The following is a 144179-nucleotide window of genomic DNA, read 5'->3' on the forward strand; positions in this document are numbered from 1 at the left end:
TACACAGCAGGATCCCATTGCTAATCCATCCCGAAGGCAACATTCTGCATCTATGTACCCCATGGGTTTTGTTTTTCCTTATTCAGTACAGTAATACAAGATAGGTAAAATAAAAAAAATAACAAAATAAATAAGGAAAAGTGAGAGAAGATAATGGTAAGGGGGAAAAGAGTTTTATTTTTATCATAGGATTGTAAACTTTAATGTATGTAGTTTTCCTCTTAGAGTTAAGGGACAAACAACTTTAGGGAACCTGAAGTGATAAGAATTAAAGTGGATACAGGTCATTGAAAACAGATTTTTCAATGTTTTCAAGTGACGATATTTAGTAATTTAACCTATTTGGGAAGCAAACATTGGAGACCTTTTAAAAGGAACTAATTCTGGAGAAATAAAAATACATTTGAAGACTAATAAAATGATGATGACCTCAATTCCCCATGAAAAATTAGTTTAACATTAACATTAATGTATTTTTCCCTGTTGGTAAATGAGCTGAGAAAGCTGAACTTCAAAAATTCCACAGTAAGCATATGAATTTTAGTGTTGCAAATTGGAGAGACTTTAGAATGTTTGGGTATAAAGCATCTCTTATAGTTTCTGAGTCCAGGGAAAGAAGATCTGATAATTGAGACTATATTCAGGCAAGCTGGGCAGTGCTGATTAAACTAGTGTGTGAAGGACAGTTCTGCCCAGTGCTGATAACCATGATCAAATGCAACAGCTCGCCAAGTTACTCCCACCCAATAAAACTTCTCTTTAATGAAGCTGTCTTTCATGTTGAACTCAAGCTTGCCTTGTATCCACTCAACACTCATTCATGCACAGGGCTACATGCAATATTAAAGATTGTACATGATTCTAAACCTCCACAATGTCTGTCATACATTCTTTACCTGAGTCCCTTCTACTCAAGGCCTCAAAAATTTGTGTGTCATGAAAAAAAGTATTACCATTTCTTTTTGGGGTGAGGACATTTAAGATCAACTCTTATAAATGTTCAATGTTTATTAGCTGTAAAAGAAATAAACAAGCATTTAATTTCATGTCCTCTGTTCCTTTTATTTAAATGATTAAGGGTAACGCTAAATCAGATTTTTTAAAACCCAATCTGTGAGGCCAGGAATAACATTTTCTTCTTATTTTAACAAAGGCTCTTCGGCAAGAATTAGGATGTTTTGTGGCTTAAAGTCTGTTAAAAATCTCTAGTTGGGTTTTGATAGAGTTGTTGAGTTGTAGTTCCTTAAGAGATATGTTGGAATAACCTCATGTATGCCCTGAGTTCTTGAAGTTCTTCACAGAGTATGAAGAATGGGCAACCCAGAATTCCTTCTTGATTTATAATTCTCAGCCATCAAATCTAAAACTAGTCAAAGAAACAAAATATAATCTTAACACTGTCTCCATCTTACACCCATGACTGTGTTTTTTTCCTACAAAATATTTGCTTTAATATATATATATATCTATATACACAGTCTGAATGAGAAGCTCTCACAGCCATAGTGCCCCAAACCACTGAGTCACCCAGCATCTGTGAAAGTCAGCAGCTGCTTCAGCTGAATCTGTCTCTAGAAGATAATGTAGATTGTTGTTGCTGGCAGGATTCTGGCCCAAGTAAGAAGCTTTTTTTTTTTTTTTTTTTTTTTTCGTCTTATCACATATGTAACATTTCCCTCAACTCTATTCCAATTAGATGAGACAATTACCGGTGAATTGTTTCTCTTTCTCTCTCATTGTCTCTCTCTCTTTGTCTCTCTCTCTTTTGGATACATTTTGTTTGGCTAGGTTTTTGACCTTTAGGAAAAGCAGAACACTTTCCAAAGGAAACCGTGAGTACAAAATTCTTTGCATTACGATTTGTTACTAACAGTATTAGGAAAGCTGTCTCCTCTGAGCTTTCTGTACTGTCTTCGATAGGATAAGCAGAATTGCTTCTTGATTCTTAAGAAGTAAGAAAGTAAAGAAAGTAAGAAGTAAAGTTTAACTCTTTTTTTAAATAAATATCTCATTTTAAACAATGACTTTGAGCTTGTGGCTCTACAGCACCAAAATCCAGCAATGATCTCTTTACATAGGTTCATATAGAGAACAACTAGGTAACTTGGAGAAAAATAACATACCATAAAGGTTTGAGTCTCCATAGAATGATTTAATTCTATAGCTAATCTAGTAAAGGCCACTCACTGAATAGCAATTACGTATAGGAGGAAGGAGAGTAAAATTTAAACGTTGTATTGAATATTTTGGCTGAGGTAAGCTAGGAAAAATTATGCTTGTATCCAGATGAATGAAAATGGGCCCTATAGAGATTTTGCTTGTTGTTGTCACAATAGGTTGGATTCCAGTACAGGAAAGTAACACTTTATGTTGTTTGACAGTATGATGCTTTGCAGTGCAAACGCCAGTTGCTAAGATGTTAATAATTTGAAATTTGATAAATGAGTGGCAGATGTGCTGAACTTTTGGTTTGCAGTTTTGTGTTTATGAATAAAGCAAATAGAGTAAAATATTGGTTATATTTTTAAGCAAGAAGAAAACAATTTTTCAAACTTTTGGGTATATCATTTGCCAAGTTAATTGCAAACCATTTTAATTTATTTATTAAATTAAGTTTATCATGACTAACACCTCTTAAGCTTTTTTCAAATTGAAGTATAGTTAATTTACAAGGCTGTGGTAATTTCTGGTGTACAACAAAGTGACCCAGTCAGACATATACACATAACACCTCTTAAGCTTTTGAAAGCAATCACATTATATTTCTTTATCTATTTGAAACTCAGTGCTAATTAACTTTTGCTAATTTAAACTTGACTCCCATTATTAGTCCAAATTAATTCTATTTATAGAACTTTATTAAGTTTATTAAATTTATTAATGTTGGCACAAATTAATGTGAAAAGTTGGAAAAGTGTTCTGAATGACTAAGAATTATGAGCCTAAGTTGTAGCTGTATACATAAATGTATATAAAGGTATTACATTTATATAAATTACTACAAGCTTTCAAACAATAGATTTTATAGGCTTAAAAATATCTGAACATAAGTCCAACATGAGTAAATCCCTTGAGACATATAAAATAACAAATATCCAACTAGAGATTTGAGAGCCAGCTATAGACAGAAGCTTTTTAACTTGCAGGCTATGGACAGTGGTGGACCAAAAGTGCTGGAAACAGCAGAAGAGATCCAGGAGAGGCGCCAAGAGGTGTTGAGCCGATATGGGAAGTTCAAGGAACAGGTTGCTGAGAGGGGTCAGAAGCTTGAAGATTCCTATCACTACCAAGTTTTCAAACGGGATGCAGATGACCTGAAGAAGTGGATCTTGGAGAAACTCAAAATTGCAGAAGACAAAAGCTATGAAGACCCAACTAACATACAGGTCACTCAGCTCCACTGACTTTTCCAGAGCAGATAAGATATCACATCCCTGAGATATGCAGGGAAGGAAACATTCTAATAGTGCAAGTGTACATCTGGTTAGCTATTGAGGAATGCTATTCTGGAAATATTAGACTTTAGGGACTGTAGTTTTCTCGCTAAATAGCCCATATCTTCAACTTCTTAAGCCTTAGTATCTTATTTACAAAGAACATCCTCAATAATGTTTTATAAATGTAATATTGATCTGGAGTTAAGCTATGGGCAAACACTGCCTGAGAATTCAAAGAATTTATGACACACTATGTGACATCAGTATTTGGGGATATTCAGGATGGCACTAAGGTGTAGAGACTTGAATGATCCTACAACTGGTTTTCACGCTCCTCAGAGTGATAAGGGTTAACAGGATTTTCCCCACATGGTTGTTCATGTCTCCTGTGAAGTCCAGAAGAGAGGTCTCAGGTGGAGAGGTTTGGTGGATGTCCTCACCCCTACTTGTATTACAGCAGGAAACATAGCTATGGTCAGACAAAAGCTTGCATGCCTGAAAGATGCAATTGATATCAGAGAGGGAGCACCTGGAACAAGAACAAAGTGTTATCTACTAAATGGATCAATTATAGAGGTCCACAAGAGCATAAACCTGGCATGTAAAAGCTTTCAGTTTAAAAAAAGCCATTGTTGTAATGATCATCTTCACTACTTTTAGAAGCACTTAGATCTTCTTTGCTGAAGAGCAGCAACTTTATGTTACATTATTTCATTTCCACAGAAGGCATTGGGACTTTAAAATAATATTTACTAGAAATTTCCCAAAGGCAGTGGGCACTGAAGAAAAACTTCCTCTATGGCCCCAGACTTTGAATCTGGGACCTTTTGAAGATCTATGTGCAGTGGTTCTGCCGTGACCACTTCTTTTAGGATATGACTCCTCCAGCCTCCAGCTCTGGTCATAGACTATCACTTAATCTAGGTTGGGAAACAACTAGTTCTACTTTCAAGAAAGAAAAGGAATAAAATGACCTCTTTATGGTACAGGGAGATTAGACGTCCTTAGCCATAAACTCTGATTTCTAATCTTCAGGGGAAATATCAGAAGCATGAATCCTTTGAAACAGAGGTACAAGCAAAATCAAGGGTCATTCCTGAGCTGGAAGAAATCAGGAGAGTCCGATTTACTGAGGGGCATGTTGCCCATGAGGACACCAAGGTAAATATATGGTAGGGCTCTGTAAGAGATGTTTTTGGTTGTTGATTATGTTATCAGAGTTTTAAGTGATTGCCTCAGGTATAAACTATGATATAACTGCCTTGGAACCATGGTTCTGCTTGTTATCTTTTACTCTGGTAGGGGCAGAACAAATGATGGGATGTCCTGGTGTTCCTTGGAGTAGGGAGAAAAAGCTGTCATTGGATACTTCATTCCTCTTTATGCCAATGAAGGATAACTTGGCTCAAGATCAAGCCCACTTCATCCCAGTTCCCCACTCCCATATGAACTGGGTTTCCCAAATGTCCATTCTAATTATTCCTTCTAACTTCAGGGTCCTTGTCCTTCAAACTCTAAACAAGGGATGCTCTTTCTTTGAATTGTCTCTGAAATCTTTCTCCTTGTGTCTGTGATGCCTCTTTCTCTTCACAGCACATGTGCTATGACTACTGTGTAGTACTCCAAACCCTCTCTTCCGTTCATTTAGGAAAAACAAAAACAAAAACCTCCTAAAATCCCTTGTCTTCCCTAAAACTTGCAGACTGAAGATAACAATCACTATGGAAGATAATTAATGAATTAGCTATTTTCTAACTTACATCATGTAATACCCAACATGTTTGTGTTGATTGAGTCAATTCAGGTTCTCTTTTGTATGCATGAACTTTTTACTATTTAAGTATTTTTAAAATTGTCAAAACAAATTTGTGCTCTCTATTGAAAAACTGGAGTTGTTTTCCCATATTTAACATAAACATTCTAGCTCATTTTCACTGTCAACAAACTATGGTCAGGGCATACAGACTTTAACCATAAGAACCTTTGTTAGAAAGAAGATTCTCTAACAAGAAAATCTCAAAATAATATTTGTGTTGTTTACAGCTTTGTATGCCACCAATCCCTATATTAATTAAAATATTGGACAAATATTTGAAATAAATCTTCAAATCTATTAGAATCACTGGGGCTATACCAGACTGTACCACTGCAGGAGAGTGAAATATAGTCCACATGCTACATGCTACTTTGAGCCATGAAGGAGTTGAGAAATACAAGATTCTTGAAGACATTATATGGATGACACCTTCAATTTTACAATATATATAAAACTTGGTCTTCTGAGTTAACCGGGTACCAAAGCCCGCAACTATATAATCTAAAAATTCTTATTGCGTTGGTGGCACTAATTTCCTTTATAGGTCAGAAATATTGTAACTCTTATCCTTTCTGACAATCAGTCCACACTAAACTTTTCCTATGCCTTTTTCTGTGCTTTGAACCCCCTCTGCCTGTCATTCTGCCTATCAAAATTTTACCTGTCCCTCAAGGTCTAATTCAAACGAGCACTCTCCCGTGAATTCTTATTCAGTCTTGTCTTATTGTTTATAATCACTTTATTCTCTAAAACCCCAAAACGCTATTAATTTTTTTCTCCTACTATGGAAGATCATGTCCGGCTTGGTTTAATAGCTATTCCCATACATATCCTATTTCCCCCTTTACATATTTGCTGAGCAATTAATACCTGAGTGAATGGGAGGAGGATTTTTACTTGGGTTCCTCTCTGTGCAAGTCTTCTGAGTCTGTACCTGTGGCAAAGCAGGTTCTGTGCCTGAGTGGTTTTACTTTTCCCAAAGGTCCTTCTGGAGGAACTGCACACCTTATGGAACAGGCTGCTGGAGTGGACTCAGCAGAAGGGCTCCCTGCTGCTGCAGGCCCTGAAGCTCCAGCAGTACTTGCAGGAGTGTGCTGACATCTTGGAGTGGATTGGAGACAAGGTACGGACATAGAACTTCCCATCCCTCTGCCCCAGGCATCTCATAGCAATTTAACACTGGCCATTCTTAAAGAAGTCAGGATATCTGTTCCTGGGCTTGGTTCCTTAGAAGAAAGAGAAATGTTTCCAAAGATTTAGGGTATTCCAGAAGTGGTTAACATCGAAGAGGGGTAATGACTCTGAAGATGGAGAAAGTAAGCCTTACACACAAACTTGTGCATTAAAAATGATGGTCTAGGCTTGTCCCCCTTCTACCTTCTGTGAGTTTTAACTCCTTGTCCTAGATTTTCCCATGCTGGGTCCAGGCTGAGAGCATTGCCGGCTCTTTCCTTAATCCTTTGCCTCTCAATACTTGTAACTATGTAGATTTCCATTTTTCTAAATACTTACAGAATAAAAACAGATGGTTAGGGCTGAAAATTTACACAAGCAAGTGCTTAGCATAAATCTTTTATAAATACTCAGGATGTTGAATTGAGTACAACCAAGATGAATTAATTTTTCATATTCCAAAATATAAAAGGGGCTTCCAGGGGCTTTTTCTATCAATGTCCCTGGTCTCTCTGAAGAATTATCCTGAATACCACTGACCCCTGGCCAAGGGGCCACCTTAGGAGATATACTCCTGCTTTTGGCTCTTTCCCAAAAGAGTATCCAAGTATCTCCTTCTGAGTTATCCTGGGAATGTGGGCAAGAGTTTTGGTATTTGACCTAGGAATTCCTAAGCCTTGGCTGGTGATTTAATAGACTTTTCTTTGATACAGGAGGCTATAGTGACATCAGAGGAGCTGGGTGAGGACTGGGAACGCACAGAGGTTTTACATAAGAAGTTTGAAGAATTCCAAGCGGATCTGGAAATTCGAAGGGGACGAGTGAATGGAGTGAACCAGTATGCTGATGAGTGTGTTGAGGTGAGGTGGGGAGCAATAGGGCCAATCCAGGGCAAGGGTTCCGATCTTCAGGAAGAATGTCTGGCCATAAGTAGATGATCCATGAAAGATATAGGATGTTGTCAGAAAATAAAGGCATACTATCCCTGGAGTAAGGTGCCCAGAGAAGCTTCTTCTCCTTTCTGAATTTATTCCTTGCCAGTCCATGGAAAGGGAGGCATGAGTGAGTAGTGAATATGTATCTGTATAAAGGAACTCAATCCACAATGACTGTGCATTGATTTATCAAGTTTATGAAGCACTCTTTCTTCATGAAGAAGAACCAGAACAAAGTAGTAAAGAATATATAATAATAATGGGCTATCATAATATATATGATATCATCAAACTAATTTTTTTATGTGTGAAGGGGAAGGGAAAAGGAGGCAGATATACTTTCATTTACTTAAGAAAGTGCTTAAATGAGTTTTTGATATCTGAGCAGACAAACACTTAGTGTATGAATAAATAACCCTAGCATATGCATGAACTGCAAAGCCTTGATTTTACAGGTACATGAAGGAATTAGAAACTCTAATAATTGGCTATGATGCTTTCCCATTTAATGTTTCATTATCACTATAGCTCTGTAATGGGAATGATGTTTCTGTATTAATAGAACCAAGATTTCAGGGTGATTGGCTACTGAAGTAAGGAAAATAACCTAATTCTTGATTTTGTTCCAGGCTACATTTCCAACAGTCTCTCAATTTTCTCCCTCTACCACCATTTACTTATTGTGGAGATTTTTCAGTTATCTATTACTATCTACAAAACCACCACAAAACTTAGAACACAAACATTTCATTTTTTTTTTTTTCATGGTTCAATGAGCTAGACTCACTGATTCATGATTCAGTGATCCGCTGCTCAGCTGGGCTGTTCTCCAGATCTCACCTGATATTCTTAAGTGCCTGCTGTTATGCAAGCAGCTCAGTTGGGGTGAAGGATCTAAAATGGCCTTGCTCCCATGTCTGGGAATTTGGCAAGGATAATAAAGGCTTTCTCCATATGATCTCTCATCTTTCAGTATACTATGCTTTTTTTGTGTGTGTGTTCCAAAAAGTAAAAACCAGAAACTGAAAGGCCTCTTAAAGCCTCAGTGCTGGGGCTCATCAAATAAAATTTCTATTGGTAAGCAAGGAAGGAGAAGTGGGAAATTTCTCTCTGAAGAGGCTTTAAAATGAGAATGGAAATGGGAATAAATAGGGATAGGAAGAGTAGGGAGACTTGGGCATATGGAAACTACTCGAAATTTCCAAGTATCAAAAGGAGCTGATGCTACTAGGTTAACCTAGTATTTATAAATCTCATTGCTTCAGGTAGTTTGCAAAAATGTATATTTTATGCAAAATTAAATTTATCTACATGTCTGCATAATTCTGGGAAGAGGTAAATAGCTCTCAGTAGATTCTCAAAGGTGTCAGGACCCCAAAAGAGCTAAGACTCACAGAGTTAGTTTTGAAAAATTAAAGGGAATTTTCTCTTCTTTTCCTTCGTTTCCAGGATTTTGAGGGGATTTAGCACGCATCCTCATGATGTAGTTCTGAAAATAATGAGTTTGGACTAATTAAGCAAATTAGTAGGATAATTCAGTGCGGTGGGCAGAAGATGCAATAGCTGGTGGGTTGGTTTTCTAGATTTTGGTGGTGTGGATCAAGTAAGAGTTAAGGAACCGGGCTAAGGTGAGGCGCAATATCTGGCTAAATGGCTGTTCCCCACTTCTGACAAAGTGTGAACTGGAATGAAATGAGAAATATTTAAATGACTTTTTGCACTAGTCCAGCATTGGCTTCCTCCCACAGGAAAATCATCCTAAGCTGCCCCTGATTCAGTCAAGACGGGAGGAAGTGAATGAAGCCTGGGAGCGTCTCAATAAGCTGGCTTCCCAACGACAGAAATCACTGTCCAGTGTTGCAGACCTCCAGCGATTCAAAAGGTAAGAATGTGACCACGGAATTATAGGAAACTCTGCAATAGCACCCTGGTATTTGTTAGCCTCTGACTCTTCTTAACAATGAGTGGCTGATATCTCAGACCAAAGAAAACCATGAGCTTGCCTTTAGGACAACAAGTGAGAGTAGTTAAGAAAATTGTGACCCACTCTTAGTAATGTTTGTGGTGGTGACCGGAGCTTAAAGCAATAAAAATAAGGGATGCTCTGCAGGGGCAAGGAAAGCAGATTAAGAGGCCATAGAGAGTGGAAGGTGGAATTGGGAAGAAGAAGGACATTTGTGAAGTGCTGACCCAGATATGGGAAGCATATCTGGAGGTCAGTTGCCAGGATGCCCAAGTCTCTACCTCTCCATGGAAAGTTCTTCACATTACTTTCTTGCTAGGGTGTGGGAGGACAAGGTAATTGCTGCGTGGGTGAACTAGGCTGGTCCTTGCTGTGTGCTGTTTTCCCTGGAATTCCTGCCTTCTTCCTTTGTTGGAGCTCATGTGGATGTCTGGCAGGGATGTGACTGAAGCCATCCAGTGGATCAAGGAGAAAGAGCCTCAGCTCACCTCCGAGGACTATGGCAAAGACCTTTTTACCTCCGAGGCACTGTTTCACAGTCACAAGGGACTCGAGAGGAACCTTGCAGTCATGGATGACAAGGTAAGTCCGTCAGAGGAATAGCTGACCCCTAGAGTTAGAAGAGGCGTTTGGTGTTCATTGCGTCTCTCTAGGACATAGCAAATCCACTATTTCAATGAAGGAGAAAGTCTTTGGTCCTTGAATATAACTCCTCATTCTTGTTCATAACTTGTATAATATTGAATATCCCTCATTTTTATTTAAATATACATATTTTTATATTCTCATGCTTTTTTCCCCCTTTTTTTGGCCACCCTGTGGCATATGAGGTTCCCTGGCCAGGGATCAGATTCGAGCCACAGTTGCAACCTATGCCACAGCTGCAGCAACCCTGGACCCTTAACTGACTGTGTCAGGCTGGGGATCAAACCTGTGTCTCAGCATTCCAGAGATGTTGCCTATCCTGTTGTGCCACAGTGGGAACTCTGCATGCTTTTTGTAACATATTTCATGATTGAAAACCAAAAAAAAAAAAAAAAAAAAAAAAAAAGCTTCAAGAATGGTTTCCTAGAGTTCCCTCATGGTTCATTGAGTTAAGGATCTGCTATTGTCACTGCTACAGCTTGGGTCACTTCTGTGGCAAGGGTTCAATCCCAGGCCAGGGAACTTCTGTATGCTGGGGTGCAGCTAAAAAGAAGAAAACACAAATGGTTTCCTAATCTCAGTCAGTGACCCATGGCCAGAGAGGTTTTTTTAATCTAACCACACTTTGTCCCATTGTAGCTAGATCATTTCTTTTTGTCCCTTGCTTAGTAGAAAAGAGAAGAAATTTCTTCCCATTTTATAAGAAACCCAGACACTTCCAGCATATTACTAAGCCCATCATTGGGTTTTCTTCCTGGTGTACAGGAAGACGTAGGCATTCTAGAACTTGGGGCAATCCTGTGTTCCTGAATGATTCCCATCCCTCCTTCTTGCCCTCACAACTTTAACCATAACAAACCAATCACTCCTGAGCATCCAAAGAGGAATCAGCCCACAGGAAGATCCTACTTGCTGTGCTTTATTGGCAGCTCTGTCCCTGTGTCCAATTTCTGAAAATTGCTTCACCATTCTGCTTTTTTCATTCTTGCTCATTTTTTTGTCCTTGGTCTTTAATTCTGATAATGAATAATAAAATACCATGATTTGATGAACAATGATAATGAAAGCTCAAATCCTAAACAACAATCCTAATTATAGCTGAGTATAATAGGAGGACTAATGGTAACATGTGGAATTTGCTCTAGTAACCCTGCTTCTCAGGAATTGTGGTCAAAACAGCCTGGCACTACTGGAATTTTCTCAGCATAAATTTTCTTAGGCAGAAATGTCTTTCTGATTCCCACAATAATATTTATGGCAGCAGTATAAAGGGTAATGAAGGACAGAGATAGGTCTAAACCTTGCTTCCAACAATGACTAGCTGAGAGACCTCCAGCAGATAAAATACTCTGTATCTCCGTTTTCACATAGAAGGAAAATAAGAATAACATCTGCCTCATAGTCTCATTAAAAGAAATGGTAAAACAAGAAAATGTATGTAATGTGCTTAGCACAATGAAAGAAAAAAAGGGGCCAGGAAATAATCATTGTTAATATAGTTACATGAGTATATTAATATAAATATATCTGTGTAAATGCAATAATCAATTATTCTTTTCCATATGATTATTATATTACATCCCTCCCATAAGACTTTGCCAGGAAGACCAGCATGCTCAGAGTTCTCGCTGGGTTTCTTTTTCTTTTTTTATTATATAGGTTTCAGATGTACAGCATTATAATTAGACATCTACATTTACAAAAAGTTGCTATCCATCACCTTCCAGCTGACCTACTTTCACCACTAGGTTTCTCTTTCATTCCAAAGGTGAAGGAGTTATGTGCCAAAGCAGACAAGCTGAAGCTTTCCCATCCTTCAGATGCAGATCAGATCCAGCAGATGAAAGAGGATCTGGTCTCCAACTGGGAGCACATTCGCACCTTGGCTACCAGAAGATATGAAAAGCTGCAGGCTTCTTATTGGTGAGAAATCCTTCTTCTCTATTGCATTCCCTATCTCTATAGGGTTCAGGTATAATATCAAAAGCAGAAATAAAAGAGTGAAAGGACTAAAATAATGAGTGACCCAGCCCTCCTGCCTGCTCACTAGAGGCAAAAGAAATTTTAATTTGTCAGGATAAGTCCTTTGCAGGTTGATGTAATGCTCAGCATGACATCTCCTTTCACCTGCACCCTTTCTCTCTTCCTGTTTCTGCAGTTGTAGGAAGCTATGAAGTGGCCCTGTGGAGCTGAAAAAGTATCTGAAGAAACATGTCAAAATCTTAGCCCTAGCTAAGGAACTGGAATTAATTTTGAAGCTGAAGAGCATAAAATAAGTCTTGAATTATTTCCTGAATGTGGGTTAGCTTACAAAAAAACCGAGGCATCATTCCATAGTTGATTTTTAAGATTCTTAAACACCAGAAAATAGTGTTTGTCTTATTGTTAGGATTTAAAATCAAACAGTGAGCTATTAATTTTTTGAATAGGTAACTTTTTTGGTGCATTTCGTTTTTATTAATTTGGTCAAGGGTGAGCTAAGATAAACGAGAGCTCCTAACACTAACTCTAGTTGTCCCTTATAATAAGGTTATTCCTGTTGTTTATGTTATATGCTTATTCATTAGCCTCCTTGTGTGTACTTCACTACAAGTGCCTCTGGGGCAGGTGTGACTTTGGGATGTTGGAGATGTAATGCCCAGATGCCTCACTCATACAATGACACATCTACCCTAGAAGTATACAACCTGGAGTGAAGGATTTAAAACCTGCAGCACTAAAGGAGCAGAAGTACATCAGAGGAACTGGAGTGGCAGGATTAGGGCAAGGGGCATGTTGTACATCTTAGCCCATCCCAACCCCAACTCTTCATTCAAAGTTCATTTCCATCTGGTTTCTCCTTCCTGTCTTTCTTTTCCCTTATCTTTCCCACAGGTACCAGCGGTTTTTATCCGACTATGATGAGCTCTCAGGCTGGATGAAGGAGAAGACTGCTCTGATCAATGCTGATGAGCTGCCCACAGATGTAGCTGGTGGTGAAGCCCTACTGGACAGACATCAGCAGCATAAGGTACAGACAAAAGCCCCTCTGCCCCTGTCAGAGGAAGAGGGAAGTGCCAGCAATGCCAGAAGGTTTCTTGCTGCATTTTAAGGCATTTTTGTCTTGTGGCCACAGCATGAGATCGACTCTTATGATGACCGATTTCAATCTGCTCATGAGACCGGCCAAGCCCTGCTGGATGCCAATCATGAAGCATCTGATGAAGTTATGGAAAAGGTAATCTAGCTTTTAAATCTCACAGAGTCTGTGAAATTTAGACACATATTCAGTCTTCACTTACTCTCAGACTAACATGCTCATCTCTGAACGGAAGGAGGATAGACGTCATAAACATCTTAAAAGGGGCCTGAATGTCGCACTCCTTCCTTCACATGTTGCTTTAGCAATTTGAGCCATTTGAAAATCTCAGGACTTGATGTGGGCTTCCTCACCTCTGAGACTTTACTTGATCAACTAATTTCATCACCTATCTCCTACCTAATTTGAAACCTTCACACGATCTTGCCTTGTCACATGTGCTCCTTTGTAGCATTTTCCAACACTCATCTGTAGATTGTAAATTCTCTGAGGATTGCAGCTTATTCATCTTTGGGTTCTCTAAGGTACCTTGCATGGTGCCTGGCACATGGCTGTCTTCCTTCTCTCCTTGACACAACTTCAAATCAAACTGATTTTCCTGTACCTATGTTTCTCAAATCCACATTGAACATCAAGAAAGCTTTAAATACTCAGAATTCCACTGAGTGAAGAATCAGGTTTGCCATGATCCTAACCTCCTGGATCCCAGGGGACCACCTCAACCCTGTGATCCCTGAGAAATCTGGCTCCAGTCACAGAGTCACAAGAACTCCTTGAGATGGTAACTGAAATAGGATTTATAGGCTCTTCTCATCTCAGTGGATTCTAAACTCAGCCTCCACTGCTTTATGATGAAGGATGAGATGACCACATTTTTAATTTGCCAAGATTCAGTGAGAAAATTATAATATGCATTTTTATTTTTAATGATTTTCTACCAAAGGAATAGTGGGACCTGAACTCCTCGAAAACTTACCTATTATCCTGGAATTCTGAGAGTTTGTACTGTCTTTTTAATGGAGTTTTCATAGCAGCTGTTTTAATAAGCTAGTATCTCTTGGGCAGATGCTTGGGTGAAAAAGAAAGGCTTTTATGTGGTTGAGGGTGTCATTTTTCTCTTTTCTTGATGGTTCTTATTTGCTTTTAGAATTGAATGCAGACTTCTCAACCTGATAATTTAAGTGTCCTTTAAACTTAAGTTTCATGGAATGTCTACCATTTTAGACTCTGCAGTTTTCTCTGGAGCGTTTTGTATGATCTAGCAATTACTCGGAGTAATTACTTGCTTGTGATGTTATGTCCTCCTACAATCCTGAGCCCCACCTTCCTACCCCCTAAATCTTTGTCTGATACAATACTTTATATAGTTTACACCCTGGTTCTTCCAATCAGAATTAATCTTTTCTTCTGTATTTATATGAATTAAGCGTGTTGTACCTTTTGTATGGTATTTATTCCATTTTTCACATACTAACAGTTATTCACTTAGATGTTAATGCCTTAAGGGAAAAGCCCATTTCCCATTCATTTTTGTATCTTTCAAAAGGCCATGTACATTTATTAGATGCTCAGTAAATGTAGCATAAAGTATATTAATTAAATATCTTACTGGTTCATTATCTCTTCATTTCCAAAGATGAACATACTTGTTCACACCCGGGCCGCCCTGCTAGAGCTGTGGAACAGACGTCAGCAGCAGTATGAGCAGTGCCTGAACCTGCACCTCTTCTACCGTGACAGTGAGCAAGTGGACAGCTGGATGAGTAGACAAGAGGTAACAAGAGGGGCTCAGCAAGTGTCCAGAAACCATTTCTCCCACTCCTCATGTATTACTATCAGCACCTTCGCAACCACTTCTGTTTCCCTGGGAACTGGAGAGTGAGCCACAAGGAGAAAAGATTGACCCTCTCTGTGAGGCTCTTGCAATTCCCTCATGGACAAATGCACAAAAAAATACCTGAATGCAAAGTGGAAAGGCTTTAAGCTCTACTGAATGTATGGCAAAATGAATATTCAATAGTTAAGGTGTCAGGAAGAAAAAGGTGATTAGTCAGGCAGGGGTAACCTGAGATTTCCTGGAGGAGGTGAGTGGTCCTCCTGGGGCAGCTGTGGGATCTCAGAATGGTGCCTAGATTGGCTGGGACAGACATGGAGACCAAGATGATAATGTATGAGAGGATTGTGAAGGGAGTCTGAAGCTCCTACTGTTTGAGGTTAGTCTCTTCCTCTCCTATCTTTGTGCTAATTTCCACCTTGCTCTCCACTCCACTCCCCTCCTTCTTGACTCCAAAGGGAAGCTTTCTCACCAGTGAGGCACAGCTGGGATGTGTCTTTCTGTCTTCTGCAGGCCTTCCTGGAAAATGAGGACCTGGGAAATTCCTTGGGGAGTGTAGAAGCACTTCTTCAGAAGCATGATGACTTTGAGGAAGCCTTTACTGCTCAGGAAGAAAAGATCACAGTAAGAAATGGGCCATGGTTTGGGCATTGCTTCACATTTGTATGTAGCATCTCCTACAGTATCAATCCTTAGAATTACCCATAACTATCATACAGTTAACAGGAGGGTGGTTCTTAAAAGAGAAAATATCCAGAAAAATACTCATTTTTATCACACTATTTCTTATTCTAAAAAGCATATTTATGTTTTTTTGTTGTTTGTTTGCTTTCTTGCTTTTTTGCTTTTTTAGGGCTGCATCTGCAGCATATAGAATTTCCCTGGCTAGGGGTCAATCAGAGCTATAGCTGCCAGCCTACACCCCAGCCACAGCAAAGTGAGATCTGAGCTGCATGGAGCCGTATCTTCAACCTACACCACGACTCACAGCAACAATGTCAGATCCTTAACACACTGAGCAAGGCTGGGGATAGAACCCACATCCTCACGGATACTAGTTGGGTTTGTAAGCTGCTAAGCCATAACCTCTTTGATGATACCTAAGTAGTATCTATTTTTTTTCCTGCATATCTTCATTTATGTGTTTCTCACTTGATACTACTACAGTTTTCCTGTGAATTTTAAGTTAACAATGTCCTAGAAACCGGTTAAAACATAAGAAAGTTTCAAAGAAGTGTGAGGAAGGCTTTATTTGTTCAGAATACTGTGTGTCTTTGGTTGTGTCCTAAGACAGTGTTGGCTTTAACCTCATGCTCAGGCATATGTGCCACCACCACCAGCAACAAAAACAACAATAAAATTTTAAGTCTTCTCTGTTAACCTTCAGTAAATACGGAGCTTAACATGGTCCCTTACTTATCCATATGCTTGATCCTCATGGGTAAAAGTAACAGTGTAAAATAAATTATTGTTTACAAAACACTATCATTTATTTTAGATCATTTTCCTAGTCCCAAGCAATTAATCCATCCTGAGATCTAGTAATCCTGGGAGTTCATGAATGAATATGAGTGAAAATTCATCTCTGTAATTTCTGACTCCATACCCCACGTAGCTAGAGATGTAGGTATAGACGTAAGTGTACATGATATAAGATGGAAGGATAGACAGATTGATAGAAAGACAATAGACTGATTGAGACTGGCCATTGGACATGGCTATACCACTAGTGCTCCCTCTTAAAAATTTAAGAATAGATCAAATATTCACCTTGTAGCGACATCAGCATTCATTTACTGTAACCTAGATTTTAAATATATTGTGGCATGGAGAAGGTAATTAGCCTGCCTGAGATATACATTTGAAAATACAATTTGTAACCGGAATCAGAAGTAGGACCCAGACCATCTGATTCTGAAACTTTTCCTCTTCCTACATTGTCATGCTTCCTCTTTAAATGGCTAGCCAAACTGTGGCCACTTACTCAGTGGTTAGTAAGCAAAAACCACTTTTTTTCTTTTCAGACCTTAGATGAGACTGCAACCAAACTGATTGATGATCATCACTATGATTCAAAGAACATTGCTGCTATCCGGGATGAGGTATGTCCAAGGTCCCAGATGTGTAGCTGCCTGTGCACTGGGATCAAGGGAAATGTTGGAACATGATGACCAAGGTACTAGTGAATCTCATGTATCTCATGTATCCATATTTGATATTCCTGATAAAGTTTGCTTATGTCTTTTTTTTTTTTTTTTTTTTTTTTTTTTTTTTTTTTTTGCAGCTGTTGGCCCGACAGGATGCTTTACGTAAAAGGGCTGCCACTCGACGCAAATTGCTGGAGGATTCCTTTCTTCTGCAGCAACTGTATCAGGACTCAGATGACCTAAAGAACTGGATCAACAAGAAGAAAAAGTTGGCAGATGATGAAGATTATAAGGTAGGCAGGATTTGCAGACCCTAGACATACTCATCGGGATTTAATTTCATGGAATTAAAATCTTGGAACTGAAAGGACAGTATTATTCATCTGGTGAGCCTCATTTCATAGATGAGGAGTCAGAGTCTCAGAGAAGGGCAGTGACTCCTCCAAGGCTATATATTTAGCTAAGAGTCTAGTTTCTGGTTTTCCTACATCCTGTTTCTCATCACCCCTTTTCTCCAACACAGTTTCCAGTGGTCCTTAGTAGAATGGGGGAAAGGAGGAACTGCTCCTTATTTAGCTATTTATCTCCTGCTCCCCTCTACACCCTTACAGGAGGAAAATATTGTGTCTATTTTTTTTTTTCTTTTCAGGCCTGCACCTGTGATATATGGAAGTTCCCAGGCTAGGGGCTGAATCAGAGCTGTAGCTCCCAGCCTACGCTACAGCCACAGCGATGCCAGATCCGAGCCACCACATCTGTGACCTACATTATAGCTCACAGCAATGCCAGACCCTTAACTCACTGAGTGAGGGCAGGGATCAAATCAACATCCTCATGGATGCTAGTCTGGTTCATAGCCCACTGAGTCATAATGGGAACTCCTGTTGTGTCTAATCTTAGTGTACATTCAAGCTACTTGGAACTCAAAAGTAACCTAAGGGTTGGGTATAGTATAGACTTACACAGTTTTGTAGTTGGAAAGGAACAACTCCTTATGTTACAGATGAAGAAATCGTGGATCTGAATTGTTAGTCAATTATTTAGGAGGCAGTTTAATGTAGGAGTTAAAAGCATGAATTCTTTCCTGGAGAGGGTGAAAAATTGGCTTGAATTCTCTTCTTCTCCTGTTTTAGTTTGTGTAACTTTAAAAAATTCCTGAATTATCTTTCAAGGTTTCATTACCTTGGGGTTGTATAAAACACATTTTTTTTTCACTCATAATATAAACTATCATACACACATATATATACTCACAAATTTTTGCATTTATAATCATCTAGAATTAGTCTCTTGATCTCTAGGCCAGTATCTATTCACAGTATTTACTTTCTAGATATCATTTAATAAATGTATACCTCTTAGATGTATACCTCTCATCCTTTTGTTCTTATACTTTTATAGAAGTTTGGGCATCTTATATGTATCCTTCGTTCTATAAAACTCAACATTATGTGCTCATGTTCTCCAGAGGAGTTATAGTTGCAGTGTATATAGTGTAAGCAGATATTCTCTATACAGATGGATGGTTCATATTACTGGTTCATGCCTTAGGACAAAAGGATGGTTGGTTCATGTACTAGGACAGGGATGGAAAATAATCTATATCTTTCATGACAGTTCTGATGGATTGTTAATGCTTGCATGGGGTGTCATATTTAAAATGATCTTCAGATCATATCCAGGGATTCATCAGATCATATCCAGATCATATTTAGATCATACCCAGGGATTCTTCAGATCATATCCAGGGATTGATTAGTCATGGCTGCCATTTGTATAGAAGGAGGGATTGGTCACATAGTTTCTTAAGCATCCTCTGGCTCTATTCTTGAACTAGAACTGTTCTCCCTTATATCTTCTTCTTAGTTCAGTTAGGTTTATAGTAAAAAGAAATCCTTATGCTCAAAATGTCTTCCTCTCATTCTTTTTTTTTAATGAAAAATGTTTAAGTTGAAGTATTGTTGATTTAAAGTGTTGTGTTAACTTCTGCTCTACAACAAAATGATTCATATATACATTTATATTTTTAATATTATTTTCTGTTATGGTTTATCATAGACCCTTGAATATACTTCTCTGTGCTATGCAGTAGTTTTCTTGTTGATTATCCCCTCCGTGTATTATAGCTTACATTTGCTAAACCCAACCTTCCACTCCAGCCTTCCCCTGAACTCCTCCCTCTCGGCAACCACAATTTTGTCCTCTATGTCTGTGCATCTGTTTCTGTTTCATAGATATATCCAGTTATGTCATATATTAGATTCCACCTATAAATGTCATCATATGGTATTTGACTTTCTCTTTCTGACTTGCCTCTCATTCTTCAAGTAATGGTTTTCTTTCCTTTTTTTTTTTTTTTTTTTTTTTTTTGTTTCAGGATACACAGAACTTGAAGAGCCAGGTTCAAAAGCAGCAAGTCTTTGAAGAGGAATTAGCAGCTAATAAGATCCTACTCGATAACCTAAAGCAAACTGGCCAGGAGATGATAGAGAATAATCACTATGCCTCTGAGCGTGTGGCTGCTCGATTGAGTGACATTGACAGCCTCTGGAGGGAGCTGCTGGAGGCTACAGCACAGAAAGGTTAGAAGCAGCGTTTTGTTGAAAAACTAATCCCTAAATTCTGAAAAACACCACCTCAAGTTTACTCAGTGACCTCTGTGTGCAGGGATGATATTCATTTACCTCCCTTTGTTTTCCTCTATTGGTCAAGAAGTTTTGAAATTCAACTTAAATTTTTTACCCTGTGTTTTCTTCATGTCTGGTCTTTTCAACTGAAATTACTTTTGTTTTCTTCACTTTTCTCCCACTTTTTAAATTTCTCTTGAATACCTAGATACCATGAATTCAACATTGATTGTTTTCTTAAAACTAGTGTCCTTAAATTATATTTTGGTTCTGTAGATGAGACACGATATTATGATCCAGGTTATTCAATTAGACATTATAAGACTGTCAGTGCCACATGGGATGCTCCCATGATATTTTATTCTTATAAATAGGGCTTGATTACTTGTAGCTTTTTTTTTACCTATGTGAGCATGTTCAGGCTCTGTTGTAAACTCTTCAAAAGTTCTCCCAGGTTTGCTTGAATTGCTTCTACTTACTTTTAATTTCCCCTCTCACTTTGGAAAATTAATTGTCATAATTAACACAAATAATGAAGTTCCTCTGTCAGTATCCCCCTTGTTATAAACCTCTACTATAGACATGATTCTGCCTTGGTTATAGAAGAGATTTATCATACTGATTTTGTTGGATGTCATCTTGATTTTTGGTTTAGGAAAAAAAATCTAACTTGATAGTAACAATAAGAAAATGCTGCTACTCCACACCATCAAGGAATATAGTAATTGCTTCACAGACATAATGCAAATAACTGTTGTAAGAGCACAGAATTAAGAATTTAGCTGTGAATGATGTGGATAATCAAGATATTTTCTGGAGGATAAAACTGTAGGATCTGGTTTGTGATGAAGGACAGGCACTAAGGGGGATGGCTAGCAAGGTTCTGAGAAAGAGATTTATGAAAAGATACTTCAAAATTTCAAATTGAACCAAGCCCATTTTATACTCCTCTTGCAAAATGCAGTGTTTGTGTTTTAATCCCTTTGATAAGGAGGTCTCCATAGAGAGTAACAAATGGCATGAAAATACCAAGATTGTTAAACTCTAACATAGAAACACTATTCCTCAACAGGAAATAAATATATTGTTTCTCTTTGCTTTGAGAAAACTACTATATTCAAAAACATATACCATCCAAATTCTACACATTTATGGTGATTTCTTGTATAATCATCTGTGAAACATATTTTTTCCCCATTGGAATATCAAAATATTATATTGCTTCCTAACCTGATGTAATATATGTTAGTGTGTGATGGGGATCTGTTATGATACCTGTTTTATACCTGATGTCTTCTCTAGGAACCCAGTTGTATGAAGCTAACAGGCTGCTGCAATTTGAAAATAATGCAGAAGACTTGCAGCGCTGGCTGGAGGAGGTGAAGTGGCAGGCTTTCTCTGAGGATTATGGGAAAGGCCTGGCAGATATACAGAATCTACGCAGGAAACACCAACTCCTGGAGTCCGCTGTGGCTGCTCGTCAGGTTTGTTGCCAGCTCTTTGGCCAGTTGTAGGCCACAGCTCCTGTGTGTATGCTCTGAGCACACTAATACTAAGTAATTATTATTAAAAGAAAAAGAGAGCAGGAAACCAAAGGTAAGAATTCAAAACTTTTAGTTGGTCAACTACCTCTTTCCAAAATCACCTTTAATCCAGCCATCCTTCTGAGTGCCTGATGTCTTTTTTCAGAACCTCACAACTGATATAAGACTTTATTGACACTTCTAAATGTAACACTGTACTCTCAGAAACCTAGGTTTTATACATAGCCTTATTACCAGTTACTTACTAGTTATGGAATTTTTGGTGTATCTTTTCAACTTTTCACACATCTGTATCCTCACCTATAAACTGAGAGTTTGGATAAATCTGCCTCTTTCTGTTATAGCATTCTATAATTCAAAGCTTAAAACTACTTTTAATCCTATCCTTTTTTAGTTAAAAAAAAAAATGAAACACAGAGAATTAAAGCAACTCCCCCAATGTCACAGAGAAAATTTAACAGTAGAGGCAGGAGTAGGATGCAAATCTTTAGGCTCTTAGTTTTAGGGTTATCCCCCTGAAATCCCACAAGACTGTTACTTTAAATAAATTTATCCAATAAGTTTCTGGAGTATAGATACTGTATATGAGTTTCTGGAGAACTTAGTAGAAATTCAATTCTAGGTGATTCAGTTTCTCATGCTGGGAATCCTAGCTTGTATTTATAAATGATTCTGTTGTTCCCTAGAAATTCCTACTGATTTGTCCTGTTAAAATACACTTTTATGGTGTCTGCTCTTTGGTCACTCTTACTTAAATGGAAAAGACAGAATAATCTACAGAAAACAGTAAATAAATAAACAAACAAACCCAGACACATATAATTTTAGTTATGGCTTGATGGAGCTTGAAGAAAAAGGTTAGAGTTAGGAAAACCACATAAAGATAGCTTTGAAATCAACATAGGGAATAGAGCTTGGGACAGATTTTTAAAGGAAGAAAAAGATAAGATTTGGTTAAAAGTAAATAAAAACGTACAAAGAACAGTATGTATAAACATGTAATAAATAGGAGTATGTAACCCTATTTCGGAATGTTAGGGCATCCAATAAAACATCAGGGTTCTCCTAGTTGGAGTAATGGCTAAGATATCACGCTTGCAAAAGAAATTCTAGATATGAAATATTAAAGTTGGAAAATATCATAAATATTCCCTCACCCAAAGTCCTCATTATACAGATGAGGAAACTAATATCAAACAGGTGAACAATTTTCCTAAAAGGAAAAGGCCACTGACTAGCAGCCAAGTCCATTTCTTTAGTCTAAGGTATCTTACACTACATTAGTTTTCAGATAGTACAATGGAACCATAATCATGATGACAACTATTATGTTTTAAAATCACTCTATTACACAATGATTTTTTTCAAAGTTAAAATGTCCTAAGAGATGAGAACAGATGGCTAGTAGGAAATTTTAATTTTAACTCTTTATGGAACTTTTAATTCTTTATGGAGAATAGAGTATATGTTTTAAGAAGCTATTTATGGGAGGTCCCGTTGTGGTGCAGTGGTTAATTAATATGACTAGGAACCATGAGGGTGCGGGTTCCATCCCTGGCCTTGCTCAGTGGGTTAAGGACCCGGCGTTGCGGTGAGCTATGGTATAGGTCACAGACACGGCTCGGATCTGGTGTTGTTGTGGCTCTGGCGTAGGCTGGTGGCTACAGCTCCGATTAGATCCCTAGCCTGGGAACCTCCATATGCTGTGGGAGTAGCCCTAGAAAAGGCAAAAAGACAAAAAAAAAAAAAAAAAAAAAAAAAAAAAGCTATTTATATGGTCAATGGTTTGTTCCAAAATAAGACGAGATTAGATCAAACCCTACGTAGGGTGAGCACTGGATGACAAAATAGAATAAGTAAAGTCAATACCTGCTGTTCATTTATTTCTTGAAGAACACTTATCACCCCTAACAAACAAAACAAACAGAGAGGCAAAACTCCTGTGTACTGTGCCACTGCTGGCACATTTGTAGTTGAGCTTATTAACACAGATGAAATGACTCTCTCTTATCTGTTTTACCCCATAGTACTACAATTAAAATTTTATTTCTAGGACGATCCTTCAAACTTCTGTTTCTGTTTTCCTCCTTTCTCACATAGGACACAGTATGAACAGTGATTTACTTAAATTCATACAACTGCTAGTGTTCAAAGTAAGGCCTTTGAATTTCCCTTTCTGAGGTTCTGACATTTATTTTTGTAACATCATGTTTCATCTCATAGGCATTGTTCCTGTTATGCAACAAACTTAAGCCTCAGAAGTTTCCATGTTATTTACAACTATAGCTCATTTTATAGAGCCAAAGAGGTTGGAAAAGGAACTGAGTTAGAAAAAGCCCCCTGCTGTTTTCCTTGGGGGGGGGGGCCCACTTATCAACATTCCCCCCAAATTAAGGTTTTGTAATTCTACATTTCTTTTAGTTCTATGGAATATCCTATAAATAGCTACTATCTTCTTCTTTCTAAAATGTGGTTCCAGCACTAGTTTCCGATAAATAGCTTTTAGCCTGATGCATTGGTTCTCAGAATAGCAACTCCTTCCATTCCATTTCACTGATTTGATAAGTTTAAACACAGTATATGGGGGGGGGGATGATGATCCTCATGCCCCTTTCTCTCCTCCCCCTGCCAAACTCTCGTCCTTTTTTTACAGAAGGATAGGATTTTCTGACACCCAGTCTATTTCTTCCTCAGGATCAAGCGGACACCCTCAAAGACCTGGCGGCACATTTTGAAGAAATAGGCCATCCCAATGCTGGGGAATTACGGGCAAGGCAGGAGTCACTGGTGTCCAGGTTTGAAGAACTGAAGGAGCCGCTGAGCTTCCGGAAGAATAAACTCAATGACCAATTCATGCTGCTATGGATCTGCAGAGACACAGAGGACGAGGAGGCCTGGATCCAAGAGACGGAACCCTCAGCGGCTTCCACCTACCTTGGTTAGTAGAACAGAGCAGGAGGAGCTATAGGAGAAGACCGAGGTCAGCCCATTTTGAGAGATCTGTGCGCATGCGTGAAGTTTGCCTTTAACTCTTTCCCTTTACACTCACGAGCTTTTTCCAGCCTTCCAAAAGAAGATTTTTTACCAAAATTCACACTGAGAAGTTTACCTCCTAAAACCAGTCATGAACTGTGCCATGAATTTAAGGCCTCTGGGAAAAACTAAAGTGACCAGCTTTTTGCTACTTGCTCAAATTTAAGTTATTGTCAGGTTCTTTGGCTCAGCAGTCACAATTAGCATTTATGTACCACGTATTTTTGTCTGTATTGACAGTGGCTGCCTTTTATAAGGGGAACTACTGAAAGGATTTATATGGGCTACTACAAGGAAAAGAGGTGAAGCAGCAGATAAATACATATTTTCCTTTCCTGTCAGCTCAACATTGTTAGCGCCAGGACACTTGCACTGAAATACAGGAAAATGTGTGCATAAATATAATACAAACTTAATATACATGTACCTTAACATACATGTATGGGTACATCTTAATATACATGAGAGGCTTGGCAGTGATGACAGTGGAGGGACTAATTGGGGAAAACATCCTAGAAGGCAAAAGATCTCTTTGGAGGATAAATGGTCATAGAGTGTTTCTGATGAGACATTAATGTGAAGTATAGGGAATAAAACTTTGGGGGGAAAAGGGGTGAAGCAAAGATGGAAAACAGGGAGAATGAGGTAGACTGCTGCAACTGGGGACCTAGAAAAAGGAGGAAATTAACAGTACATAGTATTTATTAGGTGTTAGTTAATGTTAAGCATAGAGTGAGGTACTTTCTATGTTATTTCTAATCCCTACAAAGAAAACTACAAAACAGATAACACTGGGCCATTTTTATGGTGAAAGAATCTAGGTTTAAAGGATTTCATAACTTGCTGACACCCATGGAAATTAGTAAGTGGAATATCCTGCTTTTTACACTACAATATGCTAAAGGAAAATTGATTGCATGATCTTGGAAGTTTGAGCTAAAGGGTTACTTGCCTTTCCACCTGTCATCCAAAGAGAATAGTGATTTATTCATCATATTTTGTAGAATAATGAGTTTTCTTAGTACAAGAAGCCAAAGCAAAGAACAAAGCTGAGCAGAGATAATTCAGACCAACAGTATACATTTCAGGAAGCCCATGTAATGATTAGAACCTCAAAGGGAAGAATGTATATGCCCAAGAGTTAAGAAGAAGTACAGTAGCCTCTTATTCTGTACACTAGAAAAGTGACCTTGAAATTATTTTTCTCTCTAGGCAAGGACCTTATTGCTGCCAAGAAGTTTTTGAGCAGACACCAAGTCATCCAGGCAGATATTGCCAACCATGAGCCACGCATCCAAGAGATAACATGGAGGGGAAACAAAATGGTAGAGGAAGGTATGTGTGATTTGAATTGACCAATCATCACGATGCCAGACTTATGGGAAGAAGTTTGTTTAGTTTTAGGTCTTCAAGGGAATTTAAAAGTATCCAATCCCCCTTTCCATCCAATATAGAAATTTCCCTTTGGCATTTCTGACAGATGACTATATAAGATTGTTTGTATAGTCCTAATAATAGGAACCTCCTTATCTTATGAGCTAGGCATGTCTATTTTTTTGTACAGTCAAAATTATTAAAATATATTTACCTTAATAATCAACATGTTCTACTGAAGTTGCAGAATTCAGAATTTAACTTATGAAGTCCCGTAAAAAAAGCAAATCCTTTTCCCACATGCGAACTTCAAAGCCTATGAAGACATGTCTTAGGTTCCTAATGACTTATGGTCTATTATAATAAACAGTACTGTTTCTTTATATGTCTTATTTTATATAGTCTCGAAGTCTCTCGCTTTCTTAGTCTCCCATCTTCAGAAACCTGCTCCGCAAGCTCTAGCTGTCTTGTCTTCCCCTAGTTCTGATCTCCATTTCCTGGACTTGGTTTGGATGTTAGTTCTGTTGGGGTTAGCACTCCCAGCACTATAATCTAGAAACTGCCCTGGGCATAAGCTGTGGCAATCTTAAGGTATATCTCATTTCTTTCCCTTGTCTCAGGAGTCACACTCCTCTGCCTACTGTCTGGAAAATCCATTGTATCTTATGGTCTGTCCTGTTTTCTAGTTGTTTAAGGTGAGGGAGCAATTCCTGTATTCGTAAGTCCTTTATGGGCAGAAATGAAAATCTGCTAAACTTCCTGTTTAGGCTAGAGAATACATGTTTTTAGAACTCTGAGAAGTACTTGCAAATAGGTATTTTGTTTTCACAGGCTATACCATCCAGTTCACCACCATGCATACATACCTATCTTCCATTAGCACCTATCTATGCTTAATCTCATGTATGACATTCCAACTCCCAGGAATTCAGGTGGAAGGTCACATTGACTACATGCAGCATCAAATCTCATGCCTTACATTCTTCCCCAGTTCACCCAAAGGGCTAAAGTATAATGGACATCAATGAGGGTAATACTCCTGTTTTCTATAACTGCTTAATAGGACACTTTGCAGCAGAAGATGTGGCTTCTAGGATCAAGAGTTTGAATGAGAATATGGAATCTCTCCAGGCTCGAGCTGCTAGACGGCAGAATGCACTTGAAGCCAATGTCCAGTTCCAGCAGTACCTAGCTGACCTGCATGAAGCAGAAGCATGGATTAGAGAGAAGGAGCCTATTGTAGATAACACTAACTATGGGGCTGATGAAGAAGCAGCTGGGGTAAGATGGGCACAAGGAGGGACATTGTCTAGTTCTCACCAAACTAGTGCCAAATTAGTACCAAATTAGACTGTGTGACAGCCCCAGGTGTTGCTTGATTATTTCAGGTTTCCAGAGTGATAATCTTTGGTCTTCTTTTGCTGAGATAACCTAAGTTAACAGAAATTCCAAAAAATGCATCACATTTTCCTAACCCCATAGAGATTGATAATTCTTAGAGATGTATCTAAATTCAAAAACTCATGACCATGCATCCACGCCTATCTTCATCCCATCCTAAACTTCCCAGACTAAACTTGGGATTTCACAAACCAACTATGGCTTTAAAATATAGGCTCCTTAATTACTTTATTATAATAAAATCAGGCAGATATGTTGGGGCAAGAACTGCAAAGGTTATAATTACACTTTCTATCCATTCTTTTGTTTTTTGTTTTTTTTCATTGTCCTATGATCAGCCAGTACAGGATTTCACAACCCCTAGGCACTAGAAATACCTAACATGGCCATCAAAATTATGCTAACATTTAATTCTACAAAATAGTGTTATCATTAGCATCTTCTTTTAGCTATGATGTGTGTTGATAAAATGCTTGTACAGTTTTGATTTCATTCATTCAACTTTGATTTAAGCAAATATATTGAAGTTGTTCATTTAACTCCTCTTTTCTTGACACTTGCAAATTTAGATTTAAGAAATGTATCATAGATGGAGAGTACCCCTTTCCAGGAATTAGGACAACCAGTGTAACACAAAGCAGTAATTATGGTTAGTGTTCTTCCTGTATTTGCTTCTGATGATCTTCCCATTGACAAATCCAGGCTCTTCTGAAGAAGCATGAGGCCTTTCTAGTGGATCTCAAGGCATTTGGAAACAGTATTCAAGCTCTTCGAGATCAGGCAGAAGCCTGCCAGGTAAGAAGGGCTTAGGTATGACAAGAATCATATTCCTCACCACAGAGAAAAGGGAATTAAGGAATTCTCTTTATTACCGGTTTTTACTTAATACAGTCCAGGAAGCAGTTACAAAACAAACAAACAAACAAACAAAAAAACAAACAACACTAAGTACCAAGATCTTTATGGCAGGCACTGTAGCATCTTTGTAGCATAAACTGAGATTTAGTTTATAAGAATTTCTCAGTAAGTTTTATCATTTGTTCATTGATATATTAATCTTTTCTTTCCTTTTTTCTTTCATATTTACATTCTCCTTTTCTTAGTTATTTTTTTCTTACTTCTTTTATTTGCATCTCTCCTTCTTATAGTCCTTCCTGATTTCTTTCCTTCTTTCCTTAGTTTTTTTTTTAAATACCAGCACTTATTAAATATCTAACATGTGCAAGCATGAGTACAAAATAATCCTAACATGAAAGAAATCAGTATATTAGGTAAGAAATTTTAACAAGTAACTGCATATAATATATATCCAAACAGGAAAAAGAGAAAACAATGTTTAATTCTCTTGAAATGAGTTAAGCAGTGGAGTGGTTTATGATGCAGATAAGGAGAAGGGCTTTTCTAGTGAATAAGCTCTGAGAACAAATGTTCCAAAGCACAAAATAATCAAGTGTATTTGGGAAATGGGAAATGCAAAGGGCTGAGAATGTGTGAATGGCTAGACTGCAAGGTGAAAATAAGTGTCCTGAAGAGTGATGGAAGCTGGAATCCACTCAATGATATAAGTGTCTCCTGTATGTAGTGGAAGGAAAAGAGGAATGCTTCTCACCTTTAATAAATGCTTTATGAGAGGTTCTAAATTCATCCACTTGGAGTAAGAAAGACATAGACTCGCTATGTCAAGTTAATGCAAACTTACAGAACTTCCATGCTCTGCCTTCCTCAAGCTGCGTAGTGAGTGCCTACACAAAAACAGGTGGATTTATGTATTTTAAACTATGATGAAACAGTATTTGAAGGATATAAAATCGGAGGGATTCGTAAGGGGAAGGACATCTTCAATGCCAAGATGTGTGGGTCATTACTTATAAAGAGGGGTTTTATATTTCTGTTTTATGTTATATATATAGGTTGCACCCACAGCATGTGGGGGTCCCCAAGCTAGGGCTCAAACCTGTACCACAGTAGCGACCCCTGCACGGACAATGCCAGATCCTTAACCCACTGTGGTACAAGGGAATTCAAGGAGTGGTTGTATTTTGTTCATCCTCTCAGTGATATGATATTTGGGGAAAGTGAAAATCAGAGAAGACTGTACCTTGGGGGGCAGGTTACTTACTAAAGAGAGAGGCAAGATATTTGATCTCAGTTTATGTTCTCAATTTTTAAAATTCTGTGGCCTTACCTATGCTGTAGATCACTCATCTCTACAACAAGAAAGTCCACGGTTTCTTGACAAAATACTTTAAAGGCCTAAGGGTTGGAAGGATTGTTGGTGGAGGCCCAGGGAATGGAGAAGGTAATGAGAGATAGTGGGTCTTTCTCAGACAATTTTCTGAAACATTGATTCATATAATCCTTGACTACCTGCTTAAGAGCTGGTGGCTTAGAGTGTTATAATATGTTTTTGACAAATTACATTCTTACTTGCTCACTTTATGGTCATATTCCCCAGCCTGAGTGTCCCCCGGGAAGAGTTAAGATGGAGCAATCTCTCGGAAGATGGCATACTGCCACAGCTGTGTTACTGGCAGCTGTGTAAGAAGTCCCAGCCAGAGGCTCCTCTCTCCTGTCGGGCCCAGGGACACGCCACCACGCGTAGGCTGTACAGGGAGGTATTTCCTATGGCTGACTGGCATGTTCTGTGTCCTATTTTTGCTCAGCAACAACAAGCTGCACCAGTGGAGGCTGATGCTCGAGAAGAGAGGGTTATGGCCTTATACGACTTTGAGGCCCGCAGCCCCCGAGAAGTCACTATGAAGAAAGATGATATATTAATACTGCTCAGTTCCATCAACGAGGTAACTTTGCCTTCTGCTTTGCTTCCCATTAACAAGGTGGCTCTTGCAATGTCCACTCTCCCAACATTGCCAGATACCCATATATTAGCCAGCTAATACATGGGTCTATTGCTCTCTCTCTCTTAAATAACTATCACTTTTTATATTCTCTTTCCTCCCAATATTTTATAGGACACTGCACACATCTGTTGAGATTATACTACCACTTTTACAGTTACCAAAGTGAGGACTCAGAGATCTTAAGTAATTACACAAAGACATGTAAGCCAGGCATGGTGATTCTATAACATATTTACAGGATTAAACTCTTTCTTCTTGTCTCTTTGCTTGTTCCTCTTCTGTGCCAGTGTTCCCAGTAAAGGAACAACAATGGCCGGGGGTAGGAAAAACCTGATTAAACAGAAGTCTTTAGTCAACTTGGGTTTCTTTAGTCTGTGAGAATAGTGACAAAATATGGTCTACGATTTTAAATGTATTTCTCATGAGAGCTCAAGTAATTTTTTTGACTCTTTAAATTTATAATTTTTATAAGCATTACAAACTTAATAGATGGGATACATTCTAGACTAGATACAGTTGAAGGGTGTCAAGTAATTATTTTATATTCTAATACTTAAGCTTCAAAAATGATTGCAAAGGGAAAAAGAGAGCTTGGGATATTGTTACTCTGAGGGCAAGGCATTTTTTTTTTCTAGACAAGGATTTTCATTATCAAATAAGCTGTGTGTCAGTCCCCCTTCCTCCTTGCTCTGGCTTCTCCATTTCACCACATTATTCTCTATGGAAATTAACTCCAGAGTGCTTAGGATAGCAACATTCCTAAAGTATTCTTTGGAGATTGGGGTGATACTTAAAGCATTCATGCAGGTGGATTTCAGGGCAATAACATGATTTTTAGGGGCTCTGGAGAGAGATGGGAAGGAGAAGGTCTTATGCAATACTGCTATACACAGATGTTCCACCCACAAGGAGCTTAGTTCAGTTCTGGCACCGTGGTTTTTTGGTGGATTCCTAGTGGACAAAGTGCATCATCATTAGGAGAGTGGCCATCGGTTTTTGAAAACCTCATCAAAGTTAAGGGTCTAACATCAAATGTCAGATTCCTTGATTTCAGAGGCTTATACCTGCAGTCCTTGCACCTCATGATTTATCTCTTTTGTACTACGTAAAAATTATATGCCACCTGTAAGCCATGGTGTACGTCTCTGGGCCATCAGCCTATGCCTGTGTCTACGGGCTTAGGTTGTGAGGGTTAAAATATCTCTTGTCTGTGGCTTTTCTCAGAACTAAGGGATTTGCTCTCCTTCAGGACTGGTGGAAAGTGGAAGCTGATGATCACCAGGGCTTTGTGCCAGCTAACTATGTCAGGAAACTTGCCCACGATGAGTTTCCTATGCTTCCTCAGCGGAGGCGAGAAGAACCAGAAAACATCAGCCAACGCCAGGAACAGATAGAGAACCAGTAAGTTCTGGAGGCTGGAGAACTGAGCAGTGTTTGAACAAACATTTCCTGTTGGCCGCAGGCACATCTCATGATTCTGTGCCTGTTGCATTAGAAATGCTTTGCAAATTCACAGATTTTAAGAGCTGAAAGTAAATTTAGGGTAATTCAAATCCTTAAGTTTTTACAGAGGAAAAGGAACCCCAGAACCATTAAGTCGTTTGCCTGAGGTCAAACACTTAATAGGGTTACATCTTCTGACTTTCTGCCCATCACTCTTTCAAAGATATCAAAAGGTCTTCTGACTTCCATATGAACTTTCTTTACCATACTGGGCTATTTCATATCCGGTTGTCAATAGGAATGTGAAATTTTTCACTTCTCTAGAATGAGGGAGGGATGTTGCTGGTCACATTATTGGAACATTGACACTTTTATTGTTTTTAAATGGAACACCGGGTTTGTCTCTGCTTTTCATGCAGTTTGCCTTCTATCTTTATTGCCTCCTCCCCTTTATTATTCTCCTTTCAATTTGCCCTCCCTCTCCTTTCTGTCCTTTTTTTTTTTCTCTCCCTTTCTCACCATGCCTCTACTCGTCTGCATTTTCTCCATCTCTTACTCCACATTTCCCATTTCTTTCGTTGCTCCACCCAGGTACCACTCCCTCCTAGATCGGGCAGAAGAACGCAGACGTCGTCTGTTGCAACGTTACAATGAGTTTTTGCTGGCCTATGAGGCAGGAGACATGCTGGACTGGATCCGAGAGAAAAAGGCAGAAAACACTGGGGTAGAATTAGATGATGTTTGGGAGCTGCAGAAAAAGTTTGACGAGTTCCAAACGGTGAGAAAGAGGAACCTTCTCTTCCAAACAGCTTTTTGAGGGTGACATGGTTTCCTTTTATTCCACATGAACTCCTAAGTAACTCCTTAATTTCAGATTTGGTAAATATCCTCCCCCCCACCCCAAAGCTAAAGAGAGTCCCATGGTCCAGATCTTTCTCTGAGTATTGGAGATGGAAGGAAAATGCAGAGGAAGCTAGTCACCCTAACTTTGCAGCCTGCATCTTTGCCACTTCTGCATTCCTCTTAGAAGTGCTGTTTGCCTTAATCTTCACAATTTATATTGTACTGTGTTCCTGATATCCAGGTTGAGATGGGGTATTGTGAAAATCTTGTAAAGTCTAATTGTGGGGCAGGAGTTGTGGTGGAAAGATGGAAGAACAACCTAACGTTGCTGCCAGACAATTTTAAAGATTTTTTCCATTCTCCTTTATTCTCTCAGATTCTTTCTATTATCTTAACTAGCAATGAGTATAAACTCCTTCCTTCTTTCCTTTTTCATATACCTTCCTTACACATGGAATTCAAAGCTATACATAGCTATAAATAGGTAGATAGATAAAGTACATGTGAATATATACTTTTATATCTCTATCTATCTATCAAGAGAGAGAAAACTAAAATAAAGGAAAAAGTGAAGAAGAGGGTAAATAAAGGTAAACAAGGTTTATATCTTTTATAAACAATTTTATAAAAGAATATCCAGAATAAAATTTCCATGAAAAGACTCTTTGAAAGCCCATTGTATAACAAAATGAATAATACCGTCACCATAGACATGGTGATAAGTTTCCTAGAGCTGTTTTCTTACAACACACCTTAATATAAGCAGATTGCAACTCAGACAATGAAATTCAACAGGGGGTGGAAGAGTTTGTATTGGCAGCAAAGAATATTACATGGCTCAGATGGAGACCCCTCTGATGGAATGGTTTAATTCAGGGAGAGATTTTTAAGACATCTAGGAAAATTAATGTGCTTCATATTCTAGATAAATAATAACTCTCTTGTTACATTTTTGATAGCCAGCAACTATCAGGGAGCTTAAAGGTACTCCTCTTTGTGGCAGATTGGAGGCGGGTAGCTTGTGTATTGCAAGCAAGGCCAGCAATATGTTTTAATCTGTAGCCAAGTCAGGCAGAGATGAGCAGGCAAGTATGAAAGGTTCTTGATAAAAGGATTTATACTGCTTTGGATAACTTTTCCCACCCAGGATTTGAAAACCAATGAGCCTCGGCTGAGGGATATCAACAAGGTGGCTGATGATCTTCTATTCGAAGGGCTTCTGACCCCAGAAGGAACTCAAATACAGCAGGTAACTAAGGCTGCTTCCATTTTTTTTTTTTCTCACTACCAGATTGGGTTTTGAGAGTCTTGTTTCACTTAAAAACACTAAACTTCATATCAGCTAGAACGTGCAGAAGGTAATAGCAGCATGGAGCTAGCTACAAGAAAGGTCAAAGGCAAGTCTCGAAAGTCCAGCCATGTATGCATTTTAACTGATCTGAAATCCTTAAATTGCCACACATATCCATCTCTCTGGCCATCACGCCAAGAAATTCAGTGTTCACATACATGAATACAAATAAAATGCAGATAAAGGAGCTATGATAGTGAGAAGTAGTTAATCAAGAAAGCTTCCTGGAAGAGATAGGCTCTGATAAAATCTGATGGAAGAATAGGGTAATAGAGATGGGGGAGAAGACATTCTAAACCTGATTCAGATTTGGACCTATGGTTCCACAGAAGATCTAATGAATTGATGGAATGTTTAGTCCAGCTCTCTGGGTTGTAATAAATCAGTGAGGATGAATTATCTGCCTCTTTTTGTGGTGATCGGCATGGGTAAGAGTGAAAAGTCATGTTCGTAAGAACAATTTGTTTACTCTTTACAAGAGGCTACTTGGTTTAGTCATTTCAGGGTGCAGAAAGGTATTATATTTTTCACAGAGAAAGGTAATAGTATCTAACTATCAAGGCAACGCTTTCCACTCATTTTCCAGAGGTTGTAACGTAGCCTCTGTGGGAGCTAACATCAATTGCAGCACTAAGGTTGATGGTCCCACTGGAACATCAGTTTGGGCGGGAAAGTAACACCTTTCTTAACTGCATTAGTATAAAAGAGGCCCAAGTTCAAGCTCTCCGAGTAAGAAAAAAACCTGTGCATTTTCGATAACATGAAAGCAACCATGATTTATGCCCTATCTAGTCTCTCTCTCTCTCTCTTTTTTTTTTTTTTCCGCTTTTTAGGTCTACTCCTATGGTATATGGAAGTTCCTAGGCTAGGGGTCAAATCAGAGTTACAACTGCTCACTAGCTTTTGCCACAGCCACAGCAATGTAGGATCTGAGCCACTTGTGTGACCTACACCACAGCTCATGGCAATGCTGCATCTTTAACCCACTGAGCGAGGCCAGGGATCAAACCTGCATCCTCAAGGGTCCTAGTGGGGTTCGTTAACTGCTGAGCCATGAAGGGAACTCACTAGTCTTTTTTTAAATTTATTTATTTTTTGTTATAGTTGATTTACAATGTTCTGTCCCTTTTTGCTATATAGCAAAGTGACAAAATTGTATATATATATTCTTTTTCTCACATTATCCTCCATCATGTACCATCACAAGTGACTATATACAGTTCCCTGTGCTATAAGGCAGGGTCTCATTGCTTATCCACTCCAAATGCAATAGTTTGCATCTACTAACCCCAAACTCCCAGTTCATCCCATTCCTTCCCTCTCCTCCTTGGCAACCACAACTCTGTTCTCCATATCCATGAGTTTGTTTCTTTGCTATAGATAGGTTCATCTGTGTCATATACCAGATTCCGAATATAAGTGTTATCATATGGTATTTGTCTTTCTCTTTCTGACTTACTTCACTTAGTATGAGAGTCTCTAGTTCCATCCAGGTTGCTGCAAATGGCATTATTTTATTCTTTTTTATGGCTGAGTAGTATTCCATTGTATATATATACAACATCTTCTTAATTTATTCATCTTTTGATGGACATTTTGGTTCTTTCTATATCTTGGCTATTGCAAATAGTGCTGCAGTTAACATAAGGGTGCATGTATCTTTTTCAATGAAAGTTTTGTCCAGATATATGCCCAGGAGTGGGATTTCTGAGCCATATTGTAGTTCTATATTTAGTTTCCTAAGGTACTGTTTTCCATAATGGTTGTACCAATTTACGTTCCCATCAACAACGAAGGAGAGTTCCCTTTTCTCCACACCCTCACCAGCATTTGTTATTTATTGATTTGTTAATGACAGCCATTCTGACTCATGTGAAGTGGTACCTCCTTGTAGTTTTGATTTGTATTTCACTAGTAATTAGTGATGTTGAGCTTTATTTCATGTGCCTGTTGACCATCTGTATATCTTCTTTGAAGAAATGTCTTTTCAGGTCTTCTGCCCATTTTTCAATAGGTTTGTTGATTTTTGGCTATTGAGTTGTATAAGTGGTTTGTATATTTTAGAGATTAAGCCCTTTTCAGTTGCATCATTTGAAACTATTTTCTCCCATTCCATCCATTTTGAGTTTATTTTTGTGTGTGGTATGAGGGTATGTTCCAGTTTAATCGATTTACATTTGGCTGTCCAGTTTTTCCAGCATCACTTTCTGAAGAGACTGTCTTTTTCCCATTTTATGTTCTTGCCTCCTTTGTCAAAGATTAGTTGGCCATAGGTGCCTGGGTTTATTTCTGGGTTCTCTATTCTGTTCCATTGGTCTGTATGTTTGTTTTGGTACCAGTACCACACTGTCTTGTAGCTTTGTAATATTGTCTGAAGTCTGGGAGAATTATGCCTCCTGCTTGGTTTTTTTTTCCCTCAGGGTTCCTTTGGCAATTCTCAGTCTCTTATGGTTCCAAATAAATTTTTGGATTGTTCTAGTTCTGTGAAAAGTTTCATGGGTAATTTGATAGGGATTACATTTAATCTGTAGATTGCTTTGGGTAGTATGGCCATTTTAACAATATTAATTTTTCCAATCCAGGAACATGGACTATCTTGCCATTTCTTTGAATCCTCTTTACTTTCCTTGATTAATGTTTTTATAGTTCTCAGCATATAAGTCTTTCACCACCTTGGTCAGGTTTATTCCTAGGTATTTACTTTTTTTGGATGTGATTTTTAAAAGTAATGTATTTTTATATTCCTTTTCTAATATATGACTTGACATATGCAAATCAAAACACCACATTAACAAAACAAAAGTCAAAAACCACATGATCATCTCAATAGATACATAAAAAGCACTTGACAAAATCCAACATCCATTCATGATAAAAACTCTTACCAAAGTGGGTAATAGAGGGAACATACCTTAACATAATAAAAGCCATTTATGATAAACCCACAGCCAGTATAATACTCAATGGAGAAAATCTGAAAGCCTTCCCACTAAAATCTGGAACAAGACAAGGATGCCCGCTCTCATCACTTTTATTCAACATAGTACTTGAAGTCCTAGCCACAGCAATCAAGACAAACGAAAGAAAGAAAAGGTGTCCAAATTGGAAGAGAAGAGGTAAAATTGTTACTCTATGCAGATGAAATGATACTGTACATAGAAAACCCTAAGGACTCCACACAAAAACTCCAACTGATCAATGAATTCAGCAAACTAGCAGGATACAAGATTAACATTCAGAAATTGGTTGCATATCTGTATACTCTCAATGACATATCAGAAAAGAAATATAAAAATACAATACCCATGTACCCATGTCATCTTCAGACACCTCTGAGCTTAAGTCTGTGTCTACCTCTTTTAGGAGTTGAATGCCCGCTGGGGGTCTTTGCAGAGGCTTGCAGAGGAGCAGCGCCAGTTGCTGGGCAGTGCCCATGCTGTCCAGATGTTTCACAGGTGAGAATTTTAACCCTAAAAAGCAGTGTTGCTCTAGAACCCACTCAAGAACTACCAATTCTAGTGGCTATAGTTAGAACCATAGCCATTAGTTTAACCCTTATTCTGGAGATGGAGATAAGGTGCTTCAGGAAATCAGGTGCTTCAGTAGTAGACCCCTCGCTTGGCATAGGCTACTCCCAGACAACCAACTCAATTTTCTAGTACTTAAGCATGGGTCCTGGTACATAATTAGCAGTCTATATATGTTTTCATCATAATGAATGAAACTTGAAGTTGAAACAAGAGATTTAAGTATATTTCTGAATTAGAAATAGACAGTAGAGGACAACAGACATCAGGCTGACTGTACTGTTGATTCAACATTTTTTCAAATGTCTGATTTCCAAATCTGTTATCTATACTAAGAAACACTCACAACAACGAAGTCAGCAAACAAACAAATAAACAAATACAATGAAAACCAAACATCTTTACTGTGTATAAATATATTTTGGAATATTCAGAGAAGGGAAAACTTAAATGCAGACACGTCTGGTTGTTTAGAGTGGCTAAAGATAGAAAGCCATGAAATATAACAGTTAGGTATGTGGCTTTGCCATCAGGTCACCTGGTTCAAATTTAGGCTCCACCATTTGGCAGTGGTATAAATGTGAGAAAATATTTAGCCTCTTTAAGCTTCAGTTTTCTCGTATGTAAAATGGGATTGATAATAGTAACTAGGGCTCAAATACTTGTTTTAAATATTAAATGAGCTTAAGTTCTAATGCATTAAAATGGATAATAATGATGATGATGGCAGCGATGACTTCCTTGTGCACCCAGCTGGTCTGCCTCTAGCCTACATTATCTCCTAAACTCTTTACTCTCATGCATCAGAGATGCAGATGACACAAAGGAGCAGATAGAGAAGAAGTGCCAGGCCCTCAGTGCTGCTGACCCCGGCTCAGATCTGTTCAGTGTTCAGGCTCTTCAGCGACAGCATGAAGGCTTTGAGAGAGACCTCACACCCCTGGGGGAAAAGGTGAGATGTGCTTTCAAGCTTTTCTAACACGTCCCTCTTCACATGTATGTATATCTATTAACATCCTCTTTTCCCATTTTGTCTTCTTTCTTTTCTTTCTTTCTTTCTCTTTCTTCCTTTCTTTTTTCTTTTTTTCTTTTTAGGGTCACACCACAGCATATGGAAATTCCCAGGCCAGTGGTTGAATTGGAGTTGCCACAGCTGCCAGCCTTTGCCACAGCCACAGCAGTGTGGGATGTGAGCTACACCACAGCTCATGGCAACACTGGATCCTTAACTCTCTTAGCAAGACTAGGGATGAAACCTCATGGATCCTAGTCAGTTTTTTTTTTTTTTTTTTTAACCACTGAGCCACAACTGGAACTCCTCCATTTTATCTTCCAGTCTCTTATCCTTATAGTTCTCTTTGTCTTACTCCACACTTGTTCTTTTACCTTGTCCTTGAGGCAAGTCCACTAAAAGGGAATGCCCCAGGACCAATAACATGGAGGGAAAAAATATTGGAAATGAACCTCCTACTATTCAGATACCTCTTTAGTAGTTCCTAGTGACCTGAACTTATAGAAGTTAGTTGAAGGCCAGCAGCCTAAGATAACTAAGAAATGGCCATACCTAGGATAACCAGGCCTGTGCCTAAGTATAGTGCAGAGTTTCCTTAGCAAGGAATTGAATGAGCTTAATCCTAGTCTGACCAAAAAATGAACTCTTGAGCTTGCCAAATACATTCTGGAATAAATCAGAAGCACCATACAACTTGCATTATCACAAAGATCAAAAAGAAGCACAAAAAAAATGTCTGTATTAGAAAGATTTTCCCATTAAAAATCAGGTGCTTGCCACCAGCCAACAGAGGCACTTAACTACCCTGCCCAACAGCCTTCTCATCTTAAAAAGAAAAGGTATGGTCATGTCAAGTTTGACTACTCCAGGGAATGATCATGGATACCAAAAGCGTTGCCACTACTTTATAAAGTAGCAAGGTGTTCTTGTACCTCACTGATACCTGAGGATGGAGTACCACCTGGGCTTGGAACTCTTGCTTGGCTAGGATTCAGTTGTGACTCTATGCTGATTGCCAGAGCTCTTGACCTCCTAGGTGAACATATTGGGGGAGACAGCAAATCGGCTCAGTGAGTCCCACCCAGATGCCACTGATGACCTGCAGAGGCAGCGGTTGGAGTTGAAAGAGGCCTGGGAAGACCTGCTGGGGCATACAGAGGACCGTAAAGAGAACCTACAGGAGGCCTTAAAATTCTACCTGTTCCTCAGCCAGGCCAGGTAAAGCTCCAGAGGCAGACTTCCACTAGCTGGGTAGGGAATTTCCATGTCTGGCCCATGGGTGGAACTTCTAGCAGAAGTCTGGGTCCAGGTGCTCTTTATTGCTGGGTTTGGAGGATACATCTATGTCAAGATTATACCTGAGGCACAAAACTCTCAGGTTTAATATTTCAAGCCATAAAATACTGAATTCTGAAGGAATGTGAGGCATTTAGGCCAATTAAATAAGCTTATATAGAGTTGTATACTATATATAGGGTGCTATATTAAGAGTTGTAGGATGTGGGGGGTTATTTTATTGGAGAAACAGTGAAAAATACAGAAAACCATGGTATATGATATCACTTATATGTGGAATCTAAAATATGGCACAGATGAACCTATTTACAAAATAGAACAGACTCACAGACATGGAGAATAAGACCAGTAGTTGCCAAGGGGGAAAGGGGAAGGAGTGGAATGGACTGGGACTTTGAGGTTGGTAGATGCAAACAAGCACAGGGATTTATAATCTCTTGAGACAGATCATGATGGAAAGTAATGTTTTATAAAAATGCATAAATGAGTCACTTTGCTGTACAGCAGAAATTGGCACAACATTGTAAATCATCTATACATTAATGTAAAAAAAAGGAAACCATGGTAGAACATGAGTGTTCATGATTCGAGGGCAACAGAATCATGAGTTTTGTATGTCACATAAGGAGAAGCAGCAAGAGAAAAACTCAGAAATGTTGAGATCAAATCCTAGAGAAGTTCCATTGCGTGGCTAAAGAGTTTAGATATTATCACAGTATAGCAAATACACATTTCATTTATGGAACATTTCCCACATTCTGCCCCAAGAGATCAGTTTGGTGGGAGGAGCATTTAGAATCGAGGTTCAGGAAGTAGTAGCTCACTTTTTTGAAGTCAAAAGAAGGTGGCAACTTTGGCAGATGACTGTAGTTGCCCTTGACAACCCCCTCCCCAATTCAGCATCTCTGGAAAGCTACAGTTTTTCATACAGTGTAAATAAATAGCCTCCAAACCCATTCCTAAAAATCAAATATATGTGTCTATATCTCTGTTGTCTCTGTACTTCAGATTCCAAGTCAAAAGCTTCCCTTTTCTCTTTGTGAAGTCTTATTCTTCAATATTACAGAAGTAATATATTCCCAGCCTCAGAGCAACTCTCATACATTATTTTATCACTTTATGACAGTATTGCATTTTAGGGTTTTTTTAAAATATGTATTAAGGTCTATATTTTGTTTGCTTTTTTCCCTTTCAATATAAAGTGTGAACTCCTGGAAGGCACAGATATGTCTCTTTCACAATATCTGGTACTTAGTATATACCCAATAAAAAACTTAGTTGTTTAAGTAAGTGAATAAATTAATTCACAAAAGAAGAGACCATTCTGCCCCAAAGCTAAGGATTCTTATTTAGCAAACAAGAGCAAGGACACTCCTTATGTGATGAGGACACTCCTTATGTGATGAGACGCTTAATTTGATCATTACTTGTAAATTTTAAGTCAATGTGTTACTTTTTGACATTTTAGCCTCTGGGGCAGATGAACTTTAGCCCTCCTTGTTTAACTTCTTGACTGCCAAAAGAGTGGGAAATAGGCTCTGACCAAATCAATACCTTGGGGGAGGGGTGTGTGTGTGTGTGTGTGTGTGTGTGTGTGTGTGTGTGTGTGGTGTGCAGAAACATTCCCACGATTCTATTGGGAATAGAAGAAAGACATATCTACCCTGAGATTCTGTGCTAAGATCTTAAACCCAAGAGTCCACTTTAAAGGAACAGAACTTGTTAGGAGTAATGGAATATGTACCAGTCCAAGATTCCAGTCTTTGGAGTCTAGTCCAGATTCTGCTTTTAGTTATATCCTATGGGTGAATCACTTAATTCTTTAAGTAAACTTTTGCATCTCCAAAATGCAAAGAAAAGAATTCCCAGAATCCCACACAGAATTTTGCAAAGATGGAGAGAGATAATATATGCGAATAAATTTTCAAATGCCAAGGACTGCTATTATTAAATTATATAGTGTAAACAGCAAACCTAACTTCTGTAAAGCATATAATCCAGAGAAAGTGTTGATCTGGAAATGTTTTCTAGAGAGAAAAAAGCCCAAGGGCAAACAGTTCTACAGCAAGTTGCAAGCTTTTCTTGTCAATCTCAATATGTCTGTTTCTCCAGGGACCTGCAGAATTGGATCAGTGGCATTGGTGGCATGGTATCGTCCCAGGAGCTGGCTGAGGATTTAACTGGCACAGAGATCTTGATTGAGCGACACCAGGTATGGCTACAAAAGGCAGAGCCATTGATCACATGACCTCACAACCTTCCCTCACTTTGTAACTTCGGTGAGATATCATTGGCCTCACCCGTCTCTGCCCCCTTTTACCCACAGGAGCAGCGTGATGAAATAGAGGCGGAGGCTCCCACCTTCCAGGTCTTGGAAGACTTTGGTAGAGATCTTATAAGCAGTGGGCACCGGGCCAGCCCTGAAATAGAAGAAAAGCTGCAAACCGTCAGACTAGAGAGAGATGAGCTGGAAAAAGCTTGGGAACAACGCAAGAAGATGCTAGATCAGTGTCTGGAGTTGCAGGTACTGTAAATTCCCAATTGTCAGGCAGGATTAGCTGCAGTCTGTTTCTTCTATGCAATTTTTAATTTTTTTTATTTTTATTTTTTATTTTTATCTTTTTTGCTTTTTAGGGGCAAACATGTGACATATGGAAGTTTCCAGGCTAGGGGTTGAATCAGAGCTGCAGCTGCCAGCCTACACCACAGCCACAGCAACACCAGATACAAGGCATATCTGAGACCTACACCCACAGCTCATGGCAACGCTGGATCTTTAACCCACTGAATGAGGCCAGGGATTAAACCTGCATCCTAATGGATACTAGTTGGGTTGGTTACTGCTGAGCCACAATAGGAACTCCCTCTGTGAAATTTTACATGATTAATACAGACACTCATTTCCCTGGACTTCCATGCTGAAAATTTAAGGACATCTCTTGATTATCTGACATTGCATTTTCTGCTTTGTAGTGTTCTTTGCTTCTTATTCCTATCAAAAAAAAAAGCCAAACAAAATGGGTCCAGTCCCAGGATATGGGAGCATGAATTGGGTGATCATAACTTATTGATTGATTTGTATTGTGAACCTATTGTGTGCAGGGCCTTGGGAACACACAGATTAGTAAAATATTGTCCCTTTTCTAAAAGTAGTGAAATTAGACATGTAGGCAGATCATTCTAGTGTAGTAAGATGATTACTGATATAACAAAATGTATGAGTGATTTGAGGCTATAGAAGAGGGAGTGATTAGAGCTTTTGAGGGAGGGGAGTGAGAGTGTCATAGGCTACCCTGAAAAATACTGTTTACCAGAGTCTTAAAGAAATAACCAGCCAGTATTCACTATGTACAGCATATGGGAAATAGAGAGTGGAGGATAACTTATACGAAAACATAAAGCATGTTTTGGGGAAAGACTGAAAAGTCCAATAGAGCTAATATTTATGGTATGAATTCTTCTTAGAAGAATATTGGTACCCTTTATAGGATCCCCTATATTAATATCATAGGAGATGGGTGAGATCATTTCTTTTGACTATCTAGAATGAACAAACCATATGCATTTAACTTTATTTCTCATAGTTGTTCCGAGTGGACTGTGATCAGGCTGAGAACTGGATGGTGGCACGTGAGAATTACCTGAGTTCAGATGATAAGGGTTCCTTAGACAGTCTGGGGGCCCTGATGAAGAAATGTGATGATTTGGACAAAGCCATCACCACCCAGGTAATAACAGCCAATATTAGAATTCCAATAATAACACTAGTAATAATAACAGAAATCCTGCACATGTATGTGGCTTTATGATTTATAAATATTTTAATTCCCACTTGCTTCTTACAGAAAACTCTGAGGTAGGCAAGGTAGTCCTAGCCAAGTTATATGTTACCTTGGACAATTTTACTTTAAATCCAGCTTTTTGAAACCTGCTTTTTAGAATTGGGAATTATTTTATATACTTCCAATATCCCATCCTATGTAGGACAATAGGCATGGGTAGTATATAGGGAACTCAGTACCACACAAGTAGCCCATCTCAGTGTCATTATTAATGTTTCTCCTTTTATTAAAATCCCTCTCCCTATAAGGCATTGACCTTTGGCCTTGTTTCTTTTCCCCTTTGTGAAGCCACAAAGGATATTGCTCTTCTTTTCTAGGAGGGAGTCTGGGATCGCACCAAGGGCTTAATTTCTGGATGTACGTTTTTTGGTTTTTTTGTTGTTGTTGTTATTTTTCCCCCTTACCTTTATCTAGGACAAGAAGATCACTGAACTAGAACTTTTTGCTGAACGGCTTATAGCTGATGACCACTATGCCCAGGAAGAGATTGCTGTTCGGCTCCAACGGATATTGGACAGGTCAGGCCTAAGCAGTTGTTTGCACTTCTTTGCTAGCATTGATGATAAGGATAGCCCTATGAGCTCTTCTCATTTCCAAATACCTAAAACTATCTTTTGACACTTTGGGAAACGTTCTGATCTAGACTCAAGAATGAAAGACTTGGAAAGGTGCCTTAGAAATTATCTGACTTAATCACTGTATTTTATATCTGAAAATAATGAGACCATGTTATATATAACATATAAATATGTAATAGTATATAATATAGGATGTAATATGTAATAAATATATAAGTAATATATAATTACATTATATGTATGACATAAATATATAAATAATGAGAAGAGAAAGGGCAGATTGGCAAATGGGAAGATTCAAGGATATGGCATTAGAGCTTGGTGGAAGGGTGGAGGGCAGAGAGCGATCTAGCCCAATTTTCCAGATGGAAGGCTCTCAAAGCACAACTTATTGCTGAACGAACAAAACTTGGAGACTCTGCTGACCTAAAACAATTCTACCGTGATCTTGAGGACCTAAATGAATGGATCAGTGAGATGCTGCCCACAGCCTGTGATGAATCCTACAAAGACACCACCAACATTCAGGCAAGTTCATACTAAGAATCTTGGAAAATGTCAGCACGCTGAGATAACCAGATGAATGGTTACCTCCTAGGACTGAACATTTCTTGGCTGTTCAGGGACTTCTGACTCTAATGTGGAGTGGGTTCTTCAGAAGTCATAACCTTGGTGATGATAGAAAGATTAACCCTTCCTTTTAAACAAATGTATCTTATCTTGCTTCCTAAATCAGATGGCAACTTAATTTCTGTTTTCTCATCAGAGAAAATACCTGAAGCACAAAACCTTTGAAAATGAGGTCCATGGCCGAACCGAAGAGGTGGAAGGAGTTATCAACTTGGGGAATGCGCTGGTTGAGCGGAGGGCATGTGATGGCAATGAAGAGACCGTGAAGGTAAGAGTTCGCCCAGAATGAGTCTGGGCTACAAAGACATATGAAGAGAAACTTTTTATACTCTTTCAATGCTTCCATAGTAGCATGTGTAGGGATATTAAATGCGTTCTGTGGTTAATAATCTTCCCTTTTACTTTTGCATAAAGGAAGAGGAAATAGGGATGCTCAGACGTTATCACTTCCATCATACTCAGTACCCTGAGCTCCAAGAAAACTTTAGACTTAATGCCTATGTGTTATTATGCTTGCTTTATATTTTCTATCCCTACTGCCAAGAATTTGTGCATTTAGGCATCAGCCTCTGTAATCAGCCCAGGAACTGTTCTTCAGAATGCCTTTTAACACCTCCTGTTGCTTTCCCAGATTTAAACCAGCATGACTGGTTTAAAATATATGATAATTCAAGTACTGGAAGATTTTTGGTTAGTTCCTAGCTTCAGAGCCTCCCTACATTGTCCTTTCAAGTTGTCATAGGATCCTATACTCCATAATGACCCCTCAATTTTGGGGAGTTAGGGTCAAGTGGAAGAGTTGGAGAAAGAGTGGAACCACTTGCTTGAGAGAACAGCTGACAAAGGACAGAAGCTCAACGAAGCTAGTCGCCAACAGAGATTCAACACAGGCATCCGGGACTTTGAGTTCTGGCTCTCAGAGGTAATTACATCTGGAAATAGTTGGAGCATGGGAGCTTAATAAATACTTGTCAGATAAAGAGACTTTTGCATGAACAATTTCCTTGACTCTTCTTGGGGAAAGTTTGGGGGCATGGTTGCTAATTCTGTTCTCCTTAAAGACAGTTTTCATCTGACAGCTTTATTGTTCATCCTTCCACTTCCAGGCAGAGACACTGCTGTCCATGAAAGACCAGGCCAGGGATTTGGCTTCAGCAGGAAACTTGCTTAAGAAGCATCAGCTGTTGGAAACAGAGATGCTGGCCCGAAAGGTAAGTAGTGTTAGAATTCCACTTCTCTGGCCAGAATGGAAATGTCTGTGACTTTTCTCTTCTCTGTTTTAGGAGTCCATTTGATAACACATTCTTGCAAAACTGAACTTAGTGTTCTCAGCCAGCAGGTCATTATAACCAGGTCAAATCCATAGGCTGCTGAGCTGTTGCAATAATTGTCAACCTATTATCATTAAACTCTGGATCTAAGACTCTAAGAAGTAGATCCCCAAAACTATATTGTTTACTGTTTAAGGATCCAGGGATATAAATATTATATTCCAAAACCTAATATTTGATCTGGTCTTTGAAAGAAAATGGAAGTTTATTTAAAAAAACCACTGGGGGAAAAGAATCAGATGGCGTATGTGCATGGTGTTGAACTATACCTATACTCTGAAAATTCTATGAATTCCAGCTGTATCCTAATATCAAGCAGAGAGGTGTCATGAGAGCTGTGATAAACATTCAGACCAGTGTTAATTTCACACTGGAGGATTTTATATCATCAGTATCTGTGAGTAACACAGATATCCACGGAAAAGTCAAAGGCTTTCTAAGTTGAGTTTCAGGACTTGATATTTCCTGTGACATCACTAGGGGACAGAAATATAGTGTAAATAGACACAGAAGAGGCTCAATGTGTTCAAGATGTGACCAGCCTAAGAATGTCACCAATAGAGTGGCTTTTCTTGAATCTTTCAATCAATTAATCTATGCCACACTCAGCACCGTGAAGGAAAGTAGTTCTATTTGGAGACACAGTGCTTATTTGCCAAGGTCTTATTTCCTAGATGGGAAAGAGGAAGAAAATACAGGGGAAAACATCGGAAGGCCAAATGTTCAGTTTGAGTGATGTTTCTGTTCTCTCCATGTTGCCTCTGGTCTTGCCCTTTTCCAATCTGAGTTAAAAGAGCATACAGTCACATTCATTATCTTCAGAACAATCTATTTGTCCCAGTCTTTGAACCTGAACCACTGGTAAAGTCCAGGGTCTACTTAATACCTGTACTATACTATTCATTGAGGATACTTGGGCTTTCTAGGATGCACTCAAGGACCTGGATACTTTGGCTACAGATCTGATCTCCAGTGGAACTTTCAATACTGAACAGATTGTGGAGAAAAGAGATAATGTCAATAAGCGCTTCCTGAATGTTGAGCAATTGTCAGCTGAACACCATGAGAAACTGAAGGAGGACTATGCCTTGTTCCAGTTTTTCCAGGACCTAGACAATGAAGAATTCTGGATAGAGTACGTACTGTCAACTCACATTGCATGGATAGTCCGAGGTTATAGATAACCCACCAAACATGTTCATATGCGATACATGTAACTGTTTCTTACAGCTCTTATTACTTCTTAATCATGTTTGCCTTACCCTAAAATGAACATTAGCTTCATTTTTACCAATTTTTTTCAATATATTGCAGGCAGATGGAGACAGGCATGGAGGGTGCGGGAAGAAGTTCATATAATTCTGGAAAGAAAATTAAGAAACTGTATATGGTTGTTTTAATGGTTCATAGAAAGTGTAATGCTCTTGCTGAATGAGACAGTTGGGCGTTTACAACTTACTAAACTGATGGGATCATTATCATGCTCCTTTCTATATCTAATATGCCACTGATCTTGACACTGGCAAAAAATGTTACATAGTATAGGCTATGGTATCAATTCTACTTTTGTTGTAAAAAAATGTGATTGGGAAACTCTTAACAAATCACGTTTTTTGTCCTACTTCCTATTTACCCTGCCTCACCATGTTCCTCTTCCACAGGCAAGCTGATTCTTACTAGTAATCAATGAATTAGAGGAGAGAAATGTGCATAGAGCAATAAGTAGGACATTTTGAACCTTTTTAGAAACAATAAGATGCTATAATATTGTCTATGTAATCCTTTACTGTACTTCATGGTGATGTTCAAACATGTCATTTTCAGAACCAGTCCAACTACCATGTTTCCTATAATGTCATCTCTTTATACTGATTTTACCTAACTTCATGACTGATATTAGTAGACAGACAAAAAAGGCCGTGAAGGACATATATGCGTATATGTTTGTATATGCATATGAAGTAGATGTTTGTGTATAATTTTCACATTTTTGGAGAAGAAACATTATTGTAAGTTCTCGAGCAAAGAGAAGATACACATATCAACAGGCAGAGGAACTAAAGGATAGCTGTATGACTGCATTTGGTGGAGATCAGTATGTTTTCTTAATTTGTGTTGGCATAAGTCTGCTATTTTGCTGCAAACCTCTGCCACTAATGAATTTTGTGATTACTGACACCAGAGTGTTCCAGAATTTACCGCCACCCCACCTGAGCCAAACACGCACTCTTAGAAAACCATCATTTTAGGATGAACTCAGATGTCTAAAGTCTAAATTTCCTGTTTTCTTCCTTGGTCAAAGGGAGAAGTTGGTGCAAGTGAGATCCCAGGACTATGGGAGGGATCTACATGGGGTTCAGAACTTACTGAAGAAGCACAAACGCCTAGAAGGGGAGTTGGTGGCACATGAACCTGCCATCCAGGTAGGAATAGTAAAATGTGAAGCCTGAAAAGGCAAAATAATGGTAATCCTTCATGTTATGAATCAGTAGGTTGATGCTATACAATGTGAAGGCAGCATGCCAGGGTCATATAGAGAATTAGAGAGTTCACAAGTGTTCTCCTCCACCTTTTGTCTCCTGTGAGTAGAATTCTGTGGAGAAACCCATACTTTTCCCTGGAAGGAGTACTTTTAACAGCCCAGGGCACAGTTGTTGACAATGAGGATGCAAGTTGGGACATCTGGAAAAGCTGTACCTGAACAGAGCTGTATGGAAAGAGAGTGACCCTGAGTCTTGGCTTGGCAGAAGGGTCACCCTGTGACCATGTCCCTAAAGCAGGTCATGGAAAGTAGCCCACTGCAAAGCCAAGGTAATCTGTACGAATACTTGGGGAAGTTTAGCATGCTAGATCTTACTGTGGCTTCTTCATTCTGCCAGGATTGTCAGGACCAACAGAAGCACCATGGAGTTTATAAATGATCTGAAGGGTGGGAAGGATGAGATACTTTGTCAGGGATCTATGGATAAATGGGGAAAGATTGTGGGGTAATATGACCTGGAGGGTGTGTTCTTCAGAATGTGCTGGACATGGCAGCGACGCTGGGAGATAAGACCACTGTGGGGCGAGAGGCGATCCAGGAGAGACTGGATCAGTTTGTTCAGCACTGGGAGCAGCTCAAGGAGCTGACCAAGGCTCGGTGAGTTGAGAGTAGGAGGCCCAGTTCTCTTCTTGAATTTCAGGTATCAGGTTGGTGTTGCTCAGCCTTTCTTCCCCAGCTGCCAATCTCTATCTCTCTTCTAAGTCCCTGCTCAAGTCCTCCATGAAGTTTCCCCCTCTACCCAGGCAGAAATGACACTGCCTTTGTGCTCAGAATATACCGCTATTCTTGCACTTACTTGCAGCTGTCTTTTATCACTGTGGCCCTACATATGTTATCCTTCATACTAGATTATTCTCCACATGTTTCTTTTGCTTTATACATCTCTCCAGTTTTAGCATTATGAGCAGTGCTTAGTAATAAAAGAATGGAAGAATAGTTTTCTCCTTTATAGCCATATAACAGATAGAGTACTTTCTACCTATAATTCTATGCCTATTGGTGGTAGAAAAACATTTCTTCCTGGGGATTTATTCCAGGGAGCTTTTAGCACTTGTGTTAACGTTGTTCGAGAAGAAGGGTTATGCTCAGAGTAGAAAGGAACACTGCTTCCGTGCTGTTATCCTCCAACTCTGAAGTCTTGATACTGTCATTTGGTCAAGGTTTCCTTCCCCCACAAAGATTTACAAACAGTATATGATGCCACAAAACTGAACTTCCGGGACAAAGATTATTACCAAATCATACTTGAATCCACTCACCTGATGTGCAGCAAAGCCAGTCTACTCACACCAGGTTGTGGTGAAGGAAAGTATGAGGTTTATTACTGGGAAAATGAAGGAGAATGGATGGTTTATTCTCAAAAGTCCCAAATATGATGGCTTTAGGGGAAGGGTATTCAAAGGCAAGGTGAGGGGGAGGGTCACAGGGTGTCTGATCAGTTTGTGGATGTTCTTTTGATTGGTTGATGGTGAGGTCACAGGGTGCTATTTAAGGATTATCAGTTTTCTGGCTCTAGCTAGTCTAGGAGTCTTGTTTCTATTGAAAACAGCTCAAGGATATGACCCAGCGTATTATCTATAGCCCTTGAGACTAAACTAAAGATTCTTGACTTTATTTTATGACTAAACTATTATTATTTTGTCTTATCTGACTGCTTTCCATCATTTCTGCATTTTCTCATTTCTCTGGTTAAATTTGCTCTTTGGAATTTGAGGAAAGCCTAGGACGCTAAAGCTTTTCTACAAACAAGAATCAGGGGACATGGGAGTGTGTGTTTGGAGGGGGGGGGGTCTGTCCCTTGGAAGGCCCTGCAGGGTCCTGCTCATTTCAAGGTCTCTCCCTTTACACAAGAATTTGTCCTTGCTGACCAGTAAGCACATATACATTCTTTGGTCCAGTTCAGCTGTGGCTGCCTTGTAAGATTGTGCCTCTCTGCTATGCTCCCACTACTTACTGTGTTTTCTTATCTTCGGGGGCTTATGTTCCTGTTATAGAGGGTTTCAGTTGGGAGAGTCCCTAGAATACTTGGAATTCATGGAGAATGCTGAGGAGGAGGAAGCTTGGCTCAGTGAACAGGAAACTATGGTTGCCCAAGGGGATTCTGGAGACTCTTTGGCTACTACTCAGGTGAGCAACAAGCTGGATGGATCGTTTTTCCTTAATTTGAATCTTTTATTAAGTAGTCCACATTTTCACTTGTAAAATCAGAATCTTTTTTTCTGGTGGAAAAAGAAGACTTTCGGGTCAGTTCTTAGTATACGATGTTATTGATACTTAATATTTTTCTGCTAGATGGAATGTTTCATAGAATTATATAAATTTTAACAGGAATAAATCCTTTATGTATTACCTTGATCAACACTCATTCTAAAATCCAGAAAAGTCATGGCAAGTTAGAAACAACTTGTATTCCTTTGGCAAATGAAGAGATTGGGGAGAGGAATTTAGTGGGGCTCTGCAGAAAGAAGTGGACATTCATGTAGTCTGCCAATTTAGTTGACTCATCCCTGGTGATTGGCATCAAAAGGGGTCAAAATATGGGTGGGATGGATTGTCTGTAGTCTTGGATGTTTTGATTCTCATTGACTCATCTATACAGAGCTTGCTAAAGAAGCTGGAAGCTTTGGAGAATGACTTTGCTGCCCACGAGATCCAAGTGCAAAATGTGTGTGCTCAAGGAAGAGACATCCTGAGTAAGGTGAGCTACTCTAAGCATTCCAGATCAAAAAAGAGTTTTCAAAAAGGGATTGGCCCAAATATAGAATCATGAGCAATGCTAACATCATATGTAGAACTTTGATACTCTCTTGAAAGTTGTCTTTTTGTTGTCATTATTGTTCTCAGCAAATAATTATTTAATTGCTATTTTCTGAAAGTTTTTTCAAGTTCTTCTAGAAACTGTTCTCATATTGTTAAATCATTTGTTGACACTCTTATTCTATGAAGAATATCACATTTAGAAATATCTTATAGGAGTTCCTGTCGTGACTCAGTAGTTAACAAATCCGACTAGGAACCATGAGGTTACAGATTCAGTCCCTGGCCTTGCTCAGTGGGTTAAGGATCCAGCATTGCCATGAGCTGTGGTGTAGGTTGCAGACATGGCTTGGATCCCACGTTGCTGTGGCTCTGGTGTAGGCAGGGAGCTACAGCTCTGATTGGACCCCTAATCTGAGAATCTCCATATGCTGTGAGAGCAGCCCTAGAAAAGGCAAAAAGACAAAAAAAAAAATCTTATAAATGATATACTTTGGTCAAAGAATATTATAAGAATGTTAAGAAATTTGTTTGCAAGCCTTTAAAATGAGGACCACACTGAAACCTCTTTATAATTTGAGAATCATTCCTTTGTTTAAATGCTTGTTTTAACAATTCCTCAGTGATCTAACTGCTACTAAAAGAACCCTAAACAGAGACCACTCTGTACCTTCCAGATGCTTATGCCAACTGCAAAGAAATCACTGATATAAACAAACATGAGAAGATTGTCCAGTAGAAATAATCATCTGGGGGCATAGATGAATAACAGAGTAATTTCTCTAGACATAGAAGAGAGTATTTATATATTTGGAATGAGAGAGCTGAAAGTTTTTTAATAGTACTAAAGAATTTATATTTCTGGATCTGGGCATTCATCAATATATCTGTCTCCTTCTTTCAACTTTGGTGTTACAGGAGGAAAGTCAGCACAAGGAAGAGATTGCTACCAAGATAGAGGCTTTGAATGAAAAGACTCCTTCTTTGGCCAAGGCAATTGCTGCTTGGAAGTCACGATTGGAAGATGATCATTCCTTTCAGCAGTTCAACTGGAAGGCTGATGTAGTTGAGACCTGGATCGGTACGATTCGTGAGGGCCAGGGTCTTTGGGTTTGAGAAACACTGATAATTCCGCTTATAGAATGAACCCTGGGGCTGTATCCCTTACCATAGGAGTAGAGATGCTCCCTTCATCATCCACAGCTCTTCTGTCTAGACACAATTACAATTACACATACATACAGAGAAACATGCTGAGGGTATAACTAAGTATTGTAATTCCAGAGAATATCTTCTTTGGAAATTGGTGATTTCGCATGTGATATTCAGAAAGATAGGGCCATGGCAAAATGTTCTAGGAAATAAACGGTCTGTTTGATTTACTTCTAATTTATGTCTAATTTGCAATTTTCCTTTGTTCTATGAAATATTCAAAAGTCCTCTTGGCTCCAGCTCTATTTCACTCTGTTTTATCCTGCATAAGTCTAGAAAAACAATTCACTGGACTCCACGGCTCCCATATTCCAATGAATTATCTACTTTGAGAAGCAGGAGGCTCTGTTGTGGCCTAGAGTAAATATTCCTTTTCTCCTTATCAAGCTTGATATAAGACTGGCTCTCTATCCCTTCTTATTCATTATCTTTGCTCTTCAGCTGAGAAAGAAACAAGCCTGAAGACCAATGGCAATGGTGCAGACCTCGCTGCCTTCCTCACTCTCCTGGCAAAGCAGGTGAGAGCAGAGTTGCCTTGTTGATAGTGCTGGTGGAGTCCAAGACCCACAGCACACGGAAGCTTAACACATGGGACTAATTCATTCCTAAATTTTGTGGTTTTATTGTCTGTAGGACCCATAATATTGTTCCTCAATCTTCCTGATGGAGATAATTTGCTAATTTTCTCTTCCTCATTTCTTTCATCTGTCTTGCAAGTAGGTGTTTATTTTTATTAGAAAACCAACTTTGGGCTTTTTAGTTTTTCTCTGTTGTATCTTTGTATTATATTCCATTAATATCTTTTTATATCTTTATCATTTTCTTTAACTTTTTGTGGGATTATTTAAATTTTTTAGAAAATTCAGAAAGATATTGACTTTATTAAATATTTAATTATTCTTTTTTCTGTTTATTTATTTGATTGTTATTTCCCCAATACAATTTTTTTTTCTATCATACAGCATGGTGACCTAGTTACACATACATGTACACATTCTATTTTCTCACATTATCTTGCTCCACCATAAGTGACTATACATAGTTCCCAGTGCTACACAGCAGAATCTCATTGCTAATCCATTCCAAAGGCAATAGTTTGCATATTTTAAATCCCAAGCTCCCAATCTACCCTGCTCCCCCGCCCCCCCCCCCGGCAACCACAAGTCTCTTCTCCAAGTCCACAATTTTCTTTTCTGTGGAAAGGTTGCTTTGTGCCATATATTAGATTCCAGATATAAGTGATATCATATGGTATTTGTCTTTCTTTCTCTGACTTACTTCACTCAGTATGAGAGTTTCTAGTTCCATCCATGTTGCAAAAAATGGCATCATTTTGTTCTTTTTTATGGCTGAGTAGTATTCCATTGTGTGTATATACCACATCTTCCTAATCCAGTCATCTGTCGATGGACATTTGAGTTGATTCCATATCTTGGCTATTGTGAATAGTGCAATGAATATGAGGGTGCATGTGTCTTTTTTAAGGAAAGTTTTGTCCAGATATATGCCCGAGAGTGGGGTTGCTGGGTCATATGGTAGTTCTATGTATAGATTTCTAGGATACCTCCATACTATTCTCCACAATAGTTGTACCAGTTTACATTCCCACCAACAGTGCCAGAGGGTTCCCTTTTCTCCACACCCCCTCCTGCCTTTGTTATTCGTGGACATATTATTAATGATGGCCATTCTGACTGGTGTGAGGTGGCATCTCATGGTAGTTTTGATTTGCATTTCTCTAGTAATCAGGGACATTGAGCATTTTTTCCATGTGCTTGTTGGCCATCTCTGTGTCTTCTTTGGAGAACTGTCTATTCAGGTCTTTTGCCCATTTTTCAGTTGGGTTGTTGGCTTTTTTGCTGTTGAGTAGTATAAGTTGTTTGTGTATTTTAGAGATTAAGCCCTGTCAGTGCATCATTTGAAACTATTTTCTCCCATTCTGTAAGTTGTCTTTTTGTTTTCTTTTTGGTTTCCTTTGCTGTGCAAAAGCTTGTCAGTTTGATTAGGTCCCATTGGTTTATTTTTTGCTTTTATTTCTGATGCTTTAGGAGACTGACCTAAGAAAACACTTGTAAGGTTGATGTCAGAGAATGTTTCGCCTATGTTCTCTTCCAGGGGTTTGATGGTGTCTTGTCTTATACTTAAATCTTTAAGCCCTTTTGAGTTTATTTTCATGCATGGTGTGAGGGTGTGTTGTAGTTTCATTGCTTTGCATGCAGCTGTCCAGGTTTCCCAGCAATATTTGCTGAAAAGACTGTCTTTTTCCCATTTTACATTCTTGCCTCCTTTGTCAAAGATTAATTGACCATAGGTGTCAGGGTTTATTTCTGGGTTCTCTATTCTGTTCCATTGGTCTGTATGTCTGTTTTGGTACCAGTACCACACTGTCTTGATGACTGTGACTTTGTAATATTGCTTGAGGTCTGGGAGAGCTATGCCTCCTGCTTGGTTTTCGTTCCTCAGAATTGCTTTGGCAATTCTGGATCTTTCGTGGTTCCATATAAATTTTTGGATTTTTCTAGTTCTGTGAAAAATGTCCTTAGTAATTTGATAGGGATTGCATTGAATCTGTAGATTGCTTTGGATAGTATGGCCATTTTTATAATATTAATTTTTCCAACCCAGGAGTATGGAATATCTTTCCATTTCTTTACATCTTCTTTAATTTCCTTGATTAATGTTTTATAGTTCTTGGCATGTAAGTCCTTTACCTCCTTGGTCAGGTGTATTTCCAGGTATTTTAGTTTTTGGGGTGCAATTTACAAGGTATTGTGTTTTTGTCTTCCTTTTCTAATATTTCATTGTTAGTATACAGAAATGCGACTGATTTTTGAATGTTAATCTTATATCCTGATACTTTGCTGAATTTGTTGCAGTTCAAGTAGATTTTGGGTTGAGTCCTTAGGGTTTTCTATATATAGTATCATGTCATCTGCATACAGTGACAGTTTTTACCTCTTCTCTTCCTATTTGGATGCCTTTTATTTCTTTTGTTTGTCTGATTGCTGTGGCTAGGACTTCCAGTACTATGTTGAATAACAATGGTAAGAGTGGACATCCTTGTCTTATTCCAGATTTTAGTGTGAAGGCTTTCAGCTTTTCTCTATTGAGTATTATATTTGCTGTGGGTTTGTTTTTCCTAATATGTTGATTTCAGGATTTAGATTTCCCTTTAAGCGAGCCTTTAGCTACATTTCATAAATTTCATATTATCTGTGTTATCATTCAACTAGAAATGTTCTGTTATTTCTAATGTAATTTCTTTTTTTTTTTTTGTCTTTTTAGGAATATTTACCCAAATTACATACCCGGAGTCACATTTTTAGGAATTTCTCTGCATATATATATGAAATAATGTATATGCATGGTTATTTATTATAGCTATGTATTTATTATTTTATTTTATTTATTTATTTGGTCTTTTTGTCTTTTTAGGGCTGCACCCACAGCATATGGAGGTTCCCAGGATAGGGGTCCAATTGGAGCTGTAGCCGTTGGCCTACACCACAGCCACAGCAATGCCATATCTGAGCCACATCTGCGACCTACACCACAACTCAAGGCAACGCTGGATCCTCAACCCACTGAATGAGGCCAGGGATCAGACCTGCATCCTCATGGATACTAGTTGGGTTCATTAACCACTGAGCCACAACAGGAACTCCTCTAATTTAATTTCTTATTTGACCTGCTGGTTATTCTGTAGTGCACAGTTTAATTTCCAAGCATTTGGGAATTTTATCATGATCTTTTTGGATGTTTATATCTAGTTTATTCCATTTTATTTTAAAAGCATATTGGGTGTTATTTTAAAAGGGCGATTTAAAATAATAGTGAATAGTATTTGTACAATTGAAAAGAATGTGTATTTTGCAATAGTTTATAATACCTGTCAGAACTCATGTTGCTTAAACACTTATTTTTATATATTAAAGGTATATTAAAAGTTGTGTTGACATACATATAGAATTATGAAATCATCTTAAATTGATACTTTTAATTATGAAAATTCCTCTTTTTAATAGCACTTTTTTTTTAAATGTTTCTTAAAGTTTTTTTCCTTATGTTAGTATACTACACCAGTTTCCTTTTGTTTACTATTTGCAATGTGCATCTATTTCCATCCCTTTTTATATTTCTATGTCTTTATATTTTGTTTTTGTTGTTGATTTGGTAGATTTATAAATTGCAATAAGATTACCACTGTAGATTAGCTAACACCTTCATCCCATAGCATAATTTCATTTCTTTTTTGAGGTGACAACATTTAAAATTTACTCTCAGTAACTTTAAAGTACATAATATAGAAATATTAGCTATAATATTATATCTCCAGAACATTATATCTCCAGAACATGTTAATCTTATAAATGGAAGTTTGACCAGTTTCTCCCCATTTTCCTTACCTCCCAGCCCCTTGCAACCACCAATGTACTCTAAGTTTGGTTGTTTCTCTGAGTTTGAAGTTTTTAGATTCTACATATAAGTAACATTACATAGTATTTGTCTTTCTCTGCCCGACTTTTTTCACTTAGCATAATGCCCTCAAGTTCCATTCAAGTTGTTGCAAACAGCAAGGTTTCCTTCCTTCTTTCTCATGACTGAATACTATTCCAAATAAGTGAATCACACATCTTCTTTATTTATTGATCTGTTGACCAGTACTTAGGTTGTTTTCATATCTTGGCTCTTGTGAAAAATGCTGCAATGAACATAGAAGTGCAGGCTGTCTACATATCTTTTATAAATATTGTATAGTTTGAATATTGATTTATTATCTCTTTTGATCATTTTAATGGAATAGTGCATCCATTTACATTTAAAATAATTAATTCATAAATTTTACTTAAAGCTATAAATTAATACCTCCCCCATCCCATCCCTTATCCAACTCCTACTTTTTCTGGTAATGATTCAAGACATGATTTCAATTTTTCTGAGGACTAGCTTTTTTTTTTTTTTTCAGTTTGCTGTTAAACCTAGAGCCTTTTGAGGTTTCAACTAAACCTCTTTCACCAGGGCTGCTCCTAGGTTGTGTGTCCTAATCTCAGCACTGTATGACTATGGAAAATTCTTAGATTTTATTTATTTATTTATTTATTTATTTATTTATTTATTTAAGTAGAGTTGATTTACAGTGTTTCTTCAATTTCTGAGGGATAGCAAAGTGACCCAATCATACACAGTTCCCTTTAGACTTTTAGAGTCTTAGCTTCTGTTTTCTGCTTCGAGGGCCCGTGCTTAGGAATCTATAAGTGCCCTGAGAGAAAAATACAGGGAGGTTATTGCACCTTCTTTTCTGCAGCTCCCTCTTCATGATCTCCTCAAATCCTGGATACTCAAGTTCTCAGAACTCTAATTGTTGCCCCTTCAGTCCCATGAGAGCACTGAAACACTGAGTAGTTGTTTTCTCCTCAACTGCTTACCCTGTACAGCTAGTATTTCAAAGGGGAAAGCAACTGAGAGTATTACACTTACTTTACTACTATTCCCTTCTCTCTAGCATTTTGATACCTCAAGTTATACTACTTGAGTTGCATTCTGATCCCCTCAAACAGCAGATAATTTGTACTTTTATCCAGCCATCAAAGTTGTTCTCAAAGGGAGAATTGGTCAAATACACACCACTCTGTTAAAGCTGAAATCAGTAAATTCTGGATTTTGTGCTTCTGATATCATTTACACACACACACAGACACACCCCCACACATACACACACCGAGTCTTTCTATAACTGGAACCTGTGAAAAGTCTTTTGTTAGTTTGCACACTTCCACGATTTCTAGTAATGCACTACTGCTAATTAAAATATGAAATCTAATAAGTGAGATAAAAGAGTCTTAGAAAGGATGTGAACTTTAAGAAGGATTTACTTTTAATTTGGAATGTCACATCATGCTCCAGTGTTCCTTTACTATTAATTTTGCAACTAATCTAAAATCCAGTTTTAAACACTGGAACCTAGCCATAATTCCCAAGCCAAATGTTCACTTAAGTCTCTAAGTCATATTTCCTTTTCCTTGGTCATCACCATAAACTCTTGCCTAAACCTTATCTTGTCCATGATAAAAATCTGGTGGAACCCAGGTATGAATGACCCCTTGGAATCTACATTGTTTTTCTGTTCACAGCATCTCTATGGCTCTTTCTCAGGACACACTAGATGCTACTCTGCAGAGCTTCCAGCAAGAGAGACTGTCTGAGATAACTGACCTGAAGGACCAACTGGTGACAGCTGAGCACAACCAGACCAAAGCCATTGAGAAGCGCCATGCTGCCCTGCTGAGGCGCTGGGAGCAGCTACTGGAAGCCTCTGAAGCCCACAGACAGAAATTGCTGGAGAAACAACTACCCCTACAGAAGGTTAAAAAAAAATGACCACCATCAGGCCTTTATTATCTGTACATTAGCCCTGAAATCCAGAAATAGACCCTGGAAACTGAGTTTAGATACTGTAGACATTTGAATGAATACATTGAAAAGTATCAAGAAGTTCTTATTAGGAATGAAATAATTTAATATTTTAGATTGATAGGAAGGGTTTTTTTTAAAACTTTTTAATCAGATATCCAGTGGACTTATGATAGAAGCCAGGAACATATAATGGAAAGAGGTAGATGAGATGAAGTGTAGAAGATCTTTGTGTATGATAGAACTAACACTGGTGTGTAGGAGTCAAGGTTGTCCTTGTGTTTTTTTTCCAACCCAAACAAAGGGAACATTAAACAAGTATGACTTGTGTCCTTACCTTTCTTAGCCGAGAGACCTTGTATATGTAGCTTAACATCCCCAAACACTGATTTCTTTATTTATAAAATCAGGTAATATCACCACCACGTTTATTCTATGTTATTACTATTAAAAGAGATAATGGATCTTAAAATGCGACATAAACCGTATGTTCTATATGGATATAAGCTATTAAAGTGTTTTTTTTTCCTAGTGGGGGTTGCTAAGGTATGATGATAAAAATATTAACAGTAAAAGGAAGTCAGGATGGTCAGTGAAATTCCTGAGTACTTCTAGACCATCAGAAGTACCTGGAACCTAGTTAAGGTAGATAGCTAAGGGAATTGGGAAACACACAAATAAAATCTGGACTCTTAATTAATTTCTGGTCTATTGAAGGACGTGGAACCTAAAGAAATGAATCTTAAGTGAAAAATTAAAGCAATTAATGGGCAATTATACACACACACACACACACACACACACACACACACACACACACACACACACATATACATCTACGCATTCTCCATAGGAAGATACTTCACATTCTGATTTTTATTTGCTTAACTTTCAAATTGCAAAGAGTTTTATTATTTTATTTATGATTATAAATTCTTTGTGAAATAGTTGATACATTATATTATGAAAACTAATATGATGTTATTTATGGGATTTCATGTCCTTTCTGGGTAGGAGCATGTTAGTTTTCTCTGCATTGGTCTATTTTTGCATATAGATTACTGAAATGAATACAGAGAAGATGTAATGGTATAATATCTTTGTAATCTCCCTTCCATTTCAGTCAATTTTCTCCTCCTTAACACCTGTGTTTAGAGATGAAAACTGATTTTCATACATATTACAACATAAGTCCCTTCGAAAATACAATCTGATGACCCAACATAAATGATGCATTTTAAATTTAAAACTGTTTTTTACTATCTGTTGTTTGGCACAATCCATGCTATTTATCTCATTTATCTCATTCAGAAATTCAGTCATTCATGGCATGTGAATAACTCCAGAGAGTATCACATGGATAGGATACAGTTTAGAGGTTAGGAGATGGGTTTGAGGAGGGGCTTAAGGCACGAGATAAGCCCTGAATGAGATGGAGGAGGAAGGTAGGAAGGTATACTTGTGTCTCAGTATACACAAGAGACATCAGAGAAGTGTGGTCTGTGAAAGATCTCAGGAGAGAAAGAAGAAATATCTATCCCATGAATGATTTTTAATTCAATTATTTATCTACTCATTCATTTAACACTTATTCTTGCATGTTCACTATGTGCCACATAGACTTGGAACATAGACATCAGGACAAGAAATCACGGAATCTCATCATTGAAAACCACCCTTGCCACCCTCAGAATCTTTTAGCTAAAATAATCCTAGAAGTCCTCCAACTTCATTTGTAAGTATTGGAAGACTTGACAAATTTCACAGAAGGAGAAAATGCTAATACATCAGGGCTTGTACCTTGAACTCCCATGTCCATCCATCTGGTCACCTGGCCTCACTAGGTTTTAGTTCTGCTCTCTTAAAATGTTGGCTCTGAAAATATTTGAAAGCAGTCATTTTTTTAACCCTCTATCATCTTTTCTGCTGAAGAACTTTATCAGGAAAGATAGAGGTGGGCTTTTTTGTTTTGTTTTTCTGTAGGCTGAGGATCTATTCATGGAATTTGCACACAAGGCTTCAGCTTTCAACAATTGGTGTGAGAATGTGGAGGAGGACCTGTCAGAGCCTGTGCACTGTGTCTCCCTGGATGCAATCCGGCAGCTGCAGAAGGACCACGAGGCCTTCTTGTCCTCCTTGGCAAGGGCGCAATCAGACTTCAACTATTTGCTAGAGCTTGACCAGCAGATTAAGGCCTTAAATGTGCCTTCAAGCCCCTACACCTGGTTAACAGTGGAGGCTCTAGAAAGGATCTGGAAGCACCTATCTGACATCATCAAGGTAGCTTGGGGCAGAGTAACTTCCTTTCGCTGTAGTGAGCATGATCATTTAATTTTTTTATCTGAGTCTGGGGACTTTTGAGAAAGAAAGGGACACTACTAATAGTTTTATTAAGGACCTCCCATTGTGGCTCAGAGGTAGCGAGCCTGACTAGTATCCATGAGGATGAGGGTACAATCCCTGGCCTCACTCAAGTGGCTTAAAGATCTGCTGTTGCCGTGAACTATGATGTAGGTCACAGATGTGGCTCAGCTCCTGAGTTGCTGTGGCTGTGGTGCAGGCCAACAGCTGCAGCTGTGATTTGACCCCTAGCCTGGGAATGTCCATATGCCACGGATGTGGCCCTAAAAAGAAAAAAAAAAGGCATAAAACAGTAGCAACAACAAAAATTGTTATATTGAGACAGAAGTCACGAACTGGGACAATCCAAGAAAAAATTGGAAGTATGTTCACAATAGGCACAGCTCTCTGTCCCCCAGTTTAAACAGCCTCCTGCATCTGGGTGTTGAGTGGTGATTCAGGGAGGCAAACCTGAGCTCCAGAAGATGGTTCTAAAAATAGGTTATGAAAAGTTAATGAGACTCATATATATCTTGCATACTCCAAGGCATTCTCTATTTTATATACACTTCCAAAAGTGCCTTTTTAATTATTTCTATTTAATTTTTGCCTCTCTGTAATAATACTCACTATTGAAGCTATGGACAATATTTTAATAGTTCACATAGAAAAAGTTTGGCATAAAAATCGTCTATTTATAGATGGCATCTTTTACTACCTTTCCCTTTAAAGCTACTTTTATGATCATTTAAATGAAATTTCACCTGGAAAAAAAGATGAGAGGAGAAAGATTTGCCTTTATTACCAGCTCGTTTGTTACTGGGCTTGGTAACACCACAAGTACTTACAGGGAGTCGCATAAAGCTTCCTTCCCCTTTTGGAGATGAGAAGAGGTGGGGGCTGGAAGAAATAAGAACACACAGGCAATACCATTGGAAGAGACATTAGATTTGGAAGAGGGGAGATGTGCAGGTAAGCCTAGGAACCAATTATTTTACTGCAAAGAAAGGTCTTCAATGTGAACTTCATCTCTGATTTGGGGTTTTAGGAAAGGGAGCAGGAACTGGAGAAGGAAGAGGCAAGACAGGTCAAGAACTTTGAGATGTGCCAGGAATTTGAGCAGAATGCCAGTGCCTTCCTTAATTGGATCTTGGAGACCAGGTGTGCTCTGATTTCCCCAAAACTCTTGATCTCTGTGTTGCACAAACAGTTCACTATAGGGATGAAATACAAATCTGAGGGAAGGAGGGGGACTCTTACAGTATTTATGCTGGCATAAAATCAACATATCCCCTTTGTGGTTTATGTTTGGAATTGACTGTATTCTAAATCGATCACTGCAAAACTGAGAAATGAAAATTTCATCTTGTTGCCCAGTCTGTATTTTCTCCTTGATATGCTCACTATTTTTTCCTCCTGCCTATAATTACAGTAATAGTTCATTATGTTTTCATTCCCCTTTGCACTTTACAAAGTACTTTAATATCCATTACCTCACTTAACTTTCAGAGCAACCTTGACAAAGTGTACAGAGCTGATCTTATTACCTCTGTTTCCAAATGTGGAAGGAGGTTCAGCAGATAAATTGACTTGCTCAAGGTCACATATGTATTTATTGGCACAACCAGAGCAGAGTATGCTATAAATACCTCATGGGAAACTATTATGTTTCCTGACTACTAAAACTGTGATGAGAATCAAGGGAGATAATATATACTAATTGCTTTTATTAAATGCAAACTTTTCAATACATGAAAATAACACTTGTCACATCTTCTGGAGCAAATGACGTGGAAAAGAGGAGACTTAGAGGGTATAATAAATGAATAAATGGTCAAAGTTGGTAGACTGTATTCAGCGGTGGGTTGGAATTGTGGAGTTTTGAGAGTTAAACTGTTGGTTTGGGTAATCCATGATACTGTTCCTACAAACCCACTGACAAGGATAAATCAGACAACGAACAAAAAGAAATCCTGTGTTATGGCTACGAAAACCATCTAACAGGGGGTAGAGGACACACAGCTCACACTTCTCTGTCTCTAGTTTTAGTCCCTCATTCTCTAGCAGCAGGTGCCCCACCACGAGCATGTCACCTAACACCTGAGCTCTTCATCCTAAAGCAAAGAGGTGCGCAGAAAGCTCTAACCTTCTCAGTGTGGGAAACAATGGGTGGAAGGGGTTTATACTTTTCTGAGTACAAATAATTTAGACTGAATCATAAATCTGAAGAAAGAAGATCATTGAAGTAATCCATGTTAACATGTGATTTCCTTTTTCTCTCTTCGGATTCCTGTTCCGGACCTCCATATCCAGGGCTTATTTTCTGGATGGGTCAGTATTTTATGTTATCATGTTTATTTTGTTATATTACTCAGAAAGAATTAATTAAAGTGGGCTTAGGATGTATCTGCATCCTGTTGCAATCTGATGGGGTCTAAATAAAACATGAGGTAAGAAGGAGAAGAAAAGTGTACATGATTCAGGTCCTATATCCCACTGCAGTAGGTTAAGGGTATTTTGAGAGTAGGAAGTAGGAGGGAAGTATGAAAGCCTTCTTTAGGAGAGAAGAACCAGGGTGGCCTTACTTCTCTTCTTATCTGTCCAGCAAGGTTGCCAGTAAACAGAAGGGTCTGGTTTCATGAAAATTTGGTGCCATTAAAATTCCTTTCAGAAAGGCCCTATTGCTTGGAAGAAGTAAAACAATAGATGTGTAGGGGCTTTGAGTTTGTATAAGATACGGATCTCTGATATTATAAGTAATGTTCTTCTCTGGTTCTTAATTAGATCTTTGCTGAAAGAAACAGGTACTCTGGAATCCCAGCTGGAAGCAAATAAAGTAAGTAATGTCTATTCATTAACTCTAAATATTGCTGGGGCTATAAGGAGTGCAAGAAAAACTACTCAAAAAAATTCTGGTGATACTTGTAGGTAAATTCCTTGACTCAAAACCCCAAAGCCTAAGGCTCTGATGTCAACCCTACCAACAATTTTCTTTCTAACCATTGGCCACCATTACATAGACATGGATGTCAGTTTGCAATCTCAACTTCAATTTCTGTATCTACACAATGGAGTCAAAAATATCTATATTATGGAGTTGCTATAATGATTAAGTAAGGAAACAAATGCAAAAACTCCTGGTCTACAACCTATAACATTGACAAATTTCTGTTATTATTTGATGTGGTAAGGTCATAAAATTGAGTCTAGATCATCTCTTAACAAAGTAGTGGGCTAGAGTGGTGTTTTAATCTTAATCTTGTCTTCATTGTTGCCCTCTCCATAAGAAAGGAAATAATTAATTAAATCAAATTATCCCTAATTAGAAAACTAGAAAACAGTGCTAAAAAAGATGTTGTCAAGTAGGATTTATTTTGAGAGGGCCACAAGTGATTATAATATCTAATGTGCTTTCACATCTGCCCCCATCACAACCAATTCACTCCTTCCCTTTGTAGGGAAAAATATTCCCCTGTTGAGAAAGCATGACCTAAGTGCAGACGTTTGGTACACAATGTGGCTGGATGACAGAAGCATCTCATAGAAGTCTCTGTCCAAGCCAATGAAGGAGACTGGAGTGTGAACACTGGGAAGTTTAAGGGGGCCTGAGAGTTCAGCCACAATCGATAACACAGATAATTCATGATGCAGATCACTGGGAGCTGATTACGCATCAGTCCTGGAAATCCTACCCTCCTCTATCTGCACTGTGTAACTACTAACCCAGATTACCAGAATGACAGAGGTCATATCACTTAACCTCCCCACCACTTTACAAATGAGGGATGCAGAAGTGGGGTGGTTTTCCCAGAGGACAGGAAAATTCCTGAAAATAATTGAAAAGGAGCAATGAAGGGAAACCTAAACTTATCAGTTTCTTCTGTATCATCCGTAGGTTTAGATTAGGTACCCCGGGTGACTGCCTCTTTTCTTTGCCTTTTTCCAGAGGAAGCAGAAGGAGATCCAGGCAATGAAGCGTCAGCTGACCAAGATTGAGGACTTGGGAGAAAAATTAGAAGAAGCTCTGGTCCTGGACATTAAGTTCAGCACTATTGGGCTGGCTCAGCAGTGGGACCAGCTCTTCCAGCTTGGGGTGCGAAGGCAGCACAATCTGGAACAACAGATCCAAATCAGGTATTAGAACCTCTGGTCAGGGCTGGGGAAGGGTACTGTGGCATTAGGTATTAGAAACTTAACTCTAAGGGCTAGAATTTGTGGTACTGGACAGAAGAGTTGCTTCAGTGATATTATACTTGCCATCCCCAGAACCAATATTCTCTCTCTTTACTGACCCACAAAATGAATTATTCTTTACATGGGAGTTGGTGGGAGACAGTGCTCTTATCCCCCTAAATCTGCTCACCATCTATTTCTCAGTCTTTTCACCATCTTATGTGATATCTTCAGAAAGTCTTCCCTTTTGTAAAATTCCCACTAAAATTTCTAGGATGGAAGATATATTGAAGTTATAGAGCAGAAAATTTCATTTTTTTTCTTTTTTTTTTTTTTTTTTTTTTTTTTTTTTTTGTCTTTTGTCTTTTTTTTTTGTTGTTGTTGTTGCTATTTCTTGGGCCGCTTCCACGGCATATGGAGGTTCCCAGGCTAGGGGTCGAATCAGAGCTGTAGCCACCGGCCTACACCAGAGCCACAGCAACGCAGGATCCAAGCCGCGTCTGCAACCTACACCACAGCTCACGGCAACGCCGGATCGTTAACCCACTGAGCAAGGGCAGGGACCGAACCCGCAACCTCATGGTTCCTAGTCAGATTCGTTAACCACTGCGCCACGACGGGAACTCCCTCATTTTTTTTCTAAATAAATTAGTTACATCAAAGCAATCTTAGGTCTCCATAGCTTTTTGGAAGGATTAATTGTCTAGATCAGAGATAGGCAAACTTTTTCTCTACAGATCCTGATAACAAACATTGTAAAGCCATGTAGCCTCTGTTTTAACTACTCAACTCTATGGTGAAGAAAAAGCAGCTATTGATAATTCATAAATGAATGAGCATGAATGTGTTCCAATAAAATTTTATTTATGGGCACTGAAATTTGAATTTCTTATAATTTTTAATGTATAAGGAAACATTCTTCTTTTCTGATTATTTTCAATCATGTAAAAATGTAAAAGCTATTCTTAGTTCATTATACAAAAATAAGTGATTGACTGGATTTGGCCCATGGGCCATAGGTGGCCCAGCCTTGAACTAGATAACTTGAGTAGCATGATAGCCTCTAAAATTCTTCTCTTCTTCTTGTGGCATGTCTTTTTCTATTTCTCTGTTTTGTTTCATGAGTTAGTTTTTGTTTTTACTTTCAGAGACACCCCCGGTGTGAGTGAGGAGACACTAGAGGAGTTTAAAACGACCTATAGGTGAGTATAACTTCATAGTTGACTGGTTCTTTGTTTTCCAGACCATGTAGAATGAATCCCCAAATGACTATTTTTTTTCCCCTCAGTGTGGCTTAGTAGAATCTTAAATGAAGATTTGGACATGTTATTTAGCTTCAACCCATGGGTCTTAGTATGTCTATGAGATTCTTGGACTTTTGGGAAATATACTTATGTTCAACATTTTATGCATTTTCCTCCATCCATTAGGTTTAAGAAAAAGTGTGGAAAACAGGCAAGCTCTCCACTCAACTGATAACTTAATGATGTGTTATAAATCCCCAGCTGGTACAACAATAACTCCTCTTTTCTTCTTTAATATGATTTCTATTGAACTTGAGAAAATGTTTTTATTCTTTAGGCACTTTGATGAGAATTTGACAGGTCGCTTGAGTCACAAAGATTTCCGGTCCTGCCTGAGAGGGCTCAACTACTACTTGCCCATGGTGGAAGAGGGTGAATCTGAACCCAAGTTTGAGAAATTCCTGGATGCTGTTGATCCAGGGAGGTAGGAGAAAGATGAAGGGCCAGACCATAGCAGGGAGTGGGGTTTGGGGAGGAGGGGCAAGTACAAAAAGTAAAATGATACATAAAACATGAAATTAATTCAGCTTGAGGGTAGGAAGATACAGTCTCCCATAAATGAATTGGACAGCTTTTGGTGCCCTTTTAGGAGTATCTCCAAAGTGCATAGCACTAACTCCAACTCAGGCACCAGTTCTGAAATTTGTTCAATTCCTGGTTTAAGTTTGATCAATGAATTTCAGCTGCTTCTGAGAATGGACCTTGAAAGAAGAATTCCTTCATTTGTGTAAGGTCTTAAGGAGACACAGATTATTCAGAGGCCAACTTCTGGGGATGGAGTTGTTGTGAGCTGGTGAGGGTGGGGCAGAGGATACCATAGACCTAAGAAGACTAGAAATAAAGGTCTTCAACTCAACTTGAAGAGCTTGAGATACCCAGAGACTGGTGCTACTAGGGAATTCCCCAGTTCTACTTAGAAAGTCAGGCCGAATGATCTGTGTGGAAACGAAGGTTGGAACTTAAGAAATTGTTTATTTGGCTGTAAGGAAATGAGGCAGGAGTCAAAGAAGGATCACAGTCCATAGTCTCAGAGAGCTGAGATGGGAGAGACCCTTGGAGAATCCAGCTTCCATCTGTCTCTGAAACACTGAGTAGGATGAGAAAGGGACTTGCCGTCCTCTCTGTCCCAAGAGGGCACATTTCTTGATCTGCTTCTCCAACAGGAAGGGCTATGTCACTCAAGAGGACTATACCTACTTCCTGATTGACAAGGAGTCAGAGAACATCAAGTCCAGTGATGAAATAGAGAATTCATTCCAAGCCCTGGCAGAGGGCAAAGCCTATATCACCAAAGAGGACATGAAGCAGGTCAGATTCCAGTTTGCACCCATTCTCATTATGGTCTCACCATAACCTAGATTTTGCTCATCTCAGGCCTGGCTACCCACTTATTATAGGTAACTACCTTCCTCATCCCCATTTTTTTCTCAGATATTGTCATGCGCAGGATATCTCTTGCTTTGATAGCTACCTCATGTTATCTTGACCCAACTCAAAAACCTACAGTCAATCTCTCATGACTATCAGTGTCAATCCCAGACATACTTGGTTTTTAAGACTATTTCTTTATCCTGTTTATTTAACAAGCCATATTTAGGGAATGGGGTAAGTAGTGCAAAGTGAAATGGGACTCTTGGGCAAGAAATGAGTTGAAAAGATGACTTGGTCTTATTCGTTAGAAATTATAGATTTCTTTTTATGAGAAAAGCATGTGATAGGACTGGGGCTGGCTTCTTCTTCTAGAGTCTCTTGCCTTCCTGCATTTGGGGCACATTGGAAGCCTCAAGGAGACAGCTATTTTAAATCCCTGTAACTATATTTCTTTTTTTTTCTTTTTTTACGTTTCAGGCCCTAACTCCAGAACAAGTGTCATTCTGTGCCTCGCATATGCAACAATATGTGGATCCACGGGGCCGAAGCCACCCTGCTGGCTATGATTATGTTGGTTTTATCAATTCCTATTTTGGCAACTGATAAGCAGCTTTTTCAGGGTCACAGAGAATCTTGGTGTTGTGGGAAGTATTGGGGGATGAAGGAGATAGGCAAATATGGAGGGTGGGAAGGTAGGGGTGTGTGCGTGTGTGCGTGTGTGTATATTACATTTATTGAAGAACCTGAAAAAAAACCTCAAGCTTAGTAGATAAAGGCATTCACAAAATTGGAGGAGAGGAAGCCGTGGGTTTATTTTATATGCAGCTAGTCACTGCTGAGGGGTATTAAGCAAGGTCTCTATTTTTTATTTGCTGGGTTCTATATACCTTTATTATTTGGTTTTGTAGAATATAGAATAAAGTATTTATAGAATAAAGTATTTCATTTTTTTAAGTTCTTTTTTTTTTGTATTTTTAAGGCCATACTCACAACATATGGAGGTTCCCAGACTAGGGGTCAAATCAGAGCTGTAGCTGCTGACCTACACCACAGCCACAGCAACATGGGATCCGAGCCATGTCTGCAGCCTACACAACGGCTCACAGCAACACTGGATCCTTAACCCACTAAGCAAGGCCAGGGATCAAACTTTTGTCCTCATGGATACTAGTCAGATTCACTTCCACTGAGCCATGACAGGACCTCCTGAAGTTCTTTTTAATAGAGCAATGTGAAGTAAATGTTTCCTGACTCACTTGGGTTTCTGTATTTCTGAGACATGTACTATCATCAAAATATAAGCAGCTAATTACACTGTAAACAAGGACCATGGTAGAATAGATACATAAGACCAAATATAACTTGAGCTTGGAATGTGTTTAAATTCTTACATTTGAAAATGAAGATGTATGATATTCTGGTAAACCCCAATATTATAGTCTATAAAATGCAACCACACAGAGAAGACTAGCATAGCACCTATTTTCTTCTAAGTCTGTCCATTCTTCATACTTCCCACTGGAGTGAATGCTATTACTCTTAGAATGGCAAAATAGGAGCACAGCAGGGCTTCCTTTTGCCCTCCATGTCCCTGAACTTTCTACAAAATTTAATATAATAAAAAAATATTTGTTTTGATTTATTTATATTTTCAGTTTAGTGTAAGAGTCCATAGAATATTTTATAGAGTCTTAAAAAAAAAAACAGAATAAGTGGTGCTACTACCAAATAATTTTCAGACCAGTTTTGGTCTGAACAGGTTTGAATGCTGACATTCTACCCTGACTTGTAAAAATTGATGGTGTTGGAGTTCCCATAGTGGGTTAAGAATCTGCAGCAGCAAGAATTGCTGCAGAGGTGAGGATTCGATCCCTACACCTTTGCAGTGAGGGTTCAATCCCTAGACCTTTGTCCAAGCTACACTTAGGTCTCAGCTGCAGCTCATAGTCAATCCCTGGCCTGAGAACTTCCATACTCTGTGGGTTTGGCCATAAAATTTTTAAAAAATGATGTTGTCATTTGCTTGTGGGAGTACTTACGCCATTTCTTTGCTAGTATGAACCTGCTGAGCTGTTTGTGTATCCTACATGAACAATCTCCACCTCCCAATCTATGTATATTGCCACTTGATTATCATTTTAAGTCTCAATCCCATTTTTTTGATCTTTTAAATTATATTTATTTTTTCCATTAGAGTTGGTTTACAGTGTTCTGTCAGTTTCTTACTGTACAGCACAGTGACCCAGTCACACACACATATATACATTCTTTTCCTCATTTTATCCTCCATCATGCTCCATCACAAGTGACTAGTTATAGTTCCTAGTGCTATACAGCAGGATCTCATTACTTATCCATTCCAGATGCAATCGTTTGCATCTGTTAACCACAGCTTCCAGCTCATCCCACTCCTTCCTCCTCCCCTTTGGCAACCATAGTTCTGTTCTCCAAGTCCAGGAGTTTCTTTTCTGTGGAAAGCTTTATTTGTGCCATATATTAGTTTCCAGATATGTGTGAATCCCATTCTTTGCATAGATATTAGTCTATTACAGGAGCCATTTAAAAAAATCTTCCTTAAAACTAACAAGCGATCTTTGCTGCTAATAATGTTTGAGTTTTTTGACTGATTTTTGCTTAAACAATTGAATACTTTGAGGAGTTCCCCTCGTGGCGCAGTGGTTAACGAATTCGACTAGGAACCATGAGGTTGCAGGTTCGGTCCCTGCCCTTGCTCAGTGGGTTAACGATCCGGCGTTGCCGTGAGCTGTGGTGTAGATTGCAGACACGGCTCGGATCCTGCGTTGTTTTGGCTCTGGCGTAGGCCAGTGGCTACAGCTCCGATTAGACCCCTAGCCTGGGAACCTCCATATGCTGCAGGAGCGGCCCAAGAAATAGCAAAAAAAAAAAAGCAATTGAATACTTTGAAATATGACTATCGAAAAGTATTTCAAGGGAGTTCCCTGGGGGTCTAGTGGATAGGATTTGATGCTTTCACCACTGTGGCCCAGGTTCACTCCCTGGTCTGGGAAATGAGATCCCACATCAAGGTGCTGCACACAAAGTTCTCCCCCAAAAAAGTATTTCAAAAAATGTCCATAAATGTCTAAATTGTGCTACCAAATTATGAATTACCAAGTATGATTACAGTTGGGAAAATCATAGCCTGCTAGGCCATCAAAAATCACTGTCTTTTAATATCATACTTTCCAAGTATGGAAAATCTGAAAAAAAAAAATGTGTGTTTGTAATAACCAAAGACGAAGGTGAAGGTGGTTTCGCTCTCTCCCTGACTCCTGCCAAGTATCTGTCAATCCTAAATCAGATTATTAGGCATGTGATGGGTCTTTCAAGCAAAGGATCATTAGTGCCATCATATAAAAGATATTAAATAACATAAGGGCTAAAGAAGACAATAGTTATCTAAAATGTCAATAAAAGTGCCACAAGAAGATGGCACTGTTAGAGTTATATACTTCTTCTGAAATCAGACTCTGGCCACTTACTCACTCAAGCAAAAAATGGTAATCTGGAGATTATCATATATCACTTAATTGGGGACTATAAATATTCAATTGATAATATTATAGCAATTAGAATTTGTATCAAATTCTCCTCTTGATCTCAGTTAAGTTCCTCATAATTCATACTTACATTTTCTTCTTCTTCACTTTTTTTTTTTTTAATTTTATGGCTGCACCCATATCATATGGAAGTTTCTAGGCCAGGGATTGAATCCAATCTGCAGCTGCAACCTACACTACTGCTGAGACAATGCCAGATCCTTTAACCCACTACACCAGGCTAGGGATCAAATCCATGCCTCCACAGAGACCAAGATCCTGCAGTCATATACTTAACCCACTGCATCCACAGTGGGAGTGTCCTCGATCTTCTGTTTACTTACTTTAAACCAGAATCCCTGCTTTACTCTTGCCACTCTCTTCTTTACAATTTATAGATTGGAGCCAGCTTCTGAGATCCAGCCCTTGTGGCTACATCTTGATTTTTCTTTCTTAATTCCTACTGCTTGGTTAGGTCCCAAACTCTTCCACTCCTAACAGAACATTCCCTTTCACATTTTATAGACCCCTCTGATGCCAAACATTTGCCTGGAAATCATCCGATTCCTGTTTCCTATAGTTTAACCCATTTCCTGGTACTTAGTCCTCTCAAGCCTCTAGATTTAGATTCATCTTTTTACCATCTCCAGTCAGACACTGTGCCAGATAATAGCAATTTACTCTTTGTCTGATTAGATCATGAACTATAGGATACTGGACCCTGCTGGCCCTGGCTTCTGCCAACATGAACTAGGTAACAAATATTTTAGCCTAAAGTGATATTGCCTAGAAACTCCCAATAATAATAGATGGTTATGTTGGGTGTTTTATGTATGGCAGGCTCTGCTCTAAAGACTTAATCACCAAAAAAAGCCCCCAGAATAGATACCATCAAAATTACATTTTCCAGTTGAGAAAATGGAGGTACCAAAATGTCAAGAAACTTCCTTTAGTTCACACACCTAAAAAGTGGTAAAGCTAAGCTTACACTCAGAAAGTGAGACCCCACAGTCTTTGGAATTAATTGGCTTTTTAAAGAACCATGAGTTAGGCTTTTGTGGTCACATCAAAGGGACCTCTGCTTTGCTGTGGGTCCATGTGTGTATGCACCTGGCAGGAGGATTTGTTCTTTTTAAGCATGTGGTCACATTCATAATCAAGAGAGGGAATTTGAATCATCTAGGGAGATTTTGTAAACTAGTTCTACTTGTTCTCACCCCAGTTGTGGTAAGGTCTATAGAGATGGCTCCTGTAAACATAATCTGGAAGATCCCTCATGTGATTTTTATATGCTTACATACCAAGACTCCTACATTTGGAAGGTAGATGGATCTTTGAGCATTACTCAGCAATTTTTAGAACATCTGTACCATCATTGCTCAGCATATATTTGGGGATTTTTTTGCTAGAGGAACTGCATACATTTTGGAAATGAATTTGCTCAAAAAGCCTCAGCATTGGGGGGATTACCTCTAGACTCACTTAGAAAAAAGGCTGTAGAGTACATGGCTTTTCTCCCCTGACCCAACTCCTTTCTGCCATTTAATTATCTCCTACTTCACTACAACCTGGTCTCTTCTCTTGGACTAGCTTTCTTCTTCTCAAATTGGATTTCTACCAAGTTCTAACCAGAGGGTGCTTCTTCCCCTAAGTATGGAAAACTGTGAATTCCTATCTGAAGAACATCTGCCTCCTCCCTCTCTCTTAAGATACGCCTTACTTCTAACTCATTGATGAATTCCATGAATCCCACGTTGTAAAAATCTCATGTTGGCAATTTCCTTCAGTTTCCAGTGCCTCTATCCATGTTCAGGTCTCCTTGCCTTTCTTTGGGATAATGCCAATAGTTTCTTACTGATCTCCTTGCCTCCATTTTCTCCCTGCTGAGATTTATCATGCTCTCTGTCGCTGGGTGCATCTTCCTAAATCACTTCCCAGATTCCACCCTACTTTCTGCCCAGAGGTTTACTGTGCCCTATCTCCTACTTCCAAAAGCATCAAGTCTGAAGAAAGCTATTCACAATGTTATCTGCAAAGAAGTTTTAATCCAGGTTAAACTGCTCCCATCATTTATGAGACATTTTCAGTTTCTCTGGACAATGCATCACCCTCTATAATAAGCTTTATTGCCTTACCACTGAGACTTGAGTTATTCTGTTTTGTCTTAGAATAGATGTATTTTCTCTCCACTTACTGCATTCGAAGTTCATCCATCCTGTAGGAACGAGTTCACGTACTGCCTTAGACATGAAGCTTCCTCTGATCTTCCAGGGAGAATAACCTCTCCCTAAACTAGAAGCCAATATCACTTTGTTTATTAGCACATTATCAATAGTAGCAGCTGATATGTATTGGAAGATTATTGTGATCCAGGTATTGAATTAAATTCTTCACATGCATGACCCTGTTTCATAATGCAAAACTACGAAGTTACAACCATTTTACAAATAAAGACTTTGAAGCTGAGAAAGGTAAAGTAATTTACCCAGAGTCAAACTGGAAGTGGCAGAACCTGTATTCAAACTCCTACCTGACAGCTGGGTGAATTCATTCCAACTTTACTTATCCTTAGGGCTGTCTGGTACCATGCATAATATGTTGTGGGTGCACAGTGAAATAGGCAGGAAAGAGAGTTCCACGGCAGCTTCCACTCCATGCTTGGGAGTGACCCAATTAAGGAAGTCCTTGACACTCAAGATCCAGAGGCCATTAGAGAGTAACAACAATTATCAAGGAAAATAGTAAATAAATATCTTTCCTGAAATAGAATCTACCTAACTAGGAGAGCCAATTAAAAAGAAGAGGGCAATGTAAAAATGAGCGATACAGAGAGGAGACAACTACACAAAAAGATGAAAGACTCTCAGCAGAAGAGAGAAAAAAACTGTCCTTTTCATTTGGCAAAGCATTAAACTGATTTGTTAACTTGGTAGTCACTGAGTTTCAGATCTTGGAATCACAGTATTTGTTGGATACTTGAACTATATAATGATTCCAGGAATCTGGAATTCCTGTCATGGCACAGTGGAAACAAATCTGACTAGGAACCATGAGGTTATGGGTTCGATCCCTGGCCTTGCTCAGTGGGTTGCTGAGAGCTGTGGTGTACATCACAAATGCGGCTCGGATCTGGCGTTGCTGTGGCATAGGCCGGAGGCTACAGCTCCAATTCGACCCCTAGTGTGGGAACTTCCATGCCTGGGTGCAGCCCTAAAAAGACAAAAAAAAAAAAAAAGAAAGAAAAAGAGATCTCTACAGCATCCCCAGCAGAGCCCCAGCCAGCCTGGCTTTGAATTTAAGCACTCCAAACTCCTTTCACCTTGTTCAACTCAGTTAGAAGATTCTTAACGAACTGGGTTTCAGGAACTAGGGGTGGCATCTATGAGGCTAAAGGTGAAGATTCGGACTCTGAGCTCAGTGTGAGTTAAGCTAAGTAAACAGAATAGGAAGTCCCGCCTCTGCATTCCCCAGCGTCCCTGGGTGATAAGCAAGACAGAGGAAGCAGCTCTTTCAGGGTATTGGGGGTGGGGCAACTTTGGCCTAAGAACCTGAATATCTAGCCCAGTGGCCTGGGTTTCTGGTGTCTGTCTAGTCAATGTAGAGATTCTCCCATTGGAGTAGCCTTCATCATTTACTCAACAGTCTTCTTCGGAAAGCATTTCTCAGGGCTGTCTGCACAGCCCGATTTCTTAGGCTATAAATGATGGGATTGAGGAGAGGAGTCACCACGGTGTAAGTGACAGCAATAAGCTGGTCCCGCTTGAGAGAATAAATGGTTTTGGGCCTCAAGTACATGAAGGAGGCACAGCCATAGTGAACAATGACCACAGTGAGGTGAGAGGCACAGGTGGAGAAGGCCTTCTTCCGCCCCTCTGTAGAGGGGATTCTCAAGATTGCTGCCAGGATGTAGGTGTAGGAGACAGCGATGAAGGAGAAGGAGACCAGGAGGACCAGCAGGCTGAGGAGAAGGATTCCCAGCTCACTCAGGCTTGTATCTCCACAAGCCAGGCTCAGCACTGGTGGAGTATCACAAAAAAAGTGTTGGATCTCATGGGACCTGCAGAATGGGAGGTGGAAAATGACCAGTGTCATCCCCAGCCCAAAGAGATACCCACTCAGGAAGGAGGTGCCAACAAGCTGGGCACAGAGGCTAGGGTTCATGCGGCTGGCATAGTGCAGTGGGGCACATATGGCCACATATCTGTCAAAGCCCATGACAGCCAGGAGGAAGCAGTTGGTACAGGCCCACGAAGCAGAGAAGAACATTTGAACAGCACAGCCCACATAGGAGATGTCCTGCCTGCCCCTGACCAGACTAGAGAGCATCCTAGGGATGATGCCCAAGGTGTAGCAGGTCTCCGAGAATGATAAAAAGGAAAGAAAGAGGTACATGGGGGTGTGCAGATGGCTGTCCAGCCTGATGACCACAATAATGAACACATTGCTTGTCAGAGTGACAAGATACAGAGAGAGGAACAGTGCAAAAAGCAGGGGTTGCAGTTCCCCAAAGCTGGAGAAGCCCAGGAAGACAAAGCCCGTCCAGAAGGTTGCATTGGTCTGCCCCATCCTGAGCAACATCCCTGGTAGGTTCGATTACTTCCACTTGGCCAGTAGATGCCTGGCTTCTTTAGAAGACACGCTGAGGTGAATTCTTATGTCTTTGTGACTGTGGTAACTTGAAGAGAAAACTCTAATTTAGATGGCAACAAACTTTGGAAAGATGCTTATTACATTAGACATACAGATGAATGGATCCATTCTCACATGCATATATGTGCATATATAAATACAAAGACAGTATGCACATATGTTCTCACACATACATGACTATACATATGAAGGCACGTATATGCATACATTCCACTACAAAGCCCTCACATAATTATACACATTCAAAATTATGAACTGGGCATTTACCATTAATGACCATAACCACAAACATATTAGGCATGAGCATACACTATTAATACATATATATTCAGATAACATATACACGTATAGATATGTATGCCACACATATATTCATACTAACATCGTACATACACTACCACACAGTAGACATGTGGACTCATACACATTGCCTCTTAGAACCTGAGGTTGGGTGACTTAATGGATACTATTTTATAGATCAAGCAAAAGAGCCAAGAGGGTGAAATGACATCCTCGAAGTCACAAAAAGCCAAGACTTGAGAAGAAAGTGCCTTGGGTGCTCATCTAATATTATTTGCCCCAAAGAATGATGACCCTTCTCAGACACAGTGGGACACTCACTAACATGAATTCAGAATAAAACAGTTTACTCAACAATAATCCCTTGCATCTATAACACTTTTTTCACAAGCCCTTTTTCATGTGAGTCTATGAAGAACACTAAAGGAAAAATCAAGACTCAGAGCAAGCTACTTATCCCTCAGCCCAAGGATCAGCTATAAGGCTCCACTGTCTCCAAGAGATTAGGCAAGGGAGTATTCTCCACTCACCTGTAGAGGCTCACAGTGAGGGCAGACCCTGCCTTTCAGCAGCCATGTACTGGACTGACCCCTGGCAGGCCTGCCTATGGGACAAAGAACCTGAGATCCATCTTAGAAACTCCTATTCTGAACAAAGAATAATATTCCCAAATGATATCAGGGACTGTTCCAAGCCCCTATCCCCAGATGCTGAATCATATTTGCTTCCATCAAAACAGCTTTCCTCTCTAAAGATTTTCCAGTCCCAATGGGTGGTGTTTCAGGAAGCAATTTATTTGTGTTTGTCATTAACTAGAAATATTCTTCTGGGAAAAGCAGAAAAGGATATGTGAACAAAAAGATGCTAGAAATATCTGTTTTGTGCTAAATATTATATCATTTTCACATGTTAAATCTATTTTAAAATTTATCAGGACTTAGTAAGAAAATGTTAACAGTTGCATTTTATGGAAGAAGAAACTTTGCCTGATAGTTTGGGTGACCATTTCAAGATCACAGAACTCAAAACTGATGCTCTTAAATGCATGCTGTAAGAGGTATAGAAATAAGAGGTATTCACCTTCCCTTACTATTGTCTCAAAACCTTTAAGTGACCATTTCTAATATTTTTCTACTTTCAAAGTCAAGTATACATTCACACTCATATATTGAGAATATTCCTATCTCCTTTAGGTTCAATTTCTTCTTGTATCCTCCTCTGTCTATCCCACTTCCTTCAGACACATTTTTATTTTTTAAAATAAGGTAACTTTACCTTATTTTTATATGCTTTTTTGTTCTTTCCACAATACTGTAATATCTGCCCCTGGATTTCTAATCTACCACTCAGATTATCCTGAAATCTGAAAATGTCCAGAAAGTCTATCTAGGTTAATGATCTTATGTAAATCTTCATTCTCAACATGCATTTTTCTCTAGTACACTAATGGTGCGAAGGTTTGCACCCCTAATATAAATTGTCACCCATTCACTGATTCAGTAGAAAAAACAACAACAAATGGTAACACATATTCAATGCCAGGCTTTTTACTCACCTCATTATGTGAATTTAACAGTCACTATATTTAAGGATATTACTAATACTCTCGATTTTCAGATTTAAAAAGGCAGGAAAAAATTAATTTACTGACTATCTGACTGCTTGTTGGTAACACAGTGGCAAGTGGATTCAAGAACTCTTTCTCTTAACTACCAGGTAATCCCTAATACTCTGCATTGGTTAGGAGGATCCAAAATATAAGCTGTGGAAACTAGGATAACATTAGTATACTATTGACTTTAAAGCACTTCTTCTTGTGTTGTATTTTATTTGTTAGTCTAGAGATTTTAGCATGCTTTTCTTTTTCTTCGTGGTTGTACACATGGTATATAGAAGTTCTTGAGCCAGGAACTGAATCTGAGCTGAAGCTCTGGAAGTTCCATATCCCTTAACCCACTGTAGCAGGCCAGAGATGGAACCCACACCCCCACAGTGACCTGAGCCACTGCAATTGGATTCTTAACCCACTGCGCCACAATGAGAACACCTTAGCAAGCATTTTAAACTTCACATAATCCACTTAATAATGAATTACTTCCAGTAATTTGCAATGGCATAATTTTATTTACTTAAAAATCCACCAACACCTTGTTATAATTTTTAAATAGGCATATGCCTTCTTAAGGAAATTAAGAGGAAAATTATATGTGTGTGTATGATACTTTATATTTAACCATATATTTACTGTTTTCAGTACACTTTGTTCTCTGCTGTATCCAGTTACCTTGGATTTTATTTGTATTTAGCCTCAAAACTCGTATACTACATTGGCTAGCAATAAATTATCTCCATTTTATCTGAAAATATCTTCATTTGTGAAATGTAGTTGTGCTGAATAAAAAATTCTTAACGGTATTTTTTTCATTTTTCCACATGCTATTTAATGTATCTGTCCTTCCTAGTTTCTCATGAAAATATTTGAAATAATGGCATTATCATTTTCCTCTATGTAATGTATCAAATTTTTCTTGGTCCCAATATTTTCTCTTTACCTTCAGCCATATAAGGTGCTTCTGTGTGCTTTTTGTGTTTTTCTTACTTGCAGTTTTTTGAATATCTTTAGTATGTAAGTTACTGTCATCTACCAAATTCAGGAAGTTTTCAGCTATAGTTCATTCCATATGTGCACAGGCCAGTAGACCAAAGCTTGATTCTGTAACACGTCCTCCACCAAACTCTAAATCCCTGTAAAAAGATACCATCCATTGTACTTTTCTGAGTTCTTCCATAGTGCACTCTTTAAACACTGAAAGCCCTTTCACAATAGCCAGGAAAGAAGTGAGCGATCAGTGGAAAGTGCTTATAGTGAGAGGAAGAGTGAATTGAATGAGCATGAGGGATGCAATTCACTCCCCTCCCTGCCAAAACAAAACTTACAAAGCAGCAGAAAGCCTTGGTTTGGGGCAGAATATGAATGCTGCTAGTTTGAAATCTCAAGAGATTCCCAGAAGAGTTTTATAACTTGAATGTTACACAAAACCCTGGAACTAATGAGAGCAAATTACAAATTAGAGAGAGAAAGTTCTCTTGCTCCTTGTGATGAAAGAAGAGAGAAATCCCTGAGGGTCTCTTAACCAGAACCAAATCTCTAGAGCTGAGGAACCTCAAGCCCTGATGATAACCAGACCATGTCTCTAAAAGGTTAGAAGGAAAGACTCTAAACTGTTGCAGTTTAGGGAGTGTTGGAAACTAATTCTAGCACATATGGTCTAGCTCCACACCTCATGTCAAAGAAGTATAGAACCACAGAAAGCCAAAGTGCACAAAATCAAGACCTCCTTCCTTACCTCCTAGTTGGGGAAACTTAGACACAGAAGGTACTTGGACTTCCCCAATGTCGCGGACCTAGCAGTAATGATGTTAAGAATCCAGACTTTGACCAGTGATTTTCATAGTAAGTCAATCTTTGACTCTTTTGAGTGAAGAGCAAAGCTGGCTTCCAACAACATGAAGACCGTGTAAATTAACATTGAATTGACTTTGGAGCCCTGTTAAAACACACAAGGTAGGAAACTATTTTGATGGTTTGATTCTCTTTTCTTCATGATTAATTGCACTACATGTTCACCAAATTATCACTTTTTTAACTTTGGAGGTATGTATTTCCTTTTCAGTTGATCCATATTCTAAATTAAATTTGAGACAAGTTGATTCAGGGACAACCTGAGAGATAGCTCAGGGTAGAAGGAGCATAGTATTCTCACCACCTCTTGAATATACATATTCAAAATGAGCCAGAATAGGGGGACAGTCTGACATTCATATACTGCTATTGCCAAAACACCGATTAGGTATTTAGCTCACAATTATGGAATAGCTAGAAGAAAGGATCTGTATTGGAATTTAAGAGGCTTGTTCATTTAGCTCCACAGGCTTCTGAATTTACCAATGAAAATAAGCTTTTGGAGATGTCTTGAAGGGAATATGGCCTACCGTGTGATATCCTGCTGTTCTGTGTCAGAAAGAGCTTGTTTTTTCTTTTTCTTTTTTTTTTTTCTTTTTAGCTAGGATGTCAAGTATTTTTTGACTATATATATGCAAAATATACATTATATACATAATGTAATAGGCATTGATGTATCCATATGTAATAAATCTAAAATATACCTATTTTTCTGCCTTTGGGGTACTTATATAATCCTTTAGTTTCACAATCAATTTGACTGCATACTTATAGCTTTACTGTGAAGAGTTATAAAAATTTAAGAAACCTAAGAGTATAAATTATTCTACTATTAGAATTTTTCACCATGACTTAGGGAAAAACAAAGGGGCCTTTTGGGACTTAGTATTTTCTTAAAAGGAGTAAAATTTTTCTGAAAGAGTCCAGAATGTTTCTGAAAGCTGTTTACAAGAGAAAGTAGAACAATAATCTGCAAGCGTGAATTTGCATCCTGAGGAAACTCACACAAAAGGTAGATACTAAGGATGCTTACCTAAAGGCATAATCAAGAAGGCCAGGATCATTTAGACACTGCTCCTCATAATATATCCTTAGGCAGGAAGGCAGAGAAATTCTCTAGTCTACTCCCCAGGAGATAATTCCTCAGAGATAAGAAGTTGTGGATATAGTAGAGAAAAATGGAAAGTTTCACAGGAAAGATTAGGTCATGTGACTCATGTGTCACTATGGAAGAATAAAGGCCTTCTCAGATCTAAAAGGATAAAAGTATCTATGGGATTTCAGTGGGACCTATAAGGTAGAATCCATAGGTTGTGCAATTTCTAGAACTATTTATAATTTAGATGCTTTTCTTGCTGCCTCTTCTGACTCTCAGTGACCCACAAGATTCTACACTGAGAATGCTTAATTTTAGTGTGAACTAAATTTGAGGACAGTAAAATGTGTGTCCATTACCATGCCCAAAATCACATGCTATATGTTGCTGAATAGTAACACAGAACAGAGATTGCTTATAGATTTAGCTTTTTTTGAATTATCCAACCCATTGAAGGTTTATTGGAAATGATCTTTTAAATACTCCACCTTGAGAGCCACAGACTTATATGACTCATAATCTCTTTCCTCAAAGAGAAAGCATTGAGAAATGGAAAGAATATACCATTCAATTAAAGCAGCTTGATTCCTGTTACAAATATAATGCTTCATAGATACTGTAATCTTATTTCTAAAATAAGTTAAATAATCACAGCTTCCCTACACATTTCATGATTTTCCTATGCATTTCATCTACATGGTGAGAAGAGTAAACACAGTAAACATATGAACAAATTTGGCAAAATATAGGCTTTATAAATGGGTTCTTATGTATGTTGACATATAGTTAAGGAAAAAATATAGTTCAATATCCTACAAAGTTGAGGGAATATTTTGAATATGAGGGGAAAATATGTGCAATTTCAAGGAAGGTAAGATAAAATCAGATAATAGAATTATCAAGGAACATATAGAATCATTAGCATTTATCTTTTTTTGTATCTTTAGCTTGACATTAATGAAATGGGCAAAATGTCTCATCATCTGAACCACTACATATACACTCAAATTAATTATGATTTAGCGTAATTGTCCTTGAGTGTTTTATCTTCCCTCCCTCTCTTCTGTATAGTGGGAAGGAAGGTTTTTCTTTAATATTTCTGGACCTAACTCTCTTCTCCAAGAAGAGAAAATAACTTTGGGCTTCTCTTATTATTGTAAGCCATTGTCTAAATATGGTCTCCACATTCCTAAAAAGTCAAATACCAAACTTCACTCATTAGTTATTTAAAGACAATGTCATAAGTAGAAGTTGCAAAGTCAGACCCTGACTTTGTCAATGAACAACTTCATGTAACTTCAGGGTTCAGAATCTGATCCAAATCTGAATCATCTTATGCACTTTTATGCCCTTCATCTGTGCATGAATTAGAGTGTTTCCTGTTCTTTTTGTATTACCAGCCAATAACACTTAAATAAAAAAGGGGGCAGAAAAAAACATACTAAGTAATTAGTAACTGGTTGCTTAATAAAAATGGCAAATGAATGAAAATTAGGAAAATACATCTTCTCCATTCACATTGTTCTTTCCCAAATTTTATAGTTGTAACTGTCACTTTGATCATTTGTTTTATTCACACTAAAATTTTCAAGGAATGATGGAGACTTGAGTATTTATTTCTTGTTTTTTTCCAATTCCAGATATTCAAACAATGAAGACCAACCAGACAATCCTGAAAGAATTCGTCCTTGTTGGCTTCTCTGTTTACCCACATGCACAGACACTCCTCTTTGTGGTTTTCTTCTGCCTCTACCTTCTCACCCTCACAGGGAACCTGGCCATCATGTATCTAACATGGGTGGACAGATGTCTCCACACTCCTATGTACCTCTTCCTTAGTGCACTCTCTTTCTCTGAGACCTGCTACACACTGACCATTATCCCCAAGATGCTCGCAGATCTCCTGGCCAAGAACAGAAGCATTACAATCATAGGATGTGGCTTGCAGATGTGTTTCTTCTTGGGGCTTGGTGGCACTAATTGTGTCATTCTCACTTTGATGGGTTTTGATCGCTTCCTTGCCATCTGCAACCCTCTCAGATATCCACTGCTTATGACCAACGTGGTATGTGGGCAACTTGTGGCCTCTGCTTGTGCTACTGGTTTCTTCCTCTCTGTAATAGAGACTACACTGATATTCAGAGGCTCTTTCTGTGGCCTCAACCTTGTCAAACACTTCTGCTGTCACATGCGGGCAGTGGTGAGGCTGTCCTGTTTAGACAGTGAACTCACAGAATTCATTGTAATGGTGATCTCAGCAACAGCCTTGATGGGCACCTTCCTGCTCATCATCCTCACTTATGTTTTCATTCTCTCCACTGTCCTCAGGATCCCTTCAACTAAGGGCAAGCAGAAGGCATTTTCTACCTGTGCCTCCCACCTCACTGTGGTCATCATCCACTTTGGGTTTGCATCTATTCCTTATCTGAAGCCAGGGTCGTCAGGGGGAGATGACGCAGTCATAGCAGTCCCTTACACTGTCGTTACTCCTTTCCTCAGCCCTCTCATTTTCAGCCTCAGGAATAAGGACATGAAGAATGCTTTCAGAAAGGTGCTTGGAAAGACAAGTTCCTTGAATAAATAATCTTGGTTGATTGCTACATGATTGAGTGCCCACAAATATCGGTGAGATATTTACTCTGTGACATCTGGGAGAGCCTATGCCACTTTCTTTTTTCCAGAGGGTGTCATATGTGGGTCAAGTGACTGAGTCTTGGACCTAAGCCATAACAAGCATTTATTTAGCTTACTGAGGAAGTTGCCCAACTACTTCTATCTGTCCATCCAGATTCTAGGCTATTGTCAATCAACCATTACATGACCTACGTATTTGAAGAAGTGGAAACTCAAGAACGTGGAAGGAAAAAAAAATACCTCCGACCACTATACTAAGAGATGTTTTAAAATATCTAGAGATGTTTTAAAATATCTAAGAGATGTTTTAAAATATCATTGAAGAAATTTTCTCCACATCGTTGTGAGGTACTAAATTGTGTCTCCCATGAGACAAGCCATTTCTGATAAGAGATATACTGTGGAGTAATCATCAACTGTGTATTTGTGTATATATTAACAGATACCTGTATTTTTAAGTTCCAAGATGCTCTATTGAATGTTTTAATAACTCTCTTCATGATGCTGTTCTTCAATGACTGTCAGATGCTAACTTCTGAATATACAGGATATTTTGGAACATTGATTTGAATAAACAAACGGGATAGTAGAGCTTACATGTTCCATGACTGGGGAAATCTGTGAGGAGGGCTAGAAATAATATCCATTTTCTATAAGATGAAGATATTAAACAGCAAATGTTTTAAAACAAATACTGTCATGATATTGATGGATGTGACAATTGTTTTTTTATTTTGACAGAAATACAATGTGCAATGAAGTAAAACAGACAAATGCAAAATCGATTATTTGTATTACCTAAAGAAAATAAGAAATACTTTGGATTTTTATATCTCAAATATATAGCAATTGTCTGTGAATTCCAACACATAAGCCTAGGGATTTTCCCAAATCCTTTTCTCAGTTCTGATGCTAACATGTCCTTTCTTGAAGGACACAACTACTCTACTGATACTTGTTCATAGAAGCAATAGTTGTGATAGACCAGAGATAAGAAATATTCAAGTATTCAATAATAGTAGCATAGATAGATACTTGTTAATATGCTTATACAGAGGATTGGCATGTAGCAATAAAAGTGAATAACTATAGTTACATACTTCGATATACATGTGAAACACCCCTTTTCACTTTTAGACTATGTGTTACTTCAACAACATAAGAGCTAGGTTAAATTAAAAGAGTTTGGCTCTGGAACAATTTCTATTAGATTTTTTTTTTTAATTTTCTTACCAGAAAAGTCCCTTAGTTTGAAGCAGTTGGGTATTTACTCAAATCAATAAGATATTAAAATAAGGGATAAATGAAGGTATAAAATAGGAGATAAGTGACTTCCGTTTTCCACTTAAGTGTAAAAAGAGTCCATTTATTTACATATGGCATTAACTCTGCCCAAGAAACTGCACTACCATAGTGAAAACAAAAACACAAGAAACTCACATTCTTCTTGGGAAGAAACGTAATTATAACCTACATTAAGGTTGTCACTTATTTATGGGAGTGATCAAAAGACAACAGACACATAAAAAGTCGCTAAAGGGTTCAGTCATATCGTTGGTCAATGTCCCCAGATAAGGATGCTCTACCTCAACGTATGAGACTCATCTAAGAAGCTCCCTAGATAGAAGAAAGACACAGCCAGGAAGAGGGCTGCCTGGGTCATAACAAATCTTAAACACTGATATCAGGAACTATTTTCCCAAAGAGGGCAGAATTTTGCTTTATTATTCTATGGAACAATTTATATTATAGGGTAGAGTTGAAAAATATAGAGCAATTAGGAGATTTGTAAGGGGATATGGTTAGAAAAGGGGCATTTAAACTGAGTCTTATCAAAACCATTGTCATTCTAGGATGATTGTGAGCATAACAAGCTGTTCCTGTGAGGAGCAATATCAGGGATCTATTACTGTAAGAGGATGGTGAAGAATAGAATTTGCTAATCAAGCCAGTCTCTAAACAAACGTGAACGCAAATAACAAGAAGAACAAAACGAACATGTGGGTGTTTGAAGGGGGAGGACCAAGAACCAGGGTTTCTTTAATATATTATCTAAAGCATTTAATTTTCACAACCAACAAAAAATATGAGACATGTAAATAAACATGATATTACCCAATACCAGAAAAAATATCAGACAGAAGGAACTGCCCGTTAGTATAACTACATTTAAATAACAAAAACGTCAAAGTAGCTATTGTATATTCAAATAACTAAAAAAAAATGATTAAACTAGTAAAATATCATGACAATTTTGATCAAATATAGAATATCAATAAAGAAATAGGAATAACAAAAAAGAACCCAACAGAAACAATGGACTTGGAATTACAATAACTGAAAAAAATTTTTTAAAAAGTCATTTAGATATTCTTGACAGCAGAACTGCTTGGAGAAAGAATAAGTGAACATAAAATTAGATTCATAGATGGAGTTTCCTTTGCGGCACAGCAGAAACGCATCCAACTAGTAACCATGAGGTTGCCGGTTCAAACCCTGGCCTCACTCAGTGGGTTAAGGATCCGGCATTGCTGTGAGCTGTGGTGTAGGTCACAGACATGGCTCAGATCTGGTATTGCTGTGGCTGTGGTGTAGGCTGGCAGCTACAGCTCTGATTCCACCCCTAGCAGGGAATTTCCATATGCCATGGGCATGGCTCTAAAGAGACAAAATATATAGACAGATGATAGATGATAGATAGATAGATAGATAGATAGATAGATAGATAGATAGATAGATACCTAGAACAGAGTAGTGGTTACCTGAGGTTAATCACTTAAGGAGCCAGGTATGACTTAGAATACCAACCCTCGCTATTTTAGAAGTCTTCCCAAAACTTCTCCTCCATGGCACCTTCTCTGACCACTGGTCCATTTTCTCTTATTTTGTCGGATCTCTATTTGACTCCATAGCACCCTACAGCATAATTCACTTAAATGGCCACTATATTTAAAAAAAAAAAAAAAGGCTAAAGCAAAGTTTCTCTGCCAAGTTTATGGTTACCTCTCAATCCATAACTTTATTATCTTTCTTGTCCTGCACACGTTCATCCTCAAGATTGAAGAATATCAAAGTGACAATGCAGGACCCTATGTGGCCTTCCCCTCAATTACTCTGCCTATCTCTTGTTTGCAGAAAAGCTTTAGTCTCCCAGACCACCCTTGAGTCACAAGGGGCTGAATCTAGTGTTAATGATGGGAAGACTATGAATATGTAGTAACAAAAATACCAGTTGGGCCAGGAGAACTGGTGACAATTTAAACAATAGTTCAGCTACATAGCAGAGTTAGAGAATCTTTGGTTACTCCCTGAAAGACATAGATAACAGTGCCTGACATACATTCCTGAGTTGTTTTGCAGATATTAAGACTTAGAAGGAGCTAACTGCATGACGACCATGAGCATGTAGCTCCCAGAATGACTGGCACCTGAGGATTGATGACACTAATCCCTGTGACATCAGCCACCCACCATCAAAAAAATCAGAGAATGGTTCATGAGCTAGTCACACACCCTATGACTCTCTCCTCACCTTGCCTTTAAATATTCTTTCCTAAAATCCATTGAGGAATTCAGGTTTTTTGAGCAACTAGCCACCCTTACTCCTTGCCTGGCTTTGCAATACATGTTCCACTTTCCTTCATCATACCCAGTCAGCACATTGACTTTATTGAGAGTGATCTAGCAGACCATAGTTTGGGGCCATAATATGTCTTCCACCAAGATATAAATCCCTGTAAGAAGATACTATTCCTTACACTTTTCTGGGTTTTCCTGTAGTAAAGTCTTTAAACAGTGCAATCCCTTTGACAATACCCAGGGAAAAAGTCAGTGATTAACAGAAAGTGCTTTATGGTGAGTGGAATTGTGAATTGAATGAGCATTAGGGATGAAATTCACTCCCCTCCCTGCCAAAACAAAACTTACAAAGCAGCAGAAAGCCTTGGTTTGGGGCAGAATATGAACTCCCCAGAGATTTCCAGTAGAGTTTTACAAGTCACATGTTACACAAAACTCTGGAACTAATGAGAGCAAATTACAAAGTAGAGCGAGAAAGTTCTCTTGCTCCTTCTGATGAAAGAAGAGAGAAATCCCTGAGAGTCTCTTAACCAGAAGAAAACCGCTGGAGCTGAGGAACCTCAAGCCCTGATGATAATCAGACCATGTCTCTAAAGGGTTAGAAGGAAAGACTCTATGAACAGTTGCAATTTAGTGAGTATGGGGAACTAATCATAGTGCTTTGGGCTAGCCTCACAACTCATAGCAGAAAACCTCAAAGCCATGGAAAGCTGAAGTGCACAAAATCAGGGCCTCTCCTTCTTTCCCAGCTGGGGGAAACTTCTACCCAGAAATTACAATGTCACAAAACTAGTAGTAATAAAGTTAAGAATGCAGACTCTCTGACCAATGACTTTCATACTAAGTCAGTCAATCTTTGTCTCTTTTTTTGTGAAGAACAAAGCATGCTTCCAACAATTTGAAGACTATCTTGGATGAATATAACTGTAATCCTGAATTAGCTCTAGAGTGCTGATAAAATACACAAGGTAGGAAACTGTTCTTGATGATTTGACTCTCTTTTCATTATAATTAATTGTCACTACATTTTCACCAAATTATCATTTCTCTTTGACTTTAGAAAGGGTGTGTATTCCTTTTGTCAGTAGATCCATATTTCAAATTATATTTGAGATGAATTGATGTAGCAACGCTTTCAGAGACAACTGAGGGTAGGATGGATATACATAACATAATATAAGAAGAAATATACTTATGTTTATATGTAATAAGTATAACGTATATTATTTATATATTTTTTTTCCACTTTGGATTACTTAGTAAATCTTTCAGTGCCACAATCCATGTAATTGCATTCTTATAGATTTACTGTGACGAGTTATAGGAATTTAAGAATTTTAATGTATAAGTTGCTCTACTGATAGAATTTTTCCACAGTGGCTTAGGATAAACAGAGGAGCATATTGGGATCTAATATTTCCTGACAGAGGGATAAAATCTTTTGGAGCAGTCCAGAATACTTCAGAAAGCTGTCTATAGGGAAAAGTGAAACAATAATCTACAGGTGTAGATTTGGATACCAAAGAGACACGACTAAGTTTTGATACTAGGGGGCTCACATAAAAGGTCTTATTGACGAAGCCCAGAATCAATTCCATGGTGTCCAATACAATATATGCTTAGGAGAAAAGTCAGAGAAATACTCTTCTCTTTGGGAGATAATTACTCATAGATAAGAAGGTGTAGGTATAGGGAGAAAAAAAAAACAGGAAAGGAAAAAGATAAATAGAGGAAACTTCATAGAAAAGATCACTAAGTAGTGATCAGGGTTCAGATTCTCATCCAAATCTGACGTCAGTTACAGTATTTTCCATTCCTTTGAAAAAACTACCGGCCAATAAATTCTTTTCATAAATAGGCCAGAAAACGTCATAATAAGTTATCAGTAATTAGTTGCTCTATAAAAAGGAACAAATGAATGAAAAGTTAGAAAAAGCCATCATCTCCATACAAATGGTGATCTGCTAGGCTAAATACAGAAGAATCAATTGGTGTAGCTACTGTGGAGAACAGTTTGGATGTTCCTTAAAAAACTAAAAACACAATTACCATATGAGCTAGTGATTCTACTCCTGGGCATACATCTGGAAAAGAAGAAATTTATAATTTAAAAAGATACATGCACTCCAATGTTTATAGCAGCACTATTTACAATAGCCAAGACATAGAAGACATCTAAATGTTCATTGACATGTAGAATAAATAAAGAAAACGTGGTACATATATACCATGGAATATATTCCATTTTTAAGCCATATAAAGGAATTAATTAATGCCATTTGCAGCAACAAGGATGGATCTATCATATTAAGTGAAGTAAGTCAGATTAATACAAACGTCATTATATATCACTGATAGGTGGAATTGAAAAAAAAATCATGCAAATGTACTAAGTTACAAGATAGGAATAGACTCACAGACACAGAAAACAAATTTATGGCTACCAAAAGGGATAGTGGGAATGAGAGGAGAGATAAATTAAGAGCTTGAATTAACATATATGCACTCCTATATAAAAATAGGTAAGTAACTGGACCTACTGTATAACCCAGGGAACTATGCTCAATAACTTAAGTAACCTATAATAGAAAAGAGTGTGTGTGTGTGTGTGTGTGTGTGTGTGTGTGTGTGTGTGTAAGTAACTGAATCACTTTACTGTACACTTGAAACTAATAAAACATGGCAAATTAACTACAATTTTAAAAGAGTCAATGGGCAATTGCAACATGGTTATTTTTCACATTCACACCAACATTTTCAAGAGATAATGAAAAATTCAATATTTATTTGTTGCTTCTTTTACATTTCAGGCCTATAAAGAATGAAGACCAACCAGACAATCCTGAAAGAATTCGTCCTTGTTGGCTTCTCTGTTTACCCACATGCACAGACATTCCTCTTTGTGGTTTTCTTCTGCCTCTACCTTCTCACCCTCACAGGGAACCTGGCCATCATGTATCTAACATGGGTAGACAGATGTCTCCACACTCCTATGTACCTCTTCCTTAGTGCACTCTCTTTCTCTGAGACCTGCTACACATTGACCATTATCCCCAAGATGCTCGCAGATCTCCTGGCCAAGAACAGAAGCATTACAATCATAGGATGTGGCTTGCAGATGTGTTTCTTCTTGGGGCTTGGTGGCACTAATTGTGTCATTCTCACTTTGATGGGTTTTGATCGCTTCCTTGCCATCTGCAACCCTCTCAGATATCCACTGCTTATGACCAACGTGGTATGTGGGCAACTTGTGGTCTCTGCTTGGGTTGCTGGCTTCATTATCTCTGTTACTGAGACTACACTGATATTCAGAGGCTCTTTCTGTGGCCCCAACCTTGTCAAACACTTCTTCTGTCATATGCGGGCAGTGGTGAGGCTGTCCTGTCTAGACAGTGAACTCACTGAACTCATTGTAACAGCAATCTCAGTGTCGGGCTTGATGGGCACCTTCCTGCTCATCATCCTCACTTATGTTTTCATTCTCTCCACTGTCCTCAGGATCCCTTCAGCTGAGGGCAAGCAGAAGGCATTTTCTACCTGTGCCTCCCACCTCACTGTGGTCATCATCCACTTTGGGTTTGCATCTATTGTCTATCTGAAGCCAGGAGCATCAGGGGGAGATGACACAGTCATAGCAGTCCCTTACACTGTTGTTACGCCTTTCCTCAGCCCTCTCATTTTCAGCCTCAGGAATAAGGACATGAAGAATGCTTTCAGAAAGGTGCTTGGAAAGACAATTTCCTTGAATAAATAATCTTGGCTTATTGCTCCATGATTGAATGTCCTCTGAAGTCATTGAGGCATTTGCTCTGTTACAGCTGGAAAACAGTGTACCATTTGCCTTTTTCCAGAGTTTGGCATATGACGATCAAGTCACTTATTCTGGGACCTAAACCATGACAGTCATTTACTTAGCTTGTTAAGGAATTTATCCATCTCTTCGAATTCTACCTCTACATGTGCTACTATCAAACTCTACCTACTAGTACTGCCAGTTCTCCAGATACTTCTACTTTTATCTCCTTCTCTCCAGATATTAGGCTTCCACAAATCAGCCTCTGGGTTTCCTGCATCTTTGTTGAAGTAGGATAAATATTGTGGAAGAAAAAAACAACTGTGACTACTATACTAAGAAATGTTTTAAAATATCTAAAGATGTGAAGGTTTATTTATCTAGGCAAAGATGTGAGACACTTGTTTGTGTCTCCCAAGAGATGAACCGTTTTAACAGGAGCTTCATGATGCAGTAATCATCATCTCTCTATTTGTGAACATTTGGATTGATATGAGTTTTTTAAATCCCATGTCATACTGATTATTAAAGATTTTTAGTATCATTTTTCATGATGGTGTTCTTCAATGACTGCCAGATGCTAGCTTCTGAATAAACAGGATATTTTGGGACATTGATTCAAATAGGTCAACAGGACAGTAAAGCCTACAATTTCCATGACAGAGGGAATCCATGATGATAGCTGGAAATAACCTATTTTCTATAAGATGAAGGTATTAAACAACACATTTTTAAATAGTCATGGTGTTAGGGTTTCCCTTGCCACACAGTGGGTGAAAGATCTGGCATTATTCCTGCAGTGGCTCAGGTCATAGCTATGGCTTGGGTTTGATCTCTGGCCCGGGGACTCCCACATGCCAAAAAAAAAAAGTCATGGTATTGATGGGTGTAATAAATAAAAGTTGTTTTGGAATAATTTTAGCAGACATACAATATGTAATAAAGGAAACTAGGTAAACACTATATCAAATCTTCATATTACCCAAAAGAAAAAAAAAGAAATACTGTGGCGCCTATAGCTTATATATCACAGATAAATAGCAAGTGATCTTACTGCAAATTCCAACACACAAGCCTAGGAACTTTTTTGAATCATTTTTCAGTCCTGCTGCTAAGCAAATCCATGCCGTCTCATGTAGGACATAAATATTGTACTTGAGGTTTGTGTATATAAAATGTATGAGAAGTGCTGGAGAAAAATTCTGAACTTTGTTAATTATGGGGATATTATAAAGATAAGATAATGGATCAAATTTTTATGTACTTATATTGATTAAATTTACCTCTTGTCATGACTCTGTCATATTTCCTGGGGCCATTTTTGTGGCACATGTGCAGGCAGAATATTTACCCTCTACATCTGTTATCACTGCCTCAGTGACAAGAGTGTTTCTTCTATTTGTTTCCACCCCTCAGAATGTTTCATTTAAGCTATCTATGAAAGCTATAAAATATTGGATACTTGCTCATGGTGAGTGTAGAAGAAGTGATGTTAAGTCTAGGCTCAAATTCCTAAACTTGAATATGAGCTAATTCACTTTCATGTGTCTGATATGGTAACTGTGGCAGGGATTGTTGTTGCCACTGTTAAGCTAGAAATAAATATCTGGGAATATATGGGAGCTGGAAATACCTATATGTTTAGAAGTCAAGAAACATACTTCTGAATAAACAATGGATGAAATAAGAAACCCATGGATGGGAGAAAAATTACTTAAATTTGAGGAATTGTAAATACTACTGTTTGAAATTTTTGATACAGCTTTTCAGTATTTGGCTGGAAATATAGTCTTCAAAATAATTATTAGAAAATTCATATGCTGCAAGTTTATAAGCATTCATATCAAGAATTTAGTAAAGGAATAACTGAACATGTAAAGATTGTGAAGAAGGAAATTAAAATATAAAAAACATAAAATATGAGAACATAAATTAATGGAATAGTAGTAGAGTGGTTCAAAGAAGTCAAAGGTTGGAATATTGAAAATATTAATATTCATGACATCAATGAAGGAATAAAGACAGATGACAAAAATAAACAATCATAGAATGGAAATCTGGATGTTTTTAGGTCACACAGACATTAAAGATGAGAGAATGCTGTGACCGACTTCATGAACATAAATGTGAGAATTTACAAAAAGTGATAAATTTGAGATACATACCTAAACTGACATAAAGGAGAAACATTTAATTCTCAGGACAGAATTTTAATTAATATATGTCACATCCTAAAATTATTGATCTTTATGTCTCACTAGCACAATCTACTAAACTCTTAAAGATTAGGAATCATTCCATATCTGTATGAAATCTTCCATGGAATAGAAATGAGTAAACACCAAATCTTTTTCTTTTTCTTTTTTTGGCTAGTATAAACCAGATATTAAGTTTGAAATCTCTCCCAGGAACATAGATGTAAAACTCTCAAGTAAAATATCACCAAACTAAACAAGTACATATTCACAAGTTTGATTTAATTTGGAAAAGCAAGGTGGCACATTCGGACTTCAGAGTAATGATTATAAAGATGATTCAAGATTTTGGAAATAAACTGGAGGCAAAGATGGATAAATTAAAAAAAATTGAATAAGAATAAAAGATTTAAATATTAAGCAAGCAAAGATGAAAAGCAGAGAGGGCTCACATCAATACAATTAGAAATGAAAAAGGAGACGTTATAACCAACATCACAGGTCCCCACTGATCATCCATCCCGCATTGCCATTTGCCAATCTCAAACTCCCAATCCATCCCTCCCCCTCCACTCTGCCCCCCATCACTCTTTGATGACTTTAAGTTTGTTTTCAAAGTCTGTGAGACAATTTCTGTTTTGTAAATGAACTCGCCATTTCATTCAGGCAAAGCTTTTCATTAAATTTTTAATTTTCACACTTTATTGAATTTTCTATTTTTACATAAAATATAGAAAAGTATGTATAAAATCAACCTATAAATATTTTATTGCAGAGTATATGATAAAAGGATTAATCAAAGACATAAGTAAATACATATGAATATAAAATATATCTAAAAAGTTCATAGAGAAAAAAGATATTTTAAATGTTAATATGTAAGATAGCAAATTACTTTCACATTTAATTTCCATTAAGTATTTTAAAATGAGCTATAGGAGGAGTTCCCATCATGGCTCAGCGGTGATGAACCTGACTAGTATCCATGAGGATGTAGGTTCAGTCCCAGTGGGTTAAGGATCCAGAGTTGCCATGAGCTGTGGTGTAGGTCAGGTTGCAGATGTGGCTTGGATCCAGCATTGCTCTGGCTGTATTTGAGCAGCTGCTGCTGATTCTACCCCTAGCTGGGGAACTTCCATATGCCAAGGGTGTGGCCCTAAAAAGATAGGTTAATTAATTAATTAATTTTAAAAATGAACTGTAGGAATATGTTAAAAACGTCAATATATGCAACATATGGGAATATTATATGTGGAGAGATTTTTTACCTCCCCATATAAACAATGGTCAGCTCCCAATATAAAGGGTACTTCCCAAGATGATCTGAAATGACTTGAGACAGTAGGAACAATATACTGACTTGATAAATAGGGGGATGGATACAGGGTGAGATTTCTATGCAGAAGCTTCCGAGCTGGGAGAACCAGGTTTTTGTTTGTTTGTTTGTCTGTTTGTTTGTTTTAATCAGCTTGCCCGGAGGTGTGGCAGAAGGGAGGATGGATTTAAACATTTAAAAACTGTCAGAAAACAAAACATCAATTAAGATTTTTTATAAATTCTGCCAGTATGGCACTCTTTTGATTAATGCAGTTATATAATGTCTTCGTATTGAATGGAGTAATTGCTTTTATTTTATTCTTCTTTGTCAAGATTGTTGCAGTTACTCAAGGGCTTTTGACTATACATGTAAATTATAGAATAAGTTTGTCTCTCTAAAGACAAAGTGTTTCTGGGATTTTGAAATGTATTTGATTAAATCAATAAATCTAATTGATTTGAAGAATAATTTTGCTTTCTTTCTCCAGTTTCTTTCTTTATTTACTTTTTGTCTTTTTGCCTTTTCTAGGGCTGCACCTGCGGCATATGGAGGTTCCCAGGCTGGGGGTCCAATCGGAGCTGCAGCTGCCAGCCTGAGCCAGAGCCACAGCAATGCAGGATCCGAGCCGTGTCTGCGACCTGCCCACCACAGCTCACAGCAATGCCAGATCCTTAACCCACTGAGCAAGGCCAGGAATCAAACCCGCAACCTCATGGTTCTTTAGTCAGATTCGTTAACAACTGTGCCACAACGGGAACTCCATCTTTCTCCAGTTTCCTGAGATAGGAACTTAGATTATTTATCTGAGACCATTCCTCTTCATTAATGTAAGCATATAATACTATAGTTTCCCTTTTAGTACTGCTTTAGCTGCATCCCACTCGTTTTGATAAGTTGAAACTTCATTTACATTCAGTTATATCTATTAATTTTATTTTCTTTGAGACCTCCTCTATGACTTATGGATTGTCTAGAAATTGTTTAATTTCCATATGTGAAGTTAGACACCCAGTTTCATAGGTTGAAGAATCATAAATAACCTCTGTATAATTATCATCCCTTTAAATTTCTCAAGGTTTGTCTTGTGGTGCAGGATATGGTTTGTCTTGGTATTAGGTATATGATGGGGGGGTTACCCCCTAGGTTCTGCTCACAGTGATACTGCTGGCTGGCAAAAATGAGAGGCTGGTATGAGGTGGAGACTGAATTAGAATGTCAAGTCTGCCGACACTTCAGCTGTGGGCAACTTGGATCCTCACTACCACTAGCTAAGGGTCTCCCTATTCAGTCCCTGCTGGTTTCTTGGTCTTTTGCCAAAGAGAGCAGACTTTACTTCTGCTTTTCAATTTACTTTTATTTTCTTTTGTTGTTTTTGCTCATGCTCATTGACAGTTTCAGGATGAAGTTTGCTGGGCTCTCTAAATCCCAGTCTGGGTATTCAAGAGCTAAAATAAAATATTTGGGGACTCACTGTGTTAACATTCTGCAAGTCCTAAGGTCCCTATCCAGTCCATCTTATCCTTTTCACTATTCAGAATCTTTTTATGATTGTTGGGTTAGCTATTTCTATGTTATTTAGTTTTATTTAAAGTGAAGAAGAGAGAGATTTGAATATATAAAATTTTGTCTAGAAATTGAATAGATTAAACTTTTGAAGAATTGGCAAACTGTTTACCCAAATGTGAATACACTTTATAATTTTCATATCCTTACAACTGTGTAGAGGTTATGGTTTTTTCCAAATCTTCCCCAACACTAATAAAACCATTTTTTTATACATTCTATTAGCTGTGTTACTAAAGTCACATTGTGTTTTCTATTTGAATTTCCTATTGACCGATAATTTTTAGCAATGTTTTAGGTGCTTATTACCCACCTGTATACATTATTTAAGCATTTTTAAAATGTTATTCTCATTCTATTTATCTGTGACACTTTTGGATATTTTAATTTAATCAAACTATGTAGTCATTACATCAGTTGAAGTGCTGTACTACAACAAGGTATTTTTTGCTCCAGGAACTGGAATACCAACCTTTCTTATTTTGCGTGTTTCCCACATCTCTGCCTCCATAGCACTTTCTCTGATCACTCTATTCCTGTTCTTCTATCTTATTTATTCAATATTTGGGTCCTCAGCACATTACAGTATAATTCACTCGTCATAAGCACCATCTTCTCTTCCCCACCAAAATATAAATCCCTGCCTGTAAGAAGATACTGTTCCTCATACTTTTATGATTTTGCCCATAGTACAGTCTTTAAACACTGTAAGCCCTTTTTAAATGCCCAGTGTTGACTGAAAAATATGCACAACCTAATAGCTGACAGTTGCGTTTTATTCGATGGCCTTTCTAAGGACAATAGCCTAGGATACAGCTTTTCAGATAGTTCTGAGATACTGATCTGAGGAGGTAGGGGAGAAGCAGCTATATATAGAAGTTTTTGCTGGAAAAAAACATATATTTGAACATCAAAAGATTATTCCTAAGCATACACAAAAAAACCCTCAGACATCTCAAATCAATGATTTTAGTACATTTCTATGTATGAGAAGAGTCTGGAATCATTGAAATTATTCCTTTGGTATTCATGTTAACTATTTGGGGCCGGTATCATGTTGTTCCTTGTTTGCCTCAAGGGGCATCCCTTTCAGGGTGGGGTTTGTGGCTGATGGCTTGATGGTTTGAAGGTTAGATACATTGCTTATTTAATGGAACAGCAGGAAAAATTCTTTGTTTATGAAATGGAAGGCACTAATAGTTTTTGTCCACACCCGGAAAGGACTCTGACTTGAGGGAAAGAATGTGTTTAGGTGAAGGGAAGAGCAAATGGAATGAGAATTAAGGATACAGTTTACAATCCTTCTACCAAAAGAAAAATAATGAGGTAGCAGGAAGCCTTGGTTATGGGCAGAATATGAACTCTGCAAGTTTGAAATCCCTAGAAATTCCCAGAAGAGTTTTGTACAAGTCACAAGTTACACAACGCCCCACAACTAATGAGACCAAATTACAAAGTTGAGTGAGAAAGTTCTCTTCCTACCTTTGATGAAGTAGAGAGAAATCCCTAAGGGTCTCTTAACCAGAACCAAACCTCTAGAGCTGAGGAACCTCAACCCCTGATGATAATCAGACAATATCTCTAAAGTGGTAGAAGGAAAGGCTCTAAACCATTGTAATTTAGTGACTGTTGGGAACTGATCATAGTGCATTGGGCTAGCCTCACATCTCACGTTAAAAAAAAACAAAAACAAAAAAACACTCTAGAGCCATAGAAAGCTGAAGTGCAGAAAAGCACGAGCTCTTTCAACACTTCTCAGCTGAGGAAACTGACCCAGAAGGTTACAGGGACTTTCCCAAGGTCGCTGAACTAGCAGTGACCAGTGATTTTCATGCTAAGTTGGTCTTTGACACTTTTGAGTGAACAAAGCATGCTTACAACAATGTGAAGACTGACTTGGAAGAATATAATTCTAACACTGAATTGGCTTTGGTGCTTTGATAAGATACACAAGGTAGGAAAATATTCTTGATGGTTTGACTTTCTTTTCTTCGTGATTAATTGTCACTAAATTTTCTTTGAATTATCCACTTATCTTTGACATTAGAGTGTGTTTCTTTATCAGTGGATCTATATGCTAACTTAAAATTGAGACAAGGTGATTTAGCAACAGTTTCAGAGGGCTGAGGGTAGGGAAGGGTATGGTACCCTCATTCCCTCCACAGACACACATATTCAGAATATGCCAAAAGTAGAGGATTCTGACATTCATATTCTACTGCTGATGATTCACTGAGTAGGTATTTGGCACACCAGTTAGTAAGAACAAGAAAAGGAAAGATCTACTCTGGAGTTTGTATTACTTATTCTTTGATTTTCAAAATGCTTCTAAATTTATCTATGGCTGTGAAAACAAATTTTCTAGTCTATCAGGGCCAGGGAGTGGGGGGCGGCCCATAATACAACAGATAGAACCTATTGTGTGAAATCAGGCTGTTCTGAAAATAGAATGTTCGAAAGAGCTTGGGTTTTGCACCAAGGAGCTACTAAAACAACTTCTTATTTTGTCAATATATTATCGTTCTCTTTTGGGGAACTTAGTAAATCTTTTAGTTATGCAATCCATATAATTGTCTTTCTTATAGAGTTACTGTGAAGAGTCATGAGAATTAAAATTTAGTGTGTGAATATTTCTATTGGAGAAAGGAATTTTTCACACTATCTTAGGGACAAATGGAGGGCAATGTTCTTTTCTTTAATATTTCAGATCCTAGACAATTTCTCCAAGAGAAAATGACATTGGGCTTCTCATAATTATAAGCCATTGTCGAAATATGGTCTGCAAATTCTTAAGAAGTCAACCATTAATTTTCACTCTTTAGCTATTTACAGACAATATTATATGTAGAAGTTGCTCTGTCATATACAAACTGTATGTATTAACTACTTTGTAGTTTTTCCAAGGTTCAGAATCTGATCCAAATCTGAATTACATAATTCACCTAAATTCTTTCATCTGAAAATGAATTAGAGTATTTTCTGTCTTTTTTTTTTTTGTATTACCAGCTAACAAACTCTTTTTATTTATTTAATTTATTTTTCCACTGTACAGCATGGGAACCAAGTTATACATACATGTTTACATAAATTTTCCTCCCATTGTCATGTTGTGATATAAGTACCTAGACATAGTTCTCAGTACTACACAGCAGGATCTCATTGTAAATCCATTCCAAGAGCAACAGTTTGCATTATTACCTACATACACAGAGTGTTTTGCCAAACTAAATAAAAAATCTGTTGACAATTATAAGTTTGACCAAATTGCAAATAATGGAGAATTTAATATTTATTTGTTGTTTCTTTCCGATTTCAGGCATTCAAAGAATGAAGATCAATCACACAATTCTGAAAGAATTCATTCTTGTTGGCTTCTCTGTTTACCCACATGCACAGACACTCCTCTTTGTGGTTTTCTTCTGCCTCTACCTTCTCACCCTCACAGGGAACCTGGCCATCATGTATCTAACATGGGTAGACAGATGTCTCCACACTCCTATGTACCTCTTCCTTAGTGCACTCTCTTTCTCTGAGACCTGCTACACATTGACCATTACCCCCAAGATGCTCTCGGATCTCCTGACCAAGAACAGGGGCATTTCAGTCATAGGATGTGGCTTGCAGATGTATTTCTTCTTGGGGCTTGGTGGCACTCACAGTATCATTCTCACTTTGATGGGTTTTGATCGCTTCCTTGCCATCTGCAACCCTCTCAGATATCCACTGCTTATGACCAACGTGGTATGTGGGCAACTTGTGGCCTCTGCTTGGGTTGCTGGCTTCATTATCTCTATTACTGAGACTGCACTGATATTCAGGGGCTCCTTCTGTGGCCCCAACCTTGTCAAACACTTCTTCTGTCATATGCGGGCAGTGGTGAGGCTGTCCTGTCTAGACAGTGAACTCACTGAACTCATTGTAACAGCAATCTCAGTGTCAGCCTTGATGGGCACCTTCCTGCTCATCATCCTCACTTATGTTTTCATTCTCTCCACTGTCCTCAGGATCCCTTCAGCTGAGGGCAAGCAGAAAGCATTTTCTACCTGTGCTTCCCACCTCACTGTGGTTTTCATCCACTTTGGGTTTGCATCTATTGTCTATCTGAAGCCAGGAGCATCAGGGGGAGATGACACAGTCATAGCAGTCCCTTACACTGTCATTACTCCTTTCCTCAGCCCTCTCATTTTCAGCCTCAGGAATAAGGACATGAAGAATGCTTTCAGAAAGGTGCTTGGAAAGACAAGTTCCTTGAATAAATAATCTTGGCTTATTGCTCCATGATTGAATGTATATATAATTCAACAAGGCAGAGGCATTTACAGAGTAACCATTCTCTTTTCCGAGAGTTTGGCATGTGGGGAATCAAGTAACCTAGTCTTGGACCTATGACATAACAAGAATTTGCTTAGCATGTTGAGGAAGTTGTCCAAGTCCCTCTACTTCTATATCTGTCCCTGCAGATTCCAGGCTGCAGCCAATAGGTCACTGGATGTCCTGCACTTATGAAGAAGTGTGAAAAGCAAGTTTGTGGGGAAAAAAACAACAAATGTGAAACTACACTAAGAGATTATTTTAAATACATAAAGGTTGAAGAGTTTATCTAGGTAATTTTGCGAGGCACTGTGTGTGTCACCAAAGTGATAAATCATTTCTAAGAGGAGATACAGTATGTAGAAATTATCAACAGTATATTTGTCTATTTGTATATACTTTATATACATATATATATGTGTGTGTGTATATATATATATATTTGTTAAACACTATGTCATGCTGACTATAAAAGGTTTTTGATAACACTCATGATGGTGTCCTGTCAGATGCTAGATTCAGAATATACAGGATACTTTGCAACCTTGATTGAAATAAGAAAATTTTACAGTAGAGCCTATATGTTTTATGAACAGGGGAATTCACAGATGAAGGGTAAATTAACTTCTATTTTCTTTAGATGAAGGAATTAAACAGCTAATGTAGTAAAATGCCACAGTATTTAGTGGTTTGACACTAAATATGTTTTGTAGTAATTTTTCAGACATATGATGTGTAATGAAGGAAACCAGGTAAACACAGATTCAAATATTTATGTCACTAAGAAGAAAATAAACATAAACATTGTGGAGGTTATATATCACAGCTAAATAGCAAGTGGTCTTTCTGTGAATCCCAACATACAAGCCTAGGGACTTCTCTGAATCTTTTTCTCAGTTCTTATGCTAACATGTCCTCTCATGAAAGACACAACTACCGTACTGAGGATTGGTGTATACAAAATATAGGAAAAATTTTGGAGTAACATCTTAACTCCATTATTAATGGGTATGTTATAAAGATTAAGTTAAAGGATGAAAATTATTATGTTCTTACACTGATTAGCTTTATCTCTTGTTATGACTCTATTTTTTTCCTGGGACCATTTTTGTGGCACATGTGCAGACAGAATATTTGCCCTCTACCTCTGTTATGACTGCCTTGGTGACAAGGGTGTTTATTCTACTTTTTTCCACCCCTCAGACCTGTTTATTCATTCTAGGGAAGCTATGATGTCTTGGGCATAAAAACTAACATTTACTTGCTCATGGGGAATGTAGAAGATGTGATATTAAGTCTAAACTCAAGTTCCTGAACTTGAATTTGGGCCAATTAACTTCCATGTGTCTGATATGGCGACTGCCACAGGGATTATTGTTGCTATTGTTAAGCAAGAGGTAAGCATCCGCGAATACATGGGAGCTGGAAATACCTATATGTTTAGAAGTAAAGAAACATACTTCTAAATAAACCATGCATCAAATAAGAATTCCTGTGGACAGTAGAAAAATGGTATGAACTGGAGGAAATGAAAATAGTACAAGTCAAACTTGTGAATGCAGCTTTTCAGTGTTTGGATGGAAATTCACAGCCTTCAAAATACATATTGGAGGAGCTGGTCTCACCAAAAAAAAAAATCGCTAAGCTATGCATTTGCTTGGCTGACTTTCTGTATCTTATTTTATAATATAAAGCCTAAACAAGGAAATCCACAGAATGAGAGAAAATATATGCTATGTCTGTTATTGGTATAATGTTCTTACATAGTACATATAAAACTTCTACCAAAAATTTAAAAAAAATACAGACTTAAATGTTGAAGAGAGGAGTTCCTGCTATGGTTCAGTGGTTTACAATCCAGCTAGCATCCAGGCAGATGTAGGTTCGATCCCTGGCCTCACCCAGTGGGTTAAGGATCCAGCATTATAGTGAGATGTGGTATATGTTGCAGATGTGGCTCCAATCCCATGTTGCTGTTGTTGTTTGCATAGGCTGACAGCTGCAGTTCCAATTTGACCCCTACCCTGGAAACTTCCATTATGCCACAGGTGAGGCCCTAAAAAAAAAAAATTGTTGATGAGTTATGATGAATTGTGAACAGACCCTTCATAAAAGAAAACATCCAAATGTTCAATAAACATATGAAAAGGTGCTTAATTTCTTTAGCAAGCATGATAATAAACATTAAAATCCCAATTAAGTACCACAAAATAGACTTAAAGGATTAAAATTAAAAGAATGGATTAACAAGCTATGAAGCTTTGGAATAATAAGAACCCTTGTGTTCTCCTGGTGACAGTGTATATTGGCTCAACCACTTTAGAAAGCACTTTAGTATTATAGATTTATTTTTAGAGATATTCATACCCCAATGTCTAGCTTTTCTCCTGTTAGGTATATACCCTAGATGATTGTATGCACATAGGTACCATGAGGCTTATACAATAATGTTCATGGAAGGAGCATTTGCAATACCAAAACTAAGACTTACCCAAATATACCAATAGTAGAATAGATAAATGAATTGTAGTATACCTGCACAGTGTATTAGCATGCAACTATAAAAGTGAATAGCTAGGAGTTTCCATTGTGGTGCAGCAGGTTAAGGATTCAACGTTGTCTCTATGGCAGCACAAGTTTGATCCCCTGCCTGGTGCTTTGGGTTTAAGGACCCAGCATTGCCACAACTGTGGCATAGGCCACAGCTGCAGCTCAGATTTAATCCCTGGCCCAGAGACTTCCATATGTTGCAGGTGTGGCAAAAATAAAAGTGAATAACTATAACTACATACATCATTACACATATGAAACACTTTTCCCCTTTAGATCATATGTTTCTTCAACCATGAGGCATGTTACAATTCAAGAACTTTGCCTCTGAACCAATTTCTAATTAGATTTTTCAAAATTTTCTCACCAAGAAAATCCTTTAATGAGAAGCAGTTGAATATTTTCTCCGGTCAATAAGAAATATGATCAGGCATCAATGAAGAAATAAAATTGGGGGTCAGTGGCTTTTGTTCTTCACCTAAATGTGAAAAGAGTCTTATATACGTAGAATTTATTCTGTCCAAGAAACTGCACTATCATTGTGAAAACGAAAACAAAATATATAGTTATATTCTCAAGAAACTCATTCTTCTTGTGAAAAGAAAATTATGATACACCATATATTAAGGTTTTCACCAAAAGCTATAGCAGCACTCAGATGACGAAGGTTCAGTCATATTGTTGGTCGATGTCCTCAGACAAGATGTCTTTACATCAATGTCTCAGCCACATCTAAGGAGCTCTCTATACAGGGGAGGCTACATCCAGGAGGAGTCCTCTCTGAAACAAAACAAATCTCAAACACTGATCTCAGGAACTATTCCTTCGAAAGGAATATAAATTTTGTTTTATTCTTCTGTGGAGCAATGTATGTTCTAGGGTAGAGTTAAAAACTATAGAGGTATAAACAAGCTAAAAAGTGGAAATGGTCAAGAAAAATATCCTCAACAGTAGTTTCATCAAAACCACTGTCATCCCAGGGTGAAAGAGGGCTTGACCAAGATATGTCCCTGAGGTGAAACATCAGAGACCTACAAGAGGGGAAGAAGAATAGAGTTCACTAAAATAATCAAGCCAATCACTAAACAAATATAAAATCAAATAAGAAGAAAACAAGGGTAATGATCTGAGTGTTAAGGGGGAGGAATTGTAACCAGAAGTTTCTAAAATATATTATCTAAAATATGAAATCTTCATCAACAAGGAATATGAGGCATGCAAATAAATAGGAAGATACTACCCATGACTAGAAAAAAAAATGTCAGGCATCAGAAATGGCCTGTTAGTATGACTGGATGCCACACTTAAAAGAAAAAAACTACAAAGTTGGCATTAATAATATATTCAAATAACTAAAAATTAATTAGTAAATAAATATATGGAGTTCCCTAGTGGCTCAATGGATTAAGGACATGGCATTGCAACTACTGTGGCTTGGTTCATTTCTGTGGTGTGGGTTTGATCCCTGGCTCAGGAACTTCCACATGCTGAAGGTGCAACAAAAACAAGAAAGAAAGAAAGTTATCATGACAACGTTGATCAAATACAGAATACCAATAAAAAATATAAATACCAAAACAGAACCAAATGGAAATGTGGGGTTTGAAAAGCACAATAACTGAAATTAAAAAAAATATATGTTCAATGTTAGATTTTAATTTGTTGAAGAAAGAATTAGTGAACCTAAAGTTAGATTGATAGAGATTATGCAATCCAAAGTTTAGAGAGATAAAATAATAAAGAAATATGTAGAGATTCTCAGAGAAATGTAGGACAATGTTAAACACACCAAAATAGGAATAATGGGAAAGAGAAAAGAGAGAGAAAGGAAATTAAAAAAAAATACTTAAAATAAAAATAGATGAAAACTGCCTAAATTTGTTGTAAAACAAACCTACACATCCAGGAACCACAACAAACTCAAATAGGGTAAATGTAAAAACATCTACGAACAGACACACCCAACAGCATCAGAGTAGACATTTTTGTCAAGTGCACATGGAACACTCTTGAAGATTGACCATAAAATAGTTCATGAAACAAGCCTCAATAAAATTAAAAGGATAAAAATCCTATAAAGAATTTATACTTACAATAGAATAAAATTAGAAATCAATGACAGAAGGAAATAGGGAAATCCAGGAGTATGAGGGAATTAAATAATTCATTCCTAAATGACCAATGGGTCTAAAAATTCATAGGAGAAATTAGAAAACATTTTGAGAGGAGTTAAAACAAGAACACAACATGCTAGTACTTATAGAATTCAGCTAACAGTGTTTAGAAAGGAATTTATATTTTAAAAATGTCTACATTTGAAGAAAGATCTCAATTAAATAATCTAACCTTCTACCATAAGACCATGTGTGAAAAACTGCAAACTAAATTTAAATTAAAAAAAAGTAGGAAAGAATAAAGATTAGAGGGATATTTTAAAAACAAAAATGGCTAAGAGAAAGAACAGTAGAGAAAATCAATGTAATCAAAATATTGTTCTTTGCAAATATAAAAAAATGATCAATCTTTAGCTCAACTGACCAAGACCAAAAGAGAGACAAATTATTAGACTCAGAAATAAAAGAGATAGCATTGCTACTGACTTTCCAGAAATAAAAAGGATTACAAATGAATTGGTATAAACAATTGCATACCGGGAAATTAGGTATCTTAGGTGACATAAAAATTCTTCCTAAAAAAGACAAAAACTTCCAAAACTACCTCAAAAAGTAATGGTCATTCTGAATAAACCAATAGCAAGTAAAGTGTTTGAGAAAAACTATTCTTTCAATATTTTTGGTAACAAAATCCTCCAGACTTATAGCGGGGTACATAGGTGGCCAATTATAACTCAGTATATTTCTTAGCCGTCTTTGTATCTGGGGTTGGCTGAGTTCCTAAGTTCTTACCAGTAAGATGTATACCAACACAATTGATGTAGATTCTACATCTCTCCCTTAAGAACAATCTCTCTGATTTCCAGATGGCTGGGAATGAAGAACCAGTTCTTTGGACTCTGCAATGAAAGAGTTATCTTGAGGATGGCAGAACCATCCAATCACCCATGGCTCATACAATTTTGTTAATTTAAGCTGTCTTGCCAGCCCTGCCTATCATGGACTGCTTATCATTGTAGTATCATATGAGAGAGAATTAATCTCTGTCTCATTTAAGTCACTTTATTTTATTTTTATTATTGCTTTTTAGGGCTGCACCTGTGGCATACAGAAGTTCCTGAGATAGGGGTTGAACTGAAGCTGAAGCTTCCAGCCTATGCCACAGCCACAGGAACATGGGATCCAAGCTGTGTCTGTGACCACAGCTGGATCCTTAATCCACTGAGCAAGGCCAGGGACCAAACCTGCATCTTCATGGATAGTAGTTGGGTCCATTACCCAACTGAGACACTATGGGAACTCCCTAAGCCACTTTAATTTTGGGGTCTTGATAGTTGAGATGGCAGCTACATTGTATTGTTAAGATAATTAAGAATTTATAAAATTATTTACACAGTGTCCACTATATAAGTTCTCAATAAATGGCAATTGTGTACATAAACATTTCTTCTGCATCTGTAGGAAAAATTATAAAAGCATCTTCTTCTGACTCATTTCATTACCAAAGTATTTTCTCTTATTTCTCCTCACCTTCTCCTTTCTGAAAATATCTAGTGCCTTCTCCTCCAGAAAACTGTACTTTTGCGATTCTTTTCCTGGTCAATTTTTGATTTTTTCCCTTCGTGGCTCATCAGTGGTTATTTCTTTTCTTTTTTCTTTTTTTTTTTTTTGTCTTTTTGCCTTTTATAGGGCCACTCCCGCGGCATATGGAGGTTCCCAGGCTAGGGGTATAGCCACCGGTCTACGCCAGAGCCACAGAAACACGGGATCCGAACCACGTCTGCAACCTACACCACAGCTCACGGCAACGCCAGATCCTTAACCCACTGAGCAAGGCCAGGGATCGAACCTGCAACCTCATGGTTCCTAGTCGGATTTGTTAACCACTGCGCCACGACGGGAACTCCTCAGTGGTTATTTCTAAAGCTCTTGTTCAACTAGTCTTTTTTTTTATATATATATATATATATTTAGACTCTGTTCCTCTGATTAAATCTATCAAATCTGCTCCTTTTATATTTACTAATTTTTTACTACCTCAAAGTTATTGTCTAAAAACTGGCAGAAAATTCAGGCCAACATTTCAAACTTATAGATGCTTGTCTCAGACTCTTATTTGAGCTCAGTATGTCAAAATTCAACTCATCACTGTTTTTCTCATACTATTCCACTTCCAGGGTTTTCCAAGAGAAAGCCTCCTCAGGCTGAAAAAAAACTCAGAGATAACTGATATTCTCCTACTCCTTATAGCATCATCTAACATATTCTGAAGACCATTTATTGAGTCTAACACTATTAGGTTGCAATAACAACAAATTTTATTACAAAGAGGATTGAAAATACTATTATTGCAGTATGCTCCCTTCCCAATATTGTATCCTAAACAGGATATCTTGGGCCTCTGCTTGAACAATTTCAGTGATAAGGAGATTAACACATACTCCAGGAGATAATCTACTCCATTTGTGACAATTCTAGTAGACTAAGAAACAAAGGGGTTAACGGTACATGAATAACAATGCAGCCAGGACACCGGTTTTATGAGAGAAGCAAAAAAAAAAAAAAAAAACCACATTGTTTTAAAAAACAGATTCAGGTTTGCACCAGGAATCAGGAATCTTAAATTACTCTTTGCTTGTCCTCATCCAGTTATCCTGAGGTCTTCCCTGCATGCGCTCCGAGTCCAGATCTAGTCACAAAAAGATGTAAAGGGAGGCAAACAAGAAAGAATGCTTCCTCACTGAAGCCTGTACCAGTACAGATAGGATATAAAGAATCTCTTCCTCACACAGACAGGCAAGTGATATAAATGCAAAGGTGGAGAGAGTTTGACAAGTAATATTTTTCTCAACAACATTTAATAGTCTAAAGAGCCTGCCAGAATGAATTTGTCCATAATTCTCTTGCTTTATTTTTTATTTCCTTAACAGAATCTTAGACTCGAATTATCTTTATATCTATCTAATGTGCAGACAAATAGTCTCCTTAGCACCTCTGAAAATGAGATCTGCAGAAGACTCCAACAATGAACTCAGGGAATTTCTTCTTCTTTCCTCTAAGACTATGTCCCTCCAGACTTTGTTCTTTCATTGTATCATGTATGCCCTAGAATAAATGATCCCTGAGGTGACTTGGACACAGTCTTGGAGAGAGGTAGGTCACCATGACAATGTGTCCTAAGGGGCTATGTCCTAATGATGAGGTGATAAGGGCTGGCTAACACTGTTCCTGCTTACTTAAGGGTCCCACCTGCTAAACCTCTTTCCTGTCATGCCATGGATTACTCAGAAAACAGCAAGAAACATCAGCGTTTTTGAGGAGTGGCTGGGACTCACCACACCGTCCCAGAAGAAACAGGTAACTAGTTTATTGATAATCATCCAAAGACAGGATATTTGAGTAAATGCAGAGGACTGGCAAGCATAGTGCTAGGTGAATTTCTATGAAAATGTTTTCCTTACTCAGGTTAGATACTTTCAGATGCTTCATTCATTCCCTTTGGTTTCCTGATCCTTCATAACCCTGAAAATCTCTTGAATTTCTTCAGATGTTCAATTAGCTTAAAATCTCAAAAAAATTCATGATCCAAACATCTCATACTGAGACTCTCCTCTTTTACTCATATCCACGTTTATGACAATGGATTTGGTAACTGAGAAATACATTTGAAATATTCACCCATGTAATATTATTTTTAAGCTACATTATGAAGTGCTAGAGATTGTGAACATGATGCAAAAAACAAGAAACTGTGTATGAAAGGGGCATCCAGAGAGCAGAAGTCGATTGTAGGAGGGTCAGCCACCAATCTTGTGTGTGCACACCCAGTAGCACCCCCTAACCCTTAGACCAGACCCAAAGCCATACTTAGCACATTCAGCGCATATCCATACAGCCCAAATTCAAATGATATTTTAATGAACTACTGATCGAATTTGATTGTCATGCACAAATGAGCTAAAATGAAAAAAATTTTTATTTTGCCATGAATGAGTGAGTCCATCTAGCTATACCCATGACCATCTACTTATTTCCATGGAGGATGTATACAGTAATAATTAATTAAGCCTGTTGCCACACCTCTGTGATCAGATCATCTGACTACCCTAGATCCATAATTTCCTAGATATGTCATCTGAAAAAAAAATTGCTCATATTTTTTGGTGTCATTTGTTGAGAAAATGGTGCTTAAACTCACTGGGCTCTTATGAGGATCAAGTAAGCAATTTTATGTCTTCTCTTCATTATTATGTCCATGCAACATGGAAGCAGACTGTGAGAGTCATCATAATGATTCTAGATAGCCCTCAATTTTTTTTTCATATTTGGTATAATTTATTGATCATCATCAAGTTGCCACGGAAGGGTCCTTCTGCACTTTTCTAGTTCCCCTTCACTCAGTTCACGGCCAGAAGTGTCCCAATTACCAGAATCCTTTCCAGTCTTTTTCTTAGGTGATTTGTGTTTTGATTCTGATCTTTGTCTAGTTCTGTCTTTTTCACTTTCCCGGTCTTTTTCTTTTTTATCCTTCTCTCATTCAGCATTTGATTCTGGAGAGTCAGATTTATGCCTTCTCTTCTTGCTTTTCTTCTTTTTTTTTTTAATTTTTTATAACTTCTCTCAGATTCAGCACTAGAAGAATGTTCTGAAGCAGAGCGAGACTCTGATCTCTGTCTTTTTTTCTTTGAATATCTGTCATCATCATCTGAATCTGACCCTGATCGAGAGCAGGAACGTTTCCTGTGATGTTTTTTAGATTTCTTAGAATGTTTCTTGTTCTTTGAATGATGATGTCGACATTCATGCTCGAGCACATACATAAAATCTTTAAATAGTCATTTTCTTTCAGATTCTAAAGTTATATCCTCGAACGCTGGCTCTTTTACAAATGCCCTCAATTTTGACTCACCAAATTCTCTGCTAAGGGAACTATGAATATTCAATTTGTGGTGATCAAATGTAGACTTCACGGAAAACAAAGCAAATTGAATTTCCTCTGAAAATGGGATGTGCCTAGGTATAGGGCACTTCCCAGACAGAGGTGTGTGTGGCTTCTTGAAGATGGACATTGGAAGTCAGGCAATATACTGTTCAGCTTAATTTGTGTAATATCTGGGAGGTAGAAGTTGGGCAGAAATCAAGGCAATTACGCTGACATGAATAAACATTTGATCTGATCCAAGTCTTCCCATCCAGTTGGGGAGAGGTGTGGGTTTCAGTCTATAGACCAATGTGTTTTAAAATATTAAGGCTTTTTCACACTCTGGGCAAATCATTCTCACCTAAATAGTCTCGGTGTCACAAAGCCTAATGAAGTAGGAAGGACAGATATTATCACCACAAGCAGCAGCATCCAAATTTGATACATTTTAAAAAGAGGTTCAGCCTTCTACTCCTGAAGTGAAGGACTCCTAACTCCCCCAAATCCTGAATCATTACTTTATATATATATTTTTAACTCATTTGATAAATATTTATTGGTAACCTATTATGTGCAAAGCAGCTAAGTTAATAAGGACAGAGAAATGAGTGAGTTTTTATCTCTCCTATGGAGGAGGAACATTCCAGGTAAATACATAATTACTCCCATAGAATTGTTAATAGAGTCTTAGTCACAACAGCAGATGTGAGGGATCTAAAGAACATAAGCTTCACAGAAGAATTAATATTTATTATGTTTATCATGTGCAAAAGACTAGAGTTAGAAAACAGAGTGGTGTCTTAAAAAACTCTGATGTGACTAGAGGGTTAAAAAAAAGGGTGATGGATGATAGATGTGGAAGAAAGAGTAACAGTGAAAAGGAGCATTTGAAAGCAAGTAAAAGACGAATTTTATAATACCATCAATATAATTTAGTTCTGAGAAGATCTATAGTTAAAAAGCTGATCTTGGTTCCAAAGGGAAGTTACAAGGGGAGAAATCCTCCAGATCTTCCTCATTAGTTGTTTTTTGGAACTTAAGCTATCAAATGAAAAAGGTGTGTTTAAAGAGCTTATCTCTGGGTGAATGTTGAAACTTCAGGCTCATCCGCTCTGTGCTGCTCTGATGGTAGAACACTACCCTGGTAGCATAAAAATCTTGAAATGCTGGTAGAAGAGGACTGTTGCTCTAGGACTGACAAGGAAGAAAAGACATAGCCCAGGAGTTAGAGTACACAGGGAGAAAAAAGGAGCAAATAATACAAGAGTTAAATGCACAGAGTAGACCGATATATTCAGAACTATCTGAGGGATCTGAGTAGTGTAAGGAAGGAAGGTAAATGGAGCAGGGTGTAGAAAATGGGGAGAGACAGCATCTTGCAGGGATTAGGAGCCAGAGTTGCTCTGACTGGGGAGGAAAGTCCTTGACAATGACACTCCAGCCTGAATAGCAAACAGTATTCTCTTTTCAATAACTGAGCTCAAAAGCTAAGAACATGATGATATAAAGTAATAACAAAGAGTGGGCAGGAGTAGGGTCATGAGTAAGTCTGGGACAAGGGACCTTCTTATAGGCTTGTGTTTGAATCAGCATACTGTTGGAGCCACTGTAGGCTGCAGAGCAAGATAGGGTTCAAAAAAATTTGCAAACCAAACAATGAGTTCCGCAGGGTGCTTACCGCTCTCGTATGTTTTGACATCTTCTCTCCCCTTTCCCTCCTAGACTTGATCCTGGGCCAAGCTGGCCTTTCAACCAAATTTCATGCAGTGCTGGAACTAGAAAGAACTCTAGTCTGTATTCAGTCTGTGTAATTTACAAAATATGTATGTGTGTTAAGTAAATTATTCAAGATTATACAAATCAAGACAGACTCATTCCACTAATATTTTCTGAGTGTTCACTCTGTTCCAGACACTGCTCTGTACATGGAGACTAGCAAGATAAAGATAGGTCCCTCTCTAGACTTTGCCATTGCACAGTCTACCTCAGTGTCCAAATTCCCTTATCATGGCTCTTGGGAGTTTCTAGCCACCATTTTTGAATTTTTCTCATACTGTATTATTACCTAGCCTCAAGAGGCGCGGTGCTTCCTTCCTATCCTGCCCACAACTTTACTGCCCATACCTCCTCTTCAAACCCCTCTTGAAAATGTATCTGACATATTAAGTCAGTTTTCTAAACTGAGGTCATGGTGCACTGGAAGGTGCAAAAGGCTTTCCAAGAGCCAGGTATTAATAGTTCCAAAAGAATCATTCCTTGTTCTTCAACTCCTTTATCAACTCTTTTTAAAATTGATCTTCTTGAGAAAGTATTTTTTCTCCTTTCCCACTACCCTTCTCAAAACTTTTTTTCCCCTGCAAGGAAAGGCATAACTGAGTTTCACTGTATAGAAGCAACACAGAGTATAAGTTAGTGCCACTGCCAGGGTCAGTGCTGAGAAAGTGAATGACTAATAACTGGGTACAAATCCTTTTGCAAGTCACTGGTTTCCAATTGGTTTCTTTCAACACAATTGAAATGGAAACTAATTGAGTTGTCAGCTAATAGATCAATAAAAATAATTTTGATGATAGATCACTATGTAATTTCTGGCACATAACTAATAGAAAGTTCAAGTGATTTAGTGTTATTACTAGAACAAAACAAATTCCATTCCCCAAGATATGGCATATCAATGTCATTTATTTATGTGAACTAGTTTCCTCAGTGTTTATATCTCCAAAATGAAAAGAATGGAATTGATGCTGAAATTCTCGTCATGGTAATAAGTAGTCATTATGAATGAACACAAGAATTGCAAAAAAGGTATAATCTACATTATTTTAAAATAGCATTCCAATAAATTGTTAATGTTTTCTAATGTAATTTTAATATTTATTATATATTTTTATTGCTTTGGTGAAATGTATGTTAATTATATAATAATTTCTAGAAGAAAATATTTTTTATAGCTTCAAGTGTACAGGAAACAAAAAATGTAAGGAAGTAGATAACAGAGGGATCAATAAAAGGCTTTCAATTGTAAAAATATATTACAGTACCATGAATTATGAGTTCAATAAGAAAAATAATGTAAATTTTTTGTTTTTAAAGACACATGTGGAGTTCCCGTCATGGCACAGTGGTTAATGAATCCGACTAGGAACCGTGAGGTTGCAGGTTTGATCCCTGGCCTTGCTCAGTGGGTTAAGGATCCAGCGTTGCTGTGAGCTGTGGTGTAGATTGCAGACACAGCTCAGATCCCGCGTTGCTGTGGCTCTGGCCTAGGCCGGTGGCTATAGCTCTGATTAGACCCCTAGCCTGGGAACCTCCATATGCAAGGGTAAGACCCTAAAAATCAAAAAAATAAAATTAAATTAAAAAAAACAAAGACACATGTATCAAGTAATTTTTATAATAGGCATTAATGGGTATCAGAGCACCAATATTTAGATTTCACCGAACATATAAAGGAGTGACATAATAGTTTCATTCAAGATATCAATACTTACAGTGCAGTGGAAATTAGATGCCTTACAACTACTTAAATGTATGATAAAATAGATGCCAAGTTTAAAATATGCAAGCTGGATGTGATTTTTAAGTTGCTGAAAGGAAAAAAAGTATGAAGACAAGTGTTTAAGTTCCACCAAAAATGAAAATTCTTGATGATCTCTAACATGTGATCCAATCTCAGGTGAAATTCATAATTTTTATGGATGCCCTCTGGAGATGCCAGGCCACTGTCAATATTGGTAGAAGTCTGGAAATGCACAAAGGGAAGATTGCCTCTTCTACTTTAATGCCTAACCAGTGACATCAGTTTTCTGTGAATGATGTAACAGATTACTATAAATTTTCTGACTTGAAACAGGAGAGATTTATTCTCTTATAGCTCTGGAGGTCAGAAGTCTGAAGTCAATATCAAAGTATTGACAAGGCCACATTTCCCCCAGAGGCACTAAGGGAGAAAAATTTTCTGCTCCCTTTAGCCTCTAGTGACTGCTGGCATCCTTTGGTTTATGGTCACGTCAATCCAGTCTCCATCTGGTATCTTCAAAGCTCTCTTTGTTCCATCTTCACATTGCCTTTTCCTCTATGTGCCTATTTCAAATTTCCCTCTGCTTCTGTTATAAGGACCCTTGAAATTGCATTTGCTGTCCACCTGTATAATCCAGGATCGTCTCCCATCTCAATATCCTTACAGGTAATTCCATCTATAAAGACTTTGTCATAGATGTGCTATTTACAAGTTCCAGGAATTAGGACATGGACAGCTTTTTGTGGTCCATTTTTCAACCTGCCCCACCAGCCCTGGAAATGAGACAATCTAATCTAGCATAGAAATGTACTCAAAAAGTACTTGTAAAATGAATGAAAAATTTACTTCTTTTTGGAGAATTCTGAATCCTTTATCCAGCTGTGAATAAATGCTTCCCAAGTCAAACTCCTCTTCCTACGCTGCCTTGCACTATAGCTCAAGTAATGTCTTTGAACTACTAACTCCTTTTAGTTCAAATTCCCTTGAAGATGAGGCCTCAGGATCCAGCTTGTTAGCACTCCTTTTATCCATTTATTCAACAAATACTGAGTAAAGATTCTATAAAGGTTAGGAGTTTGTGAAAAGTGAGAGAAAAACATGTCATAGATAGGAAAACAGAAAATTGAAATATTGACGTGTTTTGAAACCACCCAGCAAATATTTATCAAATACCCACTAGTTATAATTGCTAAGTTACTGAATATAATGCTCAAGTCTGAGAGCTTTTCCTTTGAAGTGGGAGATGACACAGCAAAGGGAGGGAAGAAATGATGTAATAATAGTTGATAAGGTACCACTGAGCATCTTCAGAAGGTTGTGATCTGGGGATGTCAGCAATTTGGTCCATTTGTTTTTCAACATCTTGCCCTTCTTGTTACTTTTTCAGGTTATCAAGTGGACAGATATCATGAGGAATTTCAGTGGAGACCACGTAGAAGGGTTTGTTTTGGTGGGCTTCGCTGCCTCTCCACCCCTTCAGCTGCTCCTCTTTACCCTCTTCCTTGCAATGTACTTGTTGACATTGCTGGAGAATGCATTCATTGTTTCTACCATCTGGCTCACTGCAAGCCTTCATCGCCCAATGTACTTTTTCCTTGGCCACCTCTCTTTTTTGGAGCTGTGGTATATCAATGTCACGGTTCCTCGACTCTTAGGAGCATTTCTTTCCCAGAACCGTAGAGTCTCCTATGTAGGTTGCATGACCCAACTTTATTTCTTCATTGCCTTAGCCTGTACTGAATGTGTCCTGTTAGCAGTCATGGCCTATGACCGCTACTTGGCCATCTGTGAACCTCTCCGTTATCCTAGTCTCATGCCTTCCAGCATGGCCACTCGCCTTGCTGCTTCCTCTTGGGGCAGTGGCTTTTTCAGCTCCATGATGAAGCTTCTTTTCATTTCCAGACTGTCTTACTGTGGACCCAACATCATCAACCACTTTTTCTGTGATATCTCTCCACTACTTAATCTCACTTGTTCTGACAAGGAACAAGCAGAACTAGTAGACTTCCTCTTGGCCCTGGTGATGATTCTACTCCCCCTATTGGTTGTGGTTTCATCATATGTGGCCATAATTGCAGCCATCCTAAGGATTCCTACTGCCCAAGGACGCCACAAAGCCTTCTCCACTTGTGCCTCTCATCTGGTAGTGGTTGTTATCTACTACTCCTCCACTCTCTTTACCTATGCACGACCCCGGGCCATGTACACCTTCAACCACAACAAGATCATCTCTGTCCTCTATACTGTCATTGTACCATTCTTCAATCCAGCCATCTACTGCCTAAGAAACAAGGAGGTAAAGGATGCCTTCAGGAAGACTGTGCTTGGAAAATGCCACTATCCCAGGGATGTCCCAGACTGATGTACAATACAGCCTGGCAGGAAAGATGAAACATCATCTTAAGAGTGACATATCAAAGAATTAATAACATAGACTTAATGGAAACAAAATATCAGCTAGTACACAGTTTCTCTAAATAGTGTCTGGGAACCTCCCGATACAAACAAAAATTTACTAATCATTGATCTTATACAGGGGTTTCTAAACTAAGGTCAAGCTATAAGTATCTCCTGGGCATTTGTTGAAATGCCTATTCCCAGGAAAATCTGCAGAAAATCTGATAGAGTATGCCTAGTTTGCAACCCTGCCATGAATAATTTTCAACTTCTTAAGAACACTTCTTTCACAGCCAGTTTGAGATTCTCTACTCTAGACCAAGCTTATTATTTTACAAGTAAGACAATAAAAGAAAAGGGACGTGCTGGTGCATTTGTCAAAATAAAGTGATTTAGGCTTTGTTCATACCTTAAAGTATCTTAATTCTCAAATTCTAATTCTATGAGAATCTCAAAAGTGCAACTATATCCCAAAGAACTAAAACTCATGTCGCTGAACCCATACTCCTTACCTCTACAAGTCTTATACCTACTGCAAATCAAAGCACAGGGAAAATGCAGCACTGGTATTCAGCCATGTGTTCATCATTTAATATGGCTAAATAGTCATCTGCATCTCCCTTATTTGACTCCAAGAGGGATACACAGCTCATTGACCTAATGTGTGTTGATTAGATAATATATCAAATGCATTAGAACACTTTTACGTAGATTGGCCTCAGAATCTTCTCCAGCACTATGTCAACTTTTGTTTTAACTACTTGCTGCCTGAATCATACCAGCTGCCAAATATTTTCAATTTTGCACCTGGGGCAAATGACCACAGGAACAGAAATGCTTTAATAAGAGACAAGATTGAGGGAATGAGAAGTGGGATGCAGCTATCTCTGCAGTGAGTGGGATGCCTCAAATTCAAAGCCTGAATTATAGGCAGACATTTTTCCAAGTTCTCTTTATATAGGAAACTTGCTTGAACTGCTTAAGGAGATTTCACATCCTGATTCCAAGCTAATTTCTGCACATTAGAACTGAATTCAATGTTCCTTTAGACATGGGATATTTGAAAGAACAAAATATACTATTGAACTGATACTCATAAACAAAATGTCAATGTGAGAAAAGAATATATATTTGCATTTTTTTACTATTTAATATATATATTTTATACAAATATATATATGACAGTGTAACTTTGCTGTACAGCAGAAATTGATAGACTATTGTAAATCAGCTATAATAGAAAAAATAAAAATAATAAAAAACTTTAGAACATTCCTCTCCTCCTCATTTTGACCTTAGATCTTGGACCAATACTCATCTTCTACATATTTGCCTACATAATTTAAAGAGGAAGAGCTAGATAATGTCAACCGATAAAATCCTCTTTGTAGGACTCTTGTCATGTCACATTCTTCCCCAGTGTCAGATGATAGCCCTCCTGATTTGTTTTTCCCGTTGTGTGAGAAATTCCCACAGTGCAATGATTGGTGTAGATGGTTTATTTTTCTTTGCTATTGTTGCTGAACCCCAGCCTCTGTACACTGGCACTGAATTGAATCTTGGAGACAGAGTTTTGGGTGAAGTAGAAAATAGCCTTCTTGCTTTGCCTGTGGAGGGGGCCACAGAGGGCTAGTGCCCTCAAGACTGTGTGTTCCACCTGGAGAGGGTAGTGAAGAATCTTATAGTCAAAGAAGCAGGGTGTGATCAGCTCATGGGCATTCTTCTGATTGGTAGGCGGTGAGGTAAATGGGAGTTAGTATCATCAACTTTCTGGTTCCAGTCAATCTAAGGTCTATGTCCTTGTAGTCAGCAGTTTTTACCAAGTGGGTCTCTTCCTATTAATACCGCATAGGAATATGTGTTAGACTTCATCTATATCTTTCAGGGAACTGTGAGGTTTGTGCTTCTGCTATGTGTCAGATTCATGATCTAAATTGTTACAGTTCCCCAGCCCCACAGCTATTTTTTGCTTCTACATCTTCACATCTCCTAATCATGAACTTTGTGTATGTGTGTTTCTTATTTTTAGGGCCACATCCACAGCATATGGAAGTTCCCAGGTTAGGGGTCGAATCAGAGCTGCTGCTGCCGGCCACAGCCACAGCCACAGCAATGCAGGATCGTTAACCCACTAAGTGGGGCCAGGGATCAAACCCACATCCTCGTGAATGCTAGTTGGGTTCATTACCGCTGAGCCATGACAGGATCTCCCTAATCATTAACTTGTCAGTCAGTCTTTTAAGACTGAAAGGAAGCCTGGGAGGCTAAGGAAAAGGCTTTTACTTCAAAAAATGAGGACACAGGGGCTTGTACATGGTTTCACTGTGATGATTTTTTTTTCCCAAGCTGAAAATAATCTGAACCCAAGCAATAAGTCTGCACCTCTTTGCCAGGAGTTGTTTATCAGATTTCTTGTAGCTTGGAATAGTCATTTATCTCACTCTCCAATAAACTGTAGGTAGAATTTTGCTAAAGAGGCTTTTATTTTAAGAGAAAATATAGCTGGCACTGGTGCTTCCTCTTTCCTTTTGTTGAACTTGCATATGATGTCTAGAGCATTATCAGCTATCTGTGAAGTGACAAATGTGAGGAAGGAAGAAAGGTCAGCATACTGAGGCTATAGTACAGAAATAATCAAAAATTATGGGTGTTTGATAGTATGAAAATTTCAGCCAACACGAGCAAATACCTACATTCATTTTTAAATTAAGTAATAAAAATTAACTTCCGTTTGTTAAAGTTACCGTGATTTGTTCTTTTTAAAAAAAATTCAGCCTAATATATTTGATATATTTATCTAAATTTTCTTTGCATTGTTTTGGAATTTTTCAAATGATTTTTCGTTTCAGGTTTTCAGATCTTTTCAAGTGAAATTTTTATGAAACTTATTTTTCTATGTTTCCAGAGAAAGAGCATCACCCTTCTTACAAAATCCCATATTTTGCCATTCTATCAAATGGAATAAGTACTACCTATTTTAAGTTGTAATTTATAGATTAGCCAGAAGAAGGGTGGTTATTTCCCAGATATTACATATGTGATTACAATGGCTACCACCTAGTCAGTTTTATTTTATTTCGCTGTATTTTGTTTTGTTTTGTTTTATTTAAGTTATAAATGTGTAGTCAATATAGCCAACTTTTCATCAGAGAGAGGTAACAGAGGAGAACAAGGAAGAAGCAGTCAAGTAAACTATGGCTTTTTAAATAAAATCATTAATCTCTTTTAAAATGGCAGTGCTGTTCATCACAATTGACTGAGCATGTTCCTGTTATTTATTTATTTTTTTGTCTTTTTGCCATTTCTTGGGCTGCTCCCGCGGCATATGGGAGGTTCCCAGGCTAGGGGTCTAATTGGAGCTGTAGCTGCCAGCCTATGCCAGAGCCACAGCAAGATGGGATCCGAGCCGTGTCTGCTACCTACACCACAGCTCAGGGCAACGCCGGATCGTTAACCCATTGAGCAAGGGCAGGGATCGAACCCGCAACCTCATTGGTTCTTAGTGGGATTCATTAACCACTGCACCACGACGGGAACTCCCCTGTTTTTTAAAATAATACATAAATTATGTGATTTTTATTGGTAAAATGTTGCATAGAAAGCACAAAATCTTGCATCTGCCTCAAATTTTTATAACTTAAAAGAGGAAATAGAAAATATACAATTTTCTGTAGTTCCTATCATGGCTCAGCGGTAACAAAACTGACTAGTATCATAAGGACACAGGTTTGATCCCTGGTCTCGCTCAGTAGGTTAAGGATCCAGTGTTGCCATGAGCTGTGGTGTAGGTCACATACGCAACTGCTGTGGCATAAGCCAGAAGATGCGGCTCTGATTCCACCACAAGGTGGGAACTTCCACATGCTGTGGGTGTGGCCCTAAAAAGACAAAAAGAAAATATACAATTTTCAGAAATTATTGTAAAATATTAGGAAAAATATGTTTCCCCAGTAAACTTTAATTTGTTTATTTAAAAGTTACTCTATTTCTTTTTACCAAAGCTTAATATATGTTCATCCTGAATATTTCTCCAGTCAGACACATTACACGATATGAGCTCTGTATTTTTTCTCACTCATTTTGAAGCTGTAGTTTCTACCTATTTTTTTCAATATCGTTTCTTAACTTTTCTCTTGCAACATGAAACAATAAAAAGCAAATTTAAAATTCCATTTTTGCTTTAGGCATTCAGCATTCTAACCACATGTTTTTTTTTTTTTTGGTACCAAGGAATGACTAAAAACAATTATAACAAAAGATATATTTTTCTTTTATCACTTCAAAATAATGGTAGCTACAAAGATTTTTTTTTAATTCTGAGAGTAGTTGTAGTTTTATCCATAAATCTTGCCATGATAGTATTTAATCAATCAGGTCCTTGTCCTGTTTCTCTATTTCTTCTATGTTAACATTATGCATTTATTATGTCCTATAAGTAAAATGGAACTCTGCTCAATTCATTCATTCCCTAACCTATTTTTAGGCAGCTACTCAGTGCCAGACATATACTAGGAAAAAATGGGGTTGAAGAGAACCTCTGCCTTTGCAAACTCTTAGGACATGGATTTGTTAAATCTTTTTTTAAGATACTAAAGCTTTCCATCTTCCACTAAATTTTGCTTAAATGAACAGAACTTTTACTTAAGAAATAGCATACAGTGGGCTCCACTGCTAGGTTAAAAATGAAGACTGGAAAGAGGAGACAATCCTTAAAGAAGCCAGTTAGTCTATGATTCACTTAAATAGAAACAGCTTCATTATTTCATTCAAATAACTCAGCAAATGCCCCAAATTCTTATGTTTCCATGCAAACATATTTCAAAGGAAGCAGGAATTAGTTAATTTTTTGAACAGCTTCAGTCTGCTAGGCATGATACAAATATTCACAAACAATAGCATGAAATCATGCCATTCATTATGTGGCAGGTGCTGTTCCCAGTAATTCTAAGAGAGGTTCTATTATTACTCCACTTTACGAATTGAAAACACTGAGACAAATAGTAACTTTCCCAAGGTCATGTGACTAGGACAGGGCAGAGCCAAGTTCCAAACCTAGGCACATTAAACTTCTACTCACTACTAAGTTTTGGTTAGTATCACCTTTTAAAGATGAGGAAGAGAAGTCCGAGAATTTCTTTACATCACAGAATTAACTAGCAGCAATAAAAATTCACGGTTTTGGTTTTTTAATTTAATATATTTGACATGATACTATATAAATTTAAGGTGGAAAATGTGTTGCTTTGATACATTTATGTATTGTAATATGATTGCCTTTGTATATATTTATCACATTAGGTAATTATAGTTTGATATTATTATCATTTATTTATTATACTGTGTATTAGATCATTATGGCTTATTTACTACTCTTTACAAGTTTGTACTCTTAAACAACATCAGTCTTTTCTCCACATCCTCATGCCCTAGTAACCAACATTTTACTCTCTGTTTTTTATGAGTTAACATTTTTGTTTGTTTGCTTTCTTAGTTTACACATATAAATGGTATCATTAATGTTGGTCTTTGTCTGACAAACTTGGTATAATATACTCAAGGTCCATCCAAGTTGTTGCAAATGGCAGGAGATATCCTCCTTTCTCATAGCTGAATAATACATATATATTATATATATATATATATATACACACACACACATAGCTGAATTGTATATATATATTATCATATATATTATACACATATATATACAAGAGAATTCTGTTATTTTAATAAAGAGCTTAGTTATACATTTGGGAAGGTCATTTTATCTTCACTGCCTTCATTTATCTCAACTCCAGAAAAGTACAGGCTCCTCTACTGGTCAACATCCCTCATAGGAAAGGCATATCGAATCCCTATTGTTATGTGTGTTCACTGTCTGTTCTGGTGCTGGGTCTGCTTCTCAGGAGAACCATCCCTAGTGTGCAGGTAATGTAACCCATGTACAGCTTGTACACCTAAAGAGGTAAGTGTCCAATTTCCATCCCACTGTATTTTCTATACCATCTTACTATCTTCTACCTTTTTGAATACCTATATATGTTTCTGATTGTATATTACTTAGAGATAATGAGTAAATTAAATGCAGTTTAATTTCTTTTGGAAAACACAAGTTTGTACGAATGCAGTATTTCTTCATATCTACTGAGTTGCTGATATATGAAGATCTTAGCGTACAGAACAGATATTGTGTCTCTAGTATCTCAGTGTATTTGCAGTTCGTATATGTGTGTGCCCATGTGCTTAAGTCTCCAAGTAAAAAGGGGTGAATACCATTTTTATTTTACGTTGAATGACTTGGTTTTGTAGCATTATATTCCCCCAGAGGATCTTATTATTGGTGAGATTGTTCTCCAGAAAGAGAAGAGGACACACACACACACACACACACACATACATACATACACACATTTCACCTCACATTCCTCTTCCCCAGAGTCTCTTAAAGAGAAGGCCAGGGTGCTTTAAGTCCTCTAAGGTCTCTCTTGGGCCTTGAGATTACACTTAACTAACCAGCTCTTCCTTTAGTGTTCCCAAAGGATTCCCTTGAGCCCTGGAAAGGCCAAATACTTTTCTGAGGACTGTGGCTGCTGGGAGGTCCTCTGTGGGTGGAAGAAAATTGTGTTTTGGGTTTTTTTTTCAGTAGCTTGGAGTCAGGCAGAGGCACAAATAGAGCCATGCTATACCTTCTTCATCTGTGCAGAGACACAGCCAGACTTGTCAGTAACTCTCTAGGCTGAAGGAGGTTGCTTTCCTCTTCCTGGTCTAAATGCTTTCTGCTCGTTTCTCCATGCAAGCTGACCATGCCTGAATGGACCTGAGAAAAGAATTATAAGTTACGTCTCTGAGAAAATAGTGAGTTGAAAAAAGACATCAGATATTTCCAAAAGGCATACTTGGCCAACTTTTAATTATTTATTAATGTAAAGGGAAGCAGGGAATAAATGAAAACCATTTTAATTTAAATCATTGAGTTTTTAGAGCTTTCATTTTATTGATTTTTATGAATAGTTTGTCTTCTTTTAGCCTATAATTAGTAGTGTGCAGCAGTGTGAAGTTGGGGTATAAACTAAATGAATGCATATATAAATTTCAATTCAACAAGGATTTTTGTAGCATCTATGTGTATTAAGCCATATGAAAGATGTTAGGGATTCAGAGGTACTGGGTTATCATACCATTTTAAGACTCTATTGAAGAACCCACTCTAGATGAAAAAAAACTGTTTCTCTAAAATTGCCCAGTGGTTTGCCCTCCTAAAATACACCAATTTAATATATCAGCCCAACTCTATGCCTTGCATAGTGCAGAATCCGTGCCCTGACTCAAGAGACAGAAAGCGAGAAAGTGACAGAGAAAATAAAATTAGTCTATGAGAGTATGCTATTGAATATGCACGTGAGGAGAGGAGGTTATAATATAGGTATGTAAGTACATATGTCTGTTTTTATGTTAAAAACAGGCAGAGGCTGGTAAATGTGACAGTGGGGTGCAGCCTGGATGACTTACAACCCCTTAGAGGATAAAGAAGTTTTCTCTTCTCTTCAGAGTGCTGTAAGAGGGAGAAAGTAAGCTTCCCTTTGCCCTGTGCTGAATGTTCAAAAAATTCATCAGATTATCACATTTGTCCTCAATTTGGGATGCTGAGATAAACTGCAAAGATTAACCAGGTTCAAAGTGAGACCTATCAAACTTAAGCCAATTTTCTGAAATTTCCTAGGTGGAAATAAAATCAGTTCAAAACATAAGCCATGGTTTTGGAGAGTTACAAATGATGCATGGGACCAGGGATATGACATAGATTTTTTTTCTGTCTTCAAAATCAGCTAATTAATAGAGACTAGGAGGTGCAGAAGGAGTTACTCCTTGACAGATAATTACACTGTCCTGCTACAAACTTCGCAACTACAACGCATAGAGACCTGAAGCATATTTGTTCCTAAGAGGTACTGGGAAAAGAGGGTGGACTAGAATCATATCCTTTTAAAAAACTGATTTGAAAGGAGTAAAGATGTGTTTATCCTTTTTAGAAAATGCCTTGCCATTAAGGGTCCAAGACTGGAATGTCTACCTCTAACTAACTGTATTTTTTTCTCATCTCCCTACAGGAGTTAGTAGGTTGAGAACAAATAATTATTCTGCCACATCTCTCACCACCTGTGTCCTTCTCTGGAGATTTCTAGGATCCTCAGTTTGGCCAGCCCAACCTCCACGTGCATGTCCGCTGGCATGGCAACTTCTATATTCCTCCATTTCTGGGAGCACTTTGACCATGTAAGTTTTCTCCCCTGCGCCTCACTTCTGGTCTTAGGCATCTATTCTCCACAAACAACAGTGCCTTGGTTCCCTTACCAACCCCATCATAATCACCATGCTGATGAAATCAGAACTAGAGTCTCCCCTCTCATGGAAGGCTCAGTGGGATAACGTTATTCCTACGGACTGTTTTCAGAATGAAAGTAATCCTTAAATCCCATGTGTATTATCCACAGCTTCCTGCCATTGCTCCTCACTAAATATCCCAATTAAGCTGGGATCATACAAGGAGGATGACCACAGACATAAGGGGGAATAACAGCCACATGAGAGAAAAAAAAAATTGAATGGTTAATCTAAACAAAGGTATGAAGACATGAGACAGAGGTGATTAGTAGGGTTAGGGTGGTTTGAGATTAATGGAGCTGACATCTTTTTTCAGAGAGTGAAAGCTATTTTTGCACAAAGCAAATAAGACTTATTCTTTGAAGCTCCAGAAAACAGGCAGAACCCACAAATGTGGCAGCATTACGTTCCATTGGAGAAAGCCCTGTATCTCCCAATCAGAAGTTTTCTTTTTTAAAAAAATATGTCTATATTGTAGATATTGTTTTCTCTTCCTAGAGAGGTTTAGACAGAGGTTGGGTAAATACTTTATGTGCTGGAAGTTCACAAAATTAGCAAGAATTGAAATCATTTGAACTCTCAGTTTCCTTGCAGCTCTAAGATCCTGTGCTTCTTGAGTTGCACATAACCATTCTACTTCTTTAGTAATGTGTGTGTGTATGTGTAATTAATACAATAGATCATTAATTGTGAAAGTTTATAAAATATAACATTTTGAAAAACATTGCAATTGTAAGACTCATGCTAACTTTTAGAAATCTGTTCAAATCAAGTTAAATTTAAGATGAAGTATCTTTCTAATGCTTAGATTATTGGCCCATAGAAGGAATTAAATCAAATGGAATGTGTAAGATAACCAAATATTAAAGTTTGCCATGGACTGAAATGTTATCATTAAATGGTTACGCTGCCAATATATAGTTGTTTGATATTGGGAAAATCACTTAGGCACTCTAGGATTTACTTCCCCTATGTGAAAAAAAAAAGAAAGAAAGGAAAGAAGGAGGGAAGGAAGGAAGGAAGAGAAAGTTGAATAACATCCCACAGATTTTAAAATACTATTATTCTATACGCAAAGTCCATAATGGAAGCTGAGTGTGGGCTACAAGGAACAGGGCTGCTAGCACTATATTTGAGGTCCAAAGGGCTGAAACTTCACCTGGCTCTTGGTTCTTATACTGATACTTGGAACCTTCACTCCCTAAAATTTATTCCTCAGACAGGGTGCATTTTAAACTGTTTTAAAGGTACAGTTTAAAGCTTCCCCCTTCGTATCTGGCAGTACATCCCTTTCACAAAGTACAGTTTTATGCTCTGAAGAAGGAAGAAAATAAATAACTGACTTCGTAGGTCATCCTCTGCCTACTCATACAGAAAAAGCAGTGGGGAGTTTTTCAAATACGCATATTTTATTTCAATTCTGTCATTAAGCAATTGGTTGTGTGGACCTTTGACATTTAATATTTCTGGGTCCAGTGGGCCTTATGACATTTGTCCTAGCTCACTCCCTGATTTTGATGATCAAATGAAATAACGTGCTTTCAGATATATAAAGTGGTATGAAAATGTGAGGTATCACCTGCCTATGAACATGCTGCCGTATACTCAGCACATCCTCCTCAGGAATCCATTTGCTATAGAATTTCTGTGGGAGGAAAGTTAGTTAACTATGTAAGCCTTGCTACCTTCTTCATATATCTGCCAGATTTATTGTGTAAACAGTCTTCACATCTACTAGATGTGACTAAAATGATCTAGTCTTGAAGATTTGTAAACTAGACCCCTTATTATATTTACATTGCATGTGACTTTTGGCAAAACATACTATCTCCTTGTACATTATTTTTCCCATTTATCAATACAACTATCTCTTTAATATTTATGCTCTGTAGAAACATTATGCATATTATAAACAGAGAGAATTTTGAGGATCAAGTGTGATCATTCTCTACTTCTAATTGTTTCCTTCTTTTACTTGACCACTAGAAAGCTCAAAGCTAAGTTCAGTACTTTAGTGATAAAACCGCTCAGTCAGATGTTCTTGATATAATGCTGTTTACACCCTTCTTTTCCTTTTATTTATTTGTACCTTGATCTTGTCCTCACTTAGCTGGTGATGCTGCATTTGGACTTTTATATTTCTGCAGGAAGCAGAGGCGGAATAAAAGAATGTATAGTTTTGGAGTTCCCATGGTGACTCTGTGGATTAAGAACCTGACTAGTATCCATGAGGATGTAGGTTCCATCCCTGGCCTTGCTCAGTGAGTTAAGGATCCAGCATTACCACAAGCTGGAGCATTACCAGCATTACCACAGATGCAGCTCAGATCCTGAATTGCTGTAGCTGTGGTGTAGGCTGGCAGCTGCGGATTCATCCCCTAGCCTGGGAACTTCCGTATGCCATGGGTGTGACCCCCCCCCAAAAAAATAAAGCCACAAAAAAAAGAATTCAAAGTTGCTGTGACAACATCATCTACTTTATTTACTAATCCTTAGTGTTAAAATTAAATGAGCTATTTTTATTTCCAGGTTCAGGTATAATATACCTACTCTGAGAATGACAGTATCTATTGCTAAAGTCCTAAGGATACATTGCACCCCCTTATTTCTAGAACCATTCTTAAAACTGTGTAGTTCATCTAGGATTATTCTAGGGGCACTGGAAAGAGTTCCAGGAAGAAAGGACTTTTGATTATAATTCCCTGCCTATGCATTTCTGGAATATAAAAAACACTTCCAGGGAATGAGCCGAAAGAATTCTGAAGACTGGTATTCTATTACTATGAATCAACAAAGTGCCTTCCAAACAGTAACCCTCAGGGGTTAGAAATGTGTTCATTCATTTGTCCCTTTGAAAGTATGGAGATGTGGTGAGAAAAAGCAAGTATGAAAGTGGGTCTAAACTATTCATAAATAGGGTTCAAATTTGTTGAACTCTTAGACTCAAAGATTAAAAGAAATCAGGCTGAGGGAAAAGCTAGGGGGGATTCATAGACCTTCTCTTGTTTATAAGTTCCACTGTCCCACCACCTAGTAAATCCTAGACTTGTGAGAAAGCCCAAGTTTTGTGTTAATTGTGTTGGGCAGGGGAGGGGAACAGAAGACAAAATTGTTGATTTTGCACTATTTTAAATTGTTTGCCTTCTTGTTATCTGTGTATATTTCCCCCTCCATACATGGATAATTAGAAGTTGACTATTTTGCCTTTCTTTGGTATCCTAGGGCTGAGATCTAAGTAGGAAGAGGGAAAGGGATGGGATAGGCAGTTGTTTTCCAACTCTTTGACTCCATATTTGTTTCCTCAGGAAGAAAACAAAACAAAAACAAAAACAAACAAGCAAAAAAACTAGACTTTTCAATTGTCCCATATATTTGTGCCACAAAAGCAAGATTATTGAGAAATAGAGAATAAGAGTGACTGGCCCAGAAGAAAAGCAGAAGAGAGGAATCAAGGAGTAGGACACAGAGAAAGAATGGAAAAGGTAAGGCATTCAGTATCCAGTCGTTTTTAGAATGAGTCTCAGCTCAGCCTAGAAGGAGACCACAGGTCTTCTGAATTACTGATCAGGAATGCAGAAAGGCCCCTACTGGCAACAGGTATGATGGTATTTTATTTTGTCTGATATTACTTTCAAACAAGTTATTGGTCCTCTAATCTAATATCTTTGAAAAAGTCCCAGAGTCCCCTCCTCCCTTCTCATTAATGGTGGCTCTTATTTCCATCATTTAGATCTTTGTCGATTTTTTGCTAGTCATTGGGAGGATAGTGGTGTATCCTGAAAAGATAACAGCAAATATCCATTGGATCTTAAGCTCTAGAATTCATTAGATGCTCACAAAATGTGATGTAATAAACTTACATAAAAGAACTAAACTTCTGAAAGCTTATGTACTGTATTCATTTAGCTAGAGTGAGACAAAGTTGGCTTTGAACGTACTGTCTTCAAACTTGTAATCAAGCAATCTGTACAATGAATTGAAACATTGCCTTCTGAGTTATTTATTCAATTTTGTTCTCTGGGAAGCTGGTGAATATTCATATTGAATTTGCAGTGAATCCTGAGTGTTCAAATATTGTTTCATTCCAAGCTTTACAACATGTTAAATGGATCAAAAAACAGGATTCTATCAATTTTGTAGATAAGTGTAATCGTGAAACATATGAATTATACCTGGAGAATGAACAACTGAGTCTCCTACTTTCTTTCCATATGCAGTAGATGAAAATGTCTTGATTATAGTGAAAGGGTGGTATGGAGGCCCTCCTCCCATGTCCAAAGGTGATGTTTTGAAAAAGTACAAAACTGAGAGTTAGGAGGTTCCGATTTCTCTTCTGTGTGACTTTGGATGACTTCTTGGCTTAATTTTTTAAAAAAATTAAAACATAATATCCCTAAAGTATATTTTGGCTTAAAAGTTTTGATTCTAATCATAATGTGGAAGGCAGTAAAGATATAAAGGCAGGAGATTTTCTATTGGGATAGGTTTGCTGGGGATGGGCTCTATAAATGTCAATTACCATAAGCTGGTGCTTGGGACATGGAAAGAACTGATTTTGTCTGTGCTCACTCCACAGGTGATCACCAAGGTTCTGGAAGTAGGTAACCGTACAGTGACGACGCATTTCATTCTTTTGGGATTTCCAACCCATCCAGGCTTCCAGATGCTCCTCTTCTTTCTTTTCTTGGCAACCTACCTGCTAACACTTCTAGAGAATTTTTTAATCATCTTAGCTATTCGCAGCGATGGACAATTGCACAAGCCCATGTACTTTTTTCTTAGCAACCTCTCTTTCCTGGAAATGTGGTATGTCACAGTCATCGGTCCCAAAATGCTTGTCGACTTCCTAAGCCATGACAAGACCATTTCCTTCAATGGCTGCATGACTCAACTTTATTTCTTTGTGACCTTTGTCTGCACTGAGTACATCCTTCTTGCTGTTATGGCCTTTGACCGCTATGTAGCCATTTGTTATCCACTAAGGTACACAGTCATCATGACCAACCAGCTTTGTGGTACACTGGCTGCAGGATGCTGGTTCTGTGGACTCATGACTGCCATGATTAAGATGCTCTTCATTGCCCGACTCCACTACTGTGGCACACCTCGTATCAATCACTACTTTTGTGATATTTCTCCACTCCTCAATGTCTCCTGTGAGGACTCCTCACAGGCTGAGCTAGTGGATTTTTTCTTGGCCCTCATGGTTATTGCTGTTCCCCTTTGTGTAGTGGTGGCATCTTATGCCACCATTCTTACCACCATCCTCAGGATCCCTTCTGCTCAGGGACGCCAAAAGGCATTTTCTACCTGTGCCTCTCACCTGACAGTTGTAATTCTGTTCTACTCCACAACTCTTTTCACCTACGCCCGCCCCAAGCTTATGTATGCCTACAATTCCAACAAGGTGGTGTCTGTGCTCTACACTGTCATTGTCCCACTTTTCAATCCTATCATATACTGCCTGAGAAACCGTGAAGTAAAGGCAGCCCTCAAGAAGACTATACTTTGCAAAAGAAGTGGACCCAGGGAAGATGGGGCTGTGATTAATTAAAAATGTGTAGAAGCCCTTTGTGCCTGAATCAGGAGATGATTTTTGCATAGTTCTTCCCACACTCCTGATTTTGGTTATCTGTCAAACTCTGGTACCTGAACACTGATTTCCCAAGTGTGTGTGTGTGTGTGTGTGTGTGTGTGTGTGTGTGTGTGTGTGAAGTATACATGTATGCATGCACAAACATGGCTAGAGAACCATATCTTCAAGAAATAGCCTCTATTTCTAGGTCAGCAGGAAAATTTTAAATATTTTCTAAAAATTATTTGAAATGAAGACAGATTTTTCTCTCCCTAAGACATAAGCTATGAGAGGAGACATTTCTGTCCCTCTAATTTACTAATGAATCATTCCTACATTCAACTCTGTCTGGCACGTAGTAGGTGCATCATAAATATTGGTTTAAAGGATAACTTAATAAATATATGTTTGAAGACAGAGGAGGAAGATGGGGATTGTGAGTACATTTTGATTTTATAGGCCTTCGTTTCCGCCCTCCTTCCATTCTGATCGTTTCTGTTTTGCTTTGTCATTTTCACCTGTCTTTGTTTTCTTCCCTTTTAAATCACACACCTTTGTCCCATCTTCCCTTTTATAGATGCCTTTAACACCTCTGTCTTTCTCTGTGTCTCTCTCTGTCCCTCTATCTCTCCTTCTCTCTCCCTCCTCACTATCCCCCTCCTCTATTTTTCCACAGAAGATATTAACATGTTTTCATGTAAGTCAAATCACCATCTCATCTTAATTGACTCATTTGTAGATTTTAAAAAAAGTTCAATACAGATGGCCAGCAAACACATGAGAAAATGCTCAACATCGCTGATTATAAGAGAAATGCAAATCAAAACTACCATGAGATACCACCTCACACCAGTCAGAATGGCCATCATTAATAAATCCACAAATAACAAGTGCTTGGAGGTGTGGAGAAAAGGGAACCCTCTTGCACTGCTGGTGGGAATGTAAACTGGTACAACCACTATGGAGAACAGTCTGGAGATACCTTAGAAATCTATACATAGAACTTCCATATGACCCCGCAATCCCACTCTTGGGCATGTAACCAGACAAAACTCTACTTAAAAGAGACACATGCACCCGCATGTTCATTGCAGCACTATTCACAATAGCCAGGACATGGAAACAACCCAAATGTCCATCAACAGATGATTGGATTCGGAAGAGGTGGTATATATACACAATGGAATACTACTCAGCCATAAAAAGAATGACATAATGCCATTTGCAGCAACATGGATGGAACTAGAGAATCTCATCCTGAGTGAAATGAGCCAGAAAGACAAAGACAAATACCATATGATATCACTTATAACTGGAATCTAATATCCAGCACAAATGAACCTTTCCACAGAAAAGAAAATCATGGACTTGGAGAAAAGACTTGTGGCTGCCTGATGGGAGGGGGAGGGAGGGAGAGGGAGTGGGAGGGATTGGGAGCTTGGGCTTATCAGACACAACTTAGAATAGATTTACAAGGAGATCCTGCTGAATAGCATTGAGAACTTTGTCTAGATACTCATGTTGCAACAGAACAAAAGGTGGGGAAAAAAAAGTAATTGTAATGTACACATGTAAGGATAACTTGATCCCCTTGCTGTACAGTGGGAAAATAAAAAAAAAAAAAAGGAAATAGAAAGTAGCTTTACCATATATCACCTTATTTTATGTAAATGACTTTGCCTTCAACATTATCATTTTGATATATGAGAGCCCCTTAGGAAGGTACACTTGGAAAAACAAGAATTTTCACACGTAGTTATGAATAAAAACCAATGTATAACCCCTTAAAAAATAAATTAAAAAAAATAAAATGAAACAACTAATAAGAAAAAAAAAAAAGTTCAAAGCCAATGATTGGCCCAATCGTTGTAAAAACCCAAGTAACATTTTAGAACTATCATTGCATTTTCAAGATTTTAAGCATTAAAAGGACAGCTTTTCTATATTTCTTTACCATAGATTGTATGACTACTAACTTTGCACTTCTATTACAGTTTACTTTTTCAAAATTAGCTTTGTAAGTATGATTCCGTTAATAGATATAACCTTTTTCAAGTGTGTTTTTCAATGAATTTTGGAAAAATATATAATTGTAAAACAACAGTAATCACGATATAGAACATTTTACCATCCTTAAAAGTTTCCTTGTGTCTTTTTTTTTAATTAAATATTTTACCCATATCCCCAGATCTAGCCCCTGACAACTGATATGCTTTTTTTCACTTTAGCTTTGCCTTTTCAAGGAATTCATCTAAATTGAATCACACAATATGTACCCTTTTGTGTCAGGTTACTTTCATTTATCTATATAATATAGATGAAATATGTATATAATTATATACATTTTATATATAATAGTAATTACATACATAATTACATGGAAGAATATATGTAATAGTAATTACATAATTACATGGAAGAATATTAAAGACATTATGGTATATATATATCATTATATATATATATATACACATATATACCAGTTATATGGAATTGCTGAGAGTTCATTGTATTGATAGAGTGTAATTTACTTTTCTGTAAATATAAACTTTTTAAAATTTTTTAAATTTTTTCTTTTTCTTTCTTTTATTGTTATTTCCCCTACACAATTTTTTTCCCACTGTACAGCATGGTGATCCAGTTACACATACATGTATACATTCTTTTTTCTCCCATTATCATGCTCCATCATAACTAACTAGACATAGTTCCCAGTGCTACACAGCAGGATGTCATTGCTAATCCATTCCAAAAGCAAAAGTTTGCATCGATTAACCCCAAGCTCCCAATCCATTCCACTCCCTCCCTCTCCCCCTCCCCCTCCCCCTCCCCCTTGGCAACCACAAGTCTATTCTCCAAGTCCACGATTTTCTTTTCTGTGGAAAGGTTCATTTGTGCCATATATTAGATACCAGATATAAGCGATATCATATGGTATTTGTCTTTGTCTTTCTGCCTTACTTCACTCTGTATGAGATTCTCTAGTTCCACCCATGTTGCTGCAAATGGCCTTATTTTGTTCTTTTTTATGGCTGAGTAGTATTCCATTGTGTATATATACCACATCTTCCTATCATCTGTTGATGGACATTTGGGTTGTTTCCATGTCCTGGCTATTGTGAATAGTGCTGCAATGAACATGCGGGTGCATGTGTCTCTTTTAAGCAGAGTTTTGTCTGGTTACATGCCCAAGAGTGGGATTGTGGGGTCATATGGAAGTTCTATGTATAGTTTTCTAAGGTACTTCCATACTGTTCTCCATAGTGGTTGTACCAGCTTACATTCCCACCAGCAGTGCAAGAGGGTTCCCTTTTCTCCACACCTCCAAGCATTTGTTATTTGTGGACTTATTAACGGTGGCTATTCTGACTGGTATGAGGTGGTATCTCATGGTAGTTTTGATTTGCATTTCTCTAATAATTAGGGACATTGAGCATTTTTTCATGTGCTTATTGGCCATCTCTATATCTTCCTTGGAGAAATGTCTATTAAGGTCTTTTGCCCATTTTTCCATTGGGTGATTGGCTTTTTTGCTGTTGAGTTGTATAAGTTGTTTGTATATTTTAAAGATCTATAAATATAAACATTAATTTCTCTTTAGGAGATGAGGGTTGTTACAGTATTGTTACTGGGTGGTATGATAAATTTTTGCTTAAGTTTATGAAAATGCTACCAAATTTTCCAAAGTAGATGAATCATTTTATATTCCTGTAAGAAATGTATGAGACTTTCAGTTGATTTATGACCTCATCCATGGTTAGTAATGTTAGACTTTTGATGTGGTCATTTTTGATATCTCATTGGCTTCAGTTGCATTACCTTAAGCATCTTTTCACTTCCTTTCTTGAAATTGATAAAGCTTCTTTATGGAAGTGTCTAAACAAATATTTCACCCAATTTTTAAATTAGGGTTTTTAATCTTACTATTAAGCTTTTTTAATTTAATTTGATTTAATTTTTATATAATGACTTTTTTTCATTATAGCTGGTTTACAATGTTCTTCAATTTTCTACTGTATAGCATGGTGACCCAGTTACACATACATGTATACGTTCTTTTTTCTCACATTATCATGCTCTGTCATAAGTGACAAGAAAGACAAATACCATATGATATCACTTATATCTGGAATCTAATATATGGCACAAATGAAAGAAAATCATGGACTTGGAGAGTAGACTTATTATTAATCTTTAAAAATTCTTTTTATATTCTGTTGCACTTATTTATCAGATATCTTTCACTAATACATTCTCCTACTTGGTGGCTTGCCTTTTATTTTCTTCTGTGAGAGCAATTTATTTTCTCACAGTTTTGTAGGCTAGAAGCCCCAGATCAGTTCCTGTGAGGACTCTCTCCCTGGCTTGTAGATAGCCACCTCTACACAGAGCAGACAGAGAGGGCACAGTCACATTGAATCTTAATTATCTGCAGAAAGGCCCTCCCAACTCAGTCATATTGGAGGTTGAAGCGGCAACATATGAATTTTGAGGAGACCACACACATTCAGTCAAAAACAAAGAGAGTAAAGAATTGATATTATTTTTCCCTTAAATATTTGGTAATTTTTGCCAGTGAGTGAACTACTCTGGATCTATTTCTATCGAATACTATTTCTCCTCCTTATGAGTTATATTCCTCCTGCATTTTTGAATGTCTAGTATCTTTTTTATTAGAGGTCAGAAATTGTAGATGTCGGACTTGATAAATGTTTTTTATTAAAGTATAGTTGATTTACAATGTTTCTTCACATTCTGTTGAACAGCAAAGTGACCCAATCACACACATTTCCCTGCACTGTACAGTAGGGCCCCACTGCCCACCCATCTATCTAAAAAATTTGCGATTTTGCTGCTAAATTTTCTTGCATTATTTTAAGTGTGAATGTATCTTGTTCTGATCTGATGCTGTCTCATTGAAAATCAGTTAAATGCTTTTAAAACTTCTCTTAAGCTTTTTAAGGTGTATCAGAACAGCCTTTAAGCTAGGGGACGATTTATTCCAGCTACTAAGGAGATACCATTCTGATTCTACCTTATGCCCCGTGTTACCAAACCTTTCTACTCTGGCTGCTGGGAATACAAACTTCTTTTGTGAGCTCTAGGAATAGTGTGGTTTGTCGCTTAGAGTGGTTCTCCCCATGTCTTCTCCAAAAGGTAGTTTTTTCTTATAGATGTACGTATGAGTACTCTGCCAAAGCCTTGATGGAATCCCTTGTGTGGATATGTAGAGCTTTTTTCTGTGGGCCAACTCCTTTCTAGTTCTCTGCTTTGTAAAAAGCCCCTTTGTCTTCTCTGACCTCCAGTCTCTCTTTTCCTAACCCAGTAAAATTACTTGACACTCTTTGGCCAAAATTGTAATAACTCAGCCTCTAGCTTTAGTACTTAAAATTTTAAAACACATTTTTGTCTCATGACATCGTGATCACAGAACAATAGTCATAGCAATGACTATTATTTGGTTTCTGTGAAATTATTTAACTTTGACTGGTTAATTCCAAGGCATAGCTATTAGAATAATAAACACCTCCAGCTAAATAAGTCCAGTCAGAGAATGCACTTTTCTCTTTTGGCTTCTCCACCACCATCCTTACTTTCAGCATTTTTTAAACTAAAATTAGTTTCCGCCTATGGTCTGTTGTAGGGATCCGTATTCTCTACTCTGTACTCTGGAAACTGCTCATCAGTTATAAAGCGAAGAAATTGGAGTTCCCATCATGGCTCAGTGGAAATGATTCTGACTAGCATCCATAAAGACACAGGTTCCATCCCTGGCCTCACTGAGTGGGTTAAGGATTAGGCATTGCCATGAGCTGTGGTCGCAGACATGGCTAGGATCTGGCGTTACTGTGGCTGTGGTATAGGCCAGCGGCTACAGCTCTGATTTGACCCCTAGCCTGGAAACCTCCATATGCTGCAAGTGCAGCGCCCCCACCCCTTTTTTTCAGTGTCATTTTTTAAGGTAGAGACTCCAGTGCAATTCCTATTAACCCACCTTGGGAAAAGTAGAAATTGTTATTTACCTTATTGTTAAATTATATACATGATATTTTAATTTAAAAATATATAAGAAAAAGAACTAAAGAAAAAGAAAGGGAGCATCATTTATAATACATATATAAATATAACTATTAGCAGCTTTTATTTAATAAAAAAAGAACCACTAATCTTATGTATGTGAGGAGTTTGTGAAAGTAAGTAGTGGGTTAAGCACTTTAAAGCAGGAACAGTGTTTATTTTAAATTTGTATCTTCCATCATATAGCAGTAGGTCAGTAAATAGTTAAAGAAAGAGTAAAATAATTGCCATAATCTGAAAGCTGGATTTAGCAACTTATTAAATTGATATTAGTCACTTGACTCCCCCCATGCACACATTTTCATTTTCCAATATCCATCCCAAAGCTGGTTTTTTCCTACCTAAAAAACTTCACAAACTGTTACTGAATCCATGCACAACAGGCCAATAAAATCTAGAGACAAGCTGTTGGGGCAAGAAATAATGGCTTTCTTCAGAACGCCAGCAGACCAAGAAGATGATAGATTCGAGTGCCAAAGAACCATCTTGGCTGAGTTAGAATTCTCAGGCTTCTTTTATACTAAGACTTCTTTTATGCTCAAAGGGGAGGGAGTAAAGCCAAATATTTCCTGGTTCCCATCAGCCTCCAGAGGGGATATGTTAATTTCTTCCTTCCTGCAGTCATTCACAATGGGCCAGGTCAGAATGTTTCCCTTAACATTCATTACCTGGAAAGCACAATTCTCAGAAATGAACCCTGTTATATAATTTAAGTGTATAGGCAAGATCCCCTTTAGTGCTTAACTTTTAGCAAAAACAATAGAATACACAGAGTCATGTAAAAGGAAGAAATCTACCATGGAGTCAGATTCCTTCTTCCTTGTAACAGAACCAAGGGGAAGTAAAATGTCTTTAGCTAGGGACTGAGTTGAACAACTCAAATGATAAGTTCCTTTGAATTGCTCTAGCTATTCTTTAGGTCTATATTTTGGAGGATATGTATGGTCTGGTATAACTAGTCTGAAAGAGTCCAATCTGAAGAAACTTAGATACATTCATATGTTAAGTGTATTCACAAAATTCAATCTTCAATCCCTGTTTTCTAAGATGAAAAAATAATCGAATGCATGGAGAGGGGCTCAGGGAACACTGATAAAGAAATTTTAAAAATTCAGATAACACAAAAAATAAGAAGCATTTGAGAAAGCTAAAAAGCAATTATTTATCCTGTATAGGGATAAAGCAAAATGTTAGAATAATTGTGGAACAAGTATGTTTGTAAATACAGTGGCAAGAAGAGAGGATTTCATTTGATACTTCACATTTTTCTCTAATGTATGATGTAATGTTATCAGGTAACACTGTGTTTGGAAGGAATGACAGAGAGGGCTATGGGAAGGCCATACTTAATTGTTGTTTTAAGTGGAAGTGAACATATGTGTGATACCTAGAGAACAGAAGGTTGATAATTGGTGATGATTGATAAAGAACCATACAACTAAACTAAACTAATCAAAATAGGCTTCATAATGATAGAATTGTAGATATATAATATAAAACTACTTAGTCTAAAAGATATAGAGGTCAAAGAGGAGCACATATGTGATAGGACTTATAAGGAAATAATAGGGAGGAAAAGCTGTGTTAATATAAAATCGACTTCCAGAACAAGGGAGAAGATGATCCTAAGTCACCTGGAGTATTATATTCATTTCTTGGTGACTCTTTTGAAGAATACTGTTAATATATTTTTAGGGATTTTCAAACTCTGATATATCATGAAGATCAAAGGACTCAACAGCTAGGCCAAAGGTATTTTAAGGAAAGCATACAATATTCACCTTTAAATATTTGAATCACTGTTGTGTAAGTGAAATATTAGATATAAGGTATATATCTTCAGAGAGAATAACTGGGACCAAAAGAAGGAAGCTATAATAAAGGTGGAACTTTATATATTTAACCTAGAGATGTTTAACAGTTGTTAAATTAACAGGCTGAAATACCACATGAGATTCCTACAGTGACAGAACAATTTGAAGTGATAGGCTTGGTCCTTTCCAACACTGATATCTCATGGTTATATTAATTTTCAACTAGATTTATACCATTTTCTGAATAAGTTTTTATGAAGGGTCATGTTAATGTTTTTCTAAACCATTGAGAATTTGTGAAGGCTGAACTTTCTGTAATGAATTATCATTCACAATATGTTACTTATCCTTCCTGGAAGAGGTAAAAATCATTCTTATTTAAGTATTTTTAAAAATCAAAATACTTACCTGTTCAAGTTTAAGAGCATTTGAACCTCATATCTGATTAATAATTACCCCAAGTTTAAGATTGCACTTCACAAAACCTATCAAAATAATACCACAAACAAGCTTTCAGAGCTTATGAAGTGCCACATAAATGAAAGAAAACAATATCATAATTTTTATAATTATTGCTATGTCCTCAGAAAAGATTTTTTCATAGATGTGAAAAACTCTTATTATAGAGCCTTAGAATAAAATCCTCTTCTGCCAATCACTTTCCGAATGGCCATCTGGACATCCTTGTTCCTAAGGCTATACACCATGGGGTTCAACAATGGAGTCACAACAGTGTAGGTCACTGTCACAAGCCTATCTTTGCTGGATGAGAACTTGGCTGATGGTCGCAGGTAGACAAAGGAGGCACAACCAAAGTGGACAACGACTACGGTAAGATGGGAGGCACAAGTGGAGAAGGCTTTTCGCTTGCCTTCAGTTGATGGGATCCTCAGGATTGTACAAACAATGAAACCATAAGAGATGCAAATGAAAATCAGAGGGACCATGAGAACCAGAACTCCACCACTGAAAATGACCAGTTCATTGATATAGGTGTCAGTACAGGCAAGCTGGATAACTGGTGAAATATCACAGAAGTAGTGGTTTATCTCATTAGGGCCACAGAAAGTTTGCTCAAAGACTAAGAGGGAGCCTATCAGAGAGGACAAAAAACCAATAGCAGCACAAGTGGCTGCCAGTTGTCCACATATCTGCCAGCTCATAAGGATAGAGTACCGAAGTGGATGACAGATGGCAGCATAGCGGTCGTAACCCATAACGCCCAGTAGCATGCAATTTGTGACAGCAAAACCAAAGAAGAAAAACATCTGAATGGCACAATTAATAAATGAGATTGTTCTGAGCAGAGACAACAGATTTATGAGCATCCTGGGCAGGATGACAAAGGTGTAACATGTCTCAGTGATGGAAAGGATCCCCAGGAAGAAGTACATGGGTATGTGGAGGCTACGATCCAGGCGGATAACAGTGACAATGGTGATGTTTCCACCCAGGATAATCAGATACAGGCACAGAAGAACAGCAAAGAGAATAAGCTGGGTTTCTCCAAGGTTGGAGAATCCCAGCAGCAGGAACTCTGTGACAGAGGAGAAATTATTATGGTTGGCTTTGTCCCCAAGATTGATCTACAGAGAACAAGAATGAAAGAACATAATTTACCATGAAAGGCAGAGATAGTTCCACTATGGATTGAAGAGCAATAAATAAGAGAAGGGTCCAATTAGACCCCTAGCCTGGGCACCTCCATATGGCCATGGGTGTAGCCCTAAAAAGACAAAAGACAAAAAAAAAAAAAAGAAAAGAAAAGAAAAGAGAGAGAGAGAGAGAAGGGGTAGCATTTTTTAATGTTGATAAGCAATAAATAAGAGAAGGGGTAACATTTCTTAATGTTAGTAAAAAATGCCCTATCGATCATGTCAATTCATGGAATTATTTCCAAAAACTCAGATTATATCTTTTTCTAGTGACACTTTTGAATATCTCATAGTATGTAAGTCTAGGGGGAAAAAAACCATTTTTTACATTTTTGTGGCCACACCTGTGGCATATGGAAATTTCCAGGCCAGAGGTTGAATCAGAGCTGCAGCTGATAGATCCGAGCCACATCTCTGACTTACATTGCAGCTTGTGGCAACACCGGATCATTAACCCACTGAGTGAAGCCAGGTATCGAACATGGATCCTCACAGAGACTATGTCAAGTTCTTAACCTGCTGAACCATAATGGGAACTGGAAGTCTAAAAAAAATTTTCCACACTCCCTACTTCAAAGAGCAATTAGGGAATGAAAATGCCTGAAAATTCCCTACATAGCAAAAATAACTCTACTTATTATCTTTGGAATTCTTTGTGCTTTTGTTTTCTAATCTGTACATAAATATACTAATAGCACCTCTCTCCTAGGATTGCTATGAAAATTACAACATTTAACACATGCACATTGTAAGCTTTTAGTAAATGTCAGCTTCTGCTACATAAATTATTCAACTTTCACAAAGTGGTTGCTAGCTTTTCAAGTTTTATTTTGGTTGTATTTTAAACATATATTCATGTATTATTTTTTATTTTTATTTTTTGCCATTTTATTTTTATTTTATTTTATTTATTTAATGATTTTGTTCTGTTATACCTGGTTTACAGTGTTCTATTTTTTACCTTATTATTTTACTTTCAAAAAACTACCAAACCAACATGCAAACCCAACTCTTATTAGTGTATATTTATGGAGAAAATAATATTGTGTTGACTTTAGTTCATCATTTCCCCTAATCAAAAAATGTATTTGACTCACTTGATAGAGGGGAATTGGATGGGACCTTAGTGTGTTTAAGTAGCTCAAGAGAAACATGAAAATTCTCACAGTCAAGTTGATCATTGATCTTACTGCCTATAATTCTGCCAAGAATATAGACCTGATTTAGAATTCTGCTGTAGTTATATTTTCAAATTTTAAAAGGAAATAAATCCAAACTGTCAGACATTACCTCAAGGTAAGCCATTATATCTCTTTCCACTTTATCTAAATTTTCAACAGAACTTAGCATCACACTGGATACACCTAACCTCAAGGAGTTTCAGCTTCTCCAATTTCTCCTTCCTTACTAAAGGATGGGGAAATTTTTTTTGGCTTAATTCAATTAAAATCAAGTTTGAATTTGTAAAATTATTTTAAGAAAATAAAAACCAACCAAATAATTGAAAAACACAAGGTGGATAAGTGGAATACAAAAAGAAAATTTTGTACTTCATGTAGGTCAATTGAATAGACCAACTGACTGCATCCTACATGTATGAGGTCTAGCTATTAATTCATACCATCTCTGGGTGTTTTTCCTTTATGTTCTCTCACTTTCAATAGAGGGCCTAAAGCAAAAAATATCAATTTTATTTTTCTAAGTGGACCATAGTGACCAGTAGGCTGATAGGTAGATTTGACATGTTCCTTGAGTAGACAAATCACCATTTCCATCAAAGTATTCTTTCATTAATGTGATAATTTATTGATCAATTAAATTAATACTTACATTTAATAAACACCTTTATTAAATTTTATCTATCTTAGGTTAATTACAGCTTTGTTAGGTTAAGTGAAATATCATTCTTAACTGGAATAATAATAAAACACCTTGCCTTCTTCAGCAAATGCACCAATTAAAAAAGGCAGTTTTTCCACAGCAAGACTATGTTTTCTCATCTTGCAATATCTTACCTATGTGTTATTATTTTCCCTTCACCTGAAAAACCTTCATTCACTTTCCATCCACTCTTGATTACTCATATAGACGCTTCAACTTCTGACTATTCTGATCTCCAATGATAAGAGTGATAGGAACTTTCACATCTCTTAAATTACTTAGCAACTTTCTATTGTGTGTGAAATGTACCATGGAAGATAACCAGGCTCTACTTTTTCAAACACCAGAGTGTATATGCCTTGGGAGTAGTTTTGCATTCCCCATGTGAATGAAAATTGCTATTTAAGAACTATTCATTTAATGAATTGATGAGTAAATATTTGATTTTTAAAATAGCACCTGTAAAAGGCATTGTGAAAGCTAATGTTGGTGGAATTTTAAGTCTTGTAAGGAGACATCTGGAACAGGGATCCAGCCCACAATCTACCAGAACACACTGCAAAATTATAATTACATTACCTGTATATTAATCTGTCACACAACTGAGAATGTTGTAGGACATAAACTAGACACAAGGTCTCGTGAATGTCCTTACTGTTGCTTTTATTATTATCATAATCATCTTCATCATTATTATTACTATTACTACTCCTACTATTCTGGTTCTTTCAAATACTTCAATGCATCACTAGATAGCTAACAAAAAAAACTACCAGGATATTTCCTGAGGAAAATAATTCATTTACCTCCTCAGTTCCCATCTATGAGGTTTATGCAGTAGATTATTTGTCCACAGAATATTAGGATTGTGAGGTCTAAAGACAGCAGTATGTCTGTAAGGAAAGATAACTCAGTTATATATACACTTCTTCTACTCCTTCATTGCTTATTAGACTTTTCTAATATACCATTGTCACAGAGAATAGTTTCAAGAATGGACATTAGATGAACTAAATATTGACATCTCATTCCTGATAGGGAATTGTAGGTCTCTGAGTATTTTATGGCATTTGTTTGAAGCCACCCTAAGCCTACTATGGTTCATTGGTGATGCCCTATTTTATCTTCCCAAAGCCCTAAATAATCCTCCATTTCTTTTCAGGCTATGATGCACATGTGTGCTTTGCTCCTCTCACAAGCATTTCTTTAACTATTGTTAATAGATAGAGAGACTAAAGCTCATGGGGTTGTTAGAACATTTCTAAAGTTATCACTGGTGACTGGTGATTCTCTATTACTAGATAGAAACAGAACCTTACCTAATATCCTAAATAAAAGAACCCAATAGGGTCTATTTCTCTGTGTTTCTTAGCACCAAGTTAGTAGGATTCGGTGAAACCTAGAAATCTTCTAATCAAATAGGATTAAAAATTACCACAATCATTTCTATTCTGAAATGGCTCTATTCTATTTCTACTACTGACATCTCCATGCTCTAAACTGTGTATTCCTACCTCCTCTGCTGAGAATTCTGTGACGTATCCCCTAAAGCATCATTGAAGAACTTTTCTTTTGTCTCTTATTAGTTGTGTCCCCAACATGTTGGTTTATATTTTTACTTTCCAAAACCCCAGGGAAACATTACTGCAACAATATTTCTGGCACAGTTCCAAGCCTTTCAATGAGGAAAGAAGAGGCAGAAAACAACGTGGACCCTAAATCTCACAGGTCCAATAGGATAAAAAGGGTACAGGAGAAAAATAACTTTGGCAATTAGGTGACAATTTAGTCCCAGGTTGCCTAGTAGCTCATTAGAAGCTAAAGCCTTTTGCAAATTAAAAAAAAAAAAAAAAAAGACAAGTAAATATGGAAATCCCACCTTACAAGAGATAACACAGGGCTTTATTTTCTGAGGTTGTTAGGTGAGGAAGAAGCCCTTTCTTCCTTGGATTTTGCCAGGGCAAATAAAGTCCTGCTTTATCATTGCAAAAGAAGAAACAAAATTCTCCTTTTTAGTCTAGACTCATCCAAACTCCACAGATTCAGTATCTGTACCAAGGAGAGGGGCATAGGAGGCATAGTGTGAGGAAATAGGAAAAGACTGATATCTTCGCTTGTGAAACTGAGACCTTAAAGAACAGTGGGAAAGAACAGATTTGAGGATGGAAGGAGAGTTATGGTGTGTAGGTGCAGTTTACAGAGTTGATACTCTGCTTCTTCCTAGCTTGCTGGAGATGAAGAGATTTCCAATCAAGTGTCTGTCTCAAGGGTAGGGAATAGGATTAAAATGTCACCCATAGCATCTCAGAGTGCTTGGCTGTTCCCCTAATTACTCTTGTTCTTTCCTGTAATTTTCTGACAGACTGACCTAAGACAAGTGAGATGGGAGAGGGGTTGAAGAAAAAACAATGAAGAATCTGTTCTGCATATGTATGCCACTGATTAACTATCCTGTATTTGAAATGAAATTACAGTCAGGCTTTCTATTGCTGGACCTGGTCAACACAATTTCTAGACATTTAAATTTCCTAGAAATCTTTATTCTTCCCCTTCTGTGAGACACTGAGGAAAAATTTACCCTCTTGAGCTGTGACTTACAAAGGAGGTCAGAGAGGATTGCAGGCACTTGGCATCAAGGTCTTCTCCCACTCCACTCTGCTGCAGAGCCTGTCAATGGTTCCCAGCAGAGCTCTCCTGTCGCAGTCCCCCACAGTTGTCTTCAGAGCAGCAGAAACTCCAAAATGAGATGATTACTGACTCAGAGTCTTTTATTTCCAGATATACCATTCTCAGAGGCTACCAACAGAGATCCAACAGCAGCTACTGCAGCTTCCAGCAGTTTTCAAATGTGTACAACAGTCCTTCCTAACAGCTGCTGAATTCCTGGGTTTCTTGGACATCTGGTCTGCTCTGTGCACCTTCTTCAATAAACATTTCTCCACAGGGTGCTGGCCAAGTCCTCAGACTTGGTGCTGTATAACCCTTTAAAGAAAACTTT

At 37.8% G+C, this 144179-nt stretch overlaps 8 protein-coding genes across 11 annotated transcripts; 6 read left to right on the forward strand and 2 right to left on the reverse strand.

Moving 5' to 3' along the window:
• The first annotated feature begins 1567 nt into the window (after positions 1-1567).
• On the forward strand, positions 1568-68772 carry SPTA1 (spectrin alpha, erythrocytic 1). 4 transcript variants are annotated; one of them, XM_005663219.4, is made up of 52 exons: positions 1686-1832; positions 3147-3386; positions 4473-4598; positions 6236-6376; positions 7140-7286; positions 9110-9243; positions 9762-9906; positions 11738-11892; positions 12844-12979; positions 13085-13186; positions 14685-14822; positions 15396-15506; positions 16907-16984; positions 17167-17322; positions 19407-19611; positions 20959-21140; positions 23895-24138; positions 25446-25568; positions 26671-26888; positions 27711-27803; positions 29672-29809; positions 31119-31270; positions 31904-32090; positions 33303-33404; positions 36870-36961; positions 37841-37985; positions 39082-39263; positions 41454-41553; positions 41668-41865; positions 42926-43069; positions 43598-43701; positions 44127-44289; positions 44528-44659; positions 45176-45313; positions 45498-45602; positions 46649-46857; positions 48025-48145; positions 48740-48861; positions 50259-50391; positions 50864-50962; positions 51940-52102; positions 52675-52751; positions 58387-58596; positions 60628-60924; positions 62033-62145; positions 63298-63315; positions 63769-63820; positions 64931-65118; positions 66306-66359; positions 66739-66885; positions 67625-67769; positions 68310-68772. In XM_005663219.4, exons 2-52 carry the CDS (start codon positions 3150-3152, stop codon positions 68433-68435), a joined length of 7227 nt encoding a protein of 2408 aa, XP_005663276.3. In that variant the 5' UTR covers positions 1686-1832; positions 3147-3149; the 3' UTR covers positions 68436-68772. The 4 variants fall into 4 exon arrangements, 1 of the variants encoding a protein (XP_005663276.3); XR_014843125.1 differs by lacking the exons at positions 1686-1832; positions 63298-63315 and adding an exon at positions 1568-1617 and having other exon boundaries at positions 62033-62147; positions 63742-63820; XR_014843124.1 differs by lacking the exon at positions 63298-63315 and having other exon boundaries at positions 62033-62147; positions 63742-63820.
• A 2651-nt stretch (positions 68773-71423) lies between these two features.
• Positions 71424-78897, reverse strand: OR10Z1 (olfactory receptor family 10 subfamily Z member 1). Its single transcript, XM_085021278.1, has one exon. It carries the CDS (start codon positions 75968-75970, stop codon positions 75020-75022), a length of 951 nt encoding a protein of 316 aa, XP_084877404.1. The 5' UTR covers positions 75971-78897; the 3' UTR covers positions 71424-75019.
• A 2385-nt stretch (positions 78898-81282) lies between these two features.
• On the forward strand, positions 81283-83485 carry LOC100153240 (olfactory receptor 10X1-like). Its single transcript, XM_001927244.2, has 2 exons — positions 81283-81295; positions 82512-83485. Exons 1-2 carry the CDS (start codon positions 81283-81285, stop codon positions 83483-83485), a joined length of 987 nt encoding a protein of 328 aa, XP_001927279.2.
• Positions 83486-89920: 6435 nt separating this feature from the next.
• Positions 89921-90868, forward strand: LOC100625880 (olfactory receptor 10X1-like). Its single transcript, XM_085024306.1, has one exon. The coding sequence runs from the start codon at positions 89936-89938 to the stop codon at positions 90866-90868; it is 933 nt and encodes a 310-aa protein (XP_084880432.1). The 5' UTR covers positions 89921-89935.
• Positions 90869-99310: 8442 nt separating this feature from the next.
• On the forward strand, positions 99311-100243 carry LOC100625789 (olfactory receptor 10X1-like). The gene has a single exon (XM_003355119.3). It carries the CDS (start codon positions 99311-99313, stop codon positions 100241-100243), a length of 933 nt encoding a protein of 310 aa, XP_003355167.2.
• Positions 100244-114807: 14564 nt separating this feature from the next.
• Positions 114808-115761, forward strand: OR6P1 (olfactory receptor family 6 subfamily P member 1). Its single transcript, XM_003355118.3, has one exon. It carries the CDS (start codon positions 114808-114810, stop codon positions 115759-115761), a length of 954 nt encoding a protein of 317 aa, XP_003355166.1.
• A 12912-nt stretch (positions 115762-128673) lies between these two features.
• On the forward strand, positions 128674-129732 carry OR6Y1 (olfactory receptor family 6 subfamily Y member 1). Its single transcript, XM_021090814.1, has one exon. It carries the CDS (start codon positions 128674-128676, stop codon positions 129730-129732), a length of 1059 nt encoding a protein of 352 aa, XP_020946473.1.
• Positions 129733-135894: 6162 nt separating this feature from the next.
• Positions 135895-140650, reverse strand: LOC100625484 (olfactory receptor 10R2-like). The gene is made up of 3 exons (XM_085020968.1): positions 140591-140650; positions 138305-139231; positions 135895-135966 (listed from the first exon to the last, which is right to left on the reverse strand). The coding sequence occupies exons 1-3, from the start codon at positions 140648-140650 to the stop codon at positions 135895-135897; spliced, it is 1059 nt and encodes a 352-aa protein (XP_084877094.1).
• Positions 140651-144179: the final 3529 nt, after the last annotated feature.

The sequence above is a fragment of the Sus scrofa genome, chromosome 4 (assembly GCF_054392235.1).
Source record: "Sus scrofa isolate SSC_HxYL_T2T_F1_AM1 chromosome 4, Sscrofa_HxYL_maternal_Yorkshire_Landrace_v2.0, whole genome shotgun sequence".
NCBI lineage: Eukaryota > Metazoa > Chordata > Mammalia > Artiodactyla > Suidae > Sus > Sus scrofa.

Coding starts and splice junctions, on each gene's coding strand:
- SPTA1 (XM_005663219.4), top strand. CDS start 3,150: ATGGACAGTGGTGGACCAAAAGTGCTGGAAACAGCAGAAGAGATCCAG. Junction 32,091..33,302: donor AGTTTGACGAGTTCCAAACG/GTGAGAAAGAGG, acceptor TTTCCCACCCAG/GATTTGAAAACCAATGAGCC. Junction 52,752..58,386: donor TCACTCTCCTGGCAAAGCAG/GTGAGAGCAGAG, acceptor GCTCTTTCTCAG/GACACACTAGATGCTACTCT.
- OR10Z1 (XM_085021278.1), bottom strand. CDS start 75,970: ATGTTGCTCAGGATGGGGCAGACCAATGCAACCTTCTGGACGGGCTTT.
- LOC100625880 (XM_085024306.1), top strand. CDS start 89,936: ATGAAGACCAACCAGACAATCCTGAAAGAATTCGTCCTTGTTGGCTTC.
- LOC100625789 (XM_003355119.3), top strand. CDS start 99,311: ATGAAGATCAATCACACAATTCTGAAAGAATTCATTCTTGTTGGCTTC.
- OR6P1 (XM_003355118.3), top strand. CDS start 114,808: ATGAGGAATTTCAGTGGAGACCACGTAGAAGGGTTTGTTTTGGTGGGC.
- OR6Y1 (XM_021090814.1), top strand. CDS start 128,674: ATGGGCTCTATAAATGTCAATTACCATAAGCTGGTGCTTGGGACATGG.
- LOC100625484 (XM_085020968.1), bottom strand. CDS start 140,650: ATGCTAAGTTCTGTTGAAAATTTAGATAAAGTGGAAAGAGATATAATG. Junction 139,232..140,590: donor ATATAATGGCTTACCTTGAG/GTAATGTCTGAC, acceptor TGTTCTCTGTAG/ATCAATCTTGGGGACAAAGC. Junction 135,967..138,304: donor TCCAGATGGCCATTCGGAAA/GTGATTGGCAGA, acceptor CCTGCTTTAAAG/TGCTTAACCCACTACTTACT.